This window comes from Camponotus vicinus, unplaced genomic scaffold (genome assembly GCF_025532165.1).
Source record: "Camponotus vicinus isolate PSW18456_S1 unplaced genomic scaffold, iyCamVici1.0 SCAF_7, whole genome shotgun sequence".
Classification (NCBI taxonomy): Eukaryota; Metazoa; Arthropoda; class Insecta; order Hymenoptera; family Formicidae; genus Camponotus; species Camponotus vicinus.
The window spans coordinates 10,370,089-10,514,267 of record NW_028141979.1 but is presented as its reverse complement, the minus strand read 5'-3'; the positions used below and the strand labels follow the sequence as shown (position 1 = coordinate 10,514,267).

Below are 144,179 nucleotides of genomic sequence, written 5' to 3'. Positions count from 1 at the left end.
GATCGTTATTTCCGACAACCTTTTGTTTGACAATATTACGCTACAAGATTGACGACGTTGTCACCATAAATAAAACACATGCCAAGATAAAATGATACCGCTTATCGCTGAATAAGTGTAATAATGACGTTACGTTATACGTAATTTTGCAATACGTAATAAAATTTGCTCGTCTTAGATATATTAACAGTGAATTATGGACACGTTTGTATTTATTTTCTTTTTACGGAATTCCCACCAATCAATCTTTGTCGCGTGCGACATCGTATCTTTCGCAGCAGGAACCTTAGAATTGTCAAACTCGGAAGGGTCCCGCGGAACAAAGATTGGCTTGTCACATAGGAAAGCTCGTTCGGTCCAGGTAGCAGGCTTGAAAGGTCAACATTTATCGATGGGCAGGCATTACCGACCCGAGCATAATTTAATATAGGCGAGCACATTCGTCTTTCGCTTTCAGCCGTTTGACTCCTAAATCTTGGGCAAACTCGCGGCGGGTGGTTCCCTTTTTATCTGACAACTCGTCATTTATAAAGATCGAAAATGTATCTCTGTGTATTTTTCTACGCTACGATCATTCACCTCGCGTCAGAGGAAAACATTTTCTGTCGACCTTCGGCATTGATTGCATTGTTGAATTGCGCCGTTTATCTTGCAGCAAGGACCAGCCTAGTTATGAGTGAAGACTCAGACATAAATCCGTATAAACAGTGCGAAGAGGCCATTAAGGAGATAGAGAAGGAAAACCATGCGACGATCGTGGACGATAGTCCTTCCAGATTGCAGTACACATGGCTGTCTCAACAGTAACCGTCTCTTTCTCTCATAAATTACGTTATAAATGACTTGACAAAATTATGACAAAATTTACAATTTAATTTTTTTTATTTTTTATAGATGCGAAACGCGAGCTGGCCCACAGTACATACTTAGGAAATATACTTTTTTCAAGAACAACACGTTTCTCCTACTGCGTTATCATTACGCCGATGAATCGTGCAGCATAGCGACACATACTGTCATAATTCGAGGTTCCATCAAGTTATTGAGACCTTCCAGCGTCGTTTCAGGCGCTACCGAGACGAGATTTCACGTAGACGCCGTTAATATTCTACCTTTAACTCCAGAGGTATCTGTAAATGAAGGAGAAAAAATAATTAATAAATTTTATAAACATAAAGTAAAAATATCGAATAAAAGTTAATTGCCATAAAATCGAATTTAGCAAATTCTGACAAGGAAAGGATTAAAATGTCTTCTTTTAATTTTGATGAGATTTAGATATGTTGTAGTCTAAGTCAAAATAAGAGACACATATTTTTTTCGTGTTTATATGAATATTAAGGGGATGAAACAATTTAAAAAAAATCGATTGAAACTAAAGATATTTTTAAAACGAGAATTTTCTATTTTTTTGTGTATATTTTTGAGTGAATTTTTCGTATTTTAAAAAAAATTCTAAATTTTATGGTTTTTAACGTACTTTATAGTGCAATTAAATTTTTCGAAAATTATGACATTTTCCATAAAAAATTATGACATTATCCAAAGCTCATGAAAATCGAAAAAGGACGCTCCTATATCTCTCTTTCATAAATCTAATATATATGAATACATGAAATGTTCAAGAAATATTAAGAAGCGAAGAATAAAATCAGCGTTTGAAAATTTATTTTGCAGATCACTCAAAAGTTCGGACAAAAACTCAATTTGACTTGCGGTCCCCAGCCAAAATGGCGACTCTACACCTCGGCTCTGATTTACGAGCAGCCGCGACAACATTCGGTGACATCGCTGTGGCAAAGTCCCAACTACAATTCTTTGCAAGCTACAAACAAGCAGCTCGGTATCAATTGTTTGGAGCCCTTCAGGATCGAATTCACCGAATTGAAACTGTTAAGAGTGCACAACAAAGTCTTATTAGGACGTGATTCATCCAACGGCACTCAGTCCTATGATCCACACTTTGAACTTTTATTGGCCAATTCTGTTTCCAATGCGCATTCTCGACGGAATTACAAACCAACTTCATTGCAATCCACTGCATTGTATCGCCAAGATTCAGTACGTTTGTTTAAATTTTTTGAATTTGTCTAAACAATTTATTCATTTTAAATAAAAAATTCTTGTTGTAGAAAACACAATTAGTAATAAAAAAATTAAAGATTCTCGTGACAATCGATATGTATCGCATAATTATTACATAATTGTTACATAATTGCTACATAATTGCTACATAATTGCTACATAATTGCTACATAATTGCTACATAATTGCTACATAATTGCTACATAATTGCTACATAATTGCTACATAATTGCTACATAATTGCTACATAATTGTTACATAATTGTTACATATTGTATTCTTCATGCATTTAATTTTATATGATATAAAATCAAAATTGATACAAAATTGATACATCAAGGATATCATTAATATTGCTCAAAATCAAGAATATATTATTAATGTTGCAGATTACGAATTGTCCTATATGTAGCAGCGTCTTTCACAGTACCGAGTCAAGTCCGCCTCTTCTTCATCAAACCGCGGCTCTACCTGCAATGATCGGAGGTATCTGGCACAGCGAAAGATGCGAGAGCTCTGCGGGCGGCATCTGGTCCACGCGGAAATTTCAGATATACTCCGGGGATGAACTGTGGGTTGGTCGATGGAACTATTACAACGACCCAAATTGCTTGCAATTTTTGTATGGGGTACTCAGGATAGGAAGTTACGTCCTGCGGGCTGAAAGACAAGATGAAGAACTCGATCGAGATATTTTTCCTGATTACTTTCTTAATACCACTGAAAAGTTCGTTTTTAAAAGAAGTCTCACCGATACTGGGACCATCCCTAGCGCGAAGCTTTATCAAAATAGCTCATATAATGAGAATGGACCGTCGACAGATGAGAAACAATCTAAAGATAAAAGACCGCAAAGGCGGAAGAGATCGATGAGCGATAGCGTTCATCAGTTTTTATACGCGCCGTCCTCTATAATTCAATCGAGATTTGCGGCGATGATGCGAGGTCATCAGACATACGAGAGCACCACCAGAAGGCCTTTCTCCCCCTCGAAGGTTCTCATCGGTACCACGGAGCTGGATCTGCATGTCGTCAAGAACATCCTGATCCCTAGAGATCCCGCGATATCCTCTCGTTGCGATAAAGATCGGTTTGATTCGCCGCTGACTACCTTGCCAAAAAATTGCGGTCCTCGCACCATCGAAACGTCCCCGATCTTGGAGTTACGAGCCAAATTGGGCGTCAACTGGTATGGCCAGTACATTTTGCTGTTGGGCTCGCGAGATGACAATACGTGGAATGCACCTCTACGACGATGCTCGCAGCTTTCACCCTACAACTCCTCTCTGCGAACGTATCTTCAAAGGATCTTGTACATCGGTTTATTCTCTTCGGCATCAACCAGCCAAATCTCCACTTGGTTCCTCTTGTCGCAGATCTTGCTGTGTATATATTACCTTGTACGATGACATCTATGTGTATTCTGCTGTTATCTTTACCGGAGGAACTTTTAGGTTCAAACGCATGGTTGCGAGAGCAGCGTTTGATTAAGTATAAACGGCGTTTAAACATTCCAAATCTCTCTTTGCTCTTGGAAGATTCCATAAGATCGTAAATATGTAAATATGTAAATAGAGAATCGAAGAATCGCGGAATCGCGGCGTTAAAATCGATATTTAATACTCGTCTTTCGGTGCGATATATTTGATATGAAAATATGAATAGATTGAGATATGAAGAAGTGTAGCTAAATATTATATTTGATGAACGAAAACGATCAATCGTATATCGTAAGTTTAAAATTATACATATTCTGTTGTTATTACAATTAATGTACATATCTGCGCGCGATTAGAACTGTAATTTAATAAAATTGATTAAATTTATTCAGTCGACAAGTCAATAATAATTCGTGATTAAAATCATTAGCATCTCGATCCTTCATATCGATTCCATTCTTTCAATCTTGTTTAGTGTAACCTTGGCGTTATCTCTCATCACATTTCCTTGACATTTTTCTTATTCACCATCAAGATATCGCTTCCCGTCATCAGATTCCACATACATTATCAGGTCGATTGTAAATTATTCTCTCATGGTAGGATTATACTATGTCGTCGTATTGCAAGTCAGCAACCTCAGATTGCGTCCTATTCCTCAATTCTTACACCAGATTCCTACAGCAGATATTAAACAGTCAGATATAACAGGCATAACAGATGAGAAGAGCTTCAAACATCATATGTATCGCGCATCGCACTCTTCATCTTCGGTATTTATAAAAAAAGATTCATTTGGAGAACTATGGAGAATCCTTTCACAACCCCTAGTGTCCAGTTTAATCAAACAGAGAGTTTGGGTCACTTTATGTTTGGATGGTTCGATTATGTATTCTTCAATCTGTTGCTGCTCGTCAGCATCCTCATCGGCGTCTATTTTGGCTTCTTCAGCAAGCAAGATAGCACGACGGAATATCTTCTGGGCGGTAAACGCATGGGATTCTTCCCTGTCGCGATGAGCATCATCGCTAGGTAAGTGATTCCTCGAGTGTATGAGAAATAATGATTAAAGAATTTTTCTCTTCTACTTTTTTGCAGGGTTGGGAAGTAACTCGATACTTGTAACGAAGTTACAGTTATAGTTACTTTTTTTCGATAACTCTAACTTAACTCGTTCCTTTTTTTCAATTTGTAACTGTAACTTAACTCAGTTACATATTTTCGGTAACTAGTAACTAATTTAATAATTACTTTAATAGTTATTTTATATATATATATATATATATATATATATATATATATATAAAGATATAAAATATATAATAGATATAAAGATATAAGATTTAAAAAAAAAATATATATATATATATATATTTTAAATCTTTGCAAATCGTATTGGACCGCCTTGTACTTGCGCATAAACGCTTTAATCGATACTTTATGATCCAATGCATATGCTCCCATTTTTTATTAATAAAAATTTTAAACATATTGAATCATTTAACATATCTTAGTATTTCATGATATGTGTTACATATGTATTAATCATTATAATATGTAGAGTATTTCATGTATGTTATAAATATTAAAAAAACTAACTAAAAAAATATAGTAATAAATATTTGTAATTTGGATTATTCGTGATGTATATATATAAACATATATAAAAAATATAGTAAAAAAGTAAAGATTAATTATATACATATACTATCTATCTTAAAATAATGAAATTATAAGAGCGATGCAATAAAATTATATTTTTTATAAGTTTTCTTTTACATTAAATAAAAATTTTTGTTTTTATTCAGCTGTTTTTAAATTAAAATAAAATATATATTTCTCTCTTTAAAGTGAATGCCATTCTAAAATCCCCTATAATTTGCAAGAATTAAATTAATACCTTATAAGATTGTCATTAAATTTTTATTACTGCGTGCAGATTTAATATTTTTATTTCCATTCCAAGGAAGTAACTACAAAGTAACGACTCGTTACTTTTTAAATAACTGTAACTCTAACGCGTTACTTTTCAGAATCGGTAACTTGTAACTGTAACTAATTACATTTTTTACTAAAAAAACTGTAACTGTAACTAATTACTTTTATAAAGTAACTTTCCCAACTCTGCTTTTTTGTACATACTTGATCACACTTGGACTTGTAACTGTTTAGCCACATTTCGGGAATTACCTTGCTGGGCGTACCTGCGGAAGTCTTTCATCATGGGACTCAGTACGCCGCGTGTATAATCACGTCAAGTCTCACTGCCGTGATCACTTCGTACATTTTCCTGCCAGTGTTTTTCAAACTGCAGTTAACCAGTACCTTCGAGTACCTCGAAGTTAGATTTGCCAGGCCGATCAGAATCCTCTCCTCGGTGCTGTTCACTATTTCGCTCTTCATGTACTTGCCCATTGTCATCTACGTACCCGCCATCGCCTTCGCGCAAGTCACGAATCTCAGCGTTCACATGATAACGCCGGTAGTTTGCATCGTGTGCATCATTTATACCAGCATTGTAAGTAGAAACAAGTTTAGTGTTCACATAATATAGGAAATACAAGAACATTAAGTTTGAAAGTGGAATAAAAATGTGAAGAACTTTGCAGAGAATTTTAGATTATCTTAAATTTGCAATTCTTTTTCTTGTCATGTACAGGGTGGTTTGAAAGCAGTGGTATGGACGGACACTATACAGTTTTCCGTGACTGTCGGAGGTCTTTTGACAATTCTCGTGCTGGGAGTACTGTCTGTCGGTAGCATTGAAGAAGTGTGGAGAATTTCCGGCGAAGGCGGTCGTCTTATTTTCTTCAAGTAAAGCAAGAGAGCACAAATATAAACTGTCTCTTTCATCTTATTGTATATTATATGATGAATGTTTTTATCATAGTATGGATCCCAGTCCGTTAGCGAGGAACACTTTCTGGGCTACGACTGTGAGTATGACAGCAACGTGGCTCGGGCATCTCGCTATTCATCCAGGTGCGGTACAACGGTTTCTATCTGTGCCCAGAGAAATCGACGCCAAACAGTAAGCTCTTCATTATAAACGACCTATAACTTGCGATAACACTCCATCAATTGACTTCATATCTGCCATATTCTGCATCTCATTGCAAATTATAGGATCTAAACAGCAAGATGCCATGAAAACTCAGGAATAATGATTTTAATCGCATGTTTCTTGCTTTATTGCATAGTGGCATCGTGTTTACTGCCATAGGACTGATCCTAGTCAAATTGATCAGCGTGTTCACTGGATTAATTATGTTTGCCAAATATCACGACTGCGATCCTTTCCTCACCAAGGTACAAAATGATATTCTTAAATCTTACATTTACTATAATGTTTAAGAGAAAAAAAGGTAACTGAGAAACTTTAATATCCTTTACAGGCAATAAGCCGCACTGATCAGACCTTACCGTATTACGTTATGGATGTCGCTGGACACCTACCAGGACTTCCAGGATTATTCCTAGCTGGTCTAGTCAGCGCTGCGCTTGCAACTATGAGCGCCGGTTTGAACACCGTCTCCGGCACCATTTATGAGGATTTTATAAGTCCGTGGGTTCCGGAGAGCTCCAAGAAGGGAGCTATGGCTGCTAATATTATGAAGGTAGGCAATACATCTTACGTTTCTTCGATAATTTAAACTTCAATAATTGTTTAATTTGATTTTTCAGATCATCGTTTTGATAACGGGCGCGATTTCAGTTGGCCTGGTATTCCTGGTCGAGAGATTGGGCCCGGTCTTTCAGCTAGCTTTGAGTATGCGTGGCGTAACTGATGGACCTTTACTGGGTCTCTTCGTACTAGGAATGTTGGTACCTTGGGCAAACACGAAAGGCGTGCTATTCGGTAGTGGTGTCGGTTTAATTAGCATGTTTTGGTTAGTGGGAGGCGCTCATTGGTACACCATGCACGGCAAGATGAAATTCGATTCGCTGCCCACGTCGATAGACGGTTGCCCGTATCCTTTGAACGAGACTCTTTCGACCGCGACACCCACGCCTGCTTGGATAGATGCTGAAGAACCAATGGCGCTGTTTCAAATATCTTTTATGCATTATACTCTGATAGGAGCGGCGATTGTCATCGTCGCCGGAATTATTGGGAGTTACATATTCGGCGTGGATCTAGAGAGCGTGGATCCTGATCATATTACGCCGATCATGAAGAGGTAAAAAGTTTCAAGATTATTATTTTCAATTATTTTTATGTAATTTTTGTGGGTTTCCTACTTCTTCCTCTCTCTTATTTTCACCTGTCCCATCGAGTTCAGTTACTATTAAAGATAAAACTTTCTATATTTTACAAAGTATTATTAAGATAAATTTCATAAACGTCAAGTCTATTCAGATTCATTAATGAGTGAATTTATTTTATTATTCAACATTTATATGTATTATATTGGCGCTCTTTTTCTAAGTAATACATGTCTAGTTTTCTATAAACCGCATTAGAATTTCATTGATAAAGAAATATCTTAGAGATGAGTGAAACGTACATCGATACAAGCGACCATCAAATGTTGCTCGTCATTTCATTGTTAAAGGTGCAGGAAAAATCCATAAATCATATATACTTGAGATAACGATAATCATTAGGGGCGTATAAAGTATTTCTGGGCTCGACATCACGATTGACATTTTCTTTGCAGATTTCTCCCTCCACGAAAGTACGCAGAGGTCTCATTGAGAGACGTGCCACCGTCGTTCGTTGCGTCGGAAAAAACCAAGTGATCGCCTTCGCGATCGCTATAGTCGGTGACAATCGAGTTAGAGAAGATCAATCTGATTAACATCGTCGAGGACTGCACGATAGTCTCTCGAAATACCTCAAGTCACCGACAACGTTTCCGAGTCATCTGACAGCCGGTGAAGCGATGAAGGGGTGTCCTTTATTGATTAATAGACGCATGCGCCAACTATTTTGGTACATACATGTCGGATCGCAGTTGTTTTCGATCTCTCAGTACCGTTCCCATCGTCTGTTGCAAAGCATCGCTCGCGAAAGTGTCTTCTCTGATTCCTCCGATCAGACAAGCAAGATCGAGTATCATGAGAAGAGTTCCTCCAAGGCAAGAATCATCATCATCCTGGCTTGACGTTGGGAAAAATATGTCTGTTCGTTGCTAATTTTGTTACTAGATTTTTTTGATATTGCTCGACAATCCGAATCGCGCGCGAAGGATCTAAAAGATATCAGAGAGAGATAAATATAATTGAGTGTCAAGAAAGATAAAAGGGATATTAATACACATCGATATATCGAGACATTCATTGACGTATCTGATGCAGGCCAGCGATTGAAGTCCTGACCCGTGGACATCAGACGGAAAGTTACGTCCCTGAAGATGCTCATCGGGGTTGCTCGGGGACAACCGCAGGCTTTCGGGGATGAAACGACCGCGCCTACACGTGTCCTCGCGAGTCGCAGGTTTCCTCAGTCTGATCTCGCGGCAACAACGTTCAACAAGTACGAGAGGCGATGGCGTCCTCGCGGCGGTTCTTCGATCGCGGTATTTTTACGAGCGGATAACATTTCGATGACACGTGACACCTGCGAGTGATGGATCGTCAGCCGCCGAGAGTGTCAGCACGCGATCGACGTATCAAAGGTTCGCTACGTGCCAAACTGAGGATAGGACATGAAACTTTGATCGCGCATGAAGACCAATGACTCGGAACGAGAGTGAGACGTTCTTAGATCGATACTCGGTCTTCATGTATGCTAATTAGAATCTGTCAGAAACTAATCTAGCGATTCAGGAAGAGTCGATCATCTTCAAAGCGATCTGGAAGAGAGAGCAGTGGATCCACAAGGTCCCAATCTTTTCCCTGTGAAGATACAACTGCACCGAACGCCTTAGACAATTTCGCCAGAGTACCTGAAAATTCGACGTGGTACATCATGGATAATCGTTTGCGAAAAATCGATGGACTGCGATCTCGTCGATTTAGCCCAGGGGAGGAGGGATCCTGAGAGAACTCGGTTGTTATTTAATCAGTTGGCGAGCTGCGGCGGAACGGGTGGCATGTCGAGATACAGCCGCGCCCCGTCTTTAATAATAGATAAAAAACGTAGGCGCCCGTGCCGGAAAAAGAACAGAAATCGAGAGCCTCAGGAGAGAGAGACGGATGCAGAGAGAGAGAGAGAGCCTAGCTTCTGGCTCGGCCGATGCTGAGGGGAAACGCGCGTCACAGTATTTTCTCCGGTTAGTTATTATCTCTATCGGCCGTTGTTGATCGAATTTCGATTAACGTCGCGAGCGATTCGAATGGTGGAGAGGAGCAGGAGGACTGTCCGCCCCAGGTCGATGCGATGAGAGTGCGAGAGGCGTATCTGCGTGTCCCCTGGAAATGACATTGCCGTCGATGCAGAGGAACCTGCTGGGACTGACGCTGCTGATCGTCGTCGGCCTGACGGTCTTCCTGCTCAGCAGGAAGCTCACGCTGGAGGCGCGGAAGCGGGACGGCCTGCTCCTCGATATGATCGCCAACATCAGCGGTAGCCTGGACCGACTCGACGGCGGTCTCAACGACATCGTCTCCCAGACGGGGACCGCACGAAACCGCTTGCGGCACCTGGTCGCTCTTCATCGTGAGAACCTCCTGGTGTGCGCGTTGCTCGGCGAGAAACAAAGACACAGGCGGATGTCCGGCGAGGAGAAGACGACCAAAGTACGTCGCGTCGCCCAATCGTCTATAACTGGTTCGAAAGGTTCTTATGGGACGTAAGATATATTAGATCGATGCGCACACCAGACAATTAAATCGCACTGAATTTCATTGATTTTTAATTCATGCACGATCATTTTTCCGCTTTTGTGAAAATTTACATTAATTACAATCTCATTCGGCTATCAATTTATCATTGATTTAACTGACTGAAATAATTCTCTCTCCTTCTCGCATCGATCTGATATGGATCTAGAAATGACAAATTCTGTACTTGATAAGACAATCATCTGTTTGTAAGCGAATCGTATTTCCGCTACGAGAATGCACAGATATTCTAGGAGATAGTGGATTCCGTCTATTTTCTGAAATTAGAAGATACGTCGATAAGTCGATTACACGTTGTGTGGAAAACTAGATGTTCAAGGTGGGGGCCAATTAACGCAATTTCGCGATCACAAAGAGTAATTGTCGCTTGAGATGCGGGGTATCAAAAGGCGATCGAATAGTTTTATCATATCTGTCACGTAAATAATAATTATATAAATATTGTTATTATAAATGCACACCTATAGAAAGACGAGAATTGTCCGCGGGATCACCGAATGTAGAATTTCGATTTGAGTTTGATTTGAATCAAGTGTACACGAATATTCCTACATGTTCCGTATGAATTTTCGTTGCAGGATATTATAATTAGCATATTCCCACAAAAATAATTAGCGTTAAATTAATTATACAATACATACATGTTAAATATTCGCCCTTGTTTGCTCAAATACACAGAGTGTTTCCAGATTTGCAGGAAATTTCTTCACGGGTTTCTCGTTCCTCTAGTGAAAATTATTTACAGAATTTCTCATAAAAATTTTCAGATTTTCTATAAAAGTTCTAAAATTTTTTCAGAAAATTTGAGATTTTTTTGTACGAATTGGCACGCTTTTTAAAAATCTTTAGAAGAAGAATAAAGATATTTCATATTTTTTGTAAATAAATTTTGTAAAATTTCTTATATATATAAGTGTGTGTGTGCGTGTTAAATATTCTGAGATATTTTATTCTATGATTTCTAAAATAATGTTAAAAAACCTGAATAAATCTGATACATTTTTAAAAAAATTTTTCATAAATTTAAATTATGAAAAATTCGTAAATTTTATTTTTAAGAAATTATAAGTTTTTTTTTCACTAGTCAATTAAAAAAAATTCTTTAAATACACTTGATAATATTAGAGATAATATTTGAAAAATCATTTTTGAGAAAAAATTGTTATCGAAATATTTTTCTTAGATCTGGGATTATCTGTATTTATCTGGGACTTATCTGTATTTATCGGGACGCTCTTCAAAAATTGATGCACAATAACAATTCAATATATTTACGTTTGCGTGTTATCAAACAGACCGACATGTCGAATTTGACGTGTCGAGCGCGCGCTCGTGAATCATACGTGTCATTTCGGACAACATATTTTTACTTGATGTGTGCACATCAAAGAAGTGTGCGATTTTCCCTCTTGCGGAGGGAAATCTTATGCATAATTATTTTTATAACTCACTTTGGAAAAAGATGCGAAAATAAACCGTTTGTGTGTACTTTGTATTTTTCCTTCATATTTACCTTGCAATCGTTGCACTTTGTTGATCATCAATTATTTATGAAGATTACGAAGAGAGTGAAAATTGTTTTCGACCCTTCTATATTTATCCGAGAGAGAATTAACTCTTTATAATTCATAGAATTAAATCAAGACTTGAAATTCTTTTGAATCGCCTGGATTAACTCTTTGTAATTTGTGTATTTCAATCAACGTAATTTGGAGCGTAATTATAGGTGGTCAATTGAGAAACCAAAGCCGAAAATTGTATACTCGAGTTAGAGATTTCTTCATCATCTGGATAGCTTTGGAAATTACTTATAATATTTAAAAAACCTGAATAAATCTGATATATATTTTTCAGAATTATTCATAAATTTAAATTATAAAAAATTCCTAAGATTTTTTTTCACCAAGGTTGATTTAAAAAAAAAACAATTTTTTCTAAAGATACATGATAATATTAGAGATAATATTTTAAAAATTTCCTGTAGAAAAATCGAGAAAAACCTGTTGTCAAAATATTTCTGCTAATTGTCTCATAATTGATGTCTACTTTTAATACCTTTTTTTTTTCGACAATATATGTTATGAAGTTTTATTTTTCCTTTCGTTATTTTTTCCGATATATTATTATGGGTTGAATTTAACATGATGACCTCCAGCAATCACTGCTCGCTTTATCGATGAGGCGGATTCGTGCTCTTGTATCTCTTCTATCAGTCGAAGCGCTAAGAGTCGTTATATCGCAAACAACGCGCTTTCCCTCTCTCTTTCGAGCTGTATGATGGATACGCACTACGCAGTAACGCACAGTTGATTGGGTTCTCCTCAGTCGATCGTTACGTCTGAACAGAATGAGAGGAGAGAAAGGTAAGAATTATCTCGTAAGAATTATACATTAATTGGTACTCGATTTTGTCACGATTGTTGGGCTAAATACATAATCCAGCGTTTTATATCTCAAAACAATCGAATTAGCACTGGATCATGCTCTAATAAGTTTATAACGATCGCCATTCGATTATTAATTGGAACCGTTATTATGACCTTAGCAAGTTGCCAGTCTTGCGGACCGGGTTACAGGAGCCCGAAAGCAGCGATGCTCGAGGGTCCGCGTGAAAAACTCCTGTATGTAGTTGGAATTCACACCGACCCTGAGAAAGCCGATGTCCTTTGCACGGTTGACGTGGACCCTGATAGCCCCACGTACTGTCAGGTAAAAATATTTGAAAAGCATAAAGGTTAAAACTAAAAGAAATTACCCATACAACACAGAATATTGCTGTAACATTGCAGCAATATTACAATGTTGCTGCAATATTGTTGTAACATTGCAGCAATATTACAATGTTGCTGCAATATTGTTGTAACATTGCAGCAATATCGCAGCGATATTACAATGTTGCTGCAATATTGTTGTAACATTGCAGCAATATCGCGACAATATTACAATGTTGCTGCAATATTACTGCAATGTTACAACAATGTTCTGTGCAGTATGGATAAATTCGAGAGGATTTTTTTCGCCAGATAATACACAAACTGAGGATGTTGGCGGTTGGCGACGAGCTACATCACTCTGGCTGGAATATCTGCAGCAGCTGTCACGATTCGTCACGAAAACGCGATACCCTGGTGTTACCAAGCCTCATGTCAGACCGGGTCTATTTTGTTGATACGAGCGACGAAAAAGCGCCCAAGATTAAAAAGGTACCGTACGAATATACAGAGTGTCGCAGAAAAACTCATCCAGAAATCTCGTAGATGTAATATGCGTCGCAATCCCAGCAAACACCAAGTAACAGTTACATGATTGTTAGTTATAATTTCCCACTCAACAATATAATTGTTACTTAACACATAACAGTTATATAACGTGTAACAGTTATATTGTAGAGTAGGAAATTATAACTAACAGTTATACAGGATGTCCCAGACACCCGTACACCCCTTTTAAAATGAAAATAAATGGCTTTTATCAAAAATCGCGAACAATTTTTAAGTAAATCGGGTACGCTCTATCAAATGGTGATATTTTAAACTTTTGATTCCGACCGGAAATACGCTATCCGGATCGGAAGTTGAATTTTTTTAGGGAAACATGGTGCTTTTTATTACAGATTCGAATTGTACGTGAAAAAATAAGAAACGTTTGTATCAAACGTTTTTTCTAAAAGTGCCTCTGTCAATCTTAAAATTGACCTTGAAAGTAACTGTGATGAAATAATCAAGATCAAACCTTGTATAACTGTTACTTGGTGTTTGCTGGGAATGTGACATGAGGATATGATATCATAACGATATCACAGCTGAGTAAGGCATCTTTATCTCGCTAAAACGATACTATTTTTGTAAATAAGGTTCTGGAACCGGAGGAGATGCACAAATATGGAATATCCACGCCGCACACTTCGCATTGTTTGCCAACTGGCGAGATAGTGATCTCCACCATGGGGAACCTTGACGGTGACGGATTAGGTGAATTCTTCTGCATCGACGCGGAGACTTTGGAGACGAAAGACACGTGGACGAGAGGCCAGGATAAAGCGGACTTTGGGTATGATTTTTGGTATCAACCCCATCACGACACGCTCATCGCCTCCGAATGGGGTGCACCTAGAGTTTTTAAAACGGGATATACTCCGGACGTTGTTTATGATCCCAGTAAGTTTTCAATCGCACGTAATTTTATGACGAGATTGTTTACTGGAAGAATCAATTTATCGAAATACCATTTGTTGATCTGCAGAGATCTATGGAAGAAGCTTGAACATTTACTCGTGGAACGAGCGAAAGTTGAAGCAGACCATCAATCTGGGAGAAGATGGAATCGCGCCTCTCGAGATTAGATTTCTTCATGATCCCTTGGCAGCCGAAGGATTCGTGGGTTGTGCGGTATCGTCGAACGTTTACCGATTTTACAAGGCAGAGGACAACTCGTGGAAGACCGAAAAAGTGATCCAGGTGCTGCCGAAGAAAGTCGAAGGATGGATCTTGCCTCTGATGTCAGGTATTACGAGAATTATTTTTTTTTTAATCAAGAGTAGAACGTATCAGACAGAAAGCTTCAGTAACAACACTCTTCATCTATGCCTTTCTGTCCACGTTGATGAAGAGCCTTTCTTTGCCTTTTCAGGTATGATCACCGACATCCTACTGAGTCTCGATGACAAGTATTTGTACCTGTCCAACTGGTTGCACGGCGATGTCAGACAGTATGACATCTCGGACACGAGAAATCCGAAATTGACTGGTCAGGTCTTCTTGGGCGGATCGATACTAAGCGATTCGCAAGTACGTGTGATTGAAGACGAGGAGATGAATAGTCAGCCTGATCCGGTCTACGTAAAGGGACGGAGATTGCATGGTGCGCCACAAATGTTGCAGCTAAGCTTGGATGGACGTCGTTTGTACGTGACCACGGCGATCTTTAAACCATGGGACAAGCAGTTTTATCCCGACCACTTCAAGTAAGTACTTTTCCAATCCTTTTTCCTTCTTCTACTTTATTTCTCTCTTCTCTTTCCATGGCATAAAATTTTCGTATAATCTTTTCATACGATCTAATAATATTCCGCTCATTTTTAGATATGGATCGACGATGATGAAGCTTGATGTCGATGTCGAGAAGGGTGGTATGAAGCTCGACCCTCAATTCCTCGTTGATTTTGGCGCCGATAAGAACGATATTTTACTGGCGCACGAGATGAGGTAAAAGATATTTCATATTTTATTGCGTCAATAAAAGAGAAAAACTTTTATTTTTGTTCTTCTCTTCCAAGTCTGTGAAAAATAAAATAAATCAATGAAATCAACTTGTAACAAACTCATAATATTTCAAGTCTCTCATTTTCTTATCTAGATTTTATTTTTTTTAATTTTAATAAGGATACTTAATTTCGCAAATTAAATTTCTCTTTGATCCGTTTTCACTTTGAAGATTATTTTACTACAATTTTATATCGTGTTGTCAATTTTTGCGTAGATATCCTGGTGGAGATTGTACTTCTGACATATGGCTACCATAAAAGCAGAACTTTTGGCGATTGGCTTGAAAAAATGAAAATATAATATGGGTAATATATATTAATATTTGAAAATATATATTTTAATATTTGCAGAAATACGTCGAATAACGCAGGGGCATATATTTTACCATGTTATTTTATATCTCTATTAATCTTCTTTAATAAAAATTTTTCACCTAGAAAATTATTCGGTGAATCCCTTTCGTTGGGAAAACTAAAGAAACACTTGAGATAAAAAAAAAAAGAGGTAAATTAATAGAAAGTACTCGCATCTGTTTCGATAGTGTTTCTCTTATTAGTTCCAGCATTGCATCAAGTAATGTAGTAAAGGTTTCGTATTCTTTGTTATTACATAATAAATAATCAATTTCCCCTTTTCTTCGAATTTTTACACAAGTAAAATTCGTCTACGCCAAACTCCGTAGCCGTTCATTGTATAAAGTTCGTCGAAAAGTTACAGATTAGAGAAAAAAAGTTTGAAAATCTCTTAAAGCTGCGCTATGAAGTTTTGTCACATTTTCATAAAATGTTGCGTTGGCCAATTTTACTTTTATACGTGATTTTGTGTGTCGTTTGTACAGAATATTTTAAGAAAAATTTATCGTGCATTGAGTAGATGCGTTTCATGAAATAAAAGAAACAAAATTTATATATAAGATTCACAGATTTTTATAGAAATCTATAAGACCTAATAATATTCTTGGTTATTCTCTTTTTTTAAAACAATTTAGTTTATTTAACGGATTAAACGTTATCTAATTATTTTAATTAATTATTAATATTTAATTAAAAATAATAAGATAATTTTTTAAATTATTTTTAAAACATTATTTTACAGAACAAATTATTTAATATGGTTCTAGAGTAAAAATAATGTCTAGTAAAATAATAAAACTGTTTTGTAAAATTTTTATAAAATTAGAGCGACTAACCAGACCAATTTCACTGGACTTATAGATTTATAGACTTTCTCTATATTTTATCTTGCGAAACACATCTGTATAATAGATTCTTCTTAAAACATCCTGTACACGTTAATCGACGAGTTATGTAAAACTTAAAAAAAAAAAAAAAAAATCATCCGATATAATTTTGTAAAATTCGCAACAAACATTTGAGAGAGCTTTTACTTTTGCAATGTATATATGAAAATCTTTATTTACGACAGCGTTATTTAAGCAGTTAAAACATTACTCGGCGAAATGTGCAACGCCAGAGAGTAGCGAGGACACTATCATGTGTCATAATGTTGGCTACGAAGCTAATGAAATTTTTCTTTTGCCCGGATCGTCCGATACTAACATCATAAAACTCACAAACCGAGTCGACTTGATAAACTTTGTAAAACAACGTGGGTGTTGCCCGCAGAAATGATTGCGTTCCATCATGATTGACGATTAAATTGCGATTGCGCCGCGAGATCATTAAATTTTTCAAATACTTAGATGCGCGTATATATATGTATCTGTATGTTTGTAAAGACGTATAATGTCTGTAATATGTGAGCATTGTATGTATCTGCGTACGTGTGTGTTGTTTTATATACATATGCGCCGATTTCAACGTATTCAGTTACATACGATAACTTAATAATAATAATAATAGACTATTTTTCTATCGAGTCGCAGATATTTTGAAAATTTTGTCTCTCATCCTGTTTCATCCCGTTGAAAAATAATGCTGCGTTTACATGATCTCGGACCCCTCATCGAATTAATCATCAAACGCACGTCTGTGTGTCATACATGTTTGTGTACATTCATCTAAAATGAAAACGTCGGTACGAAAAATCGATTCAGATGCCTCGATTAAAGAATGCCAGGCCTTTTAATCCCTGACACTATCTATGACGTTATGCAAATTACATTGCAATTGAGATCGTCGCTACGATCGAGACTTTCATCATTATCATCGGACTTTCCCGTCAATATATCGTCAGCCGAACTTCTCGCGACTACACCGTTAGCGTAAGGATATGGCTGATTCTATGCTTCCCCCAAAAACTCGTGGCTTCCAAAAGAATATTCGCCTCTTAACCGCTACTCTTTTTCCCTCGCAAGACGAAACAAAAAAAAAAAGAAAAATAAAGACATAAAGAAAGAGGAGACACTCGTTAGAGATTCACAAGTTTAATAGATTGCGGCAGCCTCGGCTTTTGAGACAACTACAGAATCAGCAATCAGCACAGTGGATTTTCAGTTGTCGCGCCGGAGAGGTTGATCCTGAAAAACCGACTTGTTTCTTGTGATTGACTTGTTTCCCCGGATGACACTCCGCCATATCTGGTTTCGAGCGGAGTGGTTTTGCCTCCTACGGCAATGTAGGACGACATAGATGCGACGGTACAAGCTTGAGTACCGTCGTGTGAGACGAATGTCGAGCCATCGGGGCGCGCGAGCGCCAACCGCTGTTCGTTCAGACCCACGGTGTCCAGCCCTCGTACAGCAAGGCCAGGTTATCGTTGCTCAGCGCTTCGCGTATCACGTATTCCACCTGCTCGGCCGTGGTGTACTTGCGCGTTGGTTGCGGATCGCGCCCCTCCAGCTTCATGCGCACTCGCCGCCACACGTTCAACGCGTAAGCGTTCCGCTCTTGTACAGCTGAAAGAAGATAACGAGCAATTGTCAGTTTCGAGAGCAAGATTGAACGATGAAAATCCATACAATTGATTAGAAACTACTTGGTACCTTTGCCTGTAGTCGGATCTCTGGCTAATGGTGTTCCTTTCCTGGGACTCAGGCAGACGCTCTCCTGTCGTACCAGTCTGCTACCCTTCTTCCTCAGACTCTCCGGCTTTTCTGCGCCCTTCGCCGGAGCTTCCAGCTTGCGCTCGCTCGCAAACTCTAACAGTTGATTGTACAAACCGGGTGCTTTAATTGCCATCGTCTCCAACTCGTTCTTGATCGCCACGCCGCGAACCGAGTCGAAATTATTGGACTCCAATTCCTTTACGATCGTTGATACGCTTTCCGTGAAGGAGCGGTAGGCGGATAAAAAGTCCTGCAGACCGTCAATGTTCTCCTGTTTCACCATCGTTTTTAACAGTACTCTAACGTCTGACATAAGTCGATGATGCTCGGCGAGCACATTCTGTAGATTTTTTATTCGCTCTCTCAAATAATCCTCGGCGGTGAAGAGAGCTTCTTGCTTCTCTTGCAGTTTCTTCTGGGTGTCGACTATCGCCTCGGACACGATCTTCTCAGCTTGCTTCAGCCACGCGGTGTCCACGTTGTTCTCCAGCTGCAATAACTGCACGAGGCTTTCCTCTGTCATAGTAACGGTAATGTTCAAGTTGGCTGTCAGCACGCAGCTCTCCTCCCAGTGTTTGATTAGCTTGACCAAATTGGCATCGTGCGTCACGCTCTCCGATGTTCTGGTCCTCAGAGCCTCGTAGTGTAATATAGAATTGCACGTGTTGACCACCATGGCTGCTAGATTGTGTTGTCTGGTTAATTTCTCGCATGATGATAGCACCGCGTTGTCAAACGCGGACATGACCTCGCCTAGAGCCGGATTGGCACCCGCGGCCCACTTGAGACGTTGTACGGCGCTCGAGACGAGATTCTGTTGTTGCTCGCGAGCCTCGCATACTCGCGACTGCAAATTCGATAGCGCCGCCGCGGTTTTTCGCAGCTCCAACATGAAGGTAGACCGATCTGAAAGGATTAGATTTCGAATTTTATTACATTATATATAATATATAGCATTAATATATATTTTATAAAATTTTAATTTATTAAAAAAAGTAAATAGATAAAAAGAAAAAGACGTAAAATGTATGTCACACACTTAGAGGATTCATTGGATTTATGTTGGATCTCAGCATCATGATATCTTCGTGTAACCAATGGTGGGCCATTAGCTGAAGTTGTAGTCTCTGCAAACTGGCTCTAGCCACTTCGACGCTTTGTTGAGCTAGTCTGGCGCCTTGTTTCCGTCGCCAGGCGCTTTCCAGCGTGCTACTCAGTGCGCCCGCTTGCGCCAAAGTCGAGCCCGAGAACAATCCCTTCTTCAAGCACAGATCCACCATCTTCCGACACAGCTCTTCCAGTGAGACTTTGCTTTCTGCTCCGATATCTCTTTGTTCGATCTCGGTGGTTACGTTCAGACCCATGCGTTGCAGCAGGAAACACAAGGCGATTGCCAATGTTTGTGACGTAACCCCGAGCAATTGCCTCGAAACGTAATCAGCCGTAAACACTCGGACAGGTTTGTTGAGTCGTTCGTCATCGTATACATTCGCTAATCCGCCCTTGAACGCGGTAGCAATATCTCTGCACATCATGAAGAATTCTTGTATCGTATGTAATCTCTTAATCAGGAATATATCCTCTAGAACTTGTCTGGCTGCCTTGTTGAAGATGGGCGCCGACATCTCTTTGGCCTCGCGTATCTGATCGATCTTCTTCCAATTTACCGGAATATCCAGCGAGCTCAAAGTGGCCACCAAGGCGTTACCTTCCATTTGCAGTTTCTCGAACAGGCCGTTGAAACCCATTAACAGCATTTGACCCGGAGTCAAAGTTTCCTCCTGATTCAAGTCCTGAACCTCCGCCGGTCGCGACAATAACGCCTCGAATCGTAATCTCATATTAGCCACTATACCTTGTATCATTGCGTGTGGACTCTCCATCTCCATCACGGTGAATCGAAGATGCATCTCAAGCTGCGCCAAAATGTCACCGAGAGGTATCCCGGTCATTATTATGATCTCGCTGAGTTCGCCCATCATTCGCATAACGCTTGGCTCCTCCGTGATAATAGTCTTCATCGCTTCCGGCAATATAATGGTCTGGAAATTGTAATTAAGTTCTTGCAAACCCTTATAAATGCAATCAGCGCTCTTCAAGCATTTGAGTATCAGCGAGATCTTGGGATCGTTGTTCGTCTTATGATTCTCCGGTATTAGCGTGATCAATTCGGCGATCAGCGATGACATTAGACGCATCTCGTCTAGAAACCAGTCCCCTTCACGAGACGTGAGATCCACCAGACAATCTGCGGCGCACTTAGCAGCATTCTCCATCATCAGGTATCGCTTATTCAAGGCACATAGCGCGGTAATATTGACGCACTCGAGCGCTCTTTCCGCACCTTTCTCTCGTCGCAAAAATCCCACGATCTGTGCCTTCGACTCGGCGTATGCCTTTTCAATTCTGTTGCCGGCTTCCGGCAAGCCTTCGGATACTATTCTTTCATAACCTTTCTTGAGCCTCTCGTTCGAATCGTTTAGAATCGCTTGCATTTGATACGAGAAGGTTATTATCTGCTGGACCTGCGGATTGTTCGGGTTGATCGGATTTAGATTCCCCTCAAACTGCGTCATGACCTCGTGGCACGCCTCGACGGTGCCTGATGTCAATAGTTTGTTAGCCCATGTGTGATAGAGCACGGTACGATGCTGCGATAGAGTGCTGAGAGGATACAGGCTGCAGATAGCGGAATACTGGCTCAAGAGGTCCAAACAAGTGCGTATGAGAATGGATTGCTGGGTAGCCAGTTGCGTCAATTCGTTCTCCGACTGCTCGCATTGTAATATCATTTGACTCTGTCCGGCGTTTTGCAAAAACTCCTTCACGAGATCAAACACCACGTGATCCTCTTGATTCGTCGAGTTCCCCAATTCCGCCAGCCACTGTCCCAATTGGGATCCTCGTACCGCAGCCAACGCGATCTAAATGAACAAAAACAAATATTGAAGAAACCTTTCAACTTGAAAAATTTGGTTAATCGCTTAAGACTCACATTATGCATATTAATCTGCTTCTCACATTCCTCTATCTTATCTTTTAAGCCAGCTTTTGCTTTTTCGTGAGCGTCCCGTGCTCGTTTAAACGAATTGTATCGATTAACGACCGAGTACAATGCATGAGTCCGACCCATCGCCTGCGCCTCCTTCACCAACGCGAGTTGCTGATGTCGATCTTGCAGTAAATCCTGACACTGACGTAACGCTTCGGTCGTCTCGATCCAACAATTCAAGTGATGACAGAGCAGTGGTAAGATCTTGGCCAATTCATCCCTATAACATTTCACCATAGAATCATTGTTATAAATAAATTATTTCTAATATACAGGGTGGGTCATTTTAATCCGTCCACTCAAATATCTCCAAACCTGTAAGTTTTAGAAGAAAACTTTTTAGAAAAAAGTTGTTTGGTTCTGAGGGGGACAAAAGATAGGAATATTAGTTAGACCTTGGGTGGCGTTGTTAAGGTCATATCAAGGTCACATTGAATTTTTTAAATGCAACCGCCTATTTTTTATTGCATATTCTTGTAGCTTATCTCGAGAGCTTTCCAAAACACTATAATAAAGTATTTTTTCATTGAGTACTTTTCGAGTTATGAGGCTTAAAATAATATCTTAATTTTACATAAACCATAAAATATCTAGTAAAATATTCATTTTTTCATTACCTTAATACTTTTATGTACAAAATAATGAGAGAAATCAATTGGTGTAAAGAAAACACACAGTTGTTTTTAAGAAAAAATATGTAATTGTTAATTGCAAATTACATATTTTTTCTTCGAAACAATTATGTGTTTTCTTTACACCAATTGATTTCTCTCATTATTTTGTACATAAAAGTATTAAGGTAAGATAATCAAAAAATAAATATTTTACTAGATATTTTATGGTTTATGTAAAATTAAGATATTATTTTAAGCCTCATAATTTGAAAAGTACTCAATGAAAAAATACTTTATTATAGCGTTTTGGAAAGCTCTTGAGATAACAAAAATTAATAAATATAAGACTCGAAATATAAAATTAAACAAAACAGTTATAATGGCAATACGAGTCGAGTGTCGATGTTATAACACATTTATTTATAATACAATCAAATAAATATTGATATTAAAGCATACAAAGAGCGAACGTTTCGACCCTATTTTTGGGTCATCTTCAGCGCGAAAGTATATAATAAAAGATAATATAATGAAAAAATATAATAACAAAGTGTTTTATATCGGAGTCTGTTACAAAGGGTGCTGTCTAAAGCGATAATAAATGTCTCGGTATCTCATTATCTTGACGATGCCTACGTAAAAACAAAGGACAAAAGTAAAATAAGTTAAATAAATAATGTAATTAATATGAACAAAGAAAGAAAAAGTACTAAATTAAACATGAAATTACGAGATTGAAATGTTAATTTATTAAAAATGATCTAAATATAAACTGAACATAAAGTCAAAGAAATAAAATAAATAAGTTATAAATAAGTTAAATAAATAATATGACTAATATGAACATAGAAAGAAAAAAGTACTAAGAATTAAACATGAAAATTACGAGATTGAAATTATTTTAATGTCAATTTATTAAAAATGATCTAAATAAACTGAACATATAGTCAAGAAATAAAAATTAAAAGATTAAAAAGATAAGAAGTTAAAACTACGGAAATAAGACTTACTTCCAGGCATCGAAGATAATGACGCGCCGAGGAGATGAATAGAGACAACTTAACATCTCCGAAGACAAAGATCGACTCGTCTTTAACGGATAAATGTGACTTATATATAAACGGTAAAGAGAGTCAAATAATGTATAAATGTACACATAGCAAAGTCGCAGACCTATTTGTTATGATAGAAACTGTGTTAAATTTTTGGCAAGTTGTTGACAATATTTAAATAAATTTCTGGTAAACGTTCAGTATCCGTTTGCAAATTGAGACCATTTTTTTTGAGATAAGCTACAAGAATATGCAATAAAAAATAGGGGTTTTAGTTTAAAAAATTCAATGTGACCTTGATATGACCTTAACAACGCCACCCAAGGTCTAACTAATATTCCTATCTTCTGTCCCCCTCAGAACCAAACAACTTTTTTCTAAAAAGTTTTCTTCTAAAACTTACAGGTTTGGAGATATTTGAGTGGACGGATTAAAATGGCCCACCCTGTATAATTAACTTGTAAGAAATAAATTGATAAGAATACAAAGCTTCTTTACGAGAATTTCTTACAATATTTCTATGAAATAAGAAGGTGTCTAAAAAACAGGAAATTTTGTAGTTCAAGTAGTAGTAGAACTCTCTAGTTTCACCTTTAAATTTGAAACAAAAAAAATGGGAATGAGACATTTATCGAGTGAAACTTGTCTCTCACCGATTGGCCAGCCATTCGACACGCATCTCCGTCGTTCTCACGGCGAACATCGCACGCGTGAGTTCCTGTTCCAATTGTTTCCTCCCGACACCGGTACACCTCGCCCTGGCCTGGCAAGCACCGTAGCTCGCTATACTTGTGTCCGCGCCAGCCCGCCAATCCACCAGAGGATCATAGACGAAGGCCTCCAGCAAGGTCAGGAGCGTCTCACGGCCTCTACGCATCACTCTCAAGGTATGCTCGCAGGCAAACCTAAATATACCCTAGACACATAAATAGCAATTTCTACCATTATGCACCATTATGCATTCATTACAGGGGTGGGAATATAATAACCATCGATCGCATCGTAATTTTGCATTTATTCATTTCTCATCGACTTTTCTCTCGAACCGACCACTGATAGCGGCTGATAGTTGGGACAGTTCTTTGCCAGGGAAACCACACGGATGAGCAGATAAGTGAAGTCACACTTGGACGAACAAAGCAGTGTCGTATCTGCCGCAGTTTGCTTCGTATTGATTCACATTCTCTCGTTAAAACTTACTACAAACGTTCTCATGAAAATAAAAAATTCGCGCCTCCTCAAGGGGAAACTCCCGTTTCTTCCAAAAGTGACGAAACAAAGGCGAGGTGAGTCATTTCTCCTCATCGTAGTGCTTTCTCTAATAAGAGAGCTTCATCCGAACGTTTCGTAGATTTACGTAATCGTGATGCGTGATCCAGTGTGTACTTTGATGTTTTGTAGAGTATCATCGAAAGCCTGTTTCTCTTCGTGTTTGTGGAAGGCCAAGTGTTTGTAAATGGCCAAGGTAAGAGACCCCACGTTGACTTTGAATAGAAGATCCGACTGACCATTTTACATGTTTTTAGAGTAGAAATTGTATTCACGATTTCACGCAACAGTTTTTTATACAACGTACAACTGAGACACATCTTCTCTTAAGGCAATCGAGATCAAAGCATGAATACATATTTAATCTGATTTCTCTAAATTTATCTATCCGCGCAACATTTTTATGGCATCAAAAAAGATAAGGTAACTTTAACTATGTTCTTCTACTTTTAAAATATAATATTGATGCATCTCTTATAGAAAAAAAAATTTTAATAAATCTATAAATTCAAATATAGAAAATTATAATCAGAGGTGATAGTTAAATCTTGAATCTCAAAAACTTCTCTGTAAGCTTGTCAAAGAAAATATAGAATCTTAAAGTCATATACAGAGTGCTTCATTTAAAGCGAGCATCTCATTAAATATCTCACTCGCTTTGATGATAGGAAAAAAATTCCTAAGAAAAAATGTTCAAGAGGTAAATATGACGACAGAAAAAATTTTTCCTTCAAGGAAAAAGGAATCAATTTATATAATGAAAATTTATATAAAAAAAAATTAGGGTGATTCCATTAAAAAACTAGGTTGACCTCTAAATCTCTGAAGAAAAAATGATCTTGGGGAAAAAAAAATTCTGTCATGATAACTGCCTTTCAAACTTTACAACTTTTTCCTTAGACACTTTTTTTATCATCAAAAACACGTGACATATTTAAATGGACCACTCTGTATATCTTTAATGCTTAAAGATACTAGCTTCTTTTTTCAGAACTATGTATTTAGAAGAGAACACCGTTACTGACACGACCGTAAGCACCTCGAGTTCTTCTCCAGCAACCGCCTTGCCAGAAACTGACGCTACATCCATTTGGATCTTCGTAGATAGCTTCCTACTTATCGTGATCGTTTCGGGGAATGTTCTCACGATACTGGCAATCGCGTGGACCCGCAAACTTCGGAGCGTCGTTTCCAATTACTTCATACTCAACCTAGCGGTGTCGGACCTCCTGGTGGGTGCATCGTTGCTGTATCACCTGGCGTTTTACGTGGATCACTCGTTGAACCGCAACAAGGCGATGTGCATCTCGCGCTTCGTCATCATCGGCTTGGCCTGTGGCGGAAGCATATGTAATCTCATAGCGATCGCCATAGACCGTTACATCGCCATCGTGCACCCGTTGAGTTACAACGCGTACGCGACGAGGAAACGCGTGCTGATTATCATAGCCATCGAATGGACATGCACCATAGGCGTGTCATCCATTCCGACATATTGGAATTGCTTCGACACCTCATCGACATGCGAAATGGACGTGATATTGCCGAGGTACCGATTGCCACAATGATTCATCATTTCCCGCTAATCGCCCGATATGGTGGTGGATTATAAGTTTCGATATTCCAGAATAGCTCGAAACATGTGGTGTGTGATCTAAAAATATAATTATGTCATATCTCTAGGGCTCGCAATCGTCGTAAATTATCTTTCACCATCGATTGGTTTAATATCACCAACGTTTTTCTGTTTTAGCTTCTTTCTTCTTTCTTCGACTACAAAATTAAATAAATTGTTTCTTTTTTTTTGTAGAAACTACATATTATTTATACTGCTGCCGTCCTTTTTTCTCAGCTGGATAGCAATGTTTCTGTTATATTGGAAGATTTGGAGAGAGGCGTCCATGCATGCACGCCGAATGAATTGCAGTACTATTTCCAACATTGTTGAGAAAAATGATCGCAAAAGCGTACAGGTATGATGTGTCATTTTGAAGAGGGAATTGAAAGTTTTACGCGCAAGTAAAACTTGAGTATGAATTATTTTCGTAGGTAGTGCTGCTGATACTTGGCTGCTTTTCAATTTGTTGGCTTCCCTACATCATCATACTTTGTATTCGGTCCTTTGACGTGATAACGTTTTCGACGATGGATTACAATAAAGTTGCATTTGCATTAGCAGTTGCCAATAGCGGAATGAATCCCTTCATATATGCATGGAAAAACACCAATTTCCGCAAGGCCTTTCAGAAAATTTTGCACTTCAAGCCGCCAAATCAAGATTTAAATTCGAGCTTCAAAATGTATTTGGAGAAGCAACGTGAAATAAAGAATCAACAGACGAATGTAGAAAATGGTAAACAAGAAAATGGCAATTTACATATTCATCCAGTTGTCGACCTAATCTAGCAGAGGAGAATAAAGTTGACAACACAATTTTGTAAATCTAATTCTGTAGGGTCGAAAATTCGATGAAAATCTCTTAATCTATAATAAAAACTTCTATAAAAATTATCTCACATATTTTTATATTTGTATACAGGGTGTCTCTAAAATCTGATCCAGCCTTTGGATCTCAGCTTTAGAAAATATGATGAAAATATAATTTAAGAAAACATCGATCACATTGACCTGACCTTGGAAAGATCAAGGTTTAGTCCATATTTTCATCATCTATCCTCTTTAATATCCTACAACTTTTGTCTAAAACATTTTTCTAAAGTCAATTCCGAGATCCAGGAGCCGGATTAGACTTTAAAGACACCCTCTATATAAATATCTTTTTTTTGGAAAACCAAAAATACAAATGAAACAATTATAAAAGCATCACAAGTTATCGCGCGATGAATATCATCATCGGTCAGACTTTTTAGGATTAAAAAGTAAAATAATAATGTAAACATTATTTTCCCTCTCTTTTTCTCTTTTTGTTTCCCTCGTTTTACTGTCCTTACCTCAACACCAGTTACTCCCAAAGCCGTTTTGATATTGGGCGTCATGCGGAACGGCACTTTCTCCGGGACGCGTAGAGTTTTTCCCTTCTCGAAGCAGACGTTGTAATCGATGTGCACAACTTCGCCGGTATTGAGGTCGACGAGGACATTGTCCAGGTGCCTGTCGCCTAAGCCTATGATGTACCCAATGATGGACATTACCGCGACGGAATAAGAATAATTCTTGGTGGCTTGCCACCAGCTACCGGCATTGATACTGTTGCACCAGATTTCCCTGAAACGTACATTACAAAATAAATTTTCAACAATTTAATCACAACAAATATATATACAGGGTGTCCCAGACCACCCGTACACCCCTTTTAAAATGAAAATAAATGGCTTTTATCAAAAATCGCGAACAATTTTTAAGTAAATCGGATAAGCTCTATCAAATGGTGATATTTTCAACTTTTGATTCCGACTGGAAATACGCCATCCGAATCGGAAGTTGAATTTTTTTAGGGGAACATGGTACTTTTTATTACAGATTCGAATTGTACGTGAAAAAATAAGAAACTTTTGTATCAAACGTTTTTTCTGAAAGTGTCTCTGTCAATCTTAAAATTGACCTTGATTATTTCATCACAGTTATTTTCAAGGTCAATCTTAAGATTGACAGAGGTACTTTTAGAAAAAACGTTTGATACAAAAGTTTCTTATTTTTTCACGTACAATTCGAATCTGTAATAAAAAGTACCATGTTCCCCTAAAAAAATTCAACTTCCGATCCGGATGGCGTATTTCCGGTCGGAATCAAAAGTTGAAAATATCACCATTTGATAGAGCTTATCCGATTTACTTAAAAATTGTTCGCGATTTTTGATAAAAGCCATTTATTTTCATTTTAAAAGGGGTGTACGAGTGGTTTGGGACATCCTGTATAAGTGTGTCCATTTTTTCCAAGCAACTAACTTAGCCAGTAGGTCCTTGGGAGTCTCCTTCATTAGCTCCTCTAACACTTTCTTCAGCACATGAGTGGGCCACTCCTTCCGGTTCTCCAAGCCGATTCCACACTCCTTCAGCAACGGCGTCAACTTGTTGTAAAATAATTCCGACGGTCGCATAATCGTTGAATTGCCGCCACCGCTCTTGCTGCTCATAGCGCATTCGCGCTGTTGCCATCGTTTGTACAGTATAAACAGTGGCGTTACACCGTCGACCCATTGAATGAGACCGGATCTAGGACCCAGCGGAATCACCGAGTAATGTCGTGCCCTGTACATCTTTGTACCGCTGTTCTTCGACATCATGGTATTACATATGCTTAGAAACTGCATTATTCTCTCGTCCAGGTGCAGGTCCTCCAATCCCTTAAACAGATACGTGTACACGTGACCGTCGGAACCGTGGAATATCAGCTTCTTCGGTTTTGTTTTGGTCGGCAGAATCTGAACATTGTTGTCCACCGACATGATTGTGACGATCTTGTTGTCGACGGCAGCAACGCCAGGCATGGCAATGCACGTGTTCTTCAGATTGGCTAGAATAGGGCTGATATCCGTCATCGATAGAGAATAAGCGGTCCGTCTATGTACGCGTTGCGCCAATTTGGTTTCCAAGTGCTTGAGGGCCAAACTAGCCATTTGCGGCTTCGACGGATTCTTAGGATTGTTCAATCGGTTTATTACCTCTTCTATAGAAGCGCCAAATTTCTCCTGGAAATTTCTCTCATGCGGAGTCTCGGCAGGCACAGATGTCATAGAAAGAAGATTTTCCAGTATGAACGTGATTGGCTTTAGAATAATTCTGTGTTTCTCCGCAATCAGTTTGTCCTTCTCTTCGGGTGCGAGCCAGACGTTATTCTGCACCCGCTGAATCTCAATCTCCAGCTGCTCGAATCGCTTGGTAATCTCGGTGTGATGCTGGCACAAAGTCGCCAGCCACAATTCGTCCCACAGCAAAGTGATTCGTCTGAGCTCCTTCACCAGCACTTTCACCTGGACTATCGAATCCTGGATACGACTCGAGAGACAATCGACCAATTGCGAGAAACAGGAATCCATGAAACCCTCGTGCTCGTCGTTGTACGAAGCAACAACCTCGTCCTCTTCAGCGGCATTCAAGTCCAATTCGTTCTGCGAATTATCGTTGTCATTTGGTTTCTCGTAGACGACTTTATCGTAGGTTTTCAGACCGGAAACGGCGCCCACTACAGCCGGAAATGTAATCAAATGCGGCGAATTCTCCGCCACGCGACATAACAGCTCGGATACTTGAGTCCTCACGTATGCCTCAGGGTGGCTGAGTCTCGAGAATAACTGCGGTATAATCTCCTTCCAAGGCGCAGTTGGTGTTGTTGAGAGACCAGCTTCGAGCACGTTCTGCAGCTCCAGCGCATGCTTTACCACAAGCCTTAATAATCTTAACGTTGCCGTGATGGTGTCGCACTCGTTGCTCTCGTTATTAGCTAACTGTAAATACTTGAAGTACGCATTTGCCGACAGCTCGTAATACGAGTAGATTCTCTTCTGCGCCTGTCGCCAAATGTCGACCAGCATGCCGAGAAGATGCTCGTTGCCGGCGTGATTCAAAACTGGGACGTTTCTCAGTTGATTCTCTATCATGTCGGATGTGTTTACGTCGTTTGTGTCTATGTCGCCCTCATCCTCGGGTATAGTCTTGTTCTGACTAAGTATGCAGAAGACGGTGTTGAGATCGGCCTCGGTCATGTCTATTGGTAGCAGAGATTGTATGTTGAACCGATCAGTGTCAGTCAATTGGCCAGAGTTGGAGTTGTCCACGATCTTTCGACCCCATTTGTAGCACCAGGCGGCGAAATTGGACCAAGCGTGCGGCAAATCCGGACACTGATTCACGCCGAGTTGCATCAGTTTGCCGATTATCATATCGGATGTCGGGATCAAATCGATCGTGTCACCAAACAGTTTATCCATCAGACCATCATTATGCACGGCTTCGAATCTGAGCAATTCCTCCAGCTGAGGATTGTCCTTTACATTCATGTCCTGCTGTATCCATTTACTTAGGGTAAGCAAAAGCTTGGTTCCCATCTCTCGCAAATCGGCGGACTGTTCACCGCTGACGATCGCCTGCGAAATCCCCAAGGAAGTTACGCAGCATATTTTCAACGCCTCGTTCATGTTCTCCATGTCGTACAGCAATTTAGAAAATTCTCTGAATGCACGCATGCTATTTTTCGTCCACTTTACGTGAACAGGTCCGTTCAACATGCTGTTCGTGATATCGGCAAAAGTGCAAGTAGCGGTTGAATTTTTCAGTTGGATCAAATCTTGTTCCAATTTGAAGTACTTAACCATCTCTCGTTTCGCTAAATTAAAGTTGCCTTCCTTCCTGGCCGTTCTAATAACGTGCAATCGTAAACTATCCACCTCCGTGGAACTGTTGTCGGCCGGTTGATCAAAATACTTGGACCACCATAAGACTTGCGTTAAAATGTTCGAGTTAATATAATTGATCTTATCGATCTTGTACAGTTCGAAAACGTTTTCGTCATTTTTACCACATAACAAATTCTTCAGTCCTGTTGCGGAATACTGAAGCAATATAGCATCATTTAGATATTCCGATGGTACATTTCGCAAACTGTCTTGCATTGTCTTAGCCGCGACCTTCTCGCATCTCTCGATAACGTTCTCGAACGAGTCTTTAAATTCGTTACTGCGAATCCTCAAAGCAATGTTCATCATACTATTGCTACATTCGTTCAGCGCCTTCGCGCAACTCCAGTTACCCTTCCTCTCGTCATCCAGCAGATTCCAATTTGTCAGTTCATCTATGTTGATCAGTTCACCCTCTTCAAACTTCTTCAAACAATCTGCCTGCTGCAACACGATATTCTCCGCAATTTGTTTTCGCAAAACAGTATTTTTCTCTTGCGTTAGTATATCATTTTCTTGTAATTTCCAATCTACCAATCCGGACCAATCGGTGACCGCTTTGTAACAATTGGTAAGTCGCTGCATACAAAAACCCAATACTTGATTGTCACTCTCGAGTCTCGTGGCTCTACCGTTTTCGTCGTCATCCGTTTGAGCATGCATATGTTCGTCGATTATCTGCTTGTAAATCTGCACTGCCGATTCGTAATGTCCAGCGGCCTCTTCCATCGCAGCTTTCAGCCATGGAAACTGCCTGTCCTTTGTCTTGGTATGCACGTAGAGTCCTTGCAAGGCTTCCGCCTCGTTCAGCGCGACCATCGCCTGCGCTGTCCACAACGTTGCTCTCTCAAACTCTATGCTCTGCGTATTATCAGCGTTACTCAAATCTTCCAGCAGTCTCTGACCATTTCGTAAAGCATTCGTCGCCAGGCCTGAATGCAACGAGACGACGCACAAGGCCAGTCGTATGCGATTCAACCATTCTTTACATGTCGATTTATTTGTATGGAAAAAAGTCCTGACTGGCTTCGACAACGGTAAGAGCGCCATCGCGCACCCATCTGCCGCATTGTGAATCACTCTTTCCAGGTGTTCCAGGAACTCTATAAAAAGGCGTACCCGCGTATGCTCGTGCAACATGCGATCCAAGCTTTGTTTCTCCTTCTTTATTATCACGTCTGTGTTGCAAGATATCTCGCGAGCCAGAATTTTCAGAGCACTCTCGATCGATGTAAAGGTTTCCTGCGGTTTTCCTAGAAATGTACGGAGCTTGTTGAGCACGCAGTGTTGCGCCGACTCGAAACCGCTCCAGAAGAATAGGAATGAACAATTTGCCAGCGCCAAGTCATACATTCTCGCCGTAGTTTCACTTTCCGATCTGGAAATTTTTTGTATAAATATACGTCACATCTTATATATATATCTCCTATTCTACAGGGTGTATCATTTCAAGTGATGCAGCTGAATATCTTTTAAGGTAAAAGAGATTGGAAAAAATGTTTCAGACAAAAGGTGTTTGAATCAAAGGGGAACATAAGATGATGCCATTGGTTTGACCTTGGATAATTGTTTGAAGATTGCCTTTAATTTTTTAACGGAACCCTCTATTTTTTATTGCTTATTCTTATAGCTTATCTCGAGAGTTTTCCAAAACACTATAATAAAGTATTTTTTCATTGAGTACTTTTCGAGTTATGAGGCTTGAAATAATTTCTTAATTTTACATAAACCATAAAATATCTAGTAAAATATTCATTTTTCGATTACCTTACCTTAATACTTTTATATATAAAATAATGAGAGGAATCAATTGATGTAAAGAAAACACATAATTGTTTCTAAAGAAAAAATATGTAATTTGCAATTAACAATTACATATTTTTTCCTTAAAAACAACTATGTTTTTTCTTTACACCAATTGATTTCTCTCATTATTTTGTATATAAAAATATTAAGATAAGATAATCGAAAAATGAATATTTTACTAGATATTTTTTATGGTTTATTGAAAGTGAAATTAAGAAATTATTTCAAGCCTCATAACTCGAAAAGTACTCAATGAAAAAATACTTTATTATAGTGTTTTGGAAAGCTCTCGAGATAAGCTATCAGAATAAGTAATAAAAATAGAGAGTTCCGTTTAAAAAAATTAAAGGTGACCTTCATGTGACTTTTAAACAATTAACCAAGATCAAACCAATGGCATCATCTTATGTCCCCCTTGGAGTCAAACATCTTTTGTCTGAAACATTTTTTTTCAATCTCTTTTACTTTAAGAGATATTCAGCTGCACTTGAAATGATACAGCCTATATATTTCTAAAAGAACAATTTCTACTTACATAGATGGCCAGCAGAGAGTAAATACTTCCGACAAACCAGCCGCGTCGAGATAATGCTCTTGCAACAGAAACGCCATATATGTTTTGAAATGTTGCGCCAATAACTCTCCGTTATTATTACCTCGCATGTGCAATCTTTGAGCAAGTATTAGTGATTCCGTCGAATATGTTTCGATTTCTCGTATTTTCTGCGTTTGAAATAAAAATTCAATTTGAAAATTAAAAGTTGAAAGATGTCACTTTCATCTATATATATTGTTTTATTCAGAACTTGAAGAATTTACCTTAGTGTCTGAGAATAAATACTCTTTATTCAACTTTGGTATAACAATGTTGATTGGCATACACATTAGTAGTGAACCGTATTTCTCGCGGATTGTTTTGTTGCACGACGTTAAATGCAACGTCGCTAAATCTACGATGCTCGAATAAATCTCTTGCTTCCATTCCACCTTCTTCGCAGTCATCAAAATCTCCAAGAGATTGCACACTGCGATCGCAATGTCATCATTGGTTGTAGCTCCGCAATTAATTAAACTCGTAGTGATACTTTGGCACTCCTGGGTTTTGCTCAAGATCCCGATATATTTTTCGGATTGTATGCAAATCTCTTGCAACCAATTGGACAAAAGAAGCAAAATTCGTACGGGCGTTTTTTTGTTGTACGTCTTTGCTATCAGATTGAGAATTATAGATAAATGACCGCTAGTAGGTGATGTGGTTGGTACATCTAAAGTTCCGGGAAACATATCTATTGGCCGACAAGCCGTACTGCCGGTTATCAAGCTAGAACTTGGAACAAAGTGATTGTATCTGCAATAAGTTAATTGTTGAAAACTTATTTATTGTTACACGCTATTGGGGCTTCTAGATTCTTCTATTAAGAGGGATTAAGAAATTTTGTTTTACCTAGAGCAATGAGCATAAAGCAAATACAGAATACTATATTGCAAGAATGGACTGATTGTAGATAGCGCAGTGTCATATGGTTTTAATTTGACTGCAAGAAGTTCGAGGATGCTGGGCTTTAAAGCCCACATTCCAATAATCGAATTACTCGCATTTGCTAAAAAAAAGTCGTTGTATATAAGGAATTTAGGACATAATCGTAAATATTGTTCATGTTATTCGCTCACCTATATCAGAAAGCGCAAGCAGTATAAACGTGATTACTATCTCAATGTCGCTCTTTGTGTAATCCAAGTCGTTTAATGGATTGTCTACAACTAAACTGTCCATATCGGGCAATATGAGCCTATAAGCAATCTCCAAGTCTGCTAATATATAGCGATAAGATTCCTGCAATAACGGAATATTCTTCAAGCTGAGAAGGCTATGATACACGCCCAGACACGCGTTTTGAATGGGGATAGAATTTCGGAATCTTAGTTTCAGCAACGCCGAATTTTTGCCGAGCAACGTGTGCACCAATTCTAGCGGCAAATTTGCAGACACTTCCTTTATTACTTTCGATATGATGGTTAGCATCGAGATAATAGTGTCGTCCCAGAAGATATTGACTCTCTGCAATTGAAGATCAATAAATTTGTAGAGGAGCTCGTGATTTTTTGCGATGCGACTTTGAAGATAGCCAAGAAGCAAGAAAGCGCATTCGTTTGCGACGACGATCAATTCCTCCTTCTCTTCCGATAAATCGACCTGTTTGGCTTTTGGCTCCATTGATCGTAGCACGTTCATTAACAATTGCCCCTTTTCCTTCGATAGAGCACCTTTCTCAGAAACTATCTTGGAATTTTTCTTGTCATTCTTTTTATTTATAATCAATGATTTCATCATCTTGACGAGATTTTCCTCGGTAATCTCGTCTTTATTAAAATGCTTTGAGAGCATTTCGACGTGTTTCTGGGACGAATTGATGTTCTTTATACATTTAATCAAATTCTCCGTATTGTTAGATACAATTTTGGGCCAGATGTCGTTCTCCTCTTCCAATTCGATCGCCTTGACAACAGTCTTTAGCATTTTTGATAAACAATCCGTTAGAAAAGACCATTGTACACTGGGCGCAAAATTCGGATTTAAATGCTCGGACATGCTCTTCGTTACTGTGTTAAAAACAGATATTAAAGACGTGATTCTCAGAATACATTCCCTTGGTGTCGGAGATCCATCGTCGCCGGGTGAGATACGACCAGATTCAGGTGAACTCAATTCTTCATCATAGCCTTCCATATCTTCCAAGAATTGACCTAGCAAGGTCAATGTAAATTGCAGATCTGATATCCAGAACGAGCGCAGCTTTTGCAAGCATCGACTCGCGTAAAGGACGACGGACTTTTGCTGCGTGGAATCAATGTGCCAACCTACAAGTATGTCCACGGTATCGCGAAAGTGGTTCGTGAATGTCTCTGGATAGGAATCTATGATGAGTAATATAGCATCGACAGTCGCCACCAGTAAATCCGCTCTATCAACATTTTCCAATATCGATTGCAATTGAGACATCATTGGCTATAAAACAAACACGAGTATGATTAATAATTATTGTATGTGAACAAAGAGACAAAAAAGTTTATTATTTTATTAGTCCTTATGTAAATTTACCACAGAGAAATCTTTCAATTTAGATGTCTCAGCATCCATCTTGAGTGTTTCGCTAATTGATTTTATTAGTAAGCATTTTATATCATCTTTACGTTCCAATGAATATTTGTTGAAGGTCCAGTCCATGTATCTAGAAATAATATGCAAGTTTTGTAATTTTACATCGTTGTATTGTAAATGTAAAAGAAGACAAAGAATATTTTTTTCACACACAACTCGCGATTGTAGCGTACCTTTTAAAATCTTGTTCTACCACATATCCAATGCGACCCAAGCATTTGGCAACCTGTTGTTTTGCTTCTTGACCAGGGCCGGAATGCAAAACATCCAACAGATTCTCGCAAATAAGTTCCAGGTTCCGTCGTATGTATCGTTGATTTTCAGGTGCAAGAATACCCTCTTGTACTTGCTTGCAGAGCACCATGAAGTGATCGTAATCATCTTCGCGACACAGTCGTCGCAAGAGTTTGGAAATTCTCGAGTCCTCTAGAATAAACGACCAAATTTTCGTTAAAGAATAAAACTTGCGCGTGTCACAAAAACAAGAAGAAATAAAATAAAATAAGCACACGAATTACCATTTATTCTTTTATCGTCATAGTATTTGCCCTGTGAGTTCTCATGATTTTTCAACGATTCTTGAAACTTGGGTCTAGATGTAGAGTGGTAGCTGGACTCTGAGTTTGATTCGCGATCGTTGAGAATCTTCTTGAAGGCTCTCCCACGCGTCCCACCTCTGGCACGATCTGCAGAGCTGCCGCCGCGCGCCATTCGAAATTCATTTCTTGGAACACTGCTGAGTCTAACGCAAAGATTTTACATTGTAACAATCTCATTAATTGATAACACACTGGATGGCATACTATTGAGCGGAATAAAGAAATAAAAAACCTTGGCTTGAATCTGGTGAAGCCGTGATCCGAAGAATAGTTGGAGTTTCGTTGGCAAATGACCAGGGTGCTACGTGGTACATTAAGCTCGTTTATACTGTAACCACTTATCACGCCACTGCCTTCCTTCTCAATCTCCCCGATTTGATTTATAGACTCGTCTGGAGTCTCGGCACACTTGGAACCACGTAGCCTCGTGCTAATATTAGAGTTCCCACAGCTATTCATTACATTACTCTGCAAGTGGTCTGCATGACCCACACTTTACGGATGTGACTTGCAGTTATCTATAGTTACCTGCTTCGTCAATAACATCAAAAAAAAGGGTAAGTACACACGTTACAAATTTAAACTCCTTACAAATCAATATTTTTGCCAGCCAGCGAATATCTTTCGCAACTGATAAGCGATAATGAGAAAATTTTATGCATTGTATTTTAAGAAAAAAAAAAGGAAAAAAACCTTTGCAGGAGAGCTTGTAAAAATATTTCCTTTACAAATGTAAACAAGTATTTTTTAAGGCTTATAAAAATCTTTTCTATTGACATAAATTAAATAAATAAAAAAAAAAAAAAAATCAAAGTCATGTATGATAAAAATTCTTAATTATAAAGAGGCACTGTTTAACATTAAATGGTGGGAGAGGCAATTTTTTTCGAGTACATTTATCAGCGTTACTCCACAGTTTTTACCGCGAATGTAAACAGGTATTTTTCAAAGTTACGACATTTGCAGCAACTTGCGATTTCGACTTTAACTCTCGTGCCTAATAATGAGATTACACGCGTTTGATAAACGGACTCTATCGTCCAAGGATCTAATCGGTTCAACGCGAGAAAGCACGTGGAGGCCACTCGACCTGAGGATCCTAACGAACTCGAGGAGCGATGTCGCGCTGACGCAGCTTTCGCGCAAACAGCATCTGTTGCTGATAACATTTACCCTCCTTCGCCTCCTGCTCCTCTTCCTCCGCAAGCTCCGCGAAGCTCTCTCTCTCGAACAGGGAAACGCTCGTGCTTGGGACAAATCGCTCCTGAATCCTTGAATCTCGGGCGAATCTCTCGCGCGAAGCCGAGCCGAGGAGAGCCAGCGAAAGTCGTCGCTCTCGTGGAAATACGCCGTCTCGCGAAAAGCAGAGGACTCGAAAACGCTGATCCCGGAGAGGTTATGAGAGGACACACTCGGTGCTTCACTGGCTTGGATTTTCACCCCACCATGCCTCCAGCGCGTCGTGCCAGTGCCATGCCATGCCACCATGAGATTCCCTCTAGAGAGTTTTCGTTTTCTCGAAGGTCAACGAAAAATTGACATTTCCCTCGGTTTTATGTCGATATTTCATGTGAGTTGGTCAGATTGAATTCGATGAATTTTAATTTCATATTATGCTACGAAGAGAAAAAGCGATTTGTACGGGAGCGGTATAGGAATTTTTGTTTCTCGTTAATATCTTTTGATGACGCGAAGAGTAGCAATGCTAGGGAATGACGCGCGATTTATGATCCATACAGCACAGAACATTGCAGCAATATTGCGATAATATTGTAATGTTGCTGCAATATTGCAGCAATATTATTAGTATTGTTGTTACATTGCAGCAATATTATTAATATTGTTGTTACATTGCAGCAATATTATTAATATTGTTGTTACATTGCAGCAATATTATTAATATGGTTGTTACATTGCAGCAATATTATTAATATGGTTGTTACATTGCAGCAATATTATTAATATGGTTGTTACATTGCAGCAATATTATTAATATGGTTGTTACATTGCAGCAATATTATTAATATGGTTGTTACATTGCAGCAATATTATTAATATGGTTGTTACATTGCAGCAATATTATTAATATGGTTGTTACATTGCAGCAATATTATTAATATGGTTGTTACATTGCAGCAATATTATTAATATTGTTGTTACATTGCAGCAATATTATTAATATTGTTGTTACATTGCAGCAATATTATTAAAATTGTTGTTACATTGCAGCAACATTGCAATATTACTGCAATATTCTGTGCTGTAGAAGGACAGCTCAAAACCTTCTGTTTCTTCCGAAATAATACATACAAAACATATAAAAGTCTGATATATTATTACATCCTTTTATTTGCGGAAAAAAGATATGACTAGAGTCCTCTACTTGTGCTACTTTCGATGTTTACAAATTTATCAAAATGACCTATTGAAATATTTTATACACACGAAATGTTGCAGCAATATTGCGTCAATATTGCAACATTATTAATATTTATTGCTGCAATATTCTGTACTGTATGTGGAGTGTTTTAACACTTGTAATAATATTATTAAGTTAAAAAATTCTCGAGACTCGGAATTCTATTTAATCTATTTGGTGATGAAAAACAATCTCATAATTTCTTAGAAAATTTTAGGAATTTTTCATAATTTAAATTTATGAAGAATTTTAAAAAAGTATATCAGATTTAGTCAGATTTTTTAATATTATTTTAGAAAATTATAGAATTAAAAAATTCCAGAATATTTGACATTTATATATGTAAGAAATTCTAACAAAATTCATTTATAATAAAAATATATGGAATAACTTCTTTTCTGAAGATTTTTGAAAAGTGTGCCAATTCGTACAGAAACTCTTAACATTTTTTGAGGAAGTTTTAAAATTTATAGAAAATCTGAAAATTTTTATGAGACATTCTGTAAATAATTTTTATCAAGGGATATTCAGTTGAACACAATTATTTTACAAACTCAATCATATGACTCGTGTAATATTTCTCTTGCTATATTTAGTGTTTTTAAATAATTTTTTAATTAACTGTTACTATTTTTATAAGATACATTTCATTTTCAAATCATGGCTAAACAAGATTCCTAAATAGATTTGAATCTTTACTTGTGTATATGAATTTTCTTACCAATTGTAAATAGAATTTGAATTTTTATTAAATCAAATGCAAGTTACTTATTGCAAAATTACCTCATATTTTAATTAAATCACTTATTGTATCATTTCATATTTCTTACTTTTAGATGCGTATAATATATATGTAAAGGTTTTGTCTTCTATATAAAAAATTGACATATTTTTTTATAGATGCAAATTTACTTTTAGATGCATATGATGACAACACAGAAATAAAGAACAAAATTATTTTTCAATTTAACATACATTTTTGAGTATGCTAGAAGTATGACTACATTTTACATCTTGACCATTTTTAGCACATTCTGGTGTATTAATGATGTGCCGGTCGTCCTGGATCGTTTTCTGGCTGGAACTCAGGTGTGTGCGGCCAGGCTGTTGGTTTGTCGTTATTTACAGCCTGATCTGGATAAGATTCTCGGAAATCTTCCATTGTCATTTCAGAGAAAGGTAATAAACCCTTTATTCTCTCAATTTCCTTGCTAGCAGTGGCAATGCGTTCATTCGACTCAGAGATGAATTGCTGAATTTTAGCATGCTGCAATACATTCATAATTTAGAAGAAATGACAAATGTAACATTTTGCAATCGCAATTATTACCAATTCCTTCTCTTGACCCTCGAGTTGCGAGGTATATTTGTCTGCTGGATACGGCACTGCAAAGGATTCGTAGTCCTTCTGAAATTTATCGACTAATCCAGCTAAGGCAATATTTTTCTTGTAATACGCCCAATCAATTTTTGGAGGCGCCTCTGGGTTTGCAGTCATTCTACAAATATGATATAAACAATATGAACCCATATTAATGTTATTAATAATATCAAGATTCAAATCTGTAATTTTCATTGAAAATAAGAAACATTCTGATTGCGTTATATAATAGCTCACATATGACAATCTCGAGAAACATGATACACATATTTACTGACCGTCGTAGATACTGGTCAGACTTGGTTTTGAAGGTGGCGAACACATTTTTCTCCGTCTCGGGAATCCTTTCGGCGAGCGCCGCCCAATTAATCGCCTTAATTGCCTTGCGCGACATTTTCTATCGTTACTTCTCGAGAGCGAGACAAGCCGATGCCAGACTATACCAGACACCAAGACCAGCTGATCGCACAAGCATAGATTTCGATATATTACTAGATGGTCACCCTGGTGAAAAAAAATTTCGTAATTTCTTAGAAAATTTAGGAATTTTTCATAATTAAAATTTATGAAGAATTCTAAAAAAATGTATCAAATTTGTTCAGGTTTTTTAATCTTAATTTTAACTTTAATTTTAATTAAAATCTTAATTTAATCTTAATTTTAATTTTAGAAAATTATAGAATAAAAAATCTTGTCAGAATATTTAATATTTATATATATAAGAAATTCTAACAGAATTTATTTATAGTAAAAGTATAAAATATATCTTCAATCCTTTTTTGAAAATTTTTGAAAAGTACTAATTCGTACAGAAAATTTTAAAATTCTTAAAATTTTCTTAGAAAGTTTTAGAATTTTAGAATTTTTATAGAAAATCTGAAAATTTTTATGAAAAATTCTGTAAATAATTTTCACCAGGGCAATTCCAGAATAATCCAGAGTTGTTCGTCGATTTCAAAATTACATCTACATGAATTGTTTACATAGGTTCATATTCTGAATCCTCTTTTATTGATAAAAGTGCCTTTAAAAGTGGCTTATAAGCCTTCTGATTGGCTGTAAGCCACTTTTAGAGGCACTTTTATCGATAAAAGAGATTCAGAATATGGATCTAAAAGAACTTAATTCTGCGCATGTGCAGAAGCCGATGTAACACAACCAATGATCGCGTTCAGTAGAGGAAAAAAATCCAAAGTGATTGTTGGTTGGTTCTTATTTTTAGATCCAGCAAATTAGCTTTGTGGATGTTACAAATACCCCAGCAAACACCAAGTAACATTTATATAATTGTTAGTTGTAATTTCCCACTCAACAATATAACTGTTTGTTACATGTTATGTAATAGTTACATAACATGTAACAATTATATTGTTATATTTGCTGGGATATTCGAAGAAAGTATATATTTATATATTTTTTCGTATGCAGATTTCGCATGAAGATACTTTATATGATGAATTAATTATTTAATCACATAAAGGGAGAATAATTCAAATTTTGTAGATTTTAAAATTACATCTATATGAATTATTTACGTATTATTTACATGATGTTTACATGGACTTTTTTAATATGACAATGTAAACTATGTAGGCTTCACAAAGTGTCAGAATGCAAAAGAGTGATTATATTATAAAATATCTAATGTATCTATATAAATGTAATTTTAATATCAATGTCTAATCCTGGAGCAATCATTATCGGATTTCATCAAAATGATCAATCATATTTTCCATCTTTCTCTCTATCTCTCTCTCTCTTTTTAGTCTCTTTTCACCTCCTTGTTTATGTCACTTCTATGAACGCAGCGCCGCACGGAGGGTACCCGATTGACCACGTCGCCAATTGGCCAATTCAAAATAGGACTCTCTGATTGGTTAATCGTCGCTGGTTACCCTAGCCACAGGTCAATATAATTGGCTGTGGTCAATCGCAACGTGGTCAAAAGGTCGGGATACTCCCACGCCGCACGATTGGCGCAATCGAGTAGAAAAGTCTTCGGGGCCTTAAAAAATTCTCTACTCGACAGCCAATTGCGTGACGTAGCGCCCGCCTACGGCATTTTCCCCCTCGTATAGCGTCGCGCGGCGACACTTTACATGAAAACTCGCCGACATTTTTTTCAACGCACCGATCTAGTCGACATCCCGGGATGTCGATCTGACAAAAGTCACCGCCGTCGAATCAGCGGATGGCGGGGAGCGTTGCGCGTTGCGTCTCGCGGTCGCGGGATCGATAAAGTAGAATGGACGGGACGGAGGGACGAGGGACGAGAGACGGAGATCGAGTGCGGAAAAGAGAGACGCGACGAGCGAGTTTACCGCTCGGCGCGGGACGCGTACGAGGCGACGATAGGCGGCGGGGCGGAGGGGGGGCGGGGCAAAGAGGGAGGGCGGGGCGGCGCGGGGAGACGGCGCGCGCGCGAGGGTGGGCGGAGTGGGCGACGCGGCGCGACGCGGCGGTGAGCATAAAGAGGATAGGATAATATCTGTGCGCGTCCTCCTGGTGGAGGTGCCCTTTCGCGGGGCCCCGTCACGGATTCGTCCCGTCTCTGTCTGCCTGTCGCGCTCTCCTCTTCTCTCTCTATCTTTCTTCTCTCTGTCTCTTTCTCTACCTCGCAGCCGATCTGATTGCGGCCGAAGCTGTACGATGTAGTTATGCCGAAGAAGGGCACGCGGCATGTGAGGGAGCCGGGGAACACGAGAAGCGTCCAGCAGCAGCCGCAGGGAAGCTGCATCGCGCTGCCCGGCGCGACGACAACGACGACGACGACGACAACGATCGTTCCGGAAGTGGCCGAGGAGCGTTTACACATCGGCGCGACGAACGGCAAGCGTTGGCTGTCGCTGAAGAAGCGTCTGGGCCTGGCGACCGACGAGGATGTCGCGGTGTACTTGCTGGATCTCGCCGACTCCGTCGCCACCGTCAGCAGGTGAGTCTCGTGGTGCCTCGTCGCTGTCATCGTCGTCGCGATCGTGGCTTTATGGCCCAGCATCTCGATGGAACGCGTGACAGGACCCGCTGGCTGTCACGCGTACGGGGCTTCCCCCCTACTGTCACCCGACGCGTTTCGTCGAATCGCCATCTTGCGGGGGACGACGCGAGGAGCCGATCGATACCGGATCCACGCGCGGGAAATACTAGTCGTGATCGCGAGTTTCGAAGTTCACCCAGCTCGACTAGATGCACCCACACTATTTCTATAAATACTTCCTTAGAAAATAAAAATTGCCTCGAATAAACCTTCATACGTTCACTTTCACTGATTCATCTCTAATTAATCATCTCATGAGAATATATCCTAGCAAACGCCAAGTAACACTTATATAATTGTTAGTTGTAATTTCCCACTCAACAACATAACTGTTACATGTTATGTAACTGTTACATAATATGTAACAGTTATGTTGTCGAGTGGGAAATTACAACTAACAATCTCAGCAAACACCAAGTAACACTTATATAACTGTTAATTATAATTTCCCACTCAACAATATAATTGTTACATGTTATGTAACTGTTACATAACATGTAACAGTTATGTTGTCGAATGGGAAATTATAACTAACAATCCCAGCAAACACCAAGTAACACTTATATAACTGTTAATTATAATTTCCCACTCCGCAATATAACTGTTACATGTTATGTAACTGTTACATAACATGTAACAGTTATGTTGTCGAATGGGAAATTACAAGTAACAATTATGTAAGTGTTACTTGGTGTTTGCTGGGATTGTTAGTTGTAATTTCTCACTCAACAACATAACTGTTACATGTTATGTAACAGTTACATAACATGTAACAGTTATATTGTTGAGTGGGAAATTATAACTAACAGTTATATAACTGTTATTTGGTGTTTGTTGGGATACGACAACATAGATAAGACAGTATCTAATTGAATTTTTAATACACAGGCAAGACGGCAAGTGCAATGGTGCGGAGGATTGGAAGGCAAGTCGGGTCAGGGACGATGACGAGGAAGCTGTCAAGGTTAAGGCGGCTGACGAGGAAGGGGAAAAGGGGGAGCCTGTTCGTAGAAGCTCGCGGAGGCAAGATCCTGCCAGTGCGATAAGCGAGAACGTCTCGTCGAAGGTGCTAAACGACGCCATCAAGTTACACGTGCGACGTAGTTCGAGGTCGAAGCATCATAAGAACAAGACGAAGCATCACAAGGACAAGCGAAAGAGACGGCGGCACTCGAAGAATGGCGCCGAAGACGGCTCCATCGGACTGAACGGGTCTGAATGCACCAATGACAACCCGTTGGATGCGCAGAACTGTACTTTACTGGAAAGCAAAGACTTGGACGGTTGCGAGACGACGGTAGTCAGTGAGTTAGACACTAAATTAAAACTAGACGTAAGCTTCGGAATCAATACAAAGGACGTTGAATCCGTTACGACGAAGACTGAGCACATAGATAGCGTAAGATTTATAAATGATGTAAATAATACGACGAATAACGACGCCAGATGCGACGCGAAGGCCGCTGATGTATCCAGCGAATCGGCGAGGGATACCTTGGGGGATGACAGGATCGCCAAGTTGCATTTTAACGCTGATACAGCCTCGTCGTCTCTTCCCAAACGCGAGTGTAAGGCTGAGGATTTAAACGAGGACGTAGAATATTTATTAAACCCGGCGTCCAACGTCAAGGATACCGAGGCACAAGCTGCGGGCGCACCTGAAAAGACCTCGAAACCTCAAAACAAGACGCGTTATGAATCGCAGGGATACGAGGATGCAACTTTCCATGACGCGCAGAAGGATGACGAGTCGAAGGACGTGGAAGATCGCAAGCAGAAGAGGAAACGGAAGCGACCGCGTCACGATGAGCAAGTCGGGAAGAAGGATACGTCTGAAAACAAGGCTCCGGACGAGACGGCGGCGTTCAAGCATCGGCGAAAGAAGCACAAGCACACGAACGAGCATAAGACTAAGAAGCACCACGACGTACGAAAGGCGCCTCAGGACGGAATCGTTCAGGAGGAGACGCAAGACGCGTGTACGCCCGAGGTCGAGCTGCCGTCATCGACGGTAGGTCCCGGAAAGGTCGCCGACAACGTCGACGGCGTGATATCGGAGCCGCAGAGACTGGCGATCAAAATTAAGCTCTGCCAGGAATGCGAGGTCCCTCACTTGCAGGACGTGTGTCCTTTTACGGAGCCGCTGCACACGATAGTCGACGCGATCACGTACGAGGAGTGGCTGAGCATGCATAAGCAGAACGCGGAAGTGATGAAGGCCATAAAGACGGGGGACCCGATGTCGGAGGGTTACGGTCGATTGGCGGACGATGGCTTCGAGTCGGACGAGGAGCCGTTGGCGTCCAGCGAGCAATGTAAGACCAAGTCGAAGGTGCAGAGGGAAGAGAAGCAGTTGCTGGTGGACGCTGATCGGCCGTTGTACGCGAGGGACTCCCTGCCGGATTGTCTCGAGCTGAAGATCGCCAACACCGATCACGGCCTCAGCATCTACGCCAAGAACCCGATCCCGATTCGCGCAAAATTGGGCCCTCTTGTCGGCACGTCAGTTAAGGAAATGGATATCCCTGATGACTTCTCTATGCGTCACATTTGGGAGGTATTATCATTACTCTGATAATACTTTCATCATGCAATCTTTGTATAATATATCCCAGCAAGCACCAAATAACAGTTAGTTATAATTTCCTACTCAACAATATAACTGTTACATGTTATGTAACAGTTACATGACATGTAACAGTTATATTGTTGAGTGGGAAATTAGAACTAACAGTTATATAAATGTTATTTGGTGTTGGCTGGGATAATACATTCTTCTGGAAGAATAATTTCTACGGCAGAGGATTTATTTCTTTTCAGATAGATAATAATGGAAAAAGTGTATACATCAGTACTACAGATCCATTGAAGAGTAACTGGATTCGATACCTCAGGCCGGCTGAGACGAAGGACAAGAGGAACGTCGCGATGCTTACGACGAAGCAAGGCCAGCTGCATTTTGTCACGACCCAGAATATTATCTCGGGGATGGAGCTCACTTATTGGGCAGACTCGCAATCTTCCGCCTGGACGAGAAAGAATAAGATAGACAAAACAAGTAGGTAGATTACGTGTCTAACTAAAAAATAAGTTAACACCCAGTTCATGTGATCTTTTTCACGTTCGTATCACTTTCAGATTGCGGAGGGTGCAACCTCAATTTTGCACATCCAATATATTATCGACTGCACTGTTGCATCTTTCACGACACAAATTATAGTCTGACCATAAGAAAATATCACTGCAAGGTATTTTAATGCTTGAACATTTTTTTCGAGTTTGAATAAACTTGCTACGTGTTACTTACTTTACTTACTGTTTTACTGAATTCTGTCGTTTTCAGGTTTGCGGCGCCGCGGTTCTCGGCAAGGATAATATCATGAAACACGCGGCAGAATTGCATGGAGGTCGTGGCGCATATCAGTGTCAATACTGCAAGAAATTCTTCTTAAGACTGAATTATTTGGAGATGCATAGGACTTATGGATGCGCCCAGAATCCGCAACGATCGCGGCCGCTGTGCGACTTTTGCGGTCGCAAATTTTGTCAACCGCAAAAGCTAAAAGTACACATCAAGAGAATGCACAGCGGTAAGATTGGAATAATCGATGATAATTCGCGATGCATTATTTTTTTTCATCTTATTACGTTGAAATTTTTTCACAGACATGTCTGAAGTGCTCAGGGAATTTCAATGTAAATCGTGCTTAAAACTCTTGGGTTCTCGCGCGGCTCTTCAACGGCACATGAAGGAGGTCCATCACAAAGACGTCGTCGCCGCAGCTACATGCGACCGATGCGGAAAGATGTTCCAGAACAAGAGCAACTTGAAGATACACATGCTGACTCACAGTGGCGTGAAGCCATTTAAGTAAGTTTAGGTCATCAATTATCATTTCTTATCTAATATCCTTTGCTGTTTACGTGTGTAATTATTTCCTTCTTCTTCATTAGGTGTAAAGAGAACAGCTGTAAGGCGGCTTTTACCACGAAACAATGTCTACAGTTTCATTACAAGAAGGTGCACGGCCTTACGGAAGAGATGATGCCCAAGATTGAGAGATCCGTAGCGTATACCTTTGACGCTTACAGCGGTGGCCTCGTCGAAGACGTGTCTTGTGGAAGGTCCAGTCACGCTAGCAGAAGAAATTCGCAGGTGAGTTGTCTTTGATAAATACATAACGATTGGCGAAATCTTTTCGAGAGTTCTTATCCTCGTCATTCCTTCAGCAGGATAACAGCAACAGTTTACCGTCTCTAGACGAATGCAGTTCCGAGAGTAGCTTGAAGGTTGAGACAGTGGCGGCGAATTCCGCTCACAATGCCATCATAGATTCATTCCAGAGTGGAGGGAACGCCACGATCAAGTATAAGACGGAGCAACAAGAATCCCAGGTTCCAACCCCGTCGCCGCAGACGACCGCGTCTTTATCCAGCGGCCTCGACACGACGACGATGGAAAACGTACGAACAGAGGTCGATCTGTACGGCACGTCGAGAGTGCAAAGCAAGGGTAGCAAAAAGTGGCTGGGCGAGTTTAATCCACCGCCCACGTCCGATATCGCCGTTCATTTACCGACAGTCTCGGCGCCGTCTTCCGATGTGTACGATTTCGAGGATGGTAGGAAGGACGGTGGCGGCGAGAAAGTGATTTCGCGCACGACGCCAAGTCTGGTGATGGACAGCAATAAACTGGGCCTGAGTGTGTATCGTAGAACGGAGAGTTCAAACGCGAGTCTGCTGGTAGAGGCAGCTCTGGACGCCGCCGAGAGGGATATAGGAGCAGTGTCCAGTCCGATCCTGGAGGACAATGATCGCGAGGCCAACCTGTACTCCATCTCGAGCCAATTGCAATCGCCGATACCGCAATCGCGATCGCCAAATCATCTAGATTCGTACATCCAGCAGCAGGAGGAACTAATGTCGCCCGCGCCAACGCCGGATGATCGACACACTCCGCCTAGCCACTTGCACGTGGATTATCACCTGCACCGACCGGTCGACTATATCAACGCTTCGAGAACACACAACATCGAACAATATCTGCATCACGAGGAGCTGCCTCGCGTCTCCTCGCCGAATTACATTCACATGCAGCAAGAAGATCTGGTGTCGCCCTCGGCCACTCCGAATCCTCGCTACCAGGATGTGCATCATCATCATCAGGTGCCAACGGATAATCTGTCGAGCGACGAGGGCGACTCGGTGGCGCAGAATCTCAGTCTATCTGTGAAGGAAAAGGCGCTGCAACTGGACCTATCGACATCTTATAAGTACGACTCTCTCGGCGAGCAGGATTTTGCCCGGGAAAGGTCCAACTTTGAGCCATTGATGCTCAATAGCGGCGAGCTTCAGGGTCTGGACATGTCGGCCAGGGGTTTTCATCACAGTTTCAGCGCTCAGGTGCAGAATACGCGCTACCATCATCACCATCTGTATGACATTGGCGAGCGACAGAGCGTGGACCTCAGTAGAACGAGTAGCTACTCCATGTCGTCGCCCCCACCGCCGCCCCCGCCGCCTTATCCGTCACACAGCGATGTTCTGCGGGTAGTCAGTCTAGATCTCACCCCGGGCGGCAGACATAGCGTCGATCTGAGCCTTTCCAGGTCGCATCATCTGCACGGATCCGGCACTCGTGTCATTACCAGCCCGCAACCGGCCGGCTCGGCTGCGACGCACGTAGTACCTGATGCCGGTGAAGGTCGAATATTGTCTCCGCCTCCACCTCCACCGGGATACAATCCCAGCTACCCCGTGAGTCCGGCCCCGTATCACCCTCCGAGACCCGGGTACCACCATTACCCCGGTTATTATTGATTGTTGTTGACGTTTGCGAATGTCACGACGGTTCAACATCCCTCCCTAAGTTTTATTTCGTACGTTTGCAAATGCGTCTGTAGGTCTTTTGTTATTATTTTTTACACTAAGCGAACTTACGTATGTCGGAGTTACTGCTCACTAAACACAAAGTAACAGTAATGTAATATTCCCAGCAAACACCAAATAACAGTTATATAACAGTTATATAACTGTTATAATTTCCCACTCAACAATATATAACTGTTACATGTTGTATAACAGTTACATAACATGTTACAACTAACAATTATATAAATGTTACTTGATGTTTGCTGGCTTGATGTAATAATTTCCCACTCGACAATGTAACTGTTATGTACAGTGCATGTTACATTGCAGTTGCTGTTACTTTGTGTTTACTGGGTGGTGATTTAAATACCGTACGCTATTTTACGTTGTGATATGTCCGGATTACAGATGAAAACTGCCATTTTCATACGTTGTTTATAAAGTATAGTCAAAGGAATATTTTATTCTCGCAGTCGATTCAATGTTCAAGTTGCAAAAACTACAACTGCGGTTATAAGGAAGATAGAGAGCAATCGAAAAGGCCAAGTTTTTGGACAAAGAGACGCGTTATTAAAGAAATTAGTTAATATATTACGGCGCGGACGAGATTGTAACGCGATTAACGCGTTTAATGCGAAAAAAAGCCCAAAAGCGTGCATACGACACATCCATGGGGTTTAGAATGGATGTTATTTTTTTAAAAAAAATTGAGTAGAGAGAGCCCGAGATTTTACGAGGAAGAATCTATTCCACGAAGAATACGATCGAAGGACGAAAGAGAGTTAATTTATCTCCGTAATTGTGCATAGCTGTTAAATTATTTATTCTTTACCTTCCTCCAGTAAGCAGTGTATATGCAGAACGGTATGATGTGATGTGTGTGATGAGTATATCGTATATAGAATGAAAAAGAAGCGGAGATGATACATCGTGATCCAGTGCCACGTCCGTCAGTGATAAGTAAGATTATTAAGAATTGTTATTTAGCTCTTAGCTTATATATATTCTTCTATTTCGGATCTATACTCCATCGAGAAAATACTCCGTGTAACGTGGCTTTGGTGATAATCGTAGCATCCCAGATAGTTGGTCTCCTCAAACATTATTTTGTGCGATTAGATAGATTTAGAGAGAAACTAAAGTGGCCATTACATTGGAAATTCTCATGAAGGGGAGAAGAATTTCTACTTCGTCCCTTAAATAGGCACGATATTTTTACGAATATAAATATAATGTAAATTTTATTTGCGCACACGTGCTCCTTCAATCAAACGACAGGATACAAAGTACTGTCTGGGATGCCAATATTTGTGAAATAATTCAATCAAGATGCCTAACGCGGTAGCTGTAAGTATATTTGCATGGTGATAACAGATTGTAATGTTCACTTTTTATTCTAGTCATTATATATGTATATATATATATATATATATATCTGTCATAGAGCGAAGGCGACATTAGCTATATGCGTTACGAGCATTTCGGCGATCGTGAATAATTTGCAATGCGTTATTTGTTGCGAATTCGTACTCAAGGTCGTGCGAAAAAAAAAAAAAATTTCGCATTCGAAACTTTGTGTTTTCTCTTCGCGAATCAATCTGACAGTAACAAACGATTATGGTGATATCGACGGTGATATGATTCCATTATCGAAGTAAATCGCGACATTTTAGAAAAATTTCCATTTTATAAAATCCCCGAGTCTCGATAACATTATCATAGTTACATTATTTTACGTTACATTTTACCCATACAGCACAGAACATTGCAACAACATTGTAATATTGCCGCAATATTGCTGCAATGTTGCAACAACATTGCAATATTGCTGCAATGTTGCAACAACATTGTAATATTGCCGCAATATTGCTGCATTGTTGCAACAACATTGCAATATTGCTGCAATATTGCTGCATTGTTGCACCAACATTGCAATATTGCTGCAATATTGCTGCAATGTTCTATGCTGTATGGGTTATTACTTGGAATATCACGAACGTATCCCGAAAGAAATATATATGTATATCCTTGGTCTATTTTCATGAAATCGACGTGTTTAATCATACATAATAATAAATACATGATACGTTTGTGTGCAACACAAACGCACACAATGTTGATTTTTCGTGTCGCTTCCAGAGGTTTCTCTAGATTTACGCCCATTAGCCATTTATCGAAACCAAAGATCTAAAACTATCGTAACTCTTGTGCCAAATCGAAAGGCGCTCATTGTTATACATATATATTGTATATGCGGCTTTTTCAGCTGAAGATGTAGCGATTAAAGGGGGGAGGGACAATGTGATCTCTCTCGCGTTGCCTCTTTCACTTTTGTCACATTTTTCGTCGATATTATTCAACTAATACGTTTCATTACATACACAATGCACACCGAAAGTGATATACGATTATTTTAAGGATACTTTATCAATTTCTCCTTCATAGACTCTTCTTTTTTTTTTTTCTTTACGACGCTTCTGCCATTTTAAGGACAGTTACCATTTTATCCTCATTATGTTGCACATCGAATCTTACTTAAAGTAAGCGTTTCACTTGCGTTTCTATCTCGCTCGATCATATAGTTTGTGCATAATAAAGGCACGACATACAAACGAGATATACATTTACTAAGATATGAATATATACATTTACGTATACATACACACATGACAAAAAGAAAAAAATTCAAAAGAAATGTTTACAAGTACAAAATGTGGCACAGAATATATTTGTATCAGGTTTATTAACATTAATATACTGTAAGTGATATTAATAGAACATGACAATGGAATAAGTAAATCGATGTTGTATTACTCCTCGTCCTGAAAAATATTCTTTTTACAGAGAAATCTCGAGAATAAATGGTTCATTAAGAAATCTCTTCCCTAAATCGTCTCGTCGATTGAAATGACTCCTTGTGTACAACACACATCACTCTTCTCTCCTCTCATGTAAATATATTTTTAGATATGTACGAGATAGATTATACGTGTCTTGTCTTGTGTATACAGATTTTATTGCAAAAAAAGAAAGAACTTGTAAAAGATTGATCAATTACAAAATTGCACGCCTGCAAGTATTGTAATAATAATAATAATAATAATAAATAAGTAATATATAAATTAAATATCGCTTCGAAAAAAAAATTGCGATTATTTAAATTAATTAATTTAGGATGACTAACATTAAAATTTCTAACGATATAATTGTATATAATATAACAAGATGTATATTTATGAGAAGAACCTGAAATTCTCAGGAATTTTTTTTGTTTTATTTGAAAAATCAAGAAATTCTCATAAAATTTTGTTAAGAGTCGAGGAATTTTTTAAAAATTGCTTCTTTGATAATTTTGTTTATATTGTAAGTGGTCAGCAATTTGCTATTGAAGCCTAATCAGCATCAGCATATATTATTCAATATATAAATACTTATTTTAAAAAATATATTTAATAAAAAATATGTTTTTTTTTTGGTTTAAAATATTTTATTATAATATTTTATTAAAATGTTTTATTTATGTTAGAATATAAAGTTCAAGCACAATAAATAAATTTATTTTAAAATTGTATTTATACAAATACTTTACTTTCATCTGGAATTTTGAACAAAAATACCTGGGAGATGGAATTTTCAGGGAATTTATTTAAAATTGTACTTATACTAATACTTTACTTTCATCTGGGATTTTGAACAAAAATACCTGGAAGATTATGGAATTTTCAAGGAATTTATTTACAAAATTTGATACACCCTGTACAATAAGAATTTTGATATTTTGCTTGATAGGTCATTCTGCGAGTTAATACAGAGAACGGGATATAAAATCAATATCAATTTGGCGAATAAAAAAAAGTATATCATCTCACTATGGGGACTGTATTATTTTACAATATTTAAAAAATCAGCGATGGAAAGAGAAATATTGCAGCAATGACAGATCTCGAGGTCGGTTTGGTCTAGTTTTCAGCGATTGTCAAAGCGTTATTCAGCGTCTTCCGGCGATGATCGGGGCGGAATACGCGGCCGGAAGAGCGGAATACGCAGCCGGAAAAGCGGAATACGCGGCCGGAAGGGCGGAATATGCGGCTGGTAGGGCGGAATATGCCACTGGAGCGGCTGCGAGGGCTGCGGGTGCAGCCGCCACGTATGGGGCGGCTATGGCATGATTGACAGCGTGCGCGTTGTAGCTGGTAGCGTAAGTCCCGACTGTCAGAGCCGCGGGCACCGCCGCCGGAATCGCTGGTACCACTCCGGCGTTACAGGCAGCCACGAAGAGAGCGCCGACGATGGCCTTTATCATGCAAATTTCAAATATATTCCAAGTGTAAAAGCTCGATTATAATAGAACAAGTTACCCATACAGCACAGATCATTGTTGTTACATTGCAGCAATATCGCAATATTGCTGCAATGTAACAACAATACTTGTTATGAATATTGTACAACAAACATTCCCAGCAAACAGAATATTGCAGCAATATTGCGGCAATATCACAACATTGCAGCAATGTTGCTGCAATATTCTGTGCTTGCATGGGTTATTGTTACATTGCAGCAATATTGCTGCAATATTGCGATGTTGCTGCAATATTGCTGCAATGTAATAACAATGATCTATGCGGTATGGATAGTTTTTATTAAATAAAGGTAAAGAAAGTAAATTAAATGAGCAATTTGCGGCTGTAAAGTTGCTTTGATAGATAAAGTTGCTTTAAAAGATCACATGAAAAATTAATTGATAGCATTAAAAAAAATTATATAAAAAATATATATATATATGTATATATTTATAAATAAATAAATATCAATGAAAAATATATCATGTCAAAATTGTATGTGTGCAAAAAATTTACTCAATATATTAATATAAGATTATTAATATATTAATATAATTTACTTAATATATTAATAAAAATACTGTATTATACATTTACGCTTTTATGATATAAAAAAATATGAATTAAATTATTTGCGAAAACTTACGAAGATTTTGATCATCATTTTGGTGAAGATAGTGTAAGTGATTGTCTTCGCTGCGAAAACTGCGATGCTATTCTCGATTACTTCGGTGTCTTTTATACATCGTGCCTTCCCCTTAAACAACAAAGACTCTCTCCCACCATAATCGCTATTTGTTATACAATTCGTGGGGGCGTATCCGGAATAATTTACTACGACTGGTCTTTCTCTCTCTCTCTCTCTCTCTTCGTTTCTGAATCGAGCCAAATTTTCGTCATCACTCGAGACCTTTGATTGCAGCTACTGATACGAATTCTGTTCGAGATATATATTATATGTATTATGTACAAATGACATATGTATTATGTACAAATAATAACAAGCATGTGTGCGAATAATCTAGCAATTAATTATTCCGCTCAGAGAGTTAGAACCTATGTATAAGTCGGTAACGTAAGCTTAATCCATGTGATGCAATTGCACTATCACCGTTGCCGCTTATAATTCTAAATGCGTAACCTAATTGAAAAAAAGCAATTTTGATTTATTGCATCTGTTATATCGAAAATACGAAAATATAATTAATGCGATATGATAGCTTCAAACATAAATACATCCCAAAGCGTTCTTGTGTTTTTTAATTTATATAGAAAGTGTTATTTTTTAAGCTATTTTTATTCCCCGTAAAAATTATTTACAAAATTTACCGTAAAAATTTTCACAGATTTTCTAATAAAAATTCTCAAACTTTCTCTGAAAATTTTAAGATTTTCTCTACGAATCAGCACACTTTTCAAAAATCTTTAAAAAAGAAGTGAAGATATTTTTACCGTAAATGAATTTTGTTAGAATTTCTTATACATGTATATAAATATTCTGAGATTTTTTATTCTTTAATTTCCTAAAATAATATTAAAAAACCTGCATAAAATTAAGTAGTACTAAAAAAATCTGAATAAAAATATTTCTTTAGAAAAATCTGATAAAATATTTTTTTTAAATTCTTCACAAATTTAAATTATGAAAAATTCCTAAAGACTCTTTCTTAAGAAATTATGGGATTTTTCTCTCTCGTCTGATTTATTTCGTTCTTGTGCACTTGTCATTATTTCATTTTATAACGTTTCTCAAAATTGTCTGAAAATTTTTTTCATTAGAATACGATTCTTTTGTCGTAATTGCATTCGTTGTCCAAGATTCCTTCTCCTATCATCTTTGTACGCTCCTTTGTTGAAGGAATCGTAGGGACGGAACGCCCGGGATCAATGATCGACTCGTGCCCTCGAACCGATACTTTATGCAAACGATCCGGGATTTGTTTTTGCCGTCGTGGCGTGCGATCAGAAGCAGGATACATCTTTCAAGGTTGCGAGATTGCGATGCGGTCGGGTGGGATTCGAGTTTCCAGCTACCGTCTTGGCGGCTACTCGCTCCCGGTAATTCAGACACCGAAAGCCCTCGGGGTGTACGCGTCTCTCTTTCTTGCCCTCCTGGTTTATGCGTATCCGCGAGAAACAGGAACTCTCGAGATTCGAATTCTCGGCGATTAATATCCTAGCGAGACTCCTCCTTCGTCGACGCAACGCGTCGATCACTTTCGTTTCGGTCTTCTCGGCCGGCCATGATCCGACGCACTTTTCTCCGGGTACGTGATTTACTTGCCGAAGAAGCTACATTACGTAAATTGTCGGTGGCACCTAGAGTATCAGAGCGTGTGACCCAGAATGTCTCGCTAAAATCGCGACCGGACTCACGATGACACTTCTACGCGAATCAGAAATATTTCGAGATTTTCCAACCGAATTAATATTCTTTATAATCTCTTTTCTCCTTGAAAAATATTTTCAGATTATCCTTTAAACTGTCCAACTTAAAACTTTATAATGATAATACAGAATTTTAATTCTCCAAATAAAAAAATTATAAAAAAGAGCGTGAAGTTTATAGAATAATAATAATAGACAAGTTTAATTTTTGATCTGTCTATTATTATTATTTATAATTATTATATTATTTTATTATTATTATTATCATTATCATTATCATTATCATTGTCATTATTATCATTATCATTATCATCATCATCATCATCATCATCATTATTATTATTATTATTATTATTATTATCATTATTATTATTATTATTATTATTATTATTATTATTATTTTAATATTATTTTCTATTATAATTTTTATTATTATTATTTTTTAATATAATTTTTATTATTATCATGTTATAATAATAATACAGAATTTTAATTTTCTGTTATTCTTATAAAACAATAATAATGGAGAATTATAATAGAAAATAACATAATAATATTAATAATAATGATAATAATGATAATGATAATAATAATAATAATAATGATAATAATAATAATAATAATAATAATAATAATAATAATAATAATAATAATAATAATAATAAAATAATTATAAATAATAATAATAGATAGATAAAAAATTAAAATTCTCTATTATTATTATTCTACAATCTTCACGCGCTTTTTTATTATGTTGCAAATATAATCTAAAATTAACTATAATTAAATTTAACGACGTCGATATAGTAAATTTTAAAATTTCTCAAAATAAAAACATGGCACATTTTTGCGGTAAAAATTCGAATTTTTTTTTTAACGACGATTGACTTTTTCTCGAGAATTCGAGATGACCTTGATCGAGCGATGCATTCGATATTAGGAAGAGTGTGTTTATGTTGTCGATATCTGTCTAATCGGAGATTATTATGTAAACGAGCATAGCGGACGGTTACGTAACTCTTGCCTAACACACAATATGTGGCAAAATTGCGCGACGGGGACAATGATTACGTGAAACGCGTCCAGTGGGCTACGTTGCGTTAGGTTAGGTAACAATTAACGGATAGCCATACTGATGCATTAGACCGAATTAGCAGATGCGAGGACCCTTTGGGCTTCACAGATGTCCCGCTCCATCGATTTCGGTGTCATGTAATGGCCTCCTTAAATAGGACTCGAGCAGTCGATGTACAGATCAGAGATGAATGAGAGTCTCCATGTTTCTTTCAAAGTAGATATAAAGAGAAAAGAAGGTATATCGAGAAGAAGATCCCGCTCAGAAAGATGAAATTATTCGATATCATCTCAAGAGGAGGCTAAGGATGAGGAAGGCTGAATAAACTCGTGTTTTCGAAAAACAACTTTTGACGAACAAAGGCAGATTATTGCGTAACTGGTCGTTTAATTGAAGGTTAAATTGTTGCAAATCGATGACGAAAACGTCGGCTTCGAAAGGAAAGCCACTTGACAATGCTCGTCGTGCTCGAATTCAAGAGACCCGTGCCAAGAAAGAGGGAGGGAAATAGAGAGAGAGGAGCGGTTCGCGCATCGACACGCATCGATACGCGGTGCTCGCCGACCAGGAGACATCGATGACCTTGATGAAGCGATAGTTGGGGGTCGAACAACCCGGTATAAAGGCTTTTGCTTTTTCACTCGGAAAGCAGATCCCTCGAGTTCTTTCCTCGCTTGAGTTCTTTCCTCTCAATCGTAAAAACCGTACATCATGTTCAAGCTGGTGAGCTCTTCTTTTTAATATTTATAATTGCGTCTTTAAATCATTGTCATTTAACTGTCGACAATAACAATTAAAAATATATTAAAAATTAGGATATTATTTACTTGATTATTTCATTTCACATATTATATTTTTCATCGAGATACGTAAAAGAAATCTGTAAAGGAAAGAAGCCATCATGCATTGCAATTTTTCGAAAAATATTGTTTTTATCTGAAAGAAAAATGGAAAATATATTTTAGAAGACTATCACTTTTCAAATCAAATAGATCATCGTGACATTTCGCCAATTGATTAATACGCAAATCTGATTGGTTCTTGCAGTGCATCTTCGCCCTTCTTCTCGCCGCCGTTTGCGCCGCACCTGCACCTGCACCTGCACCAGGTGCGGTCCTGGCGGCACCACTGGCGGTACCGGCGCCAATCGTGACGGCCAGCAGCAGCCAGGTAATCGCCAGGAACTATAACACCCTGGCCGCGGCACCCTTGGCAGCGGCACCCCTGGCAGCGGCACCCCTGGCAGCGGCACCCTTTGCTCCAGCACCCTTCGCCTACGCCGCGGCTCCCTTGACAGCAGCTTATGGCACCCATGCCGTTGCACCTGCCGCGTATACCGCCTACTCAGCGCCCATTCTTTATTAATAATTCATCTCGCGAACCGACCGGACTACCTTCCAAACTTGGACCTCCGTAGACGAATCGATGGACTGACGGATGGATTACGTCGCTCAAGTCTTTGTCGCATGTTAAGTTTGTGTAATACTAGTTAATTTCAAATAAAAATGCAAATTTTTTCATCTCAAAATCATGGTGCTCCTTATTTTGCCCCACATCACTCCTCAACTTAGGATTTATATCTTCCTTCTTTTCTGCGATTAAGTAGAATCTTAGGAAGAAATCTTTATTAGTTTATTTATACTTAATTTATTTATTAGTTATTTATTAGTTTATTTATATATATTTATTTATATATATTTATATATTTATTTATTAGTTATTTATTAGTTTATTTATACCTAATTTATTTGTAATTTATTTAAAAGAAATCTTTATTATAGTTTATTTATTTAGGAATAGTATGATATTATTATATTCGTATTAAATTATTACTATCGTTATTAATCCTTTCAGTTCAGCAAACATCAAATAACAGTTATATAACTTGGTTATAATTTTCCTTTCAACAATATAAATGTTACATGTTATATAACAGTTATGTTACAGTTATATTGTTACAACTAACAATTATATAAATGTTACTTGGTGTTTGTTGGGAGTCATATATATATTTTTCCTTACATTCAAAATTCTTTTCAAATTCAATTTCCAGGGAATTTTTTGGTCGCTGAATCTAATGTAAAAATTTTCAATTTCAAAAAATTCTAGATTCTATGACGGATTCAATGTGGCAGAAGATTATCAATTTTAAAAATTATAAACTTTTCCCTTAAATTCTGTGACTCAAAAAAACGTAAAAAGTTTTAAGAAAATACAATTGTTAGTTTGGGTTTAATGTAGAAAATATTTTCTATATGAAATTAATGACAAAAAAAACAATATGGAAAATTCTGAAAAAATTCTGACAAATACTTTAGAGTGTACTAAGTTCGTAAAATATTGCTCTTTTGATTTTCATAATAGATTAGTGGAAAATGCATTTCTCCATGAAAATGTAATTTCGAAATTGTTTTTATACAAGGTACTTTTGCAATTAACAATTAACGATTTCACATTTTCTTCGATATTCTAGAGATTTTATAGAAACAGAAAAGTCGGTATTTGTTGTTAAAAACATAGTTGAAGAATTGACAAACTATGGAAAAAGGAAATGGGTCGCTAAGCAACCCATCACGAGGGCAAAGGGCTAAAATCTGTGCTTTGTACGTCTTGAAAATTTCTTGGGGGAGAATTAATTATGTTTCCCGAAATATATCCGAATCTCCTCATGGGCAGTCTTTCCGAAAATAATGATTACATGTAATTGTACAATTAGATTATATTCTCTCTAGCTTGTAAACCACCTTTGACTTGGAACTGAAGGAACTGGAGGAGCTGGAGGCGAGCGAACGTACATGATACGAGTTTAATTTGCTTGATACAAAAGAGTGTTTGCCCCCGGCGATTTACGTCACGGCGTAATCAAGGAAATAAAAGCAAACGCGCGAAGGGAGAGCAAAACTCGTCCGTCCGAGATTGTCGACGTCGCGTGGCCTCTGCCAGTGTAATTTTCTCAATACGGCTGATCCTGTTTCGATTCCCCTCCTCGTCTCACTCTCTCTCTTTCTCGCTCGGTCAACCGGATCTCATCAGAACTTCAAGGCGCAACGCCCGCATATTTTTTCTCAAGTTCAAGTTCGCCGAGTCTGCGGAACACTGTTTTAATCACTCGAGATCAAAGCCTCTCTCCTTCTGTCTTCCTCTCTCTCTCTCTCTCTTTCTCTCTCTTTTTTCTCTCTTTTGACGCGATTATTAACATGTATCGAATAATTTCGATTCGATTAAAGATCGTATGTCGAGTAATAAAATGAATACAATTTTTTGTGCTACTCGTTTTCGTATTTAATTAAATTCTCTCTCTTTATTTTGAAATTTTCAAATTACATTTCAGCGAGACACGCATCGTAACATCAATGACTCGGAACGTTAGACGAGTTAATTACACCATTGTTTCATTTTTGTAATATTATTTATATTAATTTATCGTCGGACGCAATTACAAGTCTGTTTCCTGTATCCCTTCAGGCTTGCCGCCTGATTTGCATACGGATTAAAGTGGGAAAAAAGATAAAAGCGAAAACGTCCTTTCGCCATTTAAACGTGTCAAACGTCGCTTTTGAATTTTATCCGCGAAGGAAGCACGCAATGTTTCACGCAGGTGGTTTTTCATTTTCCATCGCGAAAACACGATATTCAGTATTATACACGTTTCGAGGAAAAATAAGAGAAATTAATAAAATTTTATTTTTAGAAAACAAATTTTTAATATTTTTAAAAAGGATTAATTTAAAATCTAATAAGAGAATGCATATAAAATTGCGATTTAAAAAACAGATGGACAAATTTTTTTCTAACAAGACTTGGAATTTTTATATAAACTTCAAGTTAAAAATTGTTATGATGTATATTTATGATATATAAAATGAATTTACATATCGCTTCTTTTTAATCCATTTATTTTTTCTCTTTATAAAAGCTAAAAGAAAAAGCTGTTCAAGAATTTTCGTCCAAGTCTATTTAAAAATTTTTATCTAATCCTTTTTTAGATCATAGTCTTATGCAAATGGATAATCTAGTTTATAATCATTCATAGAACAAGGTAAAGAAAGAGCAAATTTGAGGGCGGATTAATAGTTGAAAATAGAACGGAATAAATGGAAAAGTTAATGTTATTAAGGGGAATCGAAATAATATCCCATTTTGCATGGCAATTCCGGTATCGAAGTCGAATTATTACCCGTCGATATTAAAATATCAAGGGTAACAATTATTTCAATTCTCTCGCAAACACAGTTGTCGTGTGAAACGCAATAATTTTTAACCGATATTAGATAAAAAAGAGCATCTGTCAACTGGATCGCGCGCTTTTACATAATTCTTTGTTCTCCATTTTGATGATGCAATCTCCGGTCGCTGGGATTAAAGATTAAAGGGCAGTGCAAATAATTGATTTGCGAAATGCTACAGTGCTGGCGATAATTATCGAAGGAAACAAATGTCATTAACTCGACAAATGTCATTCATTCGTAGATAAATTTACCCCCTCGATATTGTTAAAAATATTACAATCTAGAATTTATATGTCAAGAAATTATAGAATAATAATATTAATAATCGATAAAATTACCAAAAATTTTTTTAGATTTTATATAAATTCTGTGATAATAATATTATTGCTATTAATATTTTTGTCCATTTAAGCAATTAAAGCTAGACCTTCTAAATTCAAAAAATTCTTTATATCGATAGATATACAGGGTGTCCCATTTTAATGTCCCACCCCAAATAACTTTCTTATTTTTAATTTTAGAAAAAGATGTTTCATACAAAAGTTGTATGGTTTCAAGGGGGACATAAGGTGGTGTCATTAGTTTGACCTTGAATAGTTGCTTCAAGGTCATGTAAAGGTCACCTTCAATTTTTTAAATGAAACCCCTTACTTTCTATTGCATATTCTTGTAGCTTATTTCGAGAGCTTTCCAAAACACTATAATTAAGTTAGTTTTCATTAAGTACTTTCCGAGTTATGAGGCTTGAAATCATTTCTTAATTTTACATAAATCATAAAATATCTAGTAAAATATTCATTTTTCGATTATCTTACCTTAATACTTTTATGTACAAAATAATGAGAGGAATCAATTGGTGTAAAGAAAACACATTTGCAATTAACAATTACATTTTTTTTTTTCGAAACAATTATGTCTTTACACCAATTGATTTCTTGGAAAGTACTTAATGAAAACTAACTTAATTATAGTGTTTTGGAAAGCTCTCGAGATGAGCTGCAAGAATATGTAATAAAAAGTAGGCGATTCCATTTAAAAAATTGAAAGTGGCCTTCACGTGACCTTCAAGTAACTATTCAAGGTCAAACTAATGACACCACCTTATGTCCCCCTTGAAACCATACAACTTTTGTCTGAAACATCTTTTTCTAAAATTAAAAATAAGAAAGTTATTTGGGGTGGGACATTAAAATGGGACACCCTATATACTTTGTTTTTTTAATACATGTATTCAAAAGCAAAAAATATATTTCTTTATTCGTGTATATCTCTATTTTCTGACATTATATCCACATGACATTATGAAGATACAGATACTTTTTTCTCTTAAGAAATTGTTAGCATCGCATAAGCCAATGTAAATGTCATGAGGGGGAACATCTTCCATGATGCGAGGGATGTTTACCTCAAACTGCACCCACCAGACGAGCGGCGCGAATTGCGTCTCAATAAATTTGAAGTTCATAGGTGAACGTTCTAAGAACGATACCCATCAAAGGTTCAAAACTAAACGAGACTGGTTGGAATGATCAAATCAGTACGACGTACGTAGGCGTTGAGAGCGATGGTTACTCTATTATGGTTTCTAATCAAATTTCAAACTAACTTCAAAGATCCCTTTCATCAAGTATGTGCATAGATAATCACAGATAACGTATATTGTTGTTTGTTGTTGTTAAAAAATTTGGGAAAAAAATGAAATTACTGATATTTTGCTCGAGGAAATGGCCTGGAATTAATGATATTTTGTTGGAAGAAATGCCTTGGAATTCCTGGTATTTTTTTCGAGGAAATGGAATTCTTCATTTGATGCATCGCGATAGAAATCAAATGCAATTTTATAAGTGTAAGTTTTTTAATCAGAGGCAGTCGCATTATATTTTGCGTTCATCCTGGAACACAAAAAGTTACCCTCCATATTTATCAAGGATGTAAAAATAAACATTATAACTAGATCGTCGCATTAAAATGTAATTATTGATCGAGCCCGTGATTAGATCCTTATTAGATAAAAATCATAGCTGATTATTGCGAATAATTATCGGTTGTCTCTTTCATCTTTAAATTTTTCGCAATTCAAGGTGAGTTATCGCAGATTGTAAATGGGACTTTAATCTCCATTAATTTTAAAATTCCGTGCGACAATATTTCCCTCTCTCACATGTTCAGCATTGACAAAGATTTTTCCTGATACATTATTAATAAATAAATTAAAATTGTAATTGTAATTTATTAATAAATAAATTAAAATTGTAATTGTAATTTATTAATAAATAAATTAAAATTTAATTGTAATTTATTAATAAATAAATTACAATTTAATCGTAATTTTTTAAAGAAATTTTTTCTTGAAAACTACGATCCTGTCAAATTTGCAAAATATTGTGCTCGTAAAAATGCGAGATTTATGTCCTCGTAAAATGGAAATTATAAACGATAATCGTTTTACGAAGTTAGTTATTGGGTACATTTTCTCCTTTAGCCACGCTTTCCGCATGCTACATGTAACAGGTTTACCTGTCGAGGAACTTTTGCAACGTGTACTCGAGACAGAAAAGGAGAGTAGTCCGACCACGCCTGGCCATCATGCGAGCGACCTTGAGGGATCATCACGTCCTCCCCTACCCTCGTTTAATGCACGGTCGCGCAACAAAGCTCCATTGGACGGCGGCGTTCACATGAAGAAAGAAACGGGAAAAGAGAAGAAATCGTGACCTAAGAACGCGCGTGTTCGTTTTCCGCTTGAGACAAGGCGACGCCCTCCCCGAAGGTGCGTTAAGAAGGTGCAAAAGAGGAGAAGGGAGGTTGGAGATTCCCGGTATATCCGGCAGGGATTCCTTACTCCTATATAAGACGCGGCACGTCGTATTTTGGAATATTATCGTTCTCTGACTGCAAACCAGACAGACACACGAGCTCCAAGATGTTCAAGCTGGTAAGTCAATTGAGATTTTTTTTACCGAGATCCAGGAGGCTCTCTATCATCTCTGTTTGTATTTCTCGCCAACGTCTCTTGTCTTTGTCGATATCAGAAGTATCGGGTATATGTATATGTATACTCGCTATCTGTTTTTTAATGGTATGTTTATTCGAATCGTCGCGTCGTTTAACTGAACGCATTTTTCCAATTTAGCGATAGAGGTTGGAAAACGCGAGAGTAATTTTACGGAAATTTTATTTGTATTCGCTTAGGATTTTCAGGCTTTTAATTTTTTATTTTTAATTTTTATCACACAATTTGGCACATGAACAATTCTCTTGTATAAATATATTCGCTATTTTTTCGCCATTAAAATATGTTAAATTTTTACAAATTTTCCAATTCACCAATTATTTAATTCAATTATTTATTTATTAAACGCTTGAAAAGAAGAACGAAATCTAAAAGGATAGATTTTATAAAATTTCGACGAATTGAATATACTAAACTTATAGATGTTAAATTTAAAAAATTCATATATTTGAGGAAATTGAAATATTTGAGATTTTTTAATTTAAAAAATTTAAAAAATTTAAAATATTGGAGAGAGAGAGAGAGAGAGAGAGAGAGAGAGTTGTTTATGTGTATCTACAAATTTGTATGTTTTTTGTGTATCTACTATAAAACAAAGGATATTAGATTTTATATCGCAGAAAGGCAAGAAATTACCATTATCATGAAATTTAAAAAATTGATGTATTTGAAAAAATTAAAATATTCGAGATTAAAAATATTTGATATTAAAATATTTAATTTATCTACATATTTGTGTGTGTATTTTTTGTCTATCTATTATAAATCAAAAGATTTATTAAGATTTTATATAGAAATTACCATTATTATCATCATCAGGAAATTAAAAAAATTGATATATTTGCGAAAATTAAAATATTCAAGATTAAAAATAGAAATATTTGAGATTTTTTTAATTTGAAAAATACAAAGAGAGAGAGAGAGAGATTTGTTTATGCTATATCTACAGATTTGTGTATCTAATATAAAACAAAGGATATGAAGATTTTATATCGTACGAAGGCAAAAATCATTATGTTATAATCAATATGTTTTTTGTGTATCTAATATAAAACAAAGGATATGAAGATTTTATATCGCACAAAGGCAAAAATCATTATCATTACCATCATGATATCAAGAACATTGATATTACATCGAGATATCATGTTACAGTTGTGCTTAGTCGCTTTCCTGGCATTCGCCGCGGCCGCTCCCGCACCCGGACCCGCACCCGCACCCGCACCAGCACCCGCGCCAGCACCCGGAGCGATCATCGGCGCCCCTCTTGTGACATCCTACAGCGCTCCCGTCGTTTCCGCACCGTTGGCTTACAGCCTACCAGCGTACAGCGCGTATTCGGCGTACCCGGCCTTGCCGTACGCATACAGGAGCTACGCGGCCTTGCCGTACGCTTTGTAAGAGCTACGCATAAGCCTATGTGGCCTAATTGAAGATACAGGCATCGGAAGACCAGGCATCGCAGAGACCAAGGACCAACCTTCAAGGATACTTCACAAACGAATTAATCAAAAAATCAAGAATCACCCGCCCAATCTCTTCGAAAAGTCATCCCGTGATTCACCCTCCTCATTTTCTCCTCATCTCCCCCGTTCGGATAATAATTTCGCATTTTCATCCAAGATTCAGAATCAATAAAGTCGCTTGAAAGCAATTCTATTGTTTTTCTTTTCTTACTCGAGCAAAACCCATCCTTTCCCGCTTATTTAGGCGAAATAGAAACGTTTCTTACACAGCACAGAACATTGCAGTAATATCGCGAGAATGTTGCAATAACATTATAATATTGCTACAATATTGCTGCAATGTGGCAGCAACATTGTAATATTGCTACAATATTGCTGCAATGTGGCAGCAACATTGTAATATTGCCACAATATTGCTGCAATGTTGCAACAACATTGTAATATTGCCACAATATTGCTGAAATGTTGCAACAACATTGTAATATTGCCACAATATTGCTGAAATGTTGCAACAACATTGTAATATTGCCGCAATATTCTGTTAGCATTCAGATCCATGGGTTTTATCCTGAAATAAATTTTTGAGCTTATACGGATTTTTAGGCGCAGGTTTTTTTCATAAAATTTGAGTACGATGAAATATTTTTGTTTCATCTATTAGGATTCGATACAAATGTCATTCTTCCATTCAATCGTTTCACTCGATACAACACCAGGAAGATGTAGGTTGAACGTACAATGTATACGTATCTTGAAAAAAATCGTCGATGTTGCGCAGGCAAACACATAATGTGACACGGACACGTTGCATCAATGTATTTCTGGTCCCATGCGTGGGACGCGGCCAGAATGAAGTTGTCGAGTGTTCTATATTCCCTAGAGTATTATGCCGAGTATAACGTGACACAAACGCAATGATAAATTAATAAATTGGACTAAGAACTTCATTTATCGTCATTAATCATGTAACCTGAGTGTGGAGTATATAAAAGAGAAAAAACGAAATATATAGTATATTTCTTTATTTAGGTTACGTCTTCTTGTTTTCGCGCATGCTAAACACGCGAAAGAACTCGACCAAGGATATCACGCACAATGATATGCGTCGAAATCTCGTTTATGTAACAGGACACACTTTGTGGATTCGTAATCACGCGTAACCGATCTCTCTGGAATCGATATGTCTCTCACCTCTCGGAAATAAAATTTTCAAAACCGCCGAAATTTTACACCTCACGACTAAGAGATATTAATTGATAAAAATACACTATTGGAGGCAATTTTGCAGTAAAGTGAAGAAAAGTCTCGATATCCCGATTTTGGTATCTCAGTAAATTAAAAGCGTTCGGAAAAAGTATCGAAGTTATTCGATTAAATAATCTATCGTAATCCATTATGAGTAAAAATTATTTCAAATTGGCAATGTAATCTTCATCTTATATTTGTTAATAATAAAAAATTATGAACATACCTTGAATACGCGAAAAGAAACATTTGTAAAATCATAAGGGACGATACCAAATATAGACATAACTCTAGAAATTTCTGTAGCCGCGCTGTTATACAGTAGGGATATGTGTATATATTGAGGGACAGAGGACACACGTGGACAGACGTAAGCGAGCGAAAGCGAAGTGAGAAGTGCGAACCAAGCGAGAGAATAGTCTAAAGTAGAAAAGCGATAGAGTGCGATTTTAATATATATTAAATAAACGTCTGTTAAATTAATCGTTATTTCGAAATGTCGCCTTATGCGAAATTTCGAAATTAAAGAGACATACACAGCAACGTTGGCAAGGGTGAGTCGGAGAATATGGGAGTCGCACAGTGAGAGATTCATCGACTATGCCGAGGAGAAGCTGAGTCTGATGCAGTTACTTTCCCTTTTGGAGAAGGAGAAGATCGAGTTGTTGGCGGATGGCGTAAGAGATTCAATATTGAGGAAAATGGTATTAAGTACGCGGATCACAAATATACCGGACTTTCTAGAACACGTAAGAAGGATAACGGAAGACACGGTAAGACATAAATACAATAACAAGTCGCATTTTGGAATCCAAGGTCGTCAAGTAGGTAGAGAATAATTACCATCAGATAATAAAGTTTGTTTTCATTGCAAGCGACCTGGGCATATTTCAAAGGAGTGTAAGCAGAAGAAGCTTACATGTTTTCATTGCGGCCAAGAAGGGCACATCAGTTTTTCGTGTCCAAAGAGAGGAGCGAGCGGAGAAACAACGATGAGTCATCTGATCGAGCTAAAGGACAAGGACGACACATCAGCTGTAACCAAAGATATTTACATGACAGAACTTGATAATAAAGACAATACGTGCGTGCAAGTATATAGTATAGATAAGCCAGAAATTGCTATAGAAGCGCTGATAGATACAGGCAGCCCAGTAAATATTGTTCGTTATTCTGTGCATTTAAAATATTTTTCTTCTAAAGATTTATATAAATGTAAAAGTAGCATAAAATGAAAAGGAGTAAACGACTCAATGATAACGGTTTTAGGTAAAATAGACAGTCAAATAATGATTGAAGAAAATAATAAAACTTGTTACGCGGCATTATAAAACGCGGCACAGTTAACGAATAGAGCTGTGCGAAAATATAATAAGATTAAATACAATCAGCATCATAAGAAACTGACAAAATATACGGAAAGAGATCTCGATTTACTTAAGGATGCTTTGTATGTACAATCCCAGCAAAAAGTAGCTGAAAATCAATATTGACGAATATATCCACTTTTGGTGTATTTTGAGTATGAGAAATTGCGTGGAATATTAAATTTGATCTTAGCTACAGTGCAGAGAGTATTTTTTAATATTTATTGCGTTTTTACTGAAATATTCCGAATTTTGTTAATCGAAATGATTAACTTTTGGCAGAAAATTTCGCCTTGTGTCAGATATATGGTTAATTTCATTGAATTATATTTAATTTCTTTTTAACCAGTTAGTACTTGTATAATATTATTTGACCAAATATTTCTTGTGTAACTACACTTTTGCAAATTTTAAACAAATTCTGAATAATATTTCCATGTGTTTTTGTCATTTGAATCGGCGTGGTTATATACGTTTCCCATAAGAACACATGTTAATTCGGTGCAAATTAAAATCCTTATAACTTGTGAACGCTTTAGTGAATCGATTTAAAAATTGTACTGAAGATTCTAAACATATGTAAGGACATTCTGTACAATTTTCATTAAATTCTCAATATTTTGAAAATAGGTACAAAACATCCTTAAAGTTTTACAACAAAAGCCAGGCGTAAATTCGAAATTAATACCCGAGTTTAAAGGTATCAAATAAAAAAAGAATTTAAAGAAAAATCGATTTATAGTTACCGATATTCTCGGATATAATTTGACTCAGAAGCCTTATAATACTATTTTATCTGCCGACAAAATTAAACCATGGATTCGAGTTTCGAAGGATATAGTATCAGATAATACCGATTAGTTTAATTTGTAAGAAATTATAATGTAGATAGTATTATATATATATAGTATTATATATATATATATATATATATATATATATATATATATATGATAAGATTGACGAGATAGAAATTTATTTTGTGATGCGTAGGACAAATCTTTTTTATTGTATGATTCTTTTGTTCTATTCTTTGTAAGGCATGAAAATTAGTTCGGGACGAACTAATTGGTCAGAATGGCCGAAGCTGTAAGATCATAAGGGACGATACCAAATATAGACATAACTCTAGAAATTTCTGTAGCCGCGCTGTTATAAAGTAGGGATATGTGTATATATTGAGGGACAGAGGACACACGTGGACAGACGTAAGCGGGCGAAAGCGAAGTGAGAAGTGCGAACCAAGCGAGAGAATAGTCTAAAATAGAAAAGCGATAGAGTGCGATTTTGATATATATTAAATAAACGTCTGTTAAATTAATCGTCATCCTTTAATTAAATTCGGAGCGCCCTTACACATTTGTTTATGCCAAGTTGAGAGAGCCCACCCATTGAAAATTTTCTCGCTTTTTCATTAATATATTGATATATTGTGCAACAAAACCGAATGTTATTATGTATCACAAGAAAGGTACAGTAGTTGAGCTGTTACGTAACGAAGGGTTTTAATAATTGGGTTTTATGATAAAGCAACGATCGGGTATCCAATTAACACGACAAAGCGTCGCTTCATTATTGCGGATAACGGCCGCACACGAGGGGAAATTTAATGATCGAAAAAAAATCCATCCAAGATTCATGCAAAGATTCAGGCAAACAGAAAATTTTGCGTCAAAGAATATAGGATGAATTGCGGATGTTTTGTATAAGTTAGAAAAGTGCGTGTGGAAAAATTTCGATTAATTACAACCCAGCAAACATCAAGTAACATTTATATAATTGTTAGTTGTAATTTTTCACTCAACAATATAACTATTACATGTTATGTAACAGTTACATAACAGTTACTAACAGTTATTTGGTGTTTGCTGGGAAGTCTCATTCCATGTAATCGTAAGATTAGAAAAAGTATATTTTAAACACATTTCTACAAATCGTTAAAGAGAATATCTAAAACATAATGTGTAAACATCTCTTATGAAATATTTACTTTCGCGCGCCATTTTCTTAATCACGGGGGCATAAATGTGTCCATTCTGTTATATTTAGATGATGATACTGTTATGTGCGCATATGTAATGCTATTATTATATTTAAATTAATCCGTATATAATTATGTAAACAATAGGTGCTATTTCCGGAATATAAGCACCCTTCAGTAAGTGATTTCATCATTGTTTGTGTATTCTCGAATTAAAAAAATTGCATAAAGCGATATTTATATCATACACGCGTTATCATATTCTGTTACCAATCTGTTGCATCATAGCAGTTGCAAGTGCAAATTTGATTATTCCATTTATCTACATAATATCGAGTGAAGATATTTTATACATACGCGTGTATAATAATTTATATTTCAAATTCGATATGATGCGTGTATCAAAAAAAAAAAAAGAAGAACGAAGAATTATAAAATTTATAAATTTGAGATTTTACGAGCAAACAATAAGAATAAGATAAAAATGAATATATGATAAATAATAACAATAAATAAAGATGCAAAATTTTATATGACGTAGAATATTGATGGAGCTTAATTCAGCTATATACTTTTCTTTATTATATTCAAAATTTTTACAAATCCGTTTTCCGGTTTTTTATTGCTGAATCCGAATCTGATGCCAAATTTTCAATTTCAAAAAATTTAAGAGGGGGAATCTCCTATAAGGCAGAAAACTATAAATTTAAAAAATTATAAATTTTTTCTTCAGATTCGGATTCTGTGACCCAAAAAACTCTCAGAGAAAAAATTTTAAGAAAATACATTTGTTTGGATTTAGTACAGAAAATATTGTATTTGTTATATAAAGTTAGTAACAAAAATAACACAGCGGAAAATTCTTAAAACATTCTGAAAAATATTTTAGAATGTACTAAGTTTGTAAAAAAATTGCTCTTTTGATTTTCATAATAGATTAGTGGAAAATGCATTTTTCCATGAAAATGTACTAATTTTGACTATTTATTTTTATATTTTTGCAATTAAGAATTGAAGGACTTTATATTTTTTTACACTTACTAATGTTCTACGGATCTCATAGAAACAAAAAAACTCGGTTTAAAGAAAAGTAGTTGGAAAAATGAAGAACTAAAGAAAAAGGTCACTGACTGACCCAGCTTGACGCAAAGGGTTAATAAAAAAATTTAAGGATTTCTAATTATCCACCTAACATTAATACTTTCCATTAATAATCTTATAAGCATAATCTCTTAATTAAATATTCACAATATATATTTCTCTATTTTTATTAAATTTTTTAAACAATTAACAAATTATAAAAATACTTTTTATAAGTATTATTTTTATAAGTATTTATAAGTATTTATAAGTATTTATAAGTATTTATAAGTATTATTTTTATAAGTATTTTTTTAAGTATTACTCGAAATCGATTCGAGGAAGACATACCTGAGCTTCTTCATATAAGCTATAATATTCGTTTATTTGCGCGCATTCGCGATTAGCATTGTTCCACCGCATTGCGTAACCTGAATTTTTGTCGTTATAATCTACGTGCAATTATGCAAACCCTTGATAGTAACAATAATCTTTGATGCATAAGCAAGATGATATATACAACCGCATTACGTCAATTATCCGGTGATACTATTCTGGTTCTATCCTCACTTGCTGTTTTGCGCGATAAAAGGAGTAAACAATGCGATACAAATATCGGTTCTTCCACGAAGAAATTTGCTTAACGGATTTGATTATCTCTTATCAGTGAGAGTGTCACACTCGTAATGTTGAGAAAGAATCTAGGACATTTTAGAGATCGTAAAATAAAAATACAAGTTGAAGAAGCTCTAGATAAAAAATGAAACCATTTCTTGATATTACTTAGAATTATATTTATTACAATAATTCATTTTTATAGAAAAATAATTTTATAAGTAAAGAAAGATACATTTTTTTATAGCTAAAAAAATGTATAACACAAGGGAGGGGTATGTGGATTTTATAATGCTATAATTACTATTTTTAATTAATAATTAATATTTAATTAATTTAATTAAAGAAATCCAATGTATAAAAATTAATACTGCTAAACTCTGTAATAACACAAAGTTTTAGATTTGCATATTAGCAAAAAAGAAAGGCAGAAAGAAAGGCAGAAGGGAATCGTTTTATTCAGAAAAATTGAATAAAATTGAAGAATTCCTGAATTATTGAAATTTTCTGCATGAATAAAAGTCAGTCGAGAAACCTAGATGTGAAACTGAATTATGATGTCTAATTGAATTATGGTTATGCATTTAAATCTAAATGCGTCCTCAGCTTCGCGCGAATAGACAAAGACTCTAATAGGGAGGTCGAAACGTAACGTGTAAGCGCAAAAAGCTCTCTTAATGATCACGTTAATTTATTCCACGAATTTTCTCATCCAATTATCTTATACAACTAGCGTTAATTCAAGCTAATTTTCGAAATAGAATTGTGAAAATAGGAAACAATTAGAAACAATTTATAACAACGTATAAATGTAATCAATATATTAAACTATTTTTTTATATTTAATGTTTATATTATATAATATAAATTATAATTAATTATAGTTAATTTTATATAATATTCATTTCTTTTTCTACATCTGCGATTTTATATCGTGGCACGTGATGATACAATAATACAAATTTCGCAGTTTGAAGCAGCAATCTTTATCGGAATAAGATCATAAGGTAAATTAAAATCTATAAATCGAACTCACGTTGCGTTCACGTGCTCTATAGCTTCCACCCTTCGGAGATCATATAACTCGGTAATGATCAGTATTCTCAGGTTTTCCAGATAAACTTTCCATTCATATCCTTGAGATATTTTTTTAATTTCTACATTTCTTTTAATGTTTTAATTGACGCATCATCAACAAAAAATAGATAAAAAAATATATAAATAATATAGATTGCGAATCAGGACAAAGGCTGATATTAGGCGAAGAGAGCGACTCAGACATGTCGGCCCATCTTGTTTGACTCGATATTAGTCGGCTATTTGTCTCTCGCGATATGTGGGTGTAATTACCAAATTGTGACATGTATCTTCAAATATGAAAAAAACAGAGAGCTATATGAGAGCCAAATGAATTAAATCGAATGACCTGAAATCTCAACTTTTCCTTTATTGAAAAACAAAGAAACTTTTTTACAAAGGTGTACTTTGTATAAAATTAAATGAGACGTGAGAGAAGAGTGTTTATTTTTATTTTGTCATGAGCGGAACAATTTTTAATCAAAGCAAGCGCCTTCCCAGTTGTTCTTTCCTATACGCTATTAGATATTTTATTTAACTATATCAAATATAATAATTCTAATATCATAAATAATAATAATAAATAATATTATAAAATCATAATTATAAATAATAATAATAAATAATAATAATAAATAATAATAAATAATATTATAAAATAATAATAATAATAAATAATAATAATAAATAATAATAATAAAATAATAATAATAAATAATATTATAAAATCATAATTATAAATAATAATAATAAATAATAATAATAAATAATAATAAATAATATTATAAAATAATAATAATAAATAATAATAATAAATAATAATAATATATAATAATAATAAATAATAATAATAAAATAATAATAATAAATAATATTATAAAATAATAATTATAAATAATAATAATAATGTAATAAATATATAATTAACAAAGCTGATGTAGGATAATGACAATAATGGATCCCTTAATACGATGAAAAAAGTATCGGTTTTCTAATCACACGGACACACACGCACACATATGCATGCCGCACGTTTCCACCCATGTGAATTAAATGAATTCAGCGTCAGAATATTAGCTGATTTTGATTACGCATAATTTAGATATCAAGCTCATAACATGATTATTGGCTATTATTGTACCCTGCAATTATTTTACGACTACAGAGACTACGTCGTCGTCTAGAAAATCGTCCGTTTGTCCCGATTTCAGCATGTATAATTATAGAACTTTCAATGACATAAATAAGTCAGATTTAGATCAAAGTTCTCGGCTAAATTGCGCGCGCGATTCATCGCATCTTGGTCAAAAAAAAGAAATCAAGAAGATAAGCATAAATTACTTGAGTGAGTAAATTTTTTCATTCGCGAGTTTGATGAATCGTCGATCTCGGGAAAATTGAAACATTTTTTTACATGCTAAAGAAGATAAAAGTTAATTCGTGACACATTCATTTCTACTTCTTATTTTTTCTACAATTAATTTATTTATTTCTACGAAGACGAAATATTGTATATATATTTTTTATTATTTATTATTTCGTACATGTAAAGTTCAGAGAGACTTTAAGTGACATATCCGAGAGATAAATGAATATAACAACAATTCTAAAGATTTTCTAGAGATTTAAGAAAAAGACATTAAATTAAGACATCATTTCCGACATTATCCGATTTACATAATAATAATTAAGATCAATTTCTCCCGGCGATTCTCTCGATGCCGACGATGCAAATGCTTTTGGCTGCTGAATAATTGGCACTGCACGTATTGATTTCCCAAAGTACAGTTTCTCGGGTACATCTACCCCTTGACATCGATCGGCAGGGTAAGTTCAATGACCATGGCATAACTAGTTTCCAAAATCTATATCATGAACGGAGAGAGAGAGGAGCAGCATCCCAAGAGTACCAAATTAAAATCATATTTCTGGATATCGGTTACGAGCTGTTATCTGATCCTCATGTATCGATTGTATTCGACGTTATAATTGGAATTCTGCGAAATGAAATGCCACGACATTACGTCATGTAATTATAAGTGATAGATAGTGATCACTAAAAGATTAAGCTCGATAATTTATCAAACTCGCAAACGAAAAAATTTATTCATTTAATAAATAATAAATAAATATAATAATAATAATAAATATAAATTACATAAAAATTTAATAATAATAATAAATATAATATTACAAAAAAAATATGTATAATTTTTACTAAATTATACATATATTAGACATATTACGTTATTACTGGAGAATAGAAAGATAACAGAGTGAAAGAGATAAACATATAATTCCCAGTATAATCTTAAATAATCTGACCTTTCAATGACGATTCAACTTAAACAATATAATAGAAATGGCACAGTGTTTTATCTTAAAATTAGTTTAATGATAGTTTGCTCGACAATTTATTTTTCAATTAATTTATTAATAAAATTTTAAAATTTTATTAATTAATAAAATTAAAGATAAAATAAAAATATAGAAAAATATAGAAGAAAATTATAGAATTATCCGAATCACGTTGATCGTTACTGTCTTTTTTAACTATTGACGTAGATTCTTCGAATCAAAGTCTTCCAGCGTTCCGTTTCGATTGCTGGCGTGCAGCTGCAACCCCACAAGGTTTCCAACACCCTCTCGACACCCTCGGCGGTACACGTACTCTCACGTGGACGCCGGGGCATGCGCTCGTACCCGTGTTCACCTACCCAGTATAAAAGACCGCGCGTCGGGAATATGGGGTTCAGTTTCACCTCGTAATTTCAAGGTGAGCATTGTCTTGCCGAGAAAGAGCGGATCAAGCGATTGATCGAACAAATACGAAAGATAAATACAGCAAACAAGCAAACAAGTTGCATTGAGATCTTCAGAAGCTCGTCACAAGTGTGTTTTCTCTGTGCGTGAAATCACTCGACTGCGAACGCGATATCTGCTATTCCGATTTATTCCTTGGGATAGTGCGAGATCTCTGGCGCGTGAAAGCGTGCGACCCCAAGTGACAGAAATGTCCAGCGACATGGAGGACTCTACGCGACTGACTGATCTCAGCGATCATCTATCTCAGCATCACCATCGGCACTATCACCATCATCGGGGTAGGACGCCCGTGGGCGAGATCGGCGACGACGAGTGCAGCACCGACAGCGGCTGCAGCAGCAGCAGCGGTAGCACCGGAAGTGGCAAACGTCTATTTCGTCACGGCAGCGGTGAACGTCTGTGCAGGTTCAACCGATCTCCTAGAACTTACTGGAACTTGGAACGACTGCGGGAACGAGCGACCCGGTCCCAGGAGCGGCTCAGTAGCAGCGTGCAAAGATCGTCGGAACGCACTCTGAGCCCAGAAGACGTCAAGAGTCTCTCCCGCGGTGGTGTTTCACCCTCGTCCTACTCGTCCAGCCCCTCGGACGCTCACAGCAGCAGCGACAGCGATTCTCTCAGACCTTCTACGACAGAAACTCTGCGCCGGGCGTTCCAGAGTCTCAAGATCACCTCGTCCAAGTGGAACAAGGAGAAGAAGCACGTCAAGAAGAGCCCCAAGAAAATCTTGCGCAGCCCGGTACCCTATATGTATGTCCGCGGATTGTCCGGTTTGCCGACTCAGAGGGTCCCCCGAAACATATCAGGTCTTCAATAGCAGATGATGAAGGCTTGCTCCTGTCAGGATCTGGTCGAGTTCCATCGATAGATCGAGACGGATTGGGAAAACTACAGGACCAAGACACTCTGCCAGGGAAGAAAGCAGGAGGAGAAGGTTAATATATGCGATCGATTGTCGCGATCGTCTCGATCGCCTATTTGCGATAACATATCTCTTCGTTGCGTACTTTGTCGACAGTTTTTACGAATTTTCGTACGCAACGAGCGGAACTCTTCCTGAACTTTCACGTCTCTTTTCTAATTCATCATTCGCGATCAACGATTAAGAGACGCTTTCTCTTCAATCAGACACTTTTGTTCTCAAGTAATCTAAGTCAAACATAATGTCGGCTCGCTCAGATCGGTCGGTCGTCGAGACAGAAGATGAGAAAGCACGAAAAAAATGTCAAATTTAAGGGATAGGATAATTGAATTAAATAAACATGCGTATGAGTACATTAAGCACAGATGATCCTCGATACGAGGAACGCAAAATTATTATCGAATCAGAAAATAGTTCAGTTCTATTTATTATCGTCCAAATTATTAGTTGGGAATCGAAGGATCAGAGAAAGAAAGAAACCTCCATATACTGAGGATCATTTGCGCGAGAACACTCTGATACTCTTGCAACATCTTTTTACCGAAATCTTTGCTGTATCAAATGTTGTAGGATGTTTAAAAAGCCAAGATACTTTTCATTGTCTCACATATATGCACACGTATAATTACAGTAACATTTTAGCTGATTAATGATACCTTTTTCGAGTCGGACTAATGTCCCCTGATTGAGTATGGAGGATACTTAGCGTACGAATATGCAGACTGATAGATTTAATGTACTGATAGATTTAATGTGTTTAATCTGTCATTTATCAGCAAAACTATATAGGATTTCACTTCAATCTTATGCTATTTATCTTTATTGCAACTTCCATTAGAATAGTTTACTCGGAAATCACTTCGAGACGAATGACTCTAACGAAAAGTGTGACAAATTATAATATAATAATAATAATACGAGTGGTTTGAAAAGTCCGTGCAAAAATGAAAACTACTTAATTTTTCGGGATAAACCTTTTTTATTTTTCAACGTAGTCTCCTTTTAGACTTATACACTTCGTCCAACGCTGCTCCAGTTTGTTGATCCCTTCCGAATAATAGGATTGGTCCAACTCTGCAAAAGGCAATCGTTTCCGCAATCACTTCCTCGTTTGAATAAAATCTCCTTCCCGCCAGCTATTTCTTCATATTGGGGAACAAGTAGTAGTCGGAGGGAGCCAAATCTAGTGAATAGGGGGGATGCGGAACGAGTTGGAACCTTAACTTCATCAATTTTGCGGCCAAATTCTCTTTTATCCATTTTTTGGAATCACTCGACTTCCTTGATTCAAACGAACGCCAAACACAGAGAAATAGATCGATCTGGCTGAAACTTGATGTGTGTTCTTCCAAGAGATGTTACTAACTGAAAATAACCTCGATACACACATCAGTGATGCCATCTCTCTGACTTTGCACGGACTTTTCAAACCACCCTCGTAGATGATATTATTAAGAGAGAAACAGAAAGAGAGAGAGAGAAATATTGCAAAAAAGATGTTCAATTATTTGATACGACTCTCAGGTGCATTCTAACGGGTCTCTAAGGCTTTAATTAAATGTTGCGGCGATGGTACATGTATTCGAAGATGGAGTGAATGATCAGCGATTTTACTCCTTGATTTATATTTCCCGTTTATCCGTCGCCAACGACACGTTGCTATTTTTATCGGCACTAAAGAGACATGATCCGTTAGAATAGAATGATAGAAGTCAATTATATCGACACGTATAGAGAGAGCATAAATAGAGATTTTTGCGCCGTAAAAATATCAGTTGCAGGACGTTTTTGTCGCATGCGACCCATCCCTATAAAAAGAACAAATTGTTCATATAGTGCAGTATTAAGGAACGAGTATCAATATTATCTGTGTCGAGAATATGTGCATTCATACATCGTGTAAAAATTAAAATCGATGGCTCTCTTACTATGTCTTGCATAGAAAATCGTAAGCGAAACACATGACCATTGACTCGCTGTTTATTAGAATCGTGCGTAATTTTTGAAGGTATTAACGAGCACAATTGGCTTCGATTACTCGTTAGATCTGTTTATTCAAATCTTTGAAAATCCGAAATATTAATTATTGAATACAGATAAAAATAAAAATAAGTAAATAATTAAGTTTAAATCTATATAGAATTTATTATTTTCACACACAAACAGATTATTTAAGTTTAATCTAGTTAAAAATAACTTGGGATTATTTCATTTTTAATTTGTCAAAAATATGTGTAAGTCGAAGATACAATGTCTTGTTAATCCTGATCGCGATTAATTCTTTCCGTGACAATATCGTTACGTAATGCGGCCGAGGGCTGATCTAACTAATTGGCTAACGTAATCCTTTCGCATGTAATTATTGTTGTTTACGGAGTGTGCAAATGTGAGTCGAGGAAATCTTTCACGACCGGCGGATACCAATTAATTAATTTTAAAAAAAACTTAGAACTTAAAAGAAAACAAAGGAATTAAAAATTATATTCACAAAATAATTCGTGATTTGCGAGAGGAAAAAGAGACACAGAAAAAATATGGCAGAGTCTGCGAGAATTCCCATCTGTCTGTGCGATTCATTTCTAGAGTGCCTTGTAGATACTTCCTGTATGTGACTGTACGATTAGGTGTTATCAATTAGCGAGAGAGAGACAGAGTCAAAAGAAAGTTAAAGCCATATCCGCCACGTTCGGATCGTTACATATGTGTAAGGACGATGGATGCAATCCTATAGAATGATCGCCGTACGAGAGAGTGTCGCTAACGAAAAGATAGGGGAGAGAAGATCAATTATACTCAGGACTGAATGTTTTGTATATCGTTTTGTCTATGTCGACATAATTTGACATTTACGATTCAAATAAACGTTTTTCATTCTAAAATTGTTCTTCCTTTTTTTCCTCCCTCCAATCGCGATACAATAATTAAGGATGCATGAATAAGAATTTAGAATTCTGAAGTTCAAGGATATTTGCAATATATATTTTTCTTTACCATGATATTATTTCTACTCTCAACACGATTTTTTTTCCTCAAAGTAGCCTTCAAAGATTGCAAATTAAATTTCTTAAACATGTTTTATTTTATTCGATATATTTTATTTTATATATTTTATTATATTATTCAATAAAATACAATCTTATAAAATTTACTTTATGTTTATATATGGATGAATAGATTTTCTAAATACTATTGAAATATTTTTTTCTTTAATCCGCATTAAATGTATAAAAATAATACACTATGTATTTAATGATTTGAGATTTAAGATTTATTTATGCAAGTTATTTTGTGATAATTGTATAATAAAAAGTCATAATTAGCTCATAATTAATCATAATAAATAAAAATCAGGACTATCATAAAAACAATATTCACTAAAAAATAATTACTGTCATGTTAGAAAAAGATGAAATGCTAAATATCATTAAAATAAAATTGGAAATGATATAATTAAAGTAATAAACTTATAAAAACTCACAATTTTTCATTTTTGAAGAACGATGTATTCCATATCTTACAATTTTTACACAACTATATATATATATATAATATTTTATATAATTTTATTTTATTTTATTTTATGTACATAATTTTATTTTATTAATTATATTAATTTTATATATATTATATATGTATATATATAATTCTTTTATATATATAAAATTTTTTTATGTAATTTTATTTAATTTTATTTTATATACATAATTTTATTTTATTAATTATATTAATTTTATATATATTATATATGTATATATATAATTCTTTTATAAATATAAAATTTTTTTATGTAATTTTATTTAATTTTATTTTATATACATAATTTTATTTTATTAATTATATTAATTTTATATATATTATATATGTATATATATATATATATATATATATATATATAATTCTTTTATATAAATAAAATTGATAAAACGCTCGTATAAGAAATTTTGTAGACTCCAGGAAGATATATAAAATGCGAGTATTATTTCATATAAGTGTGTCGTTAAATCGGAATCATTTCGCTACCCTTCATTCATATCCTCAACAGAAGGTTGTCTTTTCCGAAGGATACGCGGTGTGCGTCAACAATAATCTATATCGCGCCTGTCAGAATTCTAAGGGTTGCAGCACATATATATCCAATCAGAGACAATATTTCTAAGAAAACAGGAAGAGAGAGAGAGAGAGAGAGAGAGAGAGAGAGAGAGAGAGAGAGAGAGAGAGAGAGAGAGAGAGAGAGAGAGGAGAGAGAGAGAGAGAGAGAGAGAGAGAGAGAGAGAGAGAGAGAGAGAGAGAGAGAGAAAGCACGCACGCAGGTACTTGTCAGTTACGTGTTTCTATCCATGGTCATGACAGAACTAAGGACTGACCCAGTTACAGGGGTATGCACCTCAGTGTGACGTCAGATGTGCGCGGTAGCCCCATTCACGAGTCTTCGACAAGGCAAATCGCTGCATACACACACACAGTGCCATGAAATATCATAGTTCATTCAATGATTCCCTCGCATCTCTTTTCTTCGTTCATTTTCCATCATTATCTATCTTCCTTTGTCATTTAAAAATAGCCCTCACACGTTTTTTTCTATAATGGTGAGTAATCCCCAAATTAATCAAAATTCCAATTATCATTTATTCCCAGTCGAAATTAATTAATATATTAATTTTTTCTAATTTTATTTCATCTTTTTTTCTATGTGTGATTCTATGTGTATAAATGTTATAAAAAGACGTGAAAACTTTTTTATCCATCTTGAAATGAATTTTACTCCAAAATAACAATAAGCTTCTTTTATCTTTTTCTCCGTCGTATTAGGGCGATTACGGACAGATTCGATAAAACGGATTTGTGTTATCGTCATCAAATATTACCATCGTCAAACTCAATCTAACATTATTATAGTATTACGAGTGGAAACACGATCAGCGAAATAATCAAACTTTAACATTTATTTTGATAGTAATATATATATAATTTCAATTTACCTGGATTATGATATCTCCAAGTATTTCTCGGCTTGAACTGTAACATCCCAAAGTTCCCGAAATTCTTCTTCGAGAGAAAAAGGATAATCGAGTGCTCCATTGGTCCTCCACAAAATACCAGGATCGCTTCTTTTGACTAAAAAGACACGAAGCGCGCATAGTTTGCTCGAAATAGATGCAGCTTCCGACGCAAACTCTACGTCGGATTGTCCGATCCTTCGCTTCCTCTTTCCCCTACGCTATGTCTTTGGCCCAGTTTCCATTGGCGTAGTGACGTCATTCACGTCATTGAGAAGGCCACTGACAACGCGTCCCAGTTCCGGTCGCCACGGCAATTCCGCCGCGGAACGAACTCGATCAGGGGCTTAATCCTGTAGCCTTCGACCCTTTATCGCGGTCGATCCCGAATATCTCATCCCTTATACGTACGTGCGTCAGGTATCCCAGCGTCGACCTGCCATTTCGCGCAAATCGTCATTCCTTTTTTCTCTTTACACGTAAATGTCAGTAACTTCGCGCGATAATTCCCAGTTGCCTGGACCTTCCTCTCTTTTTCATGATCGTAATTTTTTCTCCTTACCTAACCTAACCTGACTTAAGAAGAAAGGAAAAATTGACCTAACTTTGATTTTTCAAATTTTTCAAAAACGGGATATTTTGTAAAAAATTTTTTTCTTCTTACCTGACCTTCTTATCCTTACCTAACCTAACCTGATTTAAAGAAAAAAGAAAAACTGACCTAACTTTGATTTTTCAAATTGTTCGAAAACGGGATTTTTTTGAAAAAAATTTTCTTCTTCTTACCTAACTTAACCTGACTTAAGAAGAAAGGAAAAACTGACCTAACTTTGATTTTTCAAATTTTTCGAAAACGGGATTTTTTTGTAAAAAATTTTTTCTTCTTACCTAACCTTCTTATTCTTACCTAACCTAACCTGACTTGAGAAAAAAGAAAAAACTGACCTAACTTTGATTTTTCAAATTTTTCGAAAATGGGATTTTTTGTAAAAAATTTTTTTCTTCTTACCTAACCTTTCTTATCTAACCTAACCTAACCTGACTTAAGAGAAAAGGGAAAACTGACCTAACTTTGATTTTTCAAATTTTTCGAAAACGGAATTTTTTGTAAAAAAGATGTTTACTCTGCAAATTCTACAAATCATCGCCTTTCGTATTTACCTCTCCAATCTTTGCTAATAGACTATCTATATTATTCGATGTTAATTAAACCCAAGATTCCGGTCGCGTCTAATGAAAGATACAAGCACAGCTTAGATTGCAGCTGTGCTGGATATGAATACGTTTCGCCAACGTCACGACAAGGACGCCGGGCTCAGGTCGATCGTATCGAGTACAATGGAAAAAGAGAGAGAGAGAGAGAGGGATGGAGGAGAGGAGCCGCCACATCGTTCCCCCCATTCACCCCTTCAGGGGTGCCCAGTCAGCCAGTCGCGTCTAGCCGGCTGGCCAGAACGAAACGCTGACTGAAACCAGAGGGTTCGTCGACCTCCTGGTTCACCCGTTTCACCCCGTTGATGACGCGATCGTTACGTCACGTCGTCATAGTGACGAACCAGTTCTCTTTCGTTCCATGCACGCCCGGCGAGAAACTGGAACTTTGACCCGCAATTGGGTCGACCGACGAATGACACTGGACGACCCTATCGCATCCCCCTCTTCTCTCCCACTTTTCTTCCTCCGGAGGTGCATAAAGCTACCTATCCCCTTGCGCTTCTCATGCCGCATTCTGAATGCAGGTAAAAGTTTCGGGCGTTGACGAATCAGATTACATGTAGTTACAAAAGCATGCATGCTAATGTGTGTGGGATACCTGCACGGTTGTTGCACATTAAATTTCTGACGAAATGTCAAGCGATGTGCCATCTTGCCCTTTAAAAGCACTTTAAGAAAATTCTATAGGCGTCACGCTTTGATGTATACTTGATTAGGTACGAGCAAATTCGAGATCTATTTTTGGAGCCTCGTTATGATTCAAAGGTTGAAGGGCTAGATCGATTAGATACATTCTGTAAATTTTTAAAATATGATTTAGAGACTTTCTCCAAAAAACGGCCTTTGTTTTTTTTTAAGTTACATGTAAGTAACATCCGACTCTTTGATTGAGCTTTCTGCCGCACGATGATAAATTTATTAATTAATTTATTTATGAGAAAAGTAAATTGAAAAATAATAATCAAGAATGAAGCAGAAATGTTTCTTTTTCCTTTCGAAAAAAATTGCTTTCGATCTTTTATTGTTAATTCCACATTCATTTATCTAAGTTCGATAATTTCTTAAAATTATAATATATTTAAAAATATATAATATATTAATATTAAATTTATATTTTATATTTTAAATTAAATATAATATATATGAATATCAATGTATTAATATTAAATTTATATTTTATATTTTAAATTAAATATAATATATATTAATATTAATGTATTAATATTATATACAGGGTGTCCTAGACCACCCGTACACCCCTTTTCTTTCAAAAACTAAGCATTTTAGAGAAAAACGTTTTCGACAAAAATTGTATGGTTTTGAGGGGAACATAAGATGGTGTCATTGGTTTGACCTTGGATGGCATTGTTAAGGTGAGGTCAAGGACACCTTTAATTTTTTAAATGGAACTACCTATTTTTTATTACATATTCTTATAGCTTATGTCGAGAGCTTTCCAAAACACTATAATAAAGTATTTTTTCATCAAGTACTTTTCGAGTTATAAGGCTTGAAATAATTTCTTAATTTTACATAAACCATAAAATATCTAGTAAAATATTCATTTTTCGATTATCTTACCTTAATACTTTTATGTACAAAATAATGAGAGGAATCGATTGGTGTAAAGAAAACACAAAATTGTTTCGAAAAAAAAAATGTAATTTGCAATTAACAATTACATTTTCTTTTCGAAACAATTATGTGTTTTCTTTACACCAATCGATTCCTCTCATTATTTTGTACATAAAAGTATTAAGGTAAGATAATCGAAAAATGAATATTTTACTAGATATTTTATGGTTTATGTAAAATTAAGAAATTATTTCAAGCCTTATAACTCGAAAAGTACTTGATGAAAAAATACTTTATTATAGTGTTTTGGAAAGCTCTCGACATAAGCTATAAGAATATGCAATAAAAAATAGGTGGTTCCATTTAAGAAATTAAAGGTGTCCTTCACCTTAACGATGTCATCCAAGGTCAAACCAATGACACCATCTTATGTTCCCCTCAAAACCATACAATTTTTGTCGAAAACGTTTTTCTCTAAAATGCTTAGTTTTTGAAAGAAAAGGGGTGTACGGGTGGTCTAGGACACCCTGTATATTATATTTATATTTTATATTTTATATTTTTTAAAAAAGAACATAAAGGAGAAAATTTGTCTGTAATATGTATGTGTATAAGAGAATCGTCGGTTATATTTTTTTTTATCTTATATTATACATCTGATGTAATTTTCACAAATACATTAAATATATATAACTATAATCAAAATTATAAAATAAATGATTTAATCGCAGTACATGATACGCAACAGATCCTCCTCCTTTTATTTCTCTCTTGATTATTCTTCGCTGCTCCTTTGACACATTTAAAACATGATTACACGTGCACGAATAATCTAACAATAAGCACAATTTGCACGATATCCCCAATGCGCACTGTATTATGTCACAATGAGAAGAATAACGCAAAATACGAGAATAAAAGACTTGAAAATGATATTTCTATTCCTATCGCCTTAATTATTAATTACGATTTTCAAAATGCATAGCTGTCATAATAAGTTCCTCGCGAAAATTGTTAACCTTTTAAACGATACGAAAATAAGCACCAACTATGCCAAAAATGGCAAGATAAAAATGATGTTCAATTCTTATAAAATTCGGTATCAAGATGTTTCTTAGATCGCTGAATATGAATTTGTGGTCAAAATCCAAAATAATTGATATATTAATAGTTTATTAAAGATGTTATTGGTTATTGAGTTTTGTAGTAATATTAGTCATAATATTAATCTGACACGACAGACTAATTTATTGACTTAAATCGACCGAAATCGAATAGTTTATCTGCCAATTTATCGAGTTTTTCGAAATTGTGGTCGCCATATTGAATCAGTCATTTTGAATTTTGACATCAAATTCATATTCGATGATTCAAAAAAATTCTTAAATTCTAAGTTTCATGAGAATTTTGCGAAAAGAAAAAATAAAAAAATAAAACGATGTGAATTGCAATCATTGCCATAAATGCCAATCAAAAAATTAATTGTGTGAATCGAATTCAATTGTAATTGATAATCGAAAAAATAATTGTGTACCTAGTTGCGTTCGCGTTTCGAGACTCACGGAATATAATGTGATACGCGTACGTAGATTTTCATCACCCCTTCCCTCCAATGTCACCGCGCAAACAATAATAAAGCGACCGTGTATGATGAACGTAAGCATGATATTGTTTACATGTCGTGACTTTGAACTTTCATTGAACCGTGTAATAGCGGCTCAACGTATCGTCGTAGTATCTCTCGAGATACAGTCGTGACTAGGACTAGTGATTTACTTTCGAAGGCTTCGACAACTTCGAAGATTCGAAGCTTAAAATCTTTAAAGTATCAAAATTTCAAAGCTTCGGAGATTATATTACCGTATAAAATACACATTTATAAAATTACATCTGAATAAAATATTTAATATTGCAATTATGCTGAAATTGAAATATATATATCTAAAAATTGTGATTTGTAATAATTTTAATTTTAATTTTTTAATAATTCTTTTAAATAATTAAATAAAGTATATTTATATTAATTAATTCACTCTTATTTACAATATTTTCCCATCTGTTTCCATTTATTTAATCTTTTCGAATAAATTGTTAAGTAATTATGATTAAATTATTAAATAATTTCAATAATTTTATAAACATTTATATACAGGGTGTGTTATAAAAAAAGTAATGCTAACCAATCAAGAGGTTGAAAAGCTTGAGTAGAGTACATGCTAATAGTAAATTTTTTTTTGTTTTCTCTATGATTTAATAAATACAGCGTTTTATACAAGTGTATAGAAAATGTTGAAACTCTTAATATTTCGACGAGTACTTAACAAAACTTATTAAAGTGTTAAAAACTTATTAAAGTGTTTTGGAAAGCTCTCAAAGTAAGCTATAAGAATATGTAATAAAAAATTTGGATTCCCATTAAAAAATTTCAAGGTGATTGCGAGGATGAGAACACTTTCAAGGTCATAATTTTACTACGTAATTCATCACATAAAATCCTATAACTTTTGTATGGAACATTTTTTTTTCGAAAATGTGTATTTTTCGAAATATTAAAGAGTTTCAACGCTTCTGAACACTTATATTTATAATTAATATATGTATAATTATGTACTCTACTCACACAAGTTCCTCTTTCATCTTTTAGTTGGTTACCTTGCCTTTTGATACATCCCGTATATATATCTTACAAAAGCTTATACTTGAGGAAAATAACTTTTTTTGGAAATTAAATAATTTTATTAAGTATTTGAAGGACAATAGCAATTTTTTGGAAATATTAATTATTCTAGAAAGACGATGCTATATAATTTGAATTTTATATTTGCATTTTACAGATCAATAACTTCGTAGTGGACAACTCTGAATCTGCGGATCAATAAGTGAGTGTTAAAATTTATTTTATATTTTTTAAATAATAGTTTTGCATTGAAATTTTTTTTTGGAAATTAAATAATTTTATTAAGTATTTGATTTTGAAGGACAATAGCAATTCTTTTGAAATATTAATTATTCTAGAAGGACGATGCTATATAATTTGAATTTTATATTTGCATTTTACAGATCAACAATTTCGTAGTGGACAACTCTGAATCTGCGGATCAATAAGTGAGTGTTAAAATTTATTTTATATTTTTTAAATAATAGTTTTGCATTGAAATTTTTTTTGAAAATTAAATAATTTTATTAAGTATTTGATTTTGAAGGACAATAGCAATTCTTTTGAAATATTAATTATTCTAGAAAGACGATGCTATATAATTTGAATTTTATATTTGCATTTTACAGATCAACAACTTCGTAGTGGACAACTCTGAATCTGCGCATCAATCGGTGAATATTAAAATTTATTTTATATTTTTTAAATAACAATTTTGTGGATTGAAATTTTTTTTGGAAATTAAATAATTTTATTAAGTATTTGATTTTGAAGGACAATAGCAATTCTTTTGCAATATTAATTATTCTAGAAGGACGATGCTATATAATTTGGATTTTATATTTGCATTTTACAGATCAACAACTCCGTAGTGGACAACTCTGAATCTGCGCATCAATCGGTGAATGTTAAAATTTATTTTATATTTTTTAAATAACAATTTTGTGGATTGAAATTTTTTTTGGAAATTAAATAATTTTATTAAGTATTTGAGTTTGAAGGACAATAGTAATTCTTTTGAAATATTAATTATTCTAGAAAGACGATGCTATATAATTTGAATTTTATATTTGCATTTTACAGATCAACAACTTCGTAGTGGACAACTCTGAATCTGCGGATCAATAAGTGAGTGTTAAAATTTATTTTATATTTTTTAAATAATAGTTTTGCATTGAAATTTTTTTTGAAAATTAAATAATTTTATTAAGTATTTGATTTTGAAGGACAATAGCAATTCTTTTGAAATATTAATTATTCTAGAAAGGCGATGCTATATAATTTGAATTTTATATTTGCATTTTACAGATCAACAACTTCGTAGTGGACAACTCTGAATCTGCGCATCAATCGGTGAATATTAAAATTTATTTTATATTTTTTAAATAACAATTTTGTGGATTGAAATTTTTTTTGGAAATTAAATAATTTTATTAAGTATTTGATTTTGAAGGACAATAGCAATTCTTTTGCAATATTAATTATTCTAGACGGACGATGCTATATAATTTGGATTTTATATTTGCATTTTACAGATCAACAACTCCGTAGTGGACAACTCTGAATCTGCGCATCAATCGGTGAATGTTAAAATTTATTTTATATTTTTTAAATAACAATTTTGTGGATTGAAATTTTTTTTGGAAATTAAATAATTTTATTAAGTATTTGAGTTTGAAGGACAATAGTAATTCTTTTGAAATATTAATTATTCTAGAAAGACGATGCTATATAATTTGAATTTTATATTTGCATTTTACAGATCAACAACTTCGTAGTGGACAACTCTGAATCTGCGGATCAATAAGTGAGTGTTAAAATTTATTTTATATTTTTTAAATAATAGTTTTGCATTGAAATTTTTTTTGGAAATTAAATAATTTTATTAAGTATTTGATTTTGAAGGACAATAGCAATTCTTTTGAAATATTAATTATTCTAGAAAGACGATGCTATATAATTTGAATTTTATATTTGCATTTTACAGATCAACAACTTCGTAGTGGACAACTCTGAATCTGCGGATCAATAAGTGAGTGTTAAAATTTATTTTATATTTTTTAAATAATAGTTTTGCATTGAAATTTTTTTTGGAAATTAAATAATTTTATTAAGTATTTGATTTTGAAGGACAATAGCAATTCTTTTGAAATATTAATTATTCTAGAAAGACGATGCTATATAATTTGAATTTTATATTTGCATTTTACAGATCAACAACTTCGTAGTGGACAACTCTGAATCTGCGGATCAATAAGTGAGTGTTAAAATTTATTTTATATTTTTTAAATAATAGTTTTGCATTGAAATTTTTTTTGAAAATTAAATAATTTTATTAAGTATTTGATTTTGAAGGACAATAGCAATTCTTTTGAAATATTAATTATTCTAGAAAGGCGATGCTATATAATTTGAATTTTATATTTGCATTTTACAGATCAACAACTTCGTAGTGGACAACTCTGAATCTGCGCATCAATCGGTGAATATTAAAATTTATTTTATATTTTTTAAATAACAATTTTGTGGATTGAAATTTTTTTTGGAAATTAAATAATTTTATTAAGTATTTGATTTTGAAGGACAATAGCAATTCTTTTGCAATATTAATTATTCTAGAAGGACGATGCTATATAATTTGAATTTTATATTTGCATTTTACAGATCAACAACTTCGTAGTGGACAACTCTGTATCTGCGCATCAATAAGTGATTGTTAAAATTTATTTTATATTTTTTAAATAATAGTTTTGGATTGGAAATTTTTTTTGCATCACATACATCTATATTTAAATTAAAAAAAAAATATATATATATATATACACACACACGTAAGTGTTTGTGTGTGTGTATTGCCTAAAGTAAATTAAATAAAGGCGTTCTCTCTTTCTCTAAATTTTAACAATATATAGCTCTTTTATGGCTTTACAGTGGCTTTCTCATTATATTTAACGCGGGAAATATTTAAGGGAACATTTAAGGGAAAACGTGACCAATTGCTACGCGTGAGGAAAAACGTCACGTGCCATGCGTTCTGTGTGTTTTCTAACACATTACGTCGCAAGTTTGCGATACATATGCGTGTTAACAAAGGAGAAGATTAATGAAAATGGATATATATATGGCTTCAATACAGAATACGCACGTGCAAGCGTAACGCGAATTTCTAGAGAATTTACGTATGTACAATCGATGTTTGATTTTCATTTAAAAGAGAGTTCGAAATTATAGTTAGAGAAAATATATTTAGATAAAAAGAAACTCAATCTCTGTCAAAGAAAATTATTATGTAAAAAAATGATAATTTATGTATACATATAACCTTCGAAAAATTTGACTTTAATTTATATTATGTAAATTTAGATTTAATACATAATTTATAAAAATTAAACTCTCCGCATCTCGAAATTTTTTGCAAAAATATCTCGCAAAATTATCATAATAAATAATTAATCCCGGTGAATGTGCACAATGCAAAACAGCTGTTACATTAAATATCACTGGTCTTTTTTCAAGAATTAAAATCGTATTTTATCTGTAAGAGCATTATTTATGTATCGCGAGGAAGAGTATTTGTTTTGCGAAGGTTACATATGCAGGAGTTGGAGCGAGATGGAGGGTTTTCACGTCTTTAGTTGACACGTGTTGTGAGTGGCACGTGCGGAGAAACGGAAGAAAGGTGTTGCCAAGTATTGCCCGAGGAAATAGAGATCGAAAGGTATTCGTAAGTTACTAAATTCCTTGCTTCGTTATGCAAGGTCTCTCGGATTTAAGCTCTCTCAATTCGCACATTGAAATGTTCCTCTTTAACAAGCGATGGATCATAAAGGAGCAAAAGATTGCGGATCACGCCGGTATTTATGTACACGCGCGAGGTTTATGCTTGTATCAGCAAATGAAAGAAAATGAAAACAAACCATGCACTTTTCACACGTGCGGCAATTTCCATCTCGATAAAGCAATGGAATGCGATGACATAATGTATCAAGAGAGTGAGAAAAAGAGAGAGAAAATTAATAGAATAAAATAAAACATTCATATATCTGTCAAAAGTATATTGCATCATTTATGAAATGTGAAACCAGGTCGCCGGTGAAGTTAGCACCTCATATTCAAAAATCGAAAGATTTATTAAGAGTTCTATTTGCACCCCAAATAGTTCTATAGCTCCTGATGGGTTTTAGAAATAGTTCCAGCGATTTACCTAAAGAAATTGCATTTTGGAAATATGAGGTGCCAACTTCCCGGTGGCACCGCAACATGCGAAAAGTCCCATTTAAACTATGCAATTCTATAGTTCTCGATGATTTCTATAGTTTCTGATAGGTTTTAACAATAGTTCCGACCGCTAAATATTTTTAAATAATTTTTTAATATTGAAATCGGCACCTAATCTTTCGCTAAAAACGGTCAGAACTTTTACGCCATTCACTCTACGGCTTCGAGCTTTAATACTTATCGAGAGAACTCTTCGGGGTGCAAACGGAACTATAATTAGAACGCCGAAATTCGGAAAATAATTCCAACTCCCCAGAACTTTGAAATTTTAAGAGCGAGTAACTAAAAGTGGCCAGAACTTTTTCGCCTTTCACTCTACGGCTTCGGGTCTTAATACTTATCGAGAGAACTCTTCGGGGTGCAAACGGAACTGTTATCAGAATGCCGAAATAAAAAAAATTTCAATTCCTCTGGACTTGGAAATTTTCATGTGCCTTAAAACTAAAAATGAAGAAATTTCTTAATTTTTTATTGTAATTATTCGTTGCTTACTAAATATCAGCAGAATTGGTAACAACTAAAGATACATATATACTAGAGAAGCTTATAAGTAATTATTTAATTATTTAAATATCTGCAGAAAAACTATTATTTTTCAATTTTTCTTTTTGTTTATTGTTCTTTTTATATATTCTTTTTTATATATTTTTTATATGTGTTTTTAAATTATTATTATGTCGTCACAAGAAAAGTACTTGACACACACACACACACACACACACATACACACACACACACACACACACACACACACACACACGCACGCACGCACGCACACGCACACGCACGCATACATACAATCATATTATAAAAACAACAGAAACAGAAGGAAATAAAATTTAAGAAAATAAAGAAAATAAGAAAAACAGAAATTAATATGTACGAAACTTAAAATTATCTCTCTCTTACGGAGCACTATTATGTTCAACATATAGTATTACGTGTGGATTAATTTCTTGCATAGGATAACATGTACGCATTAAGACGCGCGTAGTGATGCGCAATACGACTGCGACCGGAATAAAGTTTTTAATGATTACATGAAAACAAATGATAAAATATTAGAATGATTGGCTTATAGTAAAAATTCTGGAATTATAATCAACTATTTAGAAACAAAAATATCAGAAATTTTATTTAAAGCTTGGTATAATGTATCTTATCTTCAATTTGAATCGATAGAGCGAGCTTATGCCTTAACTGCTAATATTTTCCTTTCTGTTCTTGAGAGGAATACTAAGTACATGCTTACAAGTTTATTAAGTAATTACGAAACAATAAGACACAGGTGACGATATTATTTAATAAAGATATACTACACATAGATTTGAAAATTTATTGTACGAATTAGTTATAATATTGTTTTGTTCTTGATAGGAGAGTCAATAAGATTGTGACATTAATTGTTATAATTAACAATGCGTATTCTAAGGAACAGTTGGATGAGGTAAATTTTAAATAAATCAGATTTCTATATTTTATATAATATTTTTCTATAGTTCTGTTCATAATGATACTCTGTATTTGTGACAGTGCAATTATTAAATAGAAAATCATTTATTGATAATAATTATTAAAATAATCCATTTTAGATAAAGGAATTTGTAAAAAAAGAGATCAAAAGTTCAATCATTTCAGTTACCGATATTGAACAAAAGATGGGAACACACTAGTCGGAAATCGAAAAACAGACAAAATATTTTCGATTCTTATTCAACAATTGAATAACAAGATTTCTAAGCCATTAATTATTTAAAAATTAAAATTATAGAATAAATGATTGTGATAATATTTATAAATGTATATACTTAATTATTCACTAATGTCATATAAAAATTAATAATTGTTTAATTGTATTTTATCAATATAATATTAATTGTACAATATAATATTAAAAATATTGTATTGCATAATATTGTATAAAAATATTATATTGTATAATATTGTATAAAATTATTATAATACATTACAATATAATTCATATTATGAATATTATGTATATTTCTAATATTATATTATATTAAATATTATATTGTGTTACTTTTCTGTATTATTCTGTAAATTTAATACATAGATGTTGATTATATATTTACATGTGTTTATTTTACACAGATACATACATATACAGGGTGTTTCCAGTATCTCGCAACAAAGTAAAACCAGTAAGTAAATATAGCTAAACTGAACTAAAAAATCCTATATCATTTTGAAAACCACCACGTAAAATTTCGAGATATTAATTAAAAAAGATCGGCCAATACATGCAAGTATAAGCGCGATTATAATTCTTCAATTAATTTTCTCTCGCGAATAGTCCTTAGAAAAATTGTCTTTATAAATAAAAGCTTCATATACGAAAATGGAATAAAAAACATAAACAAGTTTATACTTATTGACTTCTGTCAATATGTAAGATATCCTATGCTATGTATAATCAAGACGTTATTTATATAACACTACGTACATTCTATATACTGTCAGGTATGTCAACAGAGCCATCAATTCATGATAGTCTCTTGAAGCGATAAGTTCGCGATTGAATGCTTTTGTTGTTAAATCTGATATTAAACCTGGCTAATTCAACTAGTAGGATAAGGCATTAAATATATAATAAAATATTTATCTTTTTTTCTTTAAATGTGCATACAAAATTGTGTGGAGTAACAGGTAACGCTTTTATTTTATAAAAGACATTTTCTTTAATTTTCAAATCGACTAACATTTTATTGTAAATATTATTTTTATCTTTTGCATACATTACAGTGTTAATAGAAATGAAGACATTTACGTTTGTACTGTAATAGCATGTTTCGACCATTTTGACATATAGAAAGTGTAAAATTTATAAGCTAAATTTCTTTTTGACATTATAAAATTATTGTGTAATTAATTTTACATTATTGCTAGAAAATTATCTAAGCTATATAAAATAATATCTCATTATCTAAGCAATAAAATTATCTATCTTGAAAACGTATAATATTACCTGTGTTTTGTTTTTAAAATATTTTTTATAATGAATATCTAGGGCCAGTAGGATATGTTAATTTGAATGTGTAACAAACGAATAAACAACAAATAATAAAAAACTAACATTTTATTCAAAAAGATGTGTTATAAAAATATTAACATAATTGTTTTTAGAATTTTGTTCGAATGTTTGATACAATCCGCTACGTTATCAAAATTTCAAATATTTGATGATATTTGATTTCCGATCAGTGTTTGTATGTTTTTAATACATTTCTTACTTAAGGAACAGATTGATCTTGAAAATAACATGTTAGTAAACATATAGTCCATATCATGTATAAAATCGCGTTGTTCAGAATATACCTTCATTTCTCATACATTTTAATGCTTATATTATATATATATATATATATATATATATATATATATATATATATATATATATACATTTAAATATGTAATTGTACTCGAACTAATCTTAAAGATAGCTAAATTGAGATAAATAAGAGTTATGTTTATTGTGCTTGTCCTACTGGAATTATCTAAATACATCCTTCATGTCTCCTAATATTCAAATCCGAAAAAAATATTTCATATGTCGTTTTAATAATTTGTATATTTATCTTTTCTAATAATTCCTTATTTATTAAACTGTATTATTTTAATTTCTTTTTAAATTAATCGTATTTTCTTATGAAGTGTTTGGTAAATTCTTTTGAACGTTTTTTCACACAAAAATCGATTTTATTGCATACTCTTTGCAAATACTTTTTTTCTTAATGAAGAAACGTTTTTTTATAGATATCCGAGTGAAATTCAACATGACATTCTTAAAACTATTATTAACTATTAGTATAATATATCTTGCCATGATGGCAGTAGCGAGTCATGTGGATGATGAAGAATCAAAAATCAAAGGAATCGATGAAGAATCGAAAATCGTGCGCAGTGTATTAAACAATAAATCAAGCAATATATCAGATTATATACTTCCGATACATTATAACATAGAGTTAATGTTACACAATAATTATAATTATCTCCTTAGCAAATGCATAATTACTTTAAATATTTCTTATGCAAAACAATACATAAGTTTTTATGCACCGGATTCAGCGAGTATAATAGTATGGACATTAAAGAATAATAATGGTACGGTTTATGAAACAAACTCAACAAATTTTATTAAAAACAATATTGTCATGCTCGATTTCGGTGATGTCTTGTTGCGTGGAATGTACGATCTGTATATAGAGTATGAAATCTCAATTAATATCGTAAGGGAATCTTTCGGAACTCCGTACATAAACAAAGATAAAGAAATAGAGTAAGTTGAAGAATATATGAAATATCAAAAACAATTTGTACATTTGTGCATTCTACGCTTACAATTATCTAAAATTAATAATTACCTAAAATATGTCATTAAAATACGGCAGGTGGTTAATCGCAACAGGTATCCCAGCGAAAAAACAGCAAATATTTCCATATTGGGACAAGCCAGAATTAAAAATTACTTTTATTATTTGCATAATACATCATCCAAAATACAAAGCTTTGTCAAATATGCCGATACGAGATACTGAATTGAAGAACAATAATATGATATGGACATATTTTCATGAGACTCCTTTGATCTCCATAGATAGCGTAGCATTTCTGGTATCCGGTTTTCATCAGATCATCCTCTCGGATAATGAAACAATTCGTTCATCCATATGGTTCAGACCACAATCGGAGTCGCATCTAGAATTTGCGAAAACTGTTATTTCTTCCACTAGTGTATACATTCGTAATTGGAATATTTTTAGGAGAGAACTTGCGCGGACCTCTGTTTCATATGAGAGCAAAGTGGATCATGTCGTAATCCCGGATTTACAAAATGATATAGAACAGAGTTTGGGTTTCATTTTTTATCGGTAATATATATAGTTAAAAATATAGATATATTTTAAGAACTATTTTAATTACATATTATATTGTAATCCATTTACATAAGAAATTATATTAATATCATAAATTTTTCATACATATTAATATAATTATTTTTAGAGAAGCAGATATCACTTATAATGAAGAATTAGATCCTGTCGCATACAAAACGATAATTGCACGCTTAATTGCACGTGGGATGGTACAAAAATATATTAGAAATCTGTTCAGACCAACTTATTTATGGCCTCATACATGTTTAAACGAAGGATTTAATATATTTTGTCAAGCATACATTATCGGCAAGGTTATATTATTACTAATGCTATTTGAATACGCAGTCAAATTATTAATGGCTTAGCAATATAAATAATTGTTAAATATTTGTGCAAATATTCTGTTTTATTTCTTAAATATAAGAAATTATAAGAATCCAAGTCTCTAAAATTTCTAGAAATCCGGTGAAAGAAATTTAATAAGAACTAAATATGTATATGTTTTTGTATGAAAATTATCGCAGAAAAATTTACACACACAAACACACATAAAAACTTTATTCTTAACAATAGCATATAATAAGCTAATTTTGATATGTACGAAAAACTTTTTCTTTTTGATTATTTATGATAAGTTATGATTATATCGAATTGATTTTAGGCTCTGCCAAATTCCCGGATGATGGATTTGTTTGTAGTTCAAGTTCAACATGAATTACTCTATCTAAATACTTATGTTGTTATAAAATCTACTAGAGAATATAATAGCTATCTTGAAAATTATATACAGTCTTCTCTTTTTCATATCAAAGGTATGCGTATAACACTGCATAATTAAACAATTAAATAATTATAAATTTCTGAATGTTAATTTCATAGAAAATGAGAAAAGTCATTTATAAACAAAAGAACCTGTGCAATTCTTATGGAAATTGAATTTTGACGTTTGGTGAAATTTGTAGAAACTCTGGAAATAAATAGTTTGTGGCAAATCAAAAGTCACATTAACCGCGATATCGTTTGATAGAGCCATTTCGTCGCTACAAGCGTTAAATTGTCGAAATAAGGCGTTATTTCATTACTACTGAGGGAAAATAAATAATGTATTATTGAGTAGAATCACACACAGTTGATTACTTTTATTAATACATAGATATTATATTTACGTGGAAAATATGTACATAAATGTATATATAGGGTGTCCATAAATTTCCCATATACTATATTACAGAAACGGTTCAAAAATTACAAAAAATCATGAAACAGGTATTTAATTATTTTGAGAGGTTAGTCTTTTAAAGCAATTAGGAAAGTTGTATCCCTCTTCCATCCGAAGGGGGAGACTTAGGGAAAACTTATATAATAACTATATTTTCAACTAATTATATTTTATCAAATATCAAATAGCATGTTATGGCGACGACAGCGGCGATGCTGCTACACACACATTTTTTCCATGTTAATAAATTAGTAAAATGTATTAATAAAAATGATCAACTGTGTATGACATTCTAATATATTAATTACTTTATTTAATATATTATTTCTACTTTTCCTTAATACTATTGAAATAACGCCTTATTTCGATATTTGAATACTTGTAGTGAAGAAACCACTTCATCAACCTTATCACATTTATTTTGACGTTTTTTAAATTTTTATTGTGTTTTCACGTAAACTATTTATTTCCAAAATTCAGCAAATTCAATCAAAATTCAAATTTCTTCGAAATTCAATTTCCATAGAAAGAACCGTGCAAGGCCTTTCATTTGTAAAATTTAATATATTTTTTCATAATATTTGCAATAACGTAATAATATCTAACTTTAAAATTAAATTTTTATATAATTTTTGAATAATTGTATAATGTGTAATTTTTTTTAAATTATAACTATACATGTTTATCTAAGATTTCAAAAAATCATAATAAAATATAAAGTTAACTGATTCCTTATAATTATCTTTATTATATTTAACAAATTTTTAATCATTCACTATTTATCTATTATTACAAATTTTTTCGTTGAATTGTATTTATCAATCTTTTATAGCTGCTTACTTAGATTTAATTACACAAACTTTGGGTGTATTATATTTAATTTTATTAATTACATATAAATTCACAAACCTTTATTGCACATTGCAGTAAAGACATTTTAAATATACTAAATTCTTTTTCTTTCAAACATTATAGGATCCATTATATGGCGCATGTTAATACGAACATTACCACTTCATACATTTTCAAAGGGATTCATGAAATATTTGGATAATCAGTAAGTATAATGTATTGTAATGTAATAATGTATTGTAATGTAATATATACATCATAGAGGAAAAGGAAAAAAAATCAAAATAAAAAATAAATTTAATAATATATTTCCAGTTTTTTAATGTTTAAATGACATAGATATTTAAAAGCTTAAATTTATACTGCTATTTTATATTTATGAATTTTTGTTAAGATTGAATTTCAACTTTTTAATTAATAAATATATAATAGATATTTATATTTTCTAAATAACAAACATTTTAAATTGAATGATTTAGAGAATGTAGTTGTACAAACATAGAATATAAACACTCTAAAATTTTGTAATACAGAAATTAAAATTATTATTTATTCAGTCACGACAAATTCTGACATAATTACTAATAAATATGTATTAATATATATTAATAAGAAAATATATATATACGTATGTACATATATATATATATATATATATATATATATATATATATACAGGGTGACCCATTTTAACTTAGGCAGCCAAATAACTCGAAAAATAAGCAAGATAGAGAAAAATGTTTTAGACAAAAGTTGTATGGTTTCGAGGGGGCCATAAGATGGTATCATTGGTTTGACCTTGAAGAGTCATTTGAAGGTCACGTGAAGGTCACTTCAATTTTTTTAAATGGAATACCCTATATATTTTTATACATTCTTGTAGCTTATTTCGAGAGCTTTCCAAAACACTATAATTAAGTACCTTTCCGTTAAGTACTTTTTGAGTTATGATGCTTGAAATAATTTCTTAATTTTACATAAACCGTAAAATATCTTGTAAAATATTCATTTTTCGATTATCTTACCTTAATACTTTTATGTACAAAATAATGAGAGGAATCAATTGGTGTAAAGAAAACACATAGTTGTTTTTAAGAAAAAATATGGAATTGTTAATTGCAAATTACATATTTTTTCTTCGAAACAACTATGTGTTTTCTTTACACCAATTGATTCCTCTCATTATTTTGTACATAAAACTATTAAGGTAAGGTAATCGAAAAATGAATATTTTACAAGATATTTTACGGTTTATGTAAAATTAAGAAATTATTTCAAGCCTCATAACTCAAAAAGTACTTAACGAAAATGTACTTAATTATAGTGTTTTGGAAAGATCTCGAGATGAGCTACAAGAATGTACAAAAATATATAGGATGTTCCATTTAAAAAAATTGAAGTGACCTTCACGTGACCTTCAAATGACTCTTCAAGGTCAAACCAATGACACCATCTTATGGCCCCCTCGAAACCATACAACTTTTGTCTAAAACATTTTTCTCTATCTTGCTTATTTTTCGAGTTATTTGGCTGCCTAAGTTAAAATGGGTCACCCTGTATATACATATATATATGTATACAATTATAGTAAAGTTCATAAATTTCTATCTCTGTAGAAGTTACATTATAGATTAAAATAAGAAAATAAATTCTGTGTAAATTATGATCTCTTTCCTTATTATTTATTTATCATTTTTAGTATAGTGTTAAAATTATTATGATGTTAAATCTTACAGAGTTCGTAAGCCTAAAGCAACAACTGCCGATCATTTATGGGACGCTATGAGATCTAAGATGATTGAATTGAATTTTAAGTATGATTTTAATATAAAAGATACGATAAATTCGTGGATTATGCAGAGGTATCCTTCCGTATTGAAGGTGACGCGAAATTATTCTACTGATGCTGTAAGCGTATCGGTACAATTTCGCAACAAATTAGATGAGGAACAATATTATATTCCTGTTAGTTATACTACGGAGTCGAATCCCAATTTCACCATAACTTGGACGAATATTTTGTTAACATCATGGCATTCAAAAACTGAACTCTTTCTTGAAAAAAATCAATGGATTATTTTCAATTTACAACAAGCTGGTAAATATTGAATAATAAATTTACATCTATATTAACTATATTATCTATTATATAATAATAAATTTACAATTATATTGTACAGGGTGTCCTAGACCACCCGTACACCCCTTTTCTTTCAAAAACTAAGCATTTTAGGGAAAAATGTTTCAGACAAAAGTTGTTTGGTTTCGAGGGGGCCATAAGATGGTACCATTGGTTTGACCTTAAAGAGTCATTTGAAGGTAACGTGAAGGTCACTTCAATTTTTTTAAGTGGAATACCCTATATATTTTTGCACATTCTTGTAGCTCATCTCGAGAGCTTTCCAAAACACTATAATTAAGTTAGTTTTCATTAAGTACTTTCCGAGTTATGAGACTTGAAATAATTTCTTAATTTTACGTAAATCATAAAATATCTTGTAAAATATTCATTTTTCGATTATCTTACCTTAATATTTTTATGTACAAAAAAGAGGAATCAATTGATGTAAAAGAAACTTTTAAGAAAAAATATGTAATTGTTAATTACAAATTACATATTTTTTCTTAAAAATAACTGTGTTTCTTTTACACCAATTGATTCCTCTTATTATTTTGTACATAAAAATATTAAGGTAAGATAATCGAAAAATGAATATTTTACAAGATATTTTATGATTTACGTAAAATTAAGAAATTATTTCAAGCCTCATAACACGGAAAGTACTTAACGAAAACTAACTTAATTATAGTGTTTTGGAAAGCTCTCGAGATGGGCTATAAGAGTGTGCAAAAATATATAGGGTATTTTATTTAAAAAAATTGAAGTGTCCTTCACGTGACCTTCAAATGACTCTTTAAGGTCAAACCAATGATACCATCTTATGGCCCCCTCGAAACCAAACAACTTTTGTCTGAAACATTTTTCTCTAAAATGCTTAGTTTTTGAAAGAAAAGGGGTGTACGGGTGGTCTAGGACACCCTGTATATAATTTAAAGTATATATATTTCTATATATAAATACATATATTTGTATAATTATTATATATATATATATATATATATATATATATATATATATACATATATAATGTTTGTAGTCGAAGCCATTTTATGTTTGCACTAAATTGCATATCCAAATCGTCAGAATTGTTCAATTATTATACATACAGACATACATACATACATATATATATATATTTAATATATATCATATATGATATCAATTTTAATTAAAAATAATCATAAGATGTATTAAAACTCATATATATAATATATAATATATAATATAAGATATAACAAAAGATATTGCAAGAATATTGAAATTTTAACAATATATTTGAAATTTTCATTTCTTACTGTAATATGTAGAATTGCTGATACAACCTTCATGTTAAATAATAAAAAACGGAAGATGCAAACTTCTCTAATAATAATAATATGTTTAATACTGAAATATCTTTAACATATCGAAATATGTTTAATCAATATATATCATTTCAAAGTATTTAATAATCGACAAAAGTAATTTATTTTATAACAGGATACTATCGCGTCAATTATGATATTGCGAACTGGCGAAAAATTGCACAATACTTAAATTCTGAAAAATATAGTAATATACATGTTCTCAATCGAGCGCAAATCATCAATGATGCGTTTCATTTTGCGATAGAGAAGAAACTTGAATTCTCCGTATTTTGGGAACTCGCTTCTTATTTGGCACAGGAAAGAGATTATATAGCATGGTATCCTATGCTCAAAGCATTTGAATTTTTGTCGACCATCTTTCCATTCTTAAATTTTTATCCTGAATTTAAGGTATATATATAGATATAATAACATTTTTTTATAAAAAAATTATCCATTACATCAATTATCTATTTTATAATACAACGATTTCATATCATAATAATGAATTCTTTTAAAAATAGATATATGTAGTGAGTTGAACAAAAAAATTAATTATACATTATTATTTAACTTCTTTTGTACCAAAATTCAGAAATTTAAATTCAAAAGGCGCTTATGTTACATATTTGTTATATATCTTTTCTTTTCATTTAATACAATCACATAAATTTTGAATATTTCATCAAGTTATTTTTCTATAATAATAATACGTTAGTATTTATGTGATAATTGTTGATCAATTGTGTAATTAATATTTAATTAGTTTTAGGAAATTATAGAACATAGTATGTAACACAATTATCTTTCTTATATTAATTTTCTTTCGTAGTATTCGAATGTTTACGATGTTAAAAATATACAAACATTTTGCAGAGAAACTGATTTATATAATATTAAGATAATCTCTTTACATTATACAACACATAATAATTTAATATATAATAATCCACTTGTAAATGCTTGTTTTATAAAGGAAATTGATATTTAAAGTTAAAAATACTTAAAATCTATATTTGATACGCCACAGATTTAAATTAAGAAAATAATAATAAAAATCATATATCAAAATCGATACATCAATCGATACATCAATATGCACAGACTAAAATATATGTACAAAGTGTCTCCTAAAGCTTGATCGCGCGTGCCTCGACTCTTGTTTTTTCATTGCTATGCGACATTCGCCGCTGGCACACTTATCGCGCATATCCTACGATATAGTCCCGCGAAACGAGCGCTTATTCACATTTTTAATTAATATTTCAATAATTATTACGAAAATTGTAGAATGGTAAAGAATCATTCTGTTCAGTTTATTGCGTTCTACCCACTCACGAACGTTAGCACAATTTTATGAAACATTTTATATATCGATATGTGTGTTAAAAATTCATTAAATGATATAAAATCCATACCTATTTAGATGGTAAAATATATACACAACTATTCACACCCAAATAAAAAATTGGTAAATCTACTTATTATGATATTGATGCTACGAAGTCACATAAATATTAAAGAAATATGAAAGAAAATTATTTAGGAAAAACGCTTATTTGCGCGTACATTATATCTGTTCTTGTAAATAATGAATAAACTAAATATAATGATAGTTATTAAATTTTAGGGAGTGCTAAGGTTTGATTTTATGCAGAATTTTAGATCTAATTATTGGAATCTGTATTACGAAAGTTACATCAGCGATCATGCTAAATGCTTAAAACAAGAACTCGCAAAGTGGGATTGTATTATAAATGAAAATCCTTGCGAAGAAAAGTCTAAGCGTCATTTAAAATGGCATCTAGCAAATCCTAAAGAAAACAAGTACTTCTTTTCATAATATTTTATTCTTTTTCTAGGATTATTTTTTTATATTCTGCATATGTTTGAGAAATTAGTTATCACTTATATCAAAAAATTATTTATAAAATACTAAAGAAACTATTAACACAATTTCGATTAGATTATTTTTATTTTTTTTCTGGCCTGTCTTCTGTAGACTTTTGCCTGGATGGAAGAGGTGGACATATTGCAATGGTTTGAAAACGGCAGATCGTGATACATGGAATAAAGTTTTTAATAATTACATGAAAGGAAATGATAAAATATTAGAATGTTTGGCTTATAGTAAAAATTCTGAAATTATAATCCATTATTTAGAAATAAAATTATCGCAAATTTTATTCGAACTATCTGTTCATCAGCTTGGACTGACGAAGCGAGCTTATACCTTAAATGCTAATATTTTTCTTTCTGTCATTGAGAGGCATACTAAATATATGCTTACAAGTTTATTAAATAATTACAAATCAATAAGACACGGGTAACAATATTATTTAATAAAGATATACCACACATATAGATGTGAAGATTAATTGTACGAATTAATTATAAACGTATTGTTTTATTTTTTATAGAAAAGTCAATGAGATTGTAACATTAATTGTTATAATTAACAATGCGTATTCTAAGGGACAGTTGGTCGAGGTAAATTTTAAATAAATCAAATTTCTATATTTTATATAATATTTTTCTATAATTCTGTTCATAATGATACTCTGTATGTGTGACAGTACAATTATTAAATACGAAATCATTTATTGATAATAATTATTAATATAATCCATTTTAGATAAAGGAATTTGTAAAAAAAGAGCTCAAAAGTTCAATCATTTCAATTACCGATGTTGAACAGAAGATGGAAACACGCTGGTCGGAGATCGAAAAACAGACAAAATATTTTCGATCTTTATTCAATAATTGAATAACTAGATTTCTAAGACATTAACTATTTAGAAATTAAAAATACAGCATAAATGATTGTAATAATATTTATAAATGTATATACTTAATTATTCACTAATGTCATATAAAGATTAATAATTGTTTAATTGTATTTTTTCAATATAATATTAATTGTACAATATAATATTAAAAATGTTGTATTGCATAATATTGTATAAAAATATTATATTGTATAATATTGTATACAATTATTATATTACATTACAATATAATTCATATTATGAATATTATGTATATTTCTAATATTATATTGTATTAAATATTATATTGTGTTATTTTTCTGTATTATTCTGTAAATTTAATACATAGATGTTGATTATATATTTACATGTGTTTATTTTACACAGATACATACCTATACAGGGTGTTTCCAGTATCTCGCAACAAAGTAAAACCATAAGTAAATATCGCTAAACTGAACTAAAAAATCTCATATCATTTTGAAAACCACCACGTAATATTTCGAGACATTAATTAAAAAAGATCGGCCAATACATGCAAGTATAAGGGCGATTATAATTCTTCAATTAATTTTCTCTCGCGAATAGTTTCTTAGAAAAATTGTCTTTATAAATAAAAGCTTCATATACGAAAATGGAATAAAAATCATAAACAAGTTTATACTTATTGACTTCTGTCGATATGTAAGATATCCTGTGCTACGTATAATGAAGACGTTATTTATATAACACTACGTACCTTCTATATACTGTCAGGAATGCCAACAGAGCCATCAGTTCATGATAGTCTCTTGAAGCGATAAGTTCGCGATTGAATGCTTTTGTTGTTAAATCTGATATTAAACCTGGCTAATTCAACTAGTAGGATAAGGCATTAAATATATAATAAAATATTTATCTTTTTTTCTTTAAATGTGCATACAAAATTGTGTGGAGTAACAGGTAACGCTTTTATTTTATAAAAGACTTTCTATTTTATAAAAGATTTTCTTTAATTTTCAAATCGACTAACATTTTATTGTAAATATTATTTTTATCTTTTGCATACATTACAGTGTTAATAGAAATGAAGACATTTACGTTTGTACTGTAATAGCATGTTTCGACCATTTTGACATATAGAAAGTGTAAAATTTATAAGCTAAATTTCTTTTTGACATTATAAAATTATTGTGTAATTAATTTTACATTATTGCTAGAAAATTATCTAAGCTATATAAAATAATATCTCATTATCTAAGCAATAAAATTATCTATCTTGAAAACGTATAATATTACCTGTGTTTTGTTTTTAAAATATTTTTTATAATGAATATCTAGGGCCAGTAGGATATGTTAATTTGAATGTGTAACAAACGAATAAACAACAAATAATAAAAAACTAACATTTTATTCAAAAAGATGTGTTATAAAAATATTAACATAATTGTTTTTAGAATTTTGTTCGAATGTTTGATACAATCCGCTACGTTATCAAAATTTCAAATATTTGATGATATTTGATTTCCGATCAGTGTTTGTATGTTTTTAATACATTTCTTACTTAAGGAACAGATTGATCTTGAAAATAACATGTTAGTAAACATATAGTCCATATCATGTATAAAATCGCGTTGTTCAGAATATACCTTCATTTCTCATACATTTTAATGCTTATATTATATATATATATATATATATATATATATATATATATATATATATATATACATTTAAATATGTAATTGTACTCGAACTAATCTTAAAGATAGCTAAATTGAGATAAATAAGAGTTATGTTTATTGTGCTTGTCCTACTGGAATTATCTAAATACATCCTTCATGTCTCCTAATATTCAAATCCGAAAAAAATATTTCATATGTCGTTTTAATAATTTGTATATTTATCTTTTCTAATAATTCCTTATTTATTAAACTGTATTATTTTAATTTCTTTTTAAATTAATCGTATTTTCTTATGAAGTGTTTGGTAAATTCTTTTGAACGTTTTTTCACACAAAAATCGATTTTATTGCATACTCTTTGCAAATACTTTTTTTCTTAATGAAGAAACGTTTTTTTATAGATATCCGAGTGAAATTCAACATGACATTCTTAAAACTATTATTAACTATTAGTATAATATATCTTGCCATGATGGCAGTAGCGAGTCATGTGGATGATGAAGAATCAAAAATCAAAGGAATCGATGAAGAATCGAAAATCGTGCGCAGTGTATTAAACAATAAATCAAGCAATATATCAGATTATATACTTCCGATACATTATAACATAGAGTTAATGTTACACAATAATTATAATTATCTCCTTAGCAAATGCATAATTACTTTAAATATTTCTTATGCAAAACAATACATAAGTTTTTATGCACCGGATTCAGCGAGTATAATAGTATGGACATTAAAGAATAATAATGGTACGGTTTATGAAACAAACTCAACAAATTTTATTAAAAACAATATTGTCATGCTCGATTTCGGTGATGTCTTGTTGCGTGGAATGTACGATCTGTATATAGAGTATGAAATCTCAATTAATATCGTAAGGGAATCTTTCGGAACTCCGTACATAAACAAAGATAAAGAAATAGAGTAAGTTGAAGAATATATGAAATATCAAAAACAATTTGTACATTTGTGCATTCTACGCTTACAATTATCTAAAATTAATAATTACCTAAAATATGTCATTAAAATACGGCAGGTGGTTAATCGCAACAGGTATCCCAGCGAAAAAACAGCAAATATTTCCATATTGGGACAAGCCAGAATTAAAAATTACTTTTATTATTTGCATAATACATCATCCAAAATACAAAGCTTTGTCAAATATGCCGATACGAGATACTGAATTGAAGAACAATAATATGATATGGACATATTTTCATGAGACTCCTTTGATCTCCATAGATAGCGTAGCATTTCTGGTATCCGGTTTTCATCAGATCATCCTCTCGGATAATGAAACAATTCGTTCATCCATATGGTTCAGACCACAATCGGAGTCGCATCTAGAATTTGCGAAAACTGTTATTTCTTCCACTAGTGTATACATTCGTAATTGGAATATTTTTAGGAGAGAACTTGCGCGGACCTCTGTTTCATATGAGAGCAAAGTGGATCATGTCGTAATCCCGGATTTACAAAATGATATAGAACAGAGTTTGGGTTTCATTTTTTATCGGTAATATATATAGTTAAAAATATAGATATATTTTAAGAACTATTTTAATTACATATTATATTGTAATCCATTTACATAAGAAATTATATTAATATCATAAATTTTTCATACATATTAATATAATTATTTTTAGAGAAGCAGATATCACTTATAATGAAGAATTAGATCCTGTCGCATACAAAACGATAATTGCACGCTTAATTGCACGTGGGATGGTACAAAAATATATTAGAAATCTGTTCAGACCAACTTATTTATGGCCTCATACATGTTTAAACGAAGGATTTAATATATTTTGTCAAGCATACATTATCGGCAAGGTTATATTATTACTAATGCTATTTGAATACGCAGTCAAATGATTAATAATATAGCAATATAAATAATTGTTAAATATTTGTGCAAATATTCTGTTTTATTTCTTAAATATAAGAAATTATAAGAATCCAAGTCTCTAAAATTTCTAGAAATCCGGTGAAAGAAATTTAATAAGAACTAAATATGTATATGTTTTTGTATGAAAATTATCGCAGAAAAATTTACACACAAAAACACACATACAAACTTTATTCTTAACAATAGCATATAATAAGCTAATTTTGATATGTACCAAAAACTTTTTCTTTTTGATTATTTATGATTATTATGATAAGTTATGATTATATCGAATTGATTTTAGGCTCTGCCAAATTCCCGGATGATGGATTTGTTTGTAGTTCAAGTTCAACATGAATTACTCTATCTAAATACTTATGTTGTTATAAAATCTACTAGAGAATATAATAGCTATCTTGAAAATTATATACAGTCTTCTCTTTTTCATATCAAAGGTATGCGTATAACACTGCATAATTAAACAATTAAATAATTATAAATTTCTGAATGTTAATTTCATAGAAAATGAGAAAAGTCATTTATAAACAAAAGAACCTGTGCAATTCTTATGGAAATTGAATTTTGACGTTTGGTGAAATTTGTAGAAACTCTGGAAATAAATAGTTTGTGGCAAATCAAAAGTCACATTAACCGCGATATCGTTTGATAGAGCCATTTCGTCGCTACAAGCGTTAAATTGTCGAAATAAGGCGTTATTTCATTACTACTGAGGGAAAATAAATAATGTATTATTGAGTAGAATCACACACAGTTGATTACTTTTATTAATACATAGATATTATATTTACGTGGAAAATATGTACATAAATGTATATATAGGGTGTCTATAAATTTCCCATATCCTATATTTCAGAAACGGTTCAAAAATTACGAAAAATCATGAAACACGTGTTTAATTATTTTGAGAGGCTTGTCTTTTAAAGCAATTAGGGAAGTTGTATCCCTCTTCCATTCGAAGGGGGAGACTTAAGGAAAACCTATATAATAACTATACTTTTAACTAATTATATTTTATCATATATCAAATAGCATGTTATGGCGATGACAGCGGCGACGCTGCTACACACACATTTTTTCCATGTAAATATATTAGTAAAATGTATTAATAAAAATGATCAACTGTGTGTCACATTCTAATATATTATTTACTTTATTTAATATATTATTTACTGTTCCTTAATAATATTGAAATAACGCCTTATTTCGATATTTGAATAAATTGACTTGTAGCGACGAAATCACTTCATCAACCTTATCACATTTATTTTGACATTTTTTAAATTTTTATTGTGATTTCACGTAAACTACTTATTTCCAAAATTCAGCAAATTCAATCAAAATTCAAATTTCTTCGAAATTCAATTTCCATAGAAAGAACCGTGCAAGGCCCTTCATTTGTAAAATTTAATATATTTTTTCATAATATTTGCAATAACGTAGTAATATCTAACTTTAAAATTAAATTTTTATATAATTTTTGGATAATTCTATAATGTGTAATTTTTTTTAAATTATAACTATACATGTTTATCTAAGATTTCAAAAAATCGTAATAAAATATAAAATTAACTGATTTCTTATAATAGTCTAATTTCTTATTTTTAAAACATTTTTAATCATTTACTATTTACCTATTATTACAAATTTTTTCGTTGAACTGTATTTATCAATCTTTTATAGCTGCTTACTTAGATTTAATTACACAAACTTTGGGTGTAATATATTTAATTTTATTAATTACATATATATTCACAAACCTTTATTGCGCATTGCAGTAAAGACATTTTAAATATACTAAATTCTTTTTCTTTCAAACATTATAGGATCCATTATATGGCGCATGTTAGAACGAACATTACCACTTCATATATTTTCAAAGGGATTCATCAAATATTTGGATAATCAGTAAGTATAATGTATTGTAATGTAATAATATACATCATAGAGGAAAAGGAAGAAAAATCAAAGTATAAAATAGATTTAATAATAAATTTCCAGTTTTTTAATGTTTAAAAGACATAGATATTTAAAAGCTTAAATTTATACTGCTATTTCATGTTTATGAATTTTTGTTAGGATTGAATTTCAACTTTTTTCTTAATAAATATATAATAGATATTCATATTTTCTAAATAACAAACATTTTAAATTGAATGATTTAGAGAATGTAGTTGTACAAACATAGAATATAAACACTCTAAAATCTTTGTAATATAAAAATTAAAATTATTATTTGTTCAGTCACGACAAATTCTGACATAATTACTAATAAATATATATTAATATATATTAATAAGAATATATATATATATATATATATATATATATATATATATATATACAATTATATTAAAGTTCATAAATTTCTATTTCTGTAGAAGTTACATTATAGATTAAAATACGAAAATAAATTATGTGTAAATTATGATCTTTTTTCTTATTATTTATTTATCATTTTTAGTATTGTGTTAAAATTATTATGATGTTAAATCTTATAGACTTAGTATGCCTGAAGCAACAACTGCCGATCATTTATGGAACGCTATGAGATCTAATTGTAAGATGATGGAATTGAATTTTATGTGTGATTTTAATATAAAAGATATGATAAATTCGTGGATTATGCAGAGGTATCCTTCCGTGTTGGAGGTGAAGCGAAATTACTCTACTTATCATGTAACTGTATCGGTACAATTTTACGACAAATTAGATGAAAAACAATATTATATACCTCTTACTTATGCTACGGAGTCGAATCCCAATTTTACCATAACTTGGACAAATAGTTTGTTAACACCATGGCATTCAAAAATTGAATTTTTCTTTTCTGAGAATAATCAATGGATTATTTTCAATTTACAACAAGCTGGTAAATATTGAATAATAAATTTCCATCTATATTGCCTATTATAAAACAATATAAATTTACAATTATATTGTATATAATTTCAAGTATATATATTTCAACATGTAAATACATATATTTGCATAATTATATGTATATATATATATATGTATATATATATATATATATATATATATATACATATATACACATATATTGTTTGTAGTCGAAGCTATTTTATTTTTGCACTAAATTGCATAATCCAAATTGTCAGAATTGTTCAATTATTATATTATTATGTATGTATGTATGTATATATATTGTATATATATATATATATATATATATATATATATATATACACACAGGGTGTAACTGAAAAAGCGCCCACGGAGCAAATAGCGTTATTCCTGATTAAAAATCGAGTCGAAAAGTCCCAAACCATTTTTTTCTATAATACTTAATAAAGCGGTAATTATTGAGTAAATAAGCACCGACCTTTAGACGGGCGCACGTCAGTGAACCGCGCGCCTAGTAGTGTGCGTGAGTGCTCCGCCGTTTCGGCGCTATGTTATGCCGCTATCGTGCAATATTCTCATGCGTCGTAATAATGTGAAAAACTTTAATTTGCATTAAAAATCATATTTCTTCCGTCAAAAGCGTTTCCTTAAAGAAAATTTGGACAAGGAGGCTAAAGGTCGGTGCTTATTGGCGTAACTTTACTCAATTATTACCGCTTTATTGAGCATTATAGAAAAAAATGATTCAGGACTTTTCGACACGATTTTTAATCAGGAATAACGCTATTTGCTCCCTGAGCGCTTTTTCAGTTACACCCTGTTTATATATAAACATAGGGTGTTAATGAATATCTGTAACAATCTTGTAGGGTATGCAGAGGGTTTAAAGTAAATGAACTTTTAATAAGGAACACATTTCCAAAAACACGCCGTTTGCGACCTGTAGACTGGAACTGTTGATATGTTCAGTATTAAGAATAATTCACATAATAACTTTATTTGGTTACATTACACTACAAAAATGTTTAGCAATGTCAAAACAGATGACTACAATAATTGCTCATAATGACGACCACCAACTTCGATGCAAGCATTGCACCTGCGAAGCATGGTACACTCTTTCCAAAATGTTGGACGTCATTTGGATTTCTCGTTGTCATTATGAGCAATTATTGTAGCCATTTGTTTTGACATTGCTAAACATTTTTTTCGTGTAATGTAAATAAATAAAGATATTATGAGAATTATTCCTAATACTAATCTTCTTAATACCAACAGTTCGTCTGTATTTCGCAAACGGTGCGTTTCCGGACATAAGTTCCTTATTAAAAGTTAGTCTACTTTGAACCCTCTACATACCCTAGAAGTTTGTAACAGGTATTCGTATACTTATATTTACATATATATATACACATATATATATATATATATATATATATATATATATATATAATATATCATATATATATCATATATGATATCAATTTTAATTAAAAATAATCATGAGATGTATTAAATTACATATATATAATATAAGAAATAACAAAAGATATTGCAAGAATATTTGAAATTTTAATAATATATTTGAAATTTTTATTTCTTGCTGTAATATGTAGAATTGCTGATACAGCCTTCATGTTACATAATAAAAACGGAAGATGCAAACATCTCTAATTATAATAATATATTTAATTTCGTAATATTTTCAACATCACGAAATATGTTTATAATTAATATATATCATTTTAAAGTATTTAATAATCAACAAAAGTAATTTATTTTATAACAGGATACTATCGCGTCAATTATGATATTGCGAATTGGCGAAAAATTGCACAATACTTAAATTCTCAAAAATATAGTAACATACATGTTCTCAATCGAGCGCAAATCATCAATGATGCGTTTCATTTTGCGATAGAGAAGAAACTTGAATTCTCCGTATTTTGGGAACTCGCTTCTTATTTGGCACAGGAAAGAGATTATGTAGCATGGTATCCTATGCTCAAAGCATTTGAATTTTTGTCGAACATCTTTCCATTCTTAAATTTTTATCCTGAATTTAAGGTATATATATAGATATAATTACATTTCTTTATAAAATAATTATCAATTACATCAATTATCTATTTTATAATACAACGATTTCATATCATAATAATGAATTCTTTTAAAAATAGATATATGTAGTGAGTTAAACAAAAAAAATTAATTATACATTTTTATTTAAATTTTTTTGTACCAAAATTCAGAAATTTAAATTCAAAAGGCGCTTATGTTACATATTTATTATATATTTTTTATATTTAATACAATCACATAAATTTTGAATATTTCATCAAGTTATTTTTCTATAATAATAATACGTTAGTATTTACATGATAATTGTTGATCAATTGTGTAATAAATATTTAATTAGTTTTAGGAAATTATAGAACACAGTATATAACACAATTATCTTTCTTATATTAATTTTCTTTCGTAGTATTCGAATGTTTACGATGTTAAAAATATAGAAACATTTTGCAGAGAAACTGATTTATATAATATTAAGATAATCTTTTTACATTATACAACACATAATAATTTAATATATAATAATCCATTTGTAAATGCTTGTTTTATAAAGAAAATTGATATTTAAAGTTTAAAATACTTAAAATCTATATTTGATACGCCACAGATTTAAATTAAGAAAATAATAATTATGAAAATAAAAATCATATATCAAAATCGATACATCAATCGATACATCAATATGAACAGATTAAAATATATGTACAAAGTGTCTCGTAAAGCTTGCCTCGACTCTTGTTTTTTCATTGCTATGCGACATTCGCCGCTGGCACACTTATCGCGCATATCCTACGATATAGTCTCGCGAAACGCATGCTTATTCACATTTTTAATTAATATTTCAATAATTATTATGAAAATTGTAGAATGGTAAAGAATCTTTCTGTTCAGTTTATTGCGTTCTACCCACTCACGAACGTTAGCACAATTTTATGAAACAATTTATATATCGATATATGTGTTAAAAATTCATTAAATGATATAAAATCCATACCTATTTACATGATAAAATATATACACAATTATGCACACACAAATAAGAAATTGGTAAATCTTCTTATTATGATATTGATGCTACGAAGTCACATAAATATTAAAGAAATATGAAAGAAAATTATTTAGTAAAAACGTTTATTTGCGCGTACATTATATCTGTCCTTGTAAATAATGAATAAACTAAATATAATGATAGTTATTAAATTTTAGGGAGTGCTAAGGTTTGATTTTATGCAGAAACTTAGAATTAGTAACTGGAATCTGTTTAACGAAAGTCACATCAATGATCATACTAAATGTTTAAAACAAGAACTCGCAAAGTTGGAATGTATTATAAATGAAAATCCTTGCGAAGTAAAATCTAGGATTCATTTGAAATGGCATCTAGCAAATCCTGAAAAAAACAAGTAATTCTTTTCATAATATTCAAAATATTCGATTCTTTTTATAAGGATATTTTTTATATTCTACATATGTTTGAGAAATTAGTTATCACTTATATCAAAAAATTATTTATATAACACTAAAGATACTATGAACACAATTTCGTTAGAAGAATTTTATATCTTTTTTGGATTATCTTTTGTAGACTTTTGCCTGGATGGAAGAGGTGGACATATTGTAATGGGTTGAAAACGGCAGATCGTGATACATGGAATAAAGTTTTTAATGATTACATGAAAGGAAATGATAAAATATTAGAATGTTTGGCTTACAGTAAAAATTCTGAAATTATAATCAATTATTTAGAAATTATCACAAATAATGTAATAATTCCAGAAATTTCAAAACCTTTGTATAATCAATCTCATTTTCAACTTGAACCAACAGAGCGAGCTTATGCCTTAAATGCTAATATTTTCCTTTCTATTCTTGAGAGGAATACTAAGTACATGCTTACAAGTTTATTAAGTAATTACGAAACAATAAGACACAGGTGACGATATTATTTAATAAAGATATACTACACATAGATGTGAAGATTTATTGTACGAATTAGTTATAATATTGTTTTATTCTTGATAGGAGAGTCAATGAGATTGTAACATTAATTGTTATAATTAACAATGCGTATTCTAAGGGACAGTTGGGCGAGGTAAGTTTTAAATAAATCAAATTTCTATATTTTATATAATATTTTTCTATAATTCTGTTCATAATGATACTCTGTATTTGTGACAGTGCAATTATTAAATACGAAATCATTTATTGATAATAATTATTAAAATAATCCATTTTAGATAATGAAATTTGTAAAAAGGAATTTAAAAAATTCAGTTATTCCCAATATTGAATACAAGATAGAAACACGCTGGTCGGAGATTGAAAAACAGATAAATTATTTTCGATCTTTATTTGACAATTGAATAACGAAATCTTTAAGATATTAACTGTTTAGAAATTAAAAATACAGCATAAATGATTGTAATAATATTTATAAATATATATACTTAATTATACACTAATGTCATATAGGAATTAATAATTGTTTAATTGTATTTAATCAATATAATATTATAATTGCACAATATAATATTAAAAATATTATACTGCATAATATTGTATAAAAATATTATATTGTATAATATTGTATAAAATTATTATATTACATTACAATATAATTCATATTATGAATATTATGCATATTTCTAATATTATATTATATTAAATATTATATTGTGTTACTTTTCTGTATTATTCTGTAAATTTAATACACAGATGTTGATTATATATTTACATGTGTTTATTTTACACAGATACATACATATACAGGCTGTTTCCAGTATCTCGCAACAAAGTAAAACCATAAGTAAATATCGCTAAACTGAACTAAAAAATCCCATATCATTTTGAAAACCACTACGTAATATTTCGAGACATTAATTAAAAAAGATCGGCCAATACATGCAAGTATAAGGGCGATTATAATTCTTCAATTAATTTTCTCTCGCGAATAGTTTCTTAGAAAAATTGTCTTTATAAATAAAAGCTTCATATACGAAAATGGAACAAAAAACATAAACAAGTTTATACTTATTGACTTCTGTCAATATGTAAGATATCCTATGCTATGTATAATCAAGACGTTATTTATATAACACTACGTACATTCTATATACTGTCAGGTATGCCGACAGAGCCATCAGTTCATGATAGTCTCTTGAAGCGATAAGTTCGCGATTGAATGTTTTTGGTGGTAAATCTGATATTAAACCTAGCTATTTCAACTAGTAGGGTAAGGCATTAAATATATAATAAAATATTTATCTTTCTTTCTTTAAATGTGCATACAAAATTGTGTGGAGTAACAGGTAACGCTTTTATTTTATAAAAGACTTTCTATTTTATAAAAGAATTTCTTTAATTTTCAAATCGACTAACTCATTTTATTGTAAATAATATTTTTATCTTTTGCATACATTACAGTTAATAGAAATGTGTGGGTGAAGACATTTACGTTTGTACTGTAATAACATGTTTCGACCATTTTGACATATAGAAAGTGTAAAATTTATAAGCTAAATTTCTTTTTGACATTATAAAATTATTGTGTAATTAATTTTTTATTATTGCTATAAAATTATCTAAGCTATATAAAATATTATCTCATTAGCTAAGCTATAAAATTATCTATCTTAAAAACGTATAATAATACCTGTGTTTTGTTTTTAAAATATTTTTTATAATGAATATCTAGGACCAGTAGGATATGTTAATTTGAATGTGTAACGAACGAATAAACAACAAATAATAAAAAATTAACATTTTATTCAAAAAGATGTGTTATAAAAATATTAACATAATTGTTTTTAGAATTTTGTTCGAATGTTTGATACAATCCGTTACATTATCAAAATTTCAAATATTTGATGATATTTGATTTCCGTTCAGTGTTTGTATGTTTTTAATACATTTCTTACTTAAGGAACAGATTGATCTTGAAAATAACATGTTAGTAAACATATGGTCCATATCATGTATAAAATCGCGTTGTTCAGAATATACCTTCATTTCTCATACATTTTAATGCTTAAATTATATATATATATACATTGAAATATATAATTGCACTAGGAGAAATCTTAAAGATAGCTAATTGAGATAAATAAGAGTTATGTTTATTGTGTTTTGTCCTACTGGAATTATCTCAATACATCCTTCATGTCTCCTAATATTCAAGTCCGAAAAAAATATTTTATATGTCGTTTTAATAATTTTTATATTTATCTTTTCTAATCATTCCTTTATTTATTAAACTGTATTATTTTAATTTCTTTTTAAATTAATCGTATTTTCTTATGAAGTGTTTTGTAAATTCTCTTGAACGTTTTTTCACACAAATATCGATTTTATTGCATACTCTTTGCAAATACTTTTGTTTTTATTGAAGAAACGTTTTTTATAGATATCCGAGTGAAATTCAACATGACATTCTTAAAACTATTATTAAGTAATAGTATAATATACCTTGCCATGATAGCAATAGCGAGTCATGTGGATGATGAAGAATCAATAATCAAAGGAATCGATGAAGAATCGAAAATCGCAGTGCGCAGTTTATTAAACAATACATCAAGCAATATATCAGATTATGTACTTCTGACACATTATAATATGAAGATAATATTAGACAATCATTTTCTCCATAGCGTATGCATAATCACTTTAAATATTTCTCATGCAAAACGATACATAGGTTTTTATGTACCGGATACAACAATTATAATGTACTCAAAATTAAATCAAAATAATGGTAAGCTTTATGAAACAAAATCAACAAATTTTATTAAAAACAATATTGTCGTGCTCGATTTCGGTGATGTCTCGTTGCGTGGAATATACGATCTGTATATAGACTATGCAATCTCAATTAATATCGTAAGGGAATCTTTCGGAACTCCGTACATAAACAAAGATAAAGAAATAGAGTAAGTAGAAGAATATATGAAATATCAAAAACAATTTGTACATTTGTGCATTTTACGCTTACAATTATCTAAAAAATTAGTCATTATCTAAAATATATCATTAAAATACGGTAGGTGGTTAATCGCAACAGGTATCCAGCGAACAAATTGGTATCAAATGAAAAAACAGCAAATATTTCCATATTGGGACAAGCCAGAATTAAAAATTACTTTTATTATTTGCATAATACATCATCCAAAATACAAAGCTTTGTCAAATATGCCGATACGAGATACTGAATTGACGAACAATAATATGATATGGACATATTTTCATGAGACTCCTTTGATCTCCATAGATAGCATAGCATTTCTGGTATCCGGTTTTCATCAGATCATCCTCTCGGATAATGAAACAATTCGTTCATCCATATGGTTCAGACCACAATCGGAGTCGCATCTAGAATTTGCGAAAACTGTTATTTCTTCCACTAGTGTATACATTCGTAATTGGAATATTTTGAGGAGAGAACTTGCGCGGACCTCTGTTTCATATGAGAGCAAAGTGGATCATGTCGTAATCCCGGATTTACAAAATGATATAGAACAGAGTTTGGGTTTCATTTTTTATCGGTAATATATATAGTTAAAAATATAGATATATTTTAAGAACTATTTTAATTACATATTATATTGTAATCCATTTACATAAGAAATTATATTAATATCATAAATTTTTCATACATATTAATATAATTATTTTTAGAGAAGCAGATATCACTTATAATGAAGAATTAGATCCTGTCGCATACAAAACGATAATTGCACGCTTAATTGCACGTGGGATGGTACAAAAATATATTAGAAATCTGTTCAGACCAACTTACTTCTGGCCTCATACACGTTTAAACGAAGGATTTAATATATTTTATCAAGCATACATTAATGGCCAGGTTATTTTATTACTAACGCTATTTGAATACGCAGTCAAATGATTAATAGTTTAGCAATATAAATAATTGTTAAATATTTGTGCAAATATTCTGTTTTATTTCTTAAATATAAGAAATTATAAGAATCCAAGTCTCTAAAATTTCTAGAAATCCGGTGAAAGAAATTTAATAAAAACTATATATGTATATGTTTTTGTATGAAAATTATCGCAGAAAGATTTACACACACAAACACACATACAAACTTTATTCTTAACAATAGCATATAATAAGCTAATTTTGATATGTACCAAAAACATTTTCTTTTTGATTATTTATGATAAGTTATGATTATATCGAATTGATTTTAGGTTCTGCCAAATTCTCGAGAGATGGATTTGTTTGTAGTTCAAGTTCAACATGAATTACTCTATCTAAATACTTATGTTGTTATAAATTCTACTATAGAATATAATAGTTATCCTGAAAATTATTTACAGTCTTCTCTCTCTCAAATCAAAGGTATGCGTAAGACACTGCATAATTAAACAATTAAATAATTATAAATTTCTGAATGTTAATTTCATAGAAAATGAGAAAAGTCATTTATAAACAAAAGACCCTGTACGATTCTTATGGAAATTGAATTTTGAAGTTTTGTGAAATTTGCAGAAACTCTGGAAATAAATAGTTTGTGGCAAATTAAAAGTCACATTAACCGCGATATCGTTTGATAGAGCCATTTCGTCGCTACAAGCGTTTAAATGTCGAAATAAATCGTTATTTCATAACTACTGAGAGAAAATAAATAATGTATTATTGAGTAGAATCACACACAGTTGATTACTTTTATTAATACATTGATATTATATTTACGTGGAAAATATGTACATAAATGTATATATAGAGTGTCCATAAACATCCCATATACTATATTTCAGAAGCGGTTCAAAAATTACGAAAAATCATGAAACAGGTGTTTAATTATTTTGAGAGGCTAGTCTTTTAAAGCAATTAGGGAAGTTGTATCCCTCTTCCATTCGAAGGGGGAGACTTAGGGGAAACTTATATAATAACTATACTTTCAACTAATTATATTTTATCAAATATCAAATGGCATGTTATGGCGACGACAGCGGCGATGCTGCTACACACACATTTTTTCCATGTTAATAAATTAGTAAAATGTATTAATATAAATGATCAACTGTGTATGACATTCTAATATATTATTTATTTTATTGAATATATTATTTACTTTTCCTTAATAGTATTGAAATAACGCCTTATTTCGATATTTGAATACTTGTAGTGACGAAACCACTTCATCAACCTTATCACATTTATTTTGACATTTTTTAAATTTTTATTGTGTTTTTACGTAAACTATTTATTTCCAAAATTAAGGAAATTCAATCAAAATTCAAATTTCTTCGAAATTCAATTTCCGTAGAAAGAACCGTGCAAGGCCCTTCATTTGTAAAATTTAATATATTTTTTCATAATATTTGCAATAACGTAAAATTTAAAATTAAATTTTTATATAATTTTTGGATAATTTTATAATGTGTAATTTTTTTTAAATTATAATTATACATGTTTATCTAAGATTTCAAAAAATCAAAATAAAATATAAAATTAACTGATTCCTTATAATTGTCTAATTTATTATTTTTAACAAATTTTTAATCATTCACTATTTATCTATTATTACAAATTTTTTCGTTGAAATGTATTTAATAATTTTTTATAGCTACTTACTTGGATTTAATTGCACAAATTTTGTGTGTGATATATTTAGTTTTATTAGTTACAAATATATTCACAAACCTTTATTGCACATTTCAGTAAAGGGATTTTAAATATATTAAATTTTTTTTCTTTTAAACATTATAGGATCCATTATATGGCGCATGTTAGAACGAACATTACCACTTGATATATTTTCAAAGGGATTCGTGAAATATTTGTATAATCAGTAAGTATAATGTATTGTAATGTAATAATATATACATCATAGAGGCAAAGGAAAGATAAATCAAAGTATAAAATACATTTAATAATACATTACCAGTTTTTTAATGTTTAAAGGACATAGATATTTAAAAGCATAAATTTATACTGCTATTTTATACGTATGAATTTTTGTTAAGATTGAATTTCAACTTTTTTCTTAATAAATATATAATAGATATTCATATTTTCTAAATATCAAATAATTTAAATTGAATGATTTGGAGAATGTAGTTTTACAAACATAGAATATAAACACTCTAAAATCTTTGTAATATAAAAATTAATTTATTATTCATTCAGTCACGACGAATGCTAACATAATTATTAATAAATATATATTAATATATATTAAATAAAAATATATACATAAAATATAAATAAAATATTTTTATTAAAAATATATACTAAAAAATATATATATTATATATATGTATATATGTTTTTATTATTTTTTTATATGTTATAAAAATAATATATATATATTTTTTTTATTTTTATAACATATAAAACCCATGAATCTATCGTGTATATAATCAATAATTGTATATATTATATATTATGTATTATATACACGATAGATTCGTAGATTTTATATATATATATATATATATATATATATATATATATATACAATTATATTAAGTTCATAAATTTCTATCTCTGTAGGAGTTACATTATAGATTAAAATATGATAATAAATTTTATAAATTATGATTTTCAACTTTGTTATTTATTTATCAATTTTAATATAGTATTAAAATTATCATAATGTTAAATCTTATAGATTAGATGATCCTGGAGCAACAACTTCTCGTGATTTATGGAATGCTATTAGATCTGTCATGATTGAATTCAATTCCACGTATGATTTTAATATAAATGACATGATAGATTCGTGGATTATGCAGAGATGTACTATCGTGTTGAAGGTGACGCAAAATTATGCTACTGCTCTTCCAAGCGTATCAGTAGAATTTTACAACAAATCAGATGAGGAACAATATTATATACCTGTTACTTATACTACAGAGTCGAAACTCGATTTTAAAGTAACTTGGACGAATTTTTGGTTAACACCAAGGCGTTCAAGAATCGTACTCTATTTTGAGAAAGATGAATGGATTATTTTCAACTTACAACAAGCTGGTAAATATTGAATAAAAAATTTATATCTTTATTGTTTATTTATATATACAGGGTGTTCGGAAATTCAGTCGCCAAATTTTCAGAGATTGTCGGAGGCACCATATGAATCATTTTTTGCAAATGAACCTGGGGTCGGAAACGTGTCATTACATCGCTACGGCATACGGAGTGTTCGAAAGAGTCGGGACCTCGAAATATCACAAAAAATAGAAGTTTTACAAAATATTGTTTCAAACAAAAGTTGGAGGGTGTAAAAAGGTCTATTTACTGGCGCCATGTGTTTGACCTTGGATGGCGTCGCCAAGGTCACGACAAGGCCACCTTGAATTTTTGAAATGGAACCCTCCACTTTTTATTGCATATTCTTGTAGCCCTTCTCGAGACCTTTTCAAAGCACTAATTTTACCAACTTTAAGTAAGCCGTTTCGAAGTTATCGAGCTTTTCATGGTAAGATGTCTCGCCTACGAAGGCAAGACATCCAAACACAAATTCGATTCCCAGATTGGAAGATGATCTAGCCAACCATGGCAAGAACGGTGATGGATCCAGCCGATGAAGGCAAGATCGGTGGCTGATCCAGCCGATGAAGGCAAGAAAAAAAAACAAAAAAAACAAACAATTTTTTGTAAAACTTCTATTTTTTGTGATATTTCGAGGTCCCGACTCTTTCGAACACTCCGTATGCCGTAGCGATGTAATGACACGTTTCCGACCCCAGGTTCATTTGCAAAAAATGATTCTTATGGTGCCCCCGACAATCTCTGAAAATTTGTCGATTGAATTTCCAAACACCCTGCATATAAACACAGGGTGTTAATGAATATCTGTTACAAACTTGTAGGGTATGCAGAGGGTTTAAACTAAATCAACTTTTAATAAGGAACTCATTTCCGAAAACACACCGTTTGCGAGCTGCAGACTGGAACTGTTGGTATGTTCAGTAATAAGAATAATTCTCATAATAACTTTATTTGGTTACATTACACTACAAAAATGATTAGCAATGTCAAAACAGATGACTACAATAATTGCTCATAATGACGACCACCAACTTCGATGCAAGCATTGCACCTACGTAGCATGTTCTCGTACACTCTTTCCAAAATGTTAGACGTTATTTGGATTTCTCGTTGTCATTATGAACAATTATTGTAGCCATCTGTTTTGACATTGCTAAACAATTTTATAGTGTAATGTAAATAAATAATGATATTATGAGAATTATTCCTAATACTAATCTTCCTAATACCAACAGTTCCAGTCTGTATTTCGCAAACGGTGCGTTTCCGGACATAAGTTCCTTATTAAAAGTTAGTCTACTTTGAACCCTCTACATACCCTAGAAGTTTGTAACAGGTATTCATATACATACATATGCATATATTTACAGGGTGTCCCATTTTAAAAGTTCCACCCTCATAACTTTTCAAGATCAACGTTTGAAGGAAAACGACTCGGATAAAAGTTGTAGGGAACAAAGGGGGCTATCTAATAGTGACCTTGGATTCGACATTAAAGGTCATTTTCAAGGTCATTTGAAGGTCAATTTCCGTTTCTTAAGTGGGAACCTCTATTTTTTATTACTTATTCTTGTAGCTTATCTCGAGAGCTTTCCAAAACACAATAATAAAGTATTTCTTCATTCAGTACTTTTCGAGTTATGAGGCTTGAAATAATTTCTTAATTTTATATAAACCATAAAATATCTAGTAAAATATTCATTTTTCGATTATCTTACCTTAATACTTTTATGTACAAAATAATGAGAGGAATCAATTCGTGTAAAGAAAAAACATAGTTGTTTTTAAGAAAAAATATGTAATTTGCCATTAACAATTCCATATTTTTTCTTAAAAACAACTGTATGTTTTCTTTACACCAATTGATTCCTCTCATTATTTTGTACATAAAAGTATTAAGGTAAGATAATCAAAAAATGAATATTTTACTAAATATTTTATGGTTTATATAAAATTAAGAAATTATTTCAAGCCTCATAACTCGAAAAGTACTGAATGAAGAAATACTTTATTATTGTGTTTTGGAAAGCTCTCGAGATAAGCTACAAGAATAAGTAATAAAATAATAGGTAATAATAAGGTAATAATAATAAAGTAATAAGTAATAGGGGTACCCATTTATAAAACGGAAGTTGACCTTCAAATGACCTTGAAAATGACCTTTAATGTCGAATCCAAGGTCACTATTAGATAGCCCCATTGTTCCCTACAACTTTTGTTCGAGCCGTTTTCCTTCAAACGTTGATCCTGAAAAGTTATGAGGGTGGAACTTTTAAAATGGGACACCCTGTATATATATACCATATATATATATACACACACACACACGTATATATGTATGTAATATACCATATATATCATATATGACATAAATTTTAATTAAAAATAATCATAAGATGTATTAAAACTCATATACATGTAAGATATAACAAAAGATATTGCAAGAATATTGAAATTTTAACAATATATTTGAAATTTTCATTTCTTGCTGTAATATGTAGAATTGCTGATACAGCCTTCATGTTAAATAATAAAAAACAGAAGATGCAAACTTCTCTAATAATAATAATATATTTAATACCGAAATATCTCGAAATATGTTTAATCAATATATATCATTTCAAAGTATTTAATAATCGACAAAAGTAATTTATTTTATAACAGGATACTATCGCGTCAATTATGATATTGCGAACTGGCGAAAAATTGCACAATACTTAAATTCTGAAAAATATAGTAATATACATGTTCTCAATCGAGCGCAAATCATCAATGATGCGTTTCATTTTGCGATAGAGAAGAAACTTGAATTCTCCGTATTTTGGGAACTCGCTTCTTATTTGGCACAGGAAAGAGATTATATAGCATGGTATCCTATGCTCAAAGCATTTGAATTTTTGTCGAACATCTTTCCATTCTTAAATTTTTATCCTGAATTTAAGGTATATATATAAATATAATTACATTTTTTTATAAAAAAATTATCCATTACATCAATTATCTATTTTATAATATAACGATTTCATATCATAATAATGAATTCTTTTAAAAATAGATATATAATGATATGTAATGACTTAAACAAAAAAATTCATTATACATTATTATTTAATTTTTTTGTACCAAAATTCAGAAATTTAAATTCAAAAGGCGTTATATTACATATTTGTTATATATTTTTTCTTTATATTTAATACAATCACATAAGTTTTGAATATTTCATCAAGTTATTTTGGATAAACTTCCGAAAACCGATCACCTCCGATTTGAATGAAATTTTGTAAAAAGCTTCCTTTTAGCTTAAAATGCAAGCCTGTAAAAGGAATTTTGGCGACTCCTACAAAAAAGTCATTTTTTTTAAAGAAAATGATGAAAAATATAATAATAAGGGAAATATATATAATCAGACAGTTAAATTGGCTTGACCTTGACAAAATATGTCAAGGTCACTATTCTGAATACTCTCCATAAGATTTTTAGTAAAAAAAATCTTTGTTAAACAAAACATAAACATAAAATATTATACATTTTCTAACACATTTTAATTAATTTTCCCTAGATATTTTTTATCGTATGTACTCATATAATGATTACCTATTAAATATAAAAAAAATTTTATTAGCTTCTAATGTTGAAACAATACACAATCGTCACGAATAATAATTTGTAAAAAATCATACCTTGGTAGATAAGATTAGAATATACACACAAAAAAATACTGAACAAAGCTTTATTAGTTTGCTAGTTAACGTTACTTCTTTGAACGATACATACGTACTCAGCACAAATCGAAACGTAGACCACGAGTAACGGCTAGCAAAAAATATAAACAAACGTAACAAATGTAAACAAGGTTGCGCAACAAGCCAAATACGCACACACACACACACACACACACACACACACGCGCGGGGTGGGGGTGCAATGGGCGCCTTCGGCCCCCCCTACCGCACCCACCCCGTCCCCCTTGCTTCGCGTGGAAAGTTACAAACCCATGTGGAACCTCGCTTTTAAAAAAATGACTTTTTTGTAGCAGTCGCCAAAATTCCTTTTGCAGGCTAGTATTTTAAGCTAAAAGGAAGCTTTCTACAAAATTTCATTCAAATCGGAGGTGATCGGTTTTCGGAAGTACACCCGTTATTTTTCTATAATAATAATACATTAGTATTTACATGATAATTGTTGATCAATTGTGTAATTAATATTTAATTAGTTTTAGGAAATTATAGAACACAGTATATAACACAATTATCTTTCTTATATTAATTTTCTTTTGTAGTATTCGAATGTTTACGTTGTCAAAAATATACAAATATTTTGCAAAGATAATTAAGATAATTTTTTTACGTTATACAACACATAATAATTTAATATAATATATAAAATAATCCACTTGTAAATGCTTGTTTTATAAAAGAAATTGATATTTAAAGTTTAAAATACTTAAAATCTATATTTGATACGCCACAGATTTAAATTAAGAAAATAATAATTAAGAAAATAAAATATCATATAATCAAAATCGATACATTAATCGATACATCAATATGCACAGACTAAAATATATATACAAAGTGTCTCGTAATGCTCTCTTGATCGCGCGTGCCTCGACTCTTGTTTCTTCATTGCTATGCGACATTCGCCGCAGGCACACCTATCGCGCATATCCTACGATACAGTCTCGCGAAACGCGTGCTTATTCATATTTTTAATTAATATTTCAATAATTATTACGAAAATCGTGGAATGGTAAAGAATCTTTCTGTTCAGTTTATTGCGTTCTACCCACTCACGAATGTTAGCACAATTTTATGAAACACTTTATATATCGATATATGTGTTAAAAATTCATTAAATGATATAAAATCCATACCTATTTAGATGATAAAATATATACACAATTATTCACACACAAATAAGGAATTGGTAAATCTACTTATTATGATATTGATGCTACGAAGTCACATAAATATTAAAGAAATATGAAAGAAAATTATTTAGTATAAACGTTTATTTGCGCGTACATTATATCTGTTTTTGTAAATAATGAATAAATTAAATATAATGATAGTTATTAAATTTTAGGGAGTGCTAAGGTTTGGTTTTATGCAGAAACTTAGAATTATTAACTGGAATCTGCTTAACGAAAGTCACATCAACGATTATACTAAATGTTTAAAACAAGAACTCGTAAAGTGGGAATGTATTATAAATGAAAATCCTTGCGAAGAAAAATCTAGGACTCATTTGAAATGGCATCTAGCAAATCCTGAAGAAAACAAGTAATTCTTTTCATAATATTCAAAATATTCGATTCTTTTTATAAGGATATTTTTTATATTCTACATATATATGTTTGAGAAATTAGTTATCACTTATATCAAAAAATTATTTATAAAATACTAAAGAAACTATTAACACAATTTCGATTAGAAGATTTTTATTTCTTTTCTGGACTGTCTTCTGTAGACTTTTGCCTGGATGGAAGAGGTGGACATATTGCAATGGTTTGAAAACGGCAGATCGTGATACATGGATCAAAGTTTTTAATGATTACATGAAAGGAAATGATAAAATATTAGAATGTTTGGCTTATAGTAAAAATTCTAAAATTATAATCCATTATTTAGAAACAAAAATAGCAGACATTTTATATAAATTTTGGCATAATGTACCTTATAGTGAAGTTAAATCGATGGAGCCAGCTTATGCCTCAACTGCTAATATTTTCCTTTCTGTTCTTGAGAGGAATACTAAGTACATGCTTACAAGTTTATTAAGTAATTACGAAACAATAAGACACAGGTGACGATATTATTTAATAAAGATATATTGCACATAGATGTGAAGATTTATTGTACGAATTAGTTATAATATTGTTTTATTCTTGATAGGAGAGTCAATAAGATTGCGACATTAATTGTTATAATTAACAGTGCGTATTCTAAGGAACAGTTGGATGAGGTAAATTTTAAATAAATCAGATTTCTATATTTTATATAATATTTTTCTATAGTTCTGTTCATAATGATACTTTGTATTTGTGACAGTGCAATTATTAAATAGAAAATCATTTATTGATAATAATTATTAAATTAATCCATTTTAGATAAAGGAATTTGTAAAAACGGAGATCAAAAGTTCAATCATTTCAGTTACCGATATTGAACAGAAGATGGGAACACGCTGGTCAGAAATTGATAAACAGACAAAATATTTTCGATTTTTATTCAACAATTGAATAATTTCTAAGACATTAACTATTTAAAAATTAAAATTATAGAATAAATGATTGTGATAATATTTATAAATGTATATACTTAATTATTCACTAATGTCATATAGGAATTAATAATTGTTTAATTGTATTTTATCAATATAATATTATAATTGCACAATATGATATTAAAAATATTGTCTTGTATAATATTGTATAAAAATATTGTATTGTATAATATTGTATAAAAATATGACATATACAGGATGTTTCCAGTATCTCGGTACAAAGTAAAACCATAAGTAGATCTCGCTAAACTGGACTAAAAAATCCTATATCCTAATCTATTTTGCAAAAAACCACGTAAAATTTTGAGATATAAATTACAAAATATTTAGTTACAATGGGACGATCTTTCTCGCGGCGCGCTTCTAGTCTCGCATATTGGTCGATCGTTTTTAATTAACGGTTTTACTTTATTGCGAGATACTGGAAACACCCTGTATATATTTTAATCATATACTACAATATTAATTATATAGAAAACTTGACTCTAAAAGATGCTTCTTTTTTAAATAGAAACAATTTCACAGAAAATATGAAAGTTTTTTAAAGTATTGTTTTATTAGCAGCTTTATTGCATAGTAATAAGATCAGATAAATATATTTAAACTCTCGTGTGCATTCTTTTTTATCTCAGAATATATTAAAATATTGAAATATAAAAAAGTAAAAAAGATTTAATTTTTTTTTCTCCCCTTTGCCCTCGCTCTCCCTTTTTCACTGATTTCTGTATTGTAATAAATTAATAATCAAGAATATGTTCCTATCCGAATCGTCATCCGTAACAACTGTATTATTGTGCATTATATTCGGATTAAATTTTGCGGTAATACAAAAACACATGCAAATTGTCACGTTGAACACGTTAAATTATTTATTTATATTGCGCACTAATATATTAATCATATTATAATCGTTGCAAATCTATTCTTAAATATATTTAAGTTGAACTTATTTAACTTGTAAAAAATGCATAAAAATATGCTGATCAAAATGAAAACAGAATTAAAGAATTAAAATCTCGAATTTGAAAAAATATGTAATCTTATAAAGCTATCACATTATATAATATGTTATTGAAGAAATGTCAATAGTGATCGATCTAAAAATGGTACCAAAAATATCTCGCGATATTTATTACTTGAAGAAAAATAGTTTACACTTGTATCGCGCTTATATTGTAGTTACATTTTCCGTAATGCGGAAATCTCAGGCAAATCTCTCGAGGCTGCTTGACCGAATCATCAATACTCGAGTATCAATTTCCCATTTGCACTAATATCGACGATATACTCTGCTATCAGTATTTGAGTTCACGAAGCCAAATCCTCTCGGATAATCCTAATCGTCGAAACGATGCAACGTTTTATCTGCTAATCTCGCACTGGACGCCTACGACGATCGAATCAGATTGACGTCGTTTAAGATTTATATCTATCCATGAAAGAGATTTTTATCGGATCGCGAGAAAGAGGGAGAGACGAGCTCAGAGGAGTATATATTGTGTATGGTATGTGAGAGTGTGTATAATATATTATAGCCAATAATTATACACATGTATATTAATACATAAAAAGATTGTATTCATTATTATTATTTATATATAATTAAAGTCAATGCAATAGTCTATTTATTATAGCTAATATTCAAGCGATACTGCTACTATTTTCGAAGACTTAAGGGAAAACATACACCCAGATGGGTCAGAAGAAACGATTTTTCAATTTCTGCATTTTCTTATACAGGGTTTATCAAAAGTGTGGAAACCTCTTAATATTTCGAGAAATACGCATTTTTTAAAAAAATGTTTTATATACAAAAGTTATAGGATTTTATGTGGCGCATTACACAGCAACATTATTATGACCTCAAATGTTTCAAAAAAAAATGTAATTGTTAATTGCAAATTACATATTTTTACTTAAAAACAACTATATTTTTTCTTTACACCAGTTGATTCCTCTCATTATTTTGTATATAAAAGTATTAAGGTAAGATAATCGAAAAATGAATATTTTACTAGATATTTTATGGTTTATGTAAAATTAAGAAATGATTTCAAGCCTCATAACTCGGAAAGTACTTAATGAAAACTAACTTAATTATAGTGGTTTGGAAAGCTCTTGAGATGAGCTACAAGAATATGCAAAAGCATATAGGGTGTCCCGTTTAAAAAGTTGGAGGTGACCTTCACATAACCTTGACAACGCTATTCGAGGTCATAATAATGTTGCTGTGTAATGCGCCACATGAAACCCTATAACTTTTGTATGAAACATTTTTTTTTTAAATGCGTATTTTTCTAAATATTAAGGGGTTTCCACACTTTTGGTAAACCCTGTATAATAGTACTCCAAGAAAAACCTTACATAGGTAAAAGAAATACGCCAAGTACATAAAAAATATTCTACCTTATATGCAACAAAACGTTTAATGAAAAAATATCCCTAAAAATAATTTATAAAAATTTTCCCTCAAAAAATATATATAATATTCCTAAAAAAAAATCCTTTAGTTCCAGGTCTACTTAATAAAACTTATGATCTTAAAACAAGTCGATTAGTTTTTCTCTTTTAAATTTAAAATGGGCGATTAATGCAATCGATGTTATTGCAATACAGCACCGAATATTGCAGCAATATTATTAATATTGTTGTAACATTGCAGCAACATTGCAATATTGCCGCAATATTACTGCAATGTTCTGTGCTGTATGGGGTAAGTATTAAATAGCTTTATGAGTTTGTAATCTGCAATATAAAACCCGCAATATGTTAATGCTATTTCATATATTGTACAAATATTTATTTGGATCACACATAATAATGTATTTTTATATATCATACAAAGTATGGAATTTATTTTGAAAATCATTTTCATTTTGTCCAGAATCTATAATACATAAATGCAAGATTGAATTTGTGACAAATATTTTAAATTATCAATTGCTTCAATGTACTTGGCTAATTAATTATTGATTTCATATTTAATTTTGATTTTTTTTTAGGAAAATTATATATATTTTTTGAGGGAAAATTTTTATAAATTATTTTTAGGGATATTTTTTCATTAAACGTTTTGTTGCATATAAGGTAGAATATTTTTTATGTACTTGGCGTATTTTTTTTACCTTTGTAAGGTTTTTTTTGGAGGGATTTCACACCTTTTTGTTAAAATTTATTTATATCTTTTCTGCAATTTATAAATTATTTTTAGGGATATTTTTTCATTAAACATTTTGTTGTATACAAGGTAGAATATTTTTTATGTACTTGGCGTATTTTTTTTACCTTTGTAAGGTTTTTTTTGGAGGGATACCAATTATCTGCAGCTCATTATCATTGGGGCAATTCACGGGGCAGATATCAAAGAGGACCATTAAAAGAAAGAAATTACGATAGAAAATAGTTAATATTTATACATTTGTTTATTTTTTATGTTTGATATTTCTTATTTCTTTATTTTTTCTTAGTTTTTTATATTTTTTTACATATTTTATATGATAGTTTATTTTTTTCGTTATTTTGTTTTTTTTATTTTCCGTTATTTTTGTTATTATATGATTGAAACATGTGAGTTACGTATATGAGAGAGAGAGAGAGAGAGAGAGAGAGAGAGAGAGAGAGAGAGAGAGAGAGAGAGAGAGAGAGAGAGAGAGAAATATATTTAATATATATATACATATACTTACCTTATATCTCAGTTTTAAATTATTTTGTCCCTTTTAATTCCTGTATATTATATTACTATATATTACAAGTCAAAATTATTATTGATTTAATTAGCAGTTTTTATCATTACATACTTTACTATTATAGATTTCATTATTATTGCATTATTCTTTATTGATTATAAAATAAAATTTTGTTTCACGTATAAAGAATTAAAGAAAATTTTAGAAGTTCAGATTTAATTGAACAATACAAAGACATGTTGAAATTCCATCATTGTATTACATCTTAAACAAAATTGAAATTTAGCCATTACTAGATTAAAAATAACTTAAACAGATATATGTAATAAGTAAATAATAATAATATAATAATTATACCATAAAAGTTTGATATGGTAATAAATATTATTTTATAAGGCAGTATTATCAACATATATTTAGTCTATCCTTCCATAATTCAAAATATATTTCCAGTTTTACAAATATGATATTTCTCTTTTCCTACTTCCATGAAACATCTCAATCTTATTCCTACAAGTAACCTATTCATACAAGTTATGATTACGCAGAAAAAACTTATCTATGTACATAATTATATATACAGAGTGAGCCATTTTAATTAACGCACGCAATTATTTCGGAAACAAAGCATTTTAGAGAAAAATGTTTCAGACAAAAGTTTTATGGTTTCGAGGGGGCCATAAGATGGTATCATTGGTTTGACACTGAAGAGTCATTTGAAGGTCACGTGAAGGTCACTTCAATTTTTTTAAATGGAACACCCTATATATTTTTGCACTCTCTTGTAGCTTATCTCGAGAGCTTTCCAAAACACTATAATTAAGTACCTTTTCGTTAAGTACTTTTTGAGTTATGAGGCTTGAAATAATTTCTTAATTTTACATAAACCGTAAAATATCTTGTAAAATATTCATTTTTCGATTATCTTACCTTAATACTTTTACGTACAAAATAATGAGAGGAATCAATTGGTCTAAAGAAAACACATAGTTGTTTTGAAGAAAAAATATGTAATTAGCAATTAACAATTCCATATTTTTTTTTAAAAACAACTATGTGTTTTCTTTACACCAATTGATTCCTCTCATTATTTTGTACGTAAAAGTATTAAGGTAAGATAATCGAAAAATGAATATTTTACAAGATATTTTACGGTTTATGTAAAATTAAGAAATTATTTCAAGCCTCATAACTCAAAAAGTACTTAACGAAAAGGTACTTAATTATAGTGTTTTGGAAAGCTCTCGAGATAAGCTATAAGAGTGTGCAAAAATATATAGGGTGTTCCATTTAAAAAAATTGAAGTGACCTTCACGTGACCTTCAAATGACTCTTCAGTGTCAAACCAATGATATCATCTTATGGCCCCCTCGAAACCATAAAACTTTTGTCTGAAACATTTTTCTCTAAAATGCTTTGTTTCCGAAATAATTGCGTGCGTTAATTAAAATGGCTCACCCTGTATATATAATTATGTACATAGATAAGTTTTTTCTGCGTAATCATAACTTGTATGAATAGGTTACTTGTAGGAATAAGATTGAGATGTTTCATGGAAGTAGGAAAAGAGTAATATCATATTTGTAAAACTGGAAATATATTTTGAATTATGGAAGGATAACTAAATATATGTTGATAATACTGCCTTATAAAATAATATTTATTACCATATCAAACTTTTATGGTATAATTATTATATTATTATTATTTACTTATTACATATATCTGTTTAAGTTATTTTTAATCTAGTAATGGCTAAATTTCAATTTTGTTTAAGATGTAATACAATGATGGAATTTCAACATGTCTTTGTATTGTTCAATTAAATCTGAACTTCTAAAATTTTCTTTAATTCTTTATACGTGAAACAAAATTTTATTTTATAATCAATAAAGAATAATGCAATAATAATGAAATCTATAATAGTAAAGTATGTAATGATAAAAACTGCTAACTAAATCAATAATAATTTTGACTTGTAATATATAGTAATATAATATACAGGAATTAAAAGGGACAAAATAATTTAAAACTGAGATATAAGGTAAGTATATGTATATATATATTAAATATATTTCTCTCTCTCTCTCTCTCTCTCTCTCTCTCTCATATACGTAACTCACATGTTTCAATCATATAATAACAAAAATAACGGAAAATAAAAAAAACAAAATAACGAAAAAAATAAACTATCATATAAAATATGTAAAAAAATATAAAAAACTAAGAAAAAATAAAGAAATAAGAAATATCAAACATAAAAAATAAACAAATGTATAAATATTAACTATTTTCTATCGTAATTTCTTTCTTTTAATGGTCCTCTTTGATATCTGCCCCGTGAATTGCCCCAATGATAATGAGCTGCAGATAATTGGTATCCCTCCAAAAAAAACCTTACAAAGGTAAAAAAAATACGCCAAGTACATAAAAAATATTCTACCTTGTATACAACAAAATGTTTAATGAAAAAATATCCCTAAAAATAATTTATAAATTGCAGAAAAGATATAAATAAATTTTAACAAAAAGGTGTGAAATCCCTCCAAAAAAAACCTTACAAAGGTAAAAAAAATACGCCAAGTACATAAAAAATATTCTACCTTATATGCAACAAAACGTTTAATGAAAAAATATCCCTAAAAATAATTTATAAAAATTTTCCCTCAAAAAATATATATAATTTTCCTAAAAAAAAATCAAAATTAAATATGAAATCAATAATTAATTAGCCAAGTACATTGAAGCAATTGATAATTTAAAATATTTGTCACAAATTCAATCTTGCATTTATGTATTATAGATTCTGGACAAAATGAAAATGATTTTCAAAATAAATTCCATACTTTGTATGATATATAAAAATACATTATTATGTGTGATCCAAATAAATATTTGTACAATATATGAAATAGCATTAACATATTGCGGGTTTTATATTGCAGATTACAAACTCATAAAGCTATTTAATACTTACCCCATACAGCACAGAACATTGCAGTAATATTGCGGCAATATTGCAATGTTGCTGCAATGTTACAACAATATTAATAATATTGCTGCAATATTCGGTGCTGTATTGCAATAACATCGATTGCATTAATCGCCCATTTTAAATTTAAAAGAGAAAAACTAATCGACTTGTTTTAAGATCATAAGTTTTATTAAGTAGACCTGGAACTAAAGGATTTTTTTTTAGGAAAATTATATATATTTTTTGAGGGAAAATTTTTATAAATTATTTTTAGGGATATTTTTTCATTAAACGTTTTGTTGCATATAAGGTAGAATATTTTTTATGTACTTGGCGTATTTTTTTTACCTTTGTAAGGTTTTCCTTGGAGTACTATTATACAGGGTTTACCAAAAGTGTGGAAACCCCTTAATATTTAGAAAAATACGCATTTAAAAAAAAAATGTTTCATACAAAAGTTATAGGGTTTTATGTGGCGCATTACACAGCAACATTATTATGACCTCGAATAGCGTTGTCAAGGTTATGTGAAGGTCACCTCCAACTTTTTAAACGGGACACCCTATATGCTTTTGCATATTCTTGTAGCTCATCTCGAGAGCTTTCCAAACCACTAGAATTAAGTTAGTTTTCATTAAGTACTTTCCGAGTTATGAGGCTTGAAATCATTTCTTAATTTTACATAAACCATAAAATATCTAGTAAAATATTCATTTTTCGATTATCTTACCTCAATACTTTTATATACAAAATAATGAGAGGAATCAACTGGTGTAAAGAAAAAATATAGTTGTTTTTAAGAAAAAATATGTAATTTGCAATTAACAATTACATATTTTTTTTGAAACATTTTTTGAGGTCATAATAATGTTGCTGTGTATTGCGCCACATAAAATCCTATAACTTTTGTATGTGAAACATTTTTTTTTAAATGCGTATTTTTCTAAATATTAAGGGATTTCCACACTTTTGGTAAACCCTGTATAATACTATAATATCTTAAGAATATTTCCTTAAAGTTTCAAGTCGAAATTAAAAAGAATAGAAAAGATAGCGTTTTAAACAGGTAGGCGCTCGACTTCACGATTGGCGGGTGAATGTTTACCTGGCAAGCGCCATAGCATCTGCACTCGTTTTCTTTTTGCTAAATGTTAAAAAGACGCTAGTAATGTGTTAGTGCTAGAAGAGATAAATATTGGATACAGGATATTAAACTTTATTTCACGGCAATATCTGAGTGTGTGAAAAGTAAACATTGTGATGATGATATAACATTCAAAGCAGAAAGTACACGCAGATTCGGATTTAAAATTTAAAATCACTATTGTAAATTAATTCATGCAAGCAATGCGCATCAATATGCTTCAGCAGATAATTCGCGAATAATAAGAGTGGAACGTACGTTCAAGACATAACGAAGGAGGCAAGATTACGTCGTAGACAATTAATATATTGAACATTGAGTTTATTATTAGAGAAATTAAAACAGTTGATTTTTATCCTTTCCTTTTGCACGGATTGTGAAAAAAATATCATATTAATATAGAAAATGTTCTTTTTTTTATAAATCGGTTTTACTTTAATAGAATTTTAATACTTGATTGACTTAACTCGATGATAGTATTTAAATATTTAGAGATTAAAACTTAAAAGCTCTTATAATAAATAATATTTTTGCATGTTTGTCTTAAAAATTGACTTAATAAATAATCTGTTATTATAATAATATGCATATTCATCTGAAATATTTTTTATATGTTAAATTTCAAAAAAATTTATGCAATTATTAATATTACCTTTTTTACACAAGAAACGTTTAAAATAATTTTGCCGTCAAAAAGGAAACCGATTCTCCTGAACAATGCAACAGTTAAAAAAAGATTTGTTTCTCATTTCTCAAAGTCTACCTTCAACATCCGTCATTTTGTAAAATATTTTCTGTAACTCAAATTTGGTTTTTGATTTAAAAAGAAAAATGTTCAAGCTTTAATTTGAGTTTTGTTTCACCTTAATACGATGATTTTTCGCTGATTTATTGTTATTGAAGGATGTTAAAAAATTGTGCTAAAATTTAGTGGCCCGTATTTTTTGTGTGTAAATGTAGATATGTGGATAACATGTGTACGTCTAGTCTCTCTGGTAGCTATTTAGTGTATAAAGATATGTAAACGATATAAATACATCTACTAGTTACCTATAGAGAGTATGGACCTCATATAAACATTTAGACATTTATTAGATATCTATTAGATAAATTTTTCCGTGTGGGGAATATATGTATAGGAAATATAATAAAAATAGAAAAATAATTTTTATATTTTTATTTTTTTTTTAAGTAAAATTTGAAGAAGTAAAACATTTTACCTATATATAATTATTAGAGTCCAGATGTCAGTTCCGTTTTCCTCACTCTAAGTGTGTGCTAGCGGCGCGAAAAGCAGTACCGTCTACGCGCCGGTCTAGTGATCTAATGTAGCAAAAAAGGCACCGTCGCATAGAATACAAAACCATAGGTATGTCAATCGGCTTTTTGACGACATCAAAAATTATCATGTATTGTTGCATACATTAGAGTACATTGACTGTCTGACGTATACATTACCAATATGTTTGAGCTACGACATACTATTAAGTATGTATAAGGGATTATTTATAGATAGACTATATTTTGACGACGGTACAATTATTTATGATGTACAAAATTATCTACGATGATTGTCTGACGTATATTTATTGACGTATACATCACCAATATGTATAAGGAATTAATTATAGATAGACTATTTTGACGACAGTACAATTATCTACAAAATTATCTATGATGATATATCATTTATATAATATCCCGAAAAAAAATGGGTGTAATATATTCAGATATAAATATGCATAATTTTATATGATTACATATAATAATGTCCGAAAATTGGTGCCATATGATTTTATATTTATATGATTATATTCGACCAGATCTGTTTTCATATATAATTACATCTAGCTAAATATGATCACATAAAGATAAGATCATATTATGCCAAATTTCAAATACATATTATTATATATGACATATAATACAACATATATTTTCAGATCTTTTCATAACCGATAATATAGATTTACATCTGATAATGAGATCTAGTCATATATGATTATATAAATATATGATTGTATCGCGCCAATTTTCGTATATTATTATATTATTTCCGATGAAATTTTATATGGCCAATTATATATGATCTTATATAATTACATAAATCCATTTTTTTCTCGGGATGACAATACCGTCATTTTATACGATTATATTAACGAAAATTATGTATTTGTATTATAATAATTTATTATAATAATTAAAAACAGTATTATAATAATTGTATATTAACTAGTTAATAGTAACAGTTAAGAACAAATAATAAACACATATTCCATGAACACGAGCAACTAAGATAACTAATGGAAAAAAGTAAAAAAAAAACCATATCATTTATTTGCGCGTTTTTTTATATTTTTTGAGCATGATGCAATACTTTTGATTTCGTACTTATATATCAAATATATTGAAATAATCATAAAGTATTAAATATTATAGCATAATATTAAATTAATATTATATTAATATTACATTAAATATTAATATTATATTAATATTATATTAAATAATAATATTATATTAAATTAATATTATATATGTTAAAAGAAACAAATATTTTTTTTTCAAATATAAGTATTTCGCGAAAGTTTATTTCCGAAACGTGAAAATTATCAAGATTTCAATATTTTTTCACTAATAATAATTTTTTCACTAATTCTATGTCTCACAAATAATAGTTCCATTCTCCATTGATTTTTAAATCTATACGTATTGTTGCGTTTCTGGATCTCATTCCTTTATCAAAGCTATGCCTGTCTCTGAGAGATCGTTTCTGAGCGCGTTATTAAGGGTTTTATTTGTAAAACAACGACAGATACATTAGATTCGAAGCAGCTATCAAATGTGATTGTGTTTAAGACAGTTCTGCTTCTCACATTCGGATTCGAATTGTATTACATTAACAAAGTTACCATTCTCCTTTTTAATCAGTGCTCCATTATTTGTTCGGGCGTGAGAGAATGACATGGTTTGTGAATCTCGAATGGTTGTATTGTGCGCTTCGATGCATATCGAGATCGACCCGTGCATACAACAGTATTTATATTTGTTGTTCTAGATTTATATTTATTTATATTTCTATTTAAGAGAAGAAAAAATTTATATTATATTATTATTTATATATTATTATAGATATTATAAATATTTATTATTTTTACTTTTTTGAATTCTATATCCACGTAATAATTATTAATTGTCAGTTGTACCCTGGTGAAAATTATTTACAGAATATCTCATAAAAATTTTCAGATTTTCTATAAACATTCTCTAAAACTTTCTAAGACAATTTTAAAATTTTCTGTACGAATTTACACACTTTTCAAAAATCTTTAAAAAAGAAATGAACATATTTCATATTTTTACAAATGAATTTTGTTAGAATTTCTTGTATATTTATATGAATGTAAAAAATATGAAGTAAACGAATTTTGTTAAGGAATTTCTTAAATACATAAATGTTGAATATTTTGAGATTTTTTATTCTATAATTTTTCAAAATAATATTAAAAAACCTGAAAATTCATTTATATTATATTATTATTTATATATTACTAGTGCTATCTGTCACTTCCCCCACCCGACACATGGGAAAGACCGCCATGTTGGGAAAACCTATCGCAACGACTCCAACGGCCGCTAAGTAAATTAAAAACGTCTTCAATAAGGCCGGTATTCATAGTCCGATCTTATATTTAAGATTGTCTTAAGTCTGGTCCGAGGTTGACTTAAGACCTCATTCAATCAATCAAATGGCTGCGTAGCATTTCAAGCTCGAACTTAAGACGATCTCAAATATAAGATCGGATTATGAATACCGGCCTAAGAGGCCCATCCCAAACGCCTGAGTTTCCAGACCTGTATATAAGACCGTGGCCCTGGGTGCGCCTCCTCCTTATGACATTTTTGAGATCCTGAAATATCCTACTGTCAAGATCATAAATCCTCTTTTATCCTTCCTTCACAAGACTGAAGTGCAAATATAATTGGACCACTCAAACGCTGGTTGAATCAATTTAATTTCGAAATAAAGAAGATATCTGGCAGCATGGGCGAAAAATAATATTGCCCAGTGCCAAAACAGAAAAAGAAGAAGAAGAAACAGGTTCAAATTTACGTGCGCAAAAAAACCCGGCGGTGGTGACCTATAAACAGGAACGATCTGTTAGGATGGAAAGCGAAAGGTATTCACCGCGCGATCGTAAATTGAAGACTTATCTGACGCACAGTCTCATCCTCGTCGTCATTTTCGCCATCCCCGTTGTGTACAAAGCGACGAAAGACGGGATGATGATGTCGTTGATAGCGACGTGCCTCGCTACGTCCGTATTCCTCGTGATTTTTCTACTTTGTGACGTAATGCTGCGTCTGTATCAGACGGTCATTTCATTGACGAACATGGATCCGCGATCTGGACAAAGTTTCTCATCCATCATCAGTCATTACTTTGCTCTGAACACCGCGTCCGCAGTGGTCGTTATCATCGGCGTGTTTTTATTCCTTATCGCGTCGACGATGATCGTTCGGGGATGCCCGTTGAATCACGTATGGGATTTCGGTCCCTACATCTGCGTGCCGTCAATGATATTCTCTTTCTATTTGCTGAGGATAATGGATCTGGCCGAGTGGGAGAGAGGACCGCTGCTCGATCTCGACGTCATGAAAGGTCTGGATTGTGGCACGGGTATGGCCTACAGTTTCTACGGTTATCTCCAATTTATCCTACCGAATCGCGGCACCTCCGATAGCAAGGGCATTATCGAAAAGATTGAAAACTACGAAAACAAGCACGAAGTAACTTTCCCAGTGCACAAGCTGTTTATCGTGATACCATCGTCAGGATATATCTCGCCACACTTAAAGGAGATGTCGGACCAGTGGATGGAGAGTGCGCACGAATTGGAAGAGGAGAAACGCGACCGAGCTGGTATAATAGGAAGAACATATCGTAGCAACGCTTACAAGATATATCCTAATGGAAGAGACTCTGGTGCTAGTCCAGTATATGTAGTAGCGGAAGGTGCAACATCATTGCTGACATTCTACGAAGTACAACAGCACAGTCATCCAGAATCTATTGTATACAAGCGATACAAAAACGAGATTACTATGATGTTTTATAAGAAGCTGCGAGAAATTTTGGAACGCGAACCAACTACGAGAAACTTGTGCGAATTAATTTACTACAACGATTATGATTCATAAGGTGCTAGAGTTAATGTCGCAAAGATAATCTTACAAAGAATATCTGAAATAACAAGTTCCACATAAATATTAAAAGAAGTTAAATATATATTTTGTGAATTCTTTGTTTGTGATAAGTTTTATATGAGATTATATATATATACTCCTGGACAAAATTAACGCATAATTTTTTTTCACTTTTTCTTTAAAATTTAAATATCAGCTTTTAAAGAAAAAATGAAAAAAAAATTATGCATTAATTTTGTTCAGGAGTATATATATATATAATATATATAATAGTAACTTATTTGATCACATTTGCACTATTTATACATTGGTGCCAAAGATTGTATTATATTGCCTAAGCAGAGAATTTATATATAAAACTTTATATATAATAGGCCTCTTTTCTTTTAGTGAGTAAGTAAAGAGTAATATATCATAAGTGATCAAATTTGTTACAAATATATACAACATGTAACAATGTTGCGCAATTTAAAACTTGTAGTAATCAATTTTTACAATTTTATGTTCACAAATAACATATTCTTGTTCCTCTTTTATATTCTTATTTCGACAATATTAATTAAAAATATTGTAATTGCAATATTATAACTTCTAAGATGTATTTATGTGACAATTTTCTTTTACAAATTAGGAGAATCCAAGATTAACACATGATACAGACAAATTTTATTTCTATATAATTTAAAAATAAAAATTTTAATTTTATTTACAATTTTTATATATATATGCAATCTGATTGAATTAATAATAAAATCATCATAAAATACTTTTGCTCAAAAGTACAATTACAATACTTTTTAGAATTTTTAGAATTAATTAAGTAATTTAGAATTACAATACACTTTTAAAAATTGCTAGAAAAGCAATTTAATTTTCATATTTTATATATTTGTTAAAGATCTTTTTATAATGTATAAAAAATGATAGTAAAATATGTATATCTATGTATAAAATGTGTCATTCATTCGCAGATACAAATTTCTTAAGAAATAGATTACGAAGTTTCAGCAATTCTAAAAGCACGTCTTGATGACCGTTAAACATATGACAACCGTAAAACATATCCATGTACGATTAGTGTCTCCACGTTCACGATCGTACTTTTATATATAAATATACATATTAAATTCAACAAGAATTAATATCGATAATGAAATAATTTGTAACATATATAAAGCATTTGTTTTGTCACATTTTAATTAAAAAAAATCATACTTTTTAATAAAGCCATCAGCAAAAGGCACAAAATTGAAGCATGTTAGCTATACTTGCACTTGTCATCCGATTAAGTTGACATTCTCGATGGTTACGAACACATTTAAATCGTTATAGGCCGGTATTCATAGTCCGTTCTTATATTCTTATTTAAGATCGTCTTAAGAACCCATTCAACCAATTAATGACCGCATTGCAGTTATTTGATTGGTTGAATGGGTTCTTAAGACGATCTTAAGGTAGCTCCCTCGCCTACTGCTCTAATCAAATGACTACACGAGAACTATTTTGACTTCGTCAGTGTCGGTAACACAGTTAGTGTGTATACCTATATTGCCTGTATATCAGTGTCGTCGTCGTAAACACGCGACTGTATGCCAGTGCTTCAAAACGATCCATTAGTGCAATTTGTGAAAACGAAAGATGAATGAACACTCTCCAAAATCGCAAAAAAAATCAACGCTACATGCAATAAGGATTTCCAGAGGTCGAAGGAAAGGCCAATTTATGAGAAGAAAAGTATATTTGGGGAATGAGAAAAAAAAAGCTTTAAAGAGGTTATGCGAGGTTTGTTTACATATTCTAAAACAATTAAAAAAATTGTCAAGTATAATTGTATTTATTTATTAGAATATGCCAAAAAAATCTCCAGATGTGTTCAAAGTATTTGTTAAAATCAATTTTAAAAAGTAAAATATTTATTTAGAATAAAAAAATCTTGCTTTTATTTGTTCATTCATTTGTAACCCTTCCATTTATCATAATTGGTACGATTCGTTTTTCAAAATTCGCGCGCTTGAGTACAAGAACATGGAGGCCCGACAGACTTCCTCTCATAACCGTGAAACCAATGTTTACTTTCTTTTTTGACAAATATCTCGAAAAAATGGCCGGCTACCTTTATTTTGCAAAGCGGAATTAGAAAGAAGAAGATTTTTTCTACAAGTAAGTCATAGTGTAGTTGCTGAGTTAATTAAATTTTCTTTGTAAAGAGCATGAGCAAATGATTGTGGACCACTATTCCATAAGAGCCCATGTAAAAAATTCAAAGTTTGAGTTTGATTTTCTCGAGATTTTGTCCGGCTTGGGGCAAAAATAAGGTCACCATTGGATTCAGGGGCATGAAATCTATGAGTATAAACATATTTCGCTTCGTAGTTTTTCGCGAGGGAGCTACCTTAAATATAAGAACGGACTATGAATACCGGCCATAGTAAACGATCGGCAGATTATATTTATTATATGTCCATTTCAAATTGCTCTGCAGATATATAAAGCATTTACTGCTTATTATATATCTTGTGAATTCTTTGTTTGTGATAAGTTATATGAGATTAAATATATATATATATATATATATATATATATATATATATATTA

At 32.6% G+C, this 144,179-nt stretch overlaps 16 protein-coding genes and 1 long non-coding RNA gene across 27 annotated transcripts in view; 13 read left to right on the top strand and 4 right to left on the bottom strand.

The window, feature by feature from the left end:
- LOC145974048 (uncharacterized) overlaps positions 1–203 on the bottom strand; it is a 1,684-nt gene extending 1,481 nt beyond the window's left edge. The window contains exon 1 of the long non-coding RNA XR_014439612.1: positions 1–203. This exon is cut by the window's left edge and continues 93 nt beyond it. This is a non-coding gene — a long non-coding RNA (uncharacterized LOC145974048).
- Positions 1–4,021, top strand: part of LOC145974041 (protein APCDD1) — a 7,240-nt gene extending 3,219 nt beyond the window's left edge. The window contains exons 1-6 of one of the 5 annotated variants that reach the window (XM_083103787.1): positions 1–117; positions 279–494; positions 656–803; positions 895–1,126; positions 1,678–2,061; positions 2,475–4,021. The exon at positions 1–117 is cut by the window's left edge and continues 92 nt beyond it. In XM_083103787.1, coding sequence (XP_082959913.1) covers positions 673–803; positions 895–1,126; positions 1,678–2,061; positions 2,475–3,494 — 1,767 coding nt within the window. In that variant the 5' untranslated portion in view covers positions 1–117; positions 279–494; positions 656–672 and the 3' untranslated portion in view covers positions 3,495–4,021. Of the gene's footprint in view, positions 495–655; positions 804–894; positions 1,127–1,677; positions 2,062–2,474 lie in introns of all 5 variants that reach the window. The other 4 variants (XM_083103786.1, XM_083103785.1, XM_083103784.1 and 1 more) reach the window with 4 other exon arrangements.
- Position 4,022: 1 nt separating this feature from the next.
- Positions 4,023–8,320, top strand: LOC145974044 (sodium-coupled monocarboxylate transporter 2-like). The gene is made up of 8 exons (XM_083103790.1): positions 4,023–4,556; positions 5,697–6,042; positions 6,184–6,338; positions 6,415–6,555; positions 6,725–6,833; positions 6,920–7,141; positions 7,209–7,705; positions 8,186–8,320. Exons 1-8 carry the CDS (start codon positions 4,330–4,332, stop codon positions 8,265–8,267), a joined length of 1,779 nt encoding a protein of 592 aa, XP_082959916.1. The 5' UTR covers positions 4,023–4,329; the 3' UTR covers positions 8,268–8,320.
- Positions 8,321–8,491: 171 nt separating this feature from the next.
- On the top strand, positions 8,492–11,801 carry LOC145974047 (uncharacterized). The gene has a single exon (XM_083103793.1). The coding sequence runs from the start codon at positions 9,888–9,890 to the stop codon at positions 10,263–10,265; it is 378 nt and encodes a 125-aa protein (XP_082959919.1). The 5' UTR covers positions 8,492–9,887; the 3' UTR covers positions 10,266–11,801.
- A 753-nt stretch (positions 11,802–12,554) lies between these two features.
- LOC145975208 (methanethiol oxidase) lies at positions 12,555–17,455 on the top strand. Its single transcript, XM_083105525.1, has 8 exons — positions 12,555–12,676; positions 12,859–13,022; positions 13,337–13,516; positions 14,167–14,470; positions 14,556–14,816; positions 14,943–15,276; positions 15,395–15,517; positions 15,792–17,455. Exons 1-8 carry the CDS (start codon positions 12,661–12,663, stop codon positions 15,832–15,834), a joined length of 1,425 nt encoding a protein of 474 aa, XP_082961651.1. The 5' UTR covers positions 12,555–12,660; the 3' UTR covers positions 15,835–17,455.
- On the bottom strand, positions 16,108–38,198 carry Nonc (serine/threonine-protein kinase Smg1). 3 transcript variants are annotated; one of them, XM_083105522.1, is made up of 16 exons: positions 37,662–38,198; positions 36,721–37,019; positions 36,408–36,631; positions 36,063–36,315; positions 35,830–35,959; positions 34,401–35,736; positions 34,174–34,330; positions 33,549–34,077; positions 33,265–33,452; positions 28,477–32,301; positions 27,523–27,796; positions 23,956–24,218; positions 21,580–21,856; positions 19,624–21,508; positions 18,522–19,490; positions 16,108–18,434 (listed from the first exon to the last, which is right to left on the bottom strand). In XM_083105522.1, the coding sequence occupies exons 2-16, from the start codon at positions 36,945–36,947 to the stop codon at positions 18,250–18,252; spliced, it is 10,722 nt and encodes a 3,573-aa protein (XP_082961648.1). In that variant the 5' UTR covers positions 36,948–37,019; positions 37,662–38,198; the 3' UTR covers positions 16,108–18,249. The 3 variants fall into 3 exon arrangements, with proteins under 3 accessions (XP_082961648.1, XP_082961647.1, XP_082961650.1); XM_083105521.1 differs by having other exon boundaries at positions 36,721–37,016; XM_083105524.1 differs by lacking the exon at positions 37,662–38,198 and adding an exon at positions 37,579–37,598 and having other exon boundaries at positions 36,721–37,016.
- On the top strand, positions 22,720–27,082 carry LOC145975209 (histamine H2 receptor-like). Of its 4 annotated transcripts, XM_083105527.1 has the most exons (7): positions 22,720–24,189; positions 24,274–24,588; positions 24,704–24,767; positions 24,829–24,994; positions 25,563–26,120; positions 26,382–26,544; positions 26,621–27,082. In XM_083105527.1, the coding sequence occupies exons 4-7, from the start codon at positions 24,975–24,977 to the stop codon at positions 26,975–26,977; spliced, it is 1,098 nt and encodes a 365-aa protein (XP_082961653.1). In that variant the 5' UTR covers positions 22,720–24,189; positions 24,274–24,588; positions 24,704–24,767; positions 24,829–24,974; the 3' UTR covers positions 26,978–27,082. The 4 variants fall into 4 exon arrangements, with proteins under 4 accessions (XP_082961653.1, XP_082961652.1, XP_082961654.1 ...); XM_083105526.1 differs by having other exon boundaries at positions 24,704–24,994; XM_083105528.1 differs by having other exon boundaries at positions 24,704–24,994; positions 25,550–26,120.
- A 1,598-nt stretch (positions 38,199–39,796) lies between the features above and the next one.
- On the bottom strand, positions 39,797–40,763 carry LOC145974394 (ATP synthase subunit d, mitochondrial). Its single transcript, XM_083104201.1, has 3 exons — positions 40,567–40,763; positions 40,238–40,406; positions 39,797–40,174 (listed from the first exon to the last, which is right to left on the bottom strand). The coding sequence occupies exons 1-3, from the start codon at positions 40,680–40,682 to the stop codon at positions 39,950–39,952; spliced, it is 510 nt and encodes a 169-aa protein (XP_082960327.1). The 5' UTR covers positions 40,683–40,763; the 3' UTR covers positions 39,797–39,949.
- A 1,948-nt stretch (positions 40,764–42,711) lies between these two features.
- LOC145974393 (uncharacterized) lies at positions 42,712–51,992 on the top strand. 2 transcript variants are annotated; one of them, XM_083104200.1, is made up of 8 exons: positions 42,712–43,220; positions 44,211–45,879; positions 46,143–46,380; positions 46,461–46,570; positions 46,666–46,912; positions 46,989–47,193; positions 47,277–47,478; positions 47,556–51,992. In XM_083104200.1, exons 1-8 carry the CDS (start codon positions 42,946–42,948, stop codon positions 49,140–49,142), a joined length of 4,533 nt encoding a protein of 1,510 aa, XP_082960326.1. In that variant the 5' UTR covers positions 42,712–42,945; the 3' UTR covers positions 49,143–51,992. The 2 variants fall into 2 exon arrangements, with proteins under 2 accessions (XP_082960326.1, XP_082960325.1); XM_083104199.1 differs by having other exon boundaries at positions 47,553–51,992.
- An 878-nt stretch (positions 51,993–52,870) lies between these two features.
- LOC145974588 (uncharacterized) lies at positions 52,871–54,281 on the bottom strand. Its single transcript, XM_083104502.1, has 2 exons — positions 54,180–54,281; positions 52,871–53,487 (listed from the first exon to the last, which is right to left on the bottom strand). The coding sequence occupies exons 1-2, from the start codon at positions 54,195–54,197 to the stop codon at positions 53,182–53,184; spliced, it is 324 nt and encodes a 107-aa protein (XP_082960628.1). The 5' UTR covers positions 54,198–54,281; the 3' UTR covers positions 52,871–53,181.
- Positions 54,282–57,569: 3,288 nt separating this feature from the next.
- On the top strand, positions 57,570–58,524 carry LOC145974780 (uncharacterized). Its single transcript, XM_083104790.1, has 2 exons — positions 57,570–57,719; positions 58,044–58,524. The coding sequence occupies exons 1-2, from the start codon at positions 57,708–57,710 to the stop codon at positions 58,359–58,361; spliced, it is 330 nt and encodes a 109-aa protein (XP_082960916.1). The 5' UTR covers positions 57,570–57,707; the 3' UTR covers positions 58,362–58,524.
- A 5,528-nt stretch (positions 58,525–64,052) lies between these two features.
- On the top strand, positions 64,053–65,892 carry LOC145974781 (uncharacterized). Its single transcript, XM_083104791.1, has 2 exons — positions 64,053–64,160; positions 65,394–65,892. The coding sequence occupies exons 1-2, from the start codon at positions 64,149–64,151 to the stop codon at positions 65,637–65,639; spliced, it is 258 nt and encodes an 85-aa protein (XP_082960917.1). The 5' UTR covers positions 64,053–64,148; the 3' UTR covers positions 65,640–65,892.
- Positions 65,893–75,843: 9,951 nt separating this feature from the next.
- Positions 75,844–79,672, top strand: LOC145974757 (uncharacterized). The gene has a single exon (XM_083104772.1). It carries the CDS (start codon positions 76,083–76,085, stop codon positions 76,710–76,712), a length of 630 nt encoding a protein of 209 aa, XP_082960898.1. The 5' UTR covers positions 75,844–76,082; the 3' UTR covers positions 76,713–79,672.
- A 15,654-nt stretch (positions 79,673–95,326) lies between these two features.
- On the top strand, positions 95,327–104,745 carry LOC145974756 (aminopeptidase N-like). The gene is made up of 11 exons (XM_083104771.1): positions 95,327–95,838; positions 95,951–96,430; positions 96,564–96,750; positions 97,101–97,251; positions 98,634–98,715; positions 100,247–100,608; positions 102,112–102,389; positions 103,609–103,805; positions 103,981–104,304; positions 104,399–104,468; positions 104,614–104,745. The coding sequence occupies exons 1-11, from the start codon at positions 95,333–95,335 to the stop codon at positions 104,743–104,745; spliced, it is 2,769 nt and encodes a 922-aa protein (XP_082960897.1). The 5' UTR covers positions 95,327–95,332.
- Positions 104,746–106,824: 2,079 nt separating this feature from the next.
- On the top strand, positions 106,825–115,628 carry LOC145974492 (aminopeptidase N-like). Its single transcript, XM_083104347.1, has 11 exons — positions 106,825–107,336; positions 107,449–107,928; positions 108,062–108,248; positions 108,608–108,758; positions 110,148–110,229; positions 110,823–111,193; positions 112,979–113,256; positions 114,472–114,668; positions 114,851–115,198; positions 115,288–115,357; positions 115,503–115,628. The coding sequence occupies exons 1-11, from the start codon at positions 106,831–106,833 to the stop codon at positions 115,626–115,628; spliced, it is 2,796 nt and encodes a 931-aa protein (XP_082960473.1). The 5' UTR covers positions 106,825–106,830.
- A 596-nt stretch (positions 115,629–116,224) lies between these two features.
- Positions 116,225–129,198, top strand: LOC145974485 (aminopeptidase N-like). The gene is made up of 12 exons (XM_083104340.1): positions 116,225–116,497; positions 117,668–118,190; positions 118,305–118,802; positions 118,936–119,122; positions 119,473–119,623; positions 120,998–121,079; positions 121,902–122,263; positions 124,949–125,226; positions 127,370–127,566; positions 127,754–128,089; positions 128,179–128,248; positions 128,394–129,198. The coding sequence occupies exons 2-12, from the start codon at positions 117,688–117,690 to the stop codon at positions 128,523–128,525; spliced, it is 2,796 nt and encodes a 931-aa protein (XP_082960466.1). The 5' UTR covers positions 116,225–116,497; positions 117,668–117,687; the 3' UTR covers positions 128,526–129,198.
- Positions 129,199–140,543: 11,345 nt separating this feature from the next.
- Positions 140,544–141,700, top strand: LOC145974704 (stimulator of interferon genes protein homolog). Its single transcript, XM_083104711.1, has one exon. It carries the CDS (start codon positions 140,544–140,546, stop codon positions 141,576–141,578), a length of 1,035 nt encoding a protein of 344 aa, XP_082960837.1. The 3' UTR covers positions 141,579–141,700.
- Positions 141,701–144,179: the final 2,479 nt, after the last annotated feature.

Excerpts from the sequence above, each read along its gene's own strand:
- LOC145974756 (XM_083104771.1), top strand. The coding sequence starts at position 95,333 with ATGACATTCTTAAAACTATTATTAACTATTAGTATAATATATCTTGCC. Across the intron at positions 98,716-100,246 it reads ATGAAATATTTGGATAATCA|AGTTCGTAAGCCTAAAGCAA; the intron begins GTAAGTATAATG and ends TAAATCTTACAG. Across the intron at positions 100,609-102,111 it reads TTTCAATTTACAACAAGCTG|GATACTATCGCGTCAATTAT; the intron begins GTAAATATTGAA and ends ATTTTATAACAG.
- LOC145974704 (XM_083104711.1), top strand. The coding sequence starts at position 140,544 with ATGGAAAGCGAAAGGTATTCACCGCGCGATCGTAAATTGAAGACTTAT.
- LOC145975208 (XM_083105525.1), top strand. Across the intron at positions 14,471-14,555 it reads GGACGTTGTTTATGATCCCA|AGATCTATGGAAGAAGCTTG; the intron begins GTAAGTTTTCAA and ends GTTGATCTGCAG. Across the intron at positions 14,817-14,942 it reads GATCTTGCCTCTGATGTCAG|GTATGATCACCGACATCCTA; the intron begins GTATTACGAGAA and ends TTGCCTTTTCAG.
- LOC145975209 (XM_083105527.1), top strand. The coding sequence starts at position 24,975 with ATGGCATCAAAAAAGATAAG. Across the intron at positions 24,995-25,562 it reads ATGGCATCAAAAAAGATAAG|AACTATGTATTTAGAAGAGA; the intron begins GTAACTTTAACT and ends TTCTTTTTTCAG. Across the intron at positions 26,545-26,620 it reads ATGATCGCAAAAGCGTACAG|GTAGTGCTGCTGATACTTGG; the intron begins GTATGATGTGTC and ends TTATTTTCGTAG.
- LOC145974047 (XM_083103793.1), top strand. The coding sequence starts at position 9,888 with ATGACATTGCCGTCGATGCAGAGGAACCTGCTGGGACTGACGCTGCTG.
- LOC145974492 (XM_083104347.1), top strand. The coding sequence starts at position 106,831 with ATGACATTCTTAAAACTATTATTAACTATTAGTATAATATATCTTGCC. Across the intron at positions 111,194-112,978 it reads TTTCAATTTACAACAAGCTG|GATACTATCGCGTCAATTAT; the intron begins GTAAATATTGAA and ends ATTTTATAACAG. Across the intron at positions 114,669-114,850 it reads GCAAATCCTGAAAAAAACAA|ACTTTTGCCTGGATGGAAGA; the intron begins GTAATTCTTTTC and ends TATCTTTTGTAG.
- LOC145974044 (XM_083103790.1), top strand. The coding sequence starts at position 4,330 with ATGGAGAATCCTTTCACAACCCCTAGTGTCCAGTTTAATCAAACAGAG. Across the intron at positions 4,557-5,696 it reads GCGATGAGCATCATCGCTAG|CCACATTTCGGGAATTACCT; the intron begins GTAAGTGATTCC and ends GTAACTGTTTAG. Across the intron at positions 7,706-8,185 it reads ATTACGCCGATCATGAAGAG|ATTTCTCCCTCCACGAAAGT; the intron begins GTAAAAAGTTTC and ends TTTTCTTTGCAG.
- LOC145974485 (XM_083104340.1), top strand. The coding sequence starts at position 117,688 with ATGACATTCTTAAAACTATTATTAAGTAATAGTATAATATACCTTGCC. Across the intron at positions 125,227-127,369 it reads ATTTTTATCCTGAATTTAAG|GGAGTGCTAAGGTTTGGTTT; the intron begins GTATATATATAA and ends ATTAAATTTTAG. Across the intron at positions 128,090-128,178 it reads TACGAAACAATAAGACACAG|GAGAGTCAATAAGATTGCGA; the intron begins GTGACGATATTA and ends TATTCTTGATAG.
- LOC145974757 (XM_083104772.1), top strand. The coding sequence starts at position 76,083 with ATGTCCAGCGACATGGAGGACTCTACGCGACTGACTGATCTCAGCGAT.
- LOC145974394 (XM_083104201.1), bottom strand. The coding sequence starts at position 40,682 with ATGTCGCGCAAGGCAATTAAGGCGATTAATTGGGCGGCGCTCGCCGAA. Across the intron at positions 40,407-40,566 it reads TCTGACCAGTATCTACGACG|AATGACTGCAAACCCAGAGG; the intron begins GTCAGTAAATAT and ends TCATATTTGTAG. Across the intron at positions 40,175-40,237 it reads AGGGTCAAGAGAAGGAATTG|CATGCTAAAATTCAGCAATT; the intron begins GTAATAATTGCG and ends AATGTATTGCAG.
- Nonc (XM_083105522.1), bottom strand. The coding sequence starts at position 36,947 with ATGAATAGCTGTGGGAACTCTAATATTAGCACGAGGCTACGTGGTTCC. Across the intron at positions 36,632-36,720 it reads TTCACCAGATTCAAGCCAAG|ACTCAGCAGTGTTCCAAGAA; the intron begins GTTTTTTATTTC and ends TCTTTGCGTTAG. Across the intron at positions 36,316-36,407 it reads TGACGATAAAAGAATAAATG|AGGACTCGAGAATTTCCAAA; the intron begins GTAATTCGTGTG and ends CGTTTATTCTAG.
- LOC145974393 (XM_083104199.1), top strand. The coding sequence starts at position 42,946 with ATGCCGAAGAAGGGCACGCGGCATGTGAGGGAGCCGGGGAACACGAGA. Across the intron at positions 46,913-46,988 it reads CATCAAGAGAATGCACAGCG|ACATGTCTGAAGTGCTCAGG; the intron begins GTAAGATTGGAA and ends ATTTTTTCACAG. Across the intron at positions 47,479-47,552 it reads CTAGCAGAAGAAATTCGCAG|CAGGATAACAGCAACAGTTT; the intron begins GTGAGTTGTCTT and ends TCATTCCTTCAG.